General features: G+C 43.4%; 2 protein-coding genes and 1 pseudogene across 2 annotated transcripts; 2 read left to right on the top strand and 1 right to left on the bottom strand.

The window, feature by feature from the left end:
• The window catches only part of LOC115126959 (plakophilin-3-like), a 68224-nt pseudogene extending 60860 nt beyond the window's left edge, over nucleotides 1-7364 (top strand).
• A 33470-nt stretch (nucleotides 7365-40834) lies between these two features.
• LOC135561312 (ATP synthase subunit a-like) lies at nucleotides 40835-47205 on the top strand. Its single transcript, XM_065002757.1, has 2 exons — nucleotides 40835-40850; nucleotides 46337-47205. The coding sequence occupies exons 1-2, from the start codon at nucleotides 40835-40837 to the stop codon at nucleotides 47203-47205; spliced, it is 885 nt and encodes a 294-aa protein (XP_064858829.1).
• On the bottom strand, nucleotides 47057-95029 carry LOC115127385 (anoctamin-9). The gene is made up of 24 exons (XM_065002933.1): nucleotides 94786-95029; nucleotides 91211-91303; nucleotides 89327-89449; nucleotides 83341-83477; nucleotides 82785-82834; nucleotides 81706-81764; nucleotides 74064-74143; nucleotides 73594-73728; nucleotides 73377-73470; nucleotides 69425-69485; nucleotides 67742-67824; nucleotides 67442-67546; nucleotides 66646-66810; nucleotides 66367-66403; nucleotides 65900-66011; nucleotides 53191-53248; nucleotides 52973-53070; nucleotides 52340-52536; nucleotides 51673-51825; nucleotides 50430-50577; nucleotides 48800-48922; nucleotides 48392-48485; nucleotides 48055-48167; nucleotides 47057-47624 (listed from the first exon to the last, which is right to left on the bottom strand). The coding sequence occupies exons 1-24, from the start codon at nucleotides 94804-94806 to the stop codon at nucleotides 47609-47611; spliced, it is 2355 nt and encodes a 784-aa protein (XP_064859005.1). The 5' UTR covers nucleotides 94807-95029; the 3' UTR covers nucleotides 47057-47608.
• Between the last annotated feature and the right edge of the window lie 9819 nt (nucleotides 95030-104848).

Raw genomic sequence — 104848 nt, forward strand, 5'->3', positions numbered from 1 at the left:
GACAAACTAATTTTTGGGACAAAAATGTCATAGAGAATCATGTTGTCCCAAAGTCTTGTCCTCTCTGTGTGCACCAAAATGATTGTGCTTCTCTGAATTGCCTTGTGAAGCCTAACACTGTAGGATCGTATTTTAGAACGTAGAACTTTACAATGTAGAACTTTAGAACATATAACTTTAGAACATAGAACTTTAGAACGTAGAACTTAGCTAGTTACCTTAGCAATAGAACAGCCTTTCAAATGATGCTCACCTGACCCAGATTGAGATCTATAACGGACCGTTTTTTGTTGTTGTTTGGATTGCGCAAACAACGACAGTAATTGTGTGATGGCAGGAATGCAGATTTGCTTTACAAAACAACGACAGTAATTTGTGTGATGGCAGGAATGCAGATTTGCTTTACAATTGCTGATGGCGGGAATGCAGTTGTGACAAAACAACGACAGTAATTGTGTGATGGCGGGAATGCAGATTTGCTTTACAAAACAACGACAGTAATTGTGTGATGGCGGGAATGCAGATTTGCTTTACAAAACAAAACAACAACAGTAATTGTGTGATGGCAGGAATGCAGATTTGCTTTACAAAACAAAACAACGACAGTAATTGTGTGATGGCGGGAATGCAGATTTGCTTTACAAAACAACGACAGTAATTGTGTGATGGCGGGAATGCAGATTTGCTTTACAAAACAACGACAGTAATTGTGTGATGGCGGGAATGCAGATTTGCTTTACAAAACAAAACAATGACAGTAATTGTGTGATGGCGGGAATGCAGATTTGCTTTACAAAACAAAACAATGACAGTAATTGTGTGATGGATTTGCTTTACAAAACAAAACAACGACAGGGAATGCAGATTTGCTTTACAAAACAACGACAGTAATTGTGTGATGGCGGGAATGCAGATTTGCTTTACAAAACAAAACAACGACAGTAATCTAGTTCCTCAACGGCACCTTGTCATTTTCTCTGTCTTCTGTTGCTCCCACCCTACACTTTCCTGCAATTAGAGCGAATCTCAGTCCAACTGCTAGTTCATATCCTGGTCTTTATGTTGTCTCTCTTGTAGTCCTGCTAGTTCATATCCTGGTCTTTATGTTGTCTCTCTTGTAGTCCTGCTAGTTCATATCCTGGTCTTTATGTTGTCTCTCTTGTAGTCCTGCTAGTTCATATCCTGGTCTTTATGTTGTCTCTCTTGGAGTCCTGCTAGTTCTTAACCTGGTCTTTATGTTGTCTCTCTTGTAGTCCTGCTCGTTCATATCCTGGTCTTGATGTTGTCTCTCTTGTAGTCCTGCTAGTTCATATCCTGGTCTTGATGTTGTCTCTCTTGTAGTCCTGCTAGTTCATATCCTGGTCTTTATGTTGTCTCTCTTGTAGTCCTGCTAGTTCATATCCTGGTCTTGATGTTGTCTCTCTTGTAGTCCTGCTAGTTCATATCCTGGTCTTTATGTTTACATTTACATTTAAGTCATTTAGCAGACCTGCTCTTATCCAGGTCTTGATGTTGTCTCTCTTGTAGTCCTGCTAGTTCATATCCTGGTCTTTATGTTGTCTCTCTTGTAGTCCTGCTAGTTCATATCCTGGTCTTTATGTTGTCTCTCTTGTAGTCCTGCTAGTTCTTAACCTGGTCTTTATGTTGTCTCTCTTGTAGTCCTGCTCGTTCTTAACCTGGTCTTTATGTTGTCTCTCTTGTAGTCCTGCTAGTTCTTAACCTGGTCTTTATGTTGTCTCTCTTGTAGTCCTGCTAGTTCTTAACCTGGTCTTTATGTTGTCTCTCTTGTAGTCCTGCTAGTTCATATCCTGGTCTTTATGTTGTCTCTCTTGTAGTCCTGCTAGTTCATATCCTGGTCTTTATGTTGTCTCTCTTGTAGTCCTGCTAGTTCATATCCTGGTCTTTATGTTGTCTCTCTTGTAGTCCTGCTAGTTCATATCCTGGTCTTTATGTTGTCTCTCTTGTAGTCCTGCTAGTTCTTAACCTGGTCTTTATGTTGTCTCTCTTGTAGTTCTGCTCGTTCATATCCTGGTCTTGATGTTGTCTCTCTTGTAGTCCTGCTAGTTCATATCCTGGCCTTGATGTTGTCTCTCTTGTAGTCCTGCTAGTTAATATCCTGGTCTTTATGTTGTCTCTCTTGTAGTCCTGCTAGTTCATATCCTGGTCTTTATGTTGTCTCTCTTGTAGTCCTGCTAGTTCCTAACCTGGTCTTTATGTTGTCTCTCTTGTAGTCCTGCTCGTTCTTAACCTGGTCTTTATGTTGTCTCTCTTGTAGTCCTGCTAGTTCTTAACCTGGTCTTTATGTTGTCTCTCTTGTAGTCCTGCTAGTTCATATCCTGGTATTGATGTTGTCTCTCTTGTAGTCCTGCTAGTTCTTAACCTGGTCTTTATGTTGTCTCTCTTGTAGTCCTGCTAGTTCATAACCTGGTCTTTATGTTGTCTCTCTTGTAGTCCTGCTAGTTCATATCCTGGTCTTTATGTTGTCTCTCTTGTAGTCCTGCTAGTTCTTAACCTGGTCTTGATGTTGTCTCTCTTGTAGTCCTGCTAGTTCTTAACCTGGTCTTTATGTTGTCTCTCTTGTAGTCCTGCTAGTTCTTAACCTGGTCTTTATGTTGTCTCTCTTGTAGTCCTGCTAGTTCTTAACCTGGTCTTTATATTGTCTCTCTTGTAGTCCTGCTAGTTCTTAACCTGATCTTTATGTTGTCTCTCTTGTAGTCCTGGGAAGCTGAAAGCAGCCAAACCTGGTCTTTAGTTGTCCTCAGTCCTCTGCAACATGTTCCAATACAAGAAGCTGCACAAGGACTACAAACAGGTGAGAAATACCCCTGGAGAATGGTGGAGAGGAGGATCACAGACCCCTGGAGAATGGTGGAGAGGAGGATCACATACTACTGGAGAATAGTAGAGAGGTCTTTAGAACCAGAGACTACTGGAGAATGGTAGAGAGGAGAACCAGAGACTACTGGAGAATGGTAGAGAGGAGGATCAAACAGACTACTGGAGAATGGTGGAGAGGAGGATCACAGACTACTGGAGAATGGTAGAGAGGAGAACCATAGACTACTGGAGAATAGTAGAGAGGAGGATCACAGACTACTGGAGAATGGTAGAGAGGAGGATCACAGACCCCTGGAGAATGGTAGAGAGGAGGACCATAGACTACTGGAGAATAGTAAAATAGAGAATAGTAAAATCCCTGTAAAATCCATCTCCTTTTCCTGTTGCTCTATTTCAACTACAGTAGAGCTGTCACATCTCCTCTTGTCTGGTAGAGAGTCAGAGCTTTCAACTACAGTAGAGCTGTCTGCTGTCTCCTCTTGTCTGGTAGAGAGTCAGAGCTTTCAACTACAGTAGAGCTGTCTGCTGTCTCCTAGTGTCTGGTAGAGAGTCAGAGCTTTCAACTACAGTAGAGCTGTCTGCTGTCTCCTAGTGTCTGGTAGAGAGTCAGAGCTTTCAACTACAGTAGAGCTGTCTGCTGTCTCCTCTTGTCTGGTGGAGAGTCAGAGCTTTCAACTACAGTAGAGCTGTCTGCTGTCTCCTAGTGTCTGGTAGAGAGTCGGAGCTTTCAACTACAGTAGAGCTGTCTGCTGTCTCCTAGTGTCTGGTAGAGAGTCAGAGCTTTCAACTACAGTAGAGCTGTCTGCTGTCTCCTAGTGTCTGGTAGAGAGTCAGAGCTTTCAACTACATTAGAGCTGTCTGCTGTCTCCTCTTGTCTGGTAGAGAGTCAGAGCTTTCAACTACAGTAGAGCTGTCTGCTGTCTCCTCTTGTCTGGTAGAGAGTCAGAGCTTTCAACTACAGTAGAGCTGTCTGCTGTCCCCCCTTGTCTGGTAGAGAGTCAGAGCTTTCAACTACAGTAGAGCTGTCTGCTGTCTCCTCTTGTCTGGTAGAGAGTCAGAGCTTTCAACTACAGTAGAGCTGTCTGCTGTCTCCCCTTGTCTGGTAGAGAGTCAGAGCTTTCAACTACAGTAGAGCTGTCTGCTGTCTCCCCTTGTCTGGTAGAGAGTCAGAGCTTTCAACTACAGTAGAGCTGTCTGCTGTCTCCCCTTGTCTGGTAGAGAGTCAGAGCTTTCAACTACAGTAGAGCTGTCTGCTGTCTCCCCTTGTCTGGTAGAGAGTCAGAGCTTTCAACTACAGTAGAGCTGTCTGCTGTCTCCTAGTGTCTGGTAGAGAGTCAGAGCTTTCAACTACAGTAGAGCTGTCTGCTGTCTCCTCTTGTCTGGTGGAGAGTCAGAGCTTTCAACTACAGTAGAGCTGTCTGCTGTCTCCTCTTGTCTGGTAGAGAGTCAGAGCTTTCAACTACAGTAGAGCTGTCTGCTGTTTCCTAGTGTCTGGTAGAGAGTCAGAGCTTTCAACTACAGTAGAGCTGTCTGCTGTCTCCTAGTGTCTGGTAGAGAGTCAGAGCTTTCAACTACAGTAGAGCTGTCTGCTGTCTCCTCTTGTCTGGTGGAGAGTCAGAGCTTTCAACTACAGTAGAGCTGTCTGCTGTCTCCTCTTGTCTGGTAGAGAGTCAGAGCTTTCAACTACAGTAGAGCTGTCTGCTGTCTCCTCTTGTCTGGTAGAGAGTCAGAGCTTTCAACTACAGTAGAGCTGTCTGCTGTCCCCCCTTGTCTGGTAGAGAGTCAGAGCTTTCAACTACAGTAGAGCTGTCTGCTGTCTCCTCTTGTCTGGTAGAGAGTCAGAGCTTTCAACTACAGTAGAGCTGTCTGCTGTCTCCTCTTGTCTGGTAGAGAGTCAGAGCTTTCAACTACAGTAGAGCTGTCTGCTGTCTCCCCTTGTCTGGTAGAGAGTCAGAGCTTTCAACTACAGTAGAGCTGTCTGCTGTCTCCCCTTGTCTGGTAGAGAGTCAGAGCTTTCAACTACAGTAGAGCTGTCTGCTGTCTCCCCTTGTCTGGTAGAGAGTCAGAGCTTTCAACTACAGTAGAGCTGTCTGCTGTCTCCTAGTGTCTGGTAGAGAGTCAGAGCTTTTTATCTGTCATTCACATGCATGCATGTACACAAACACACACACACGTTGTAAAGTAAATTATAAGTGCTTAGTTATATAAAGCTGGGAAACTCTCACCTAATCGTTCACCTCGAAGTGAATGGGTGACTGTAGAACCCAACCCTCATTCCTGTGTGTGTGTGTGTGTGTGTGTGTGTGTGTGTGTGTGTGTGTGTGTGTGTGTGTGTGTGACGTTGTTTTGCATTCCGTTAACCAGCCTTGAGGATAGGGAGGGTTCAAACAAAAGAAGATAGACCCCTAACGGTTCGGCAGCCGGTAACCTGGTGGTTAGAGCGTTGGGACAGTCACTGAGTGGTCCGAATACCTGAGCCCCACCAGGTGAACACGTGTCCTTGAGCAAGGCACTTAACCTTAATTTGCTCCAGGGGCGTTGTACTACTATGACTGACCCTGTAAAACAACACATTACACTTAAGCTAGGTGTTTTTGTTCCTACTTAATGTAATCCGTATGCTCACACACCGTAGTGTATAGAAATATCTGCCATTTAGAAGACTCTTTTATCCAAAGCGACATGCATGCGTAGATTTTACGTATGGGTGGCACCAGCGGGAATCAAACCCACGATATACGCTTTTGTAAGCGCCACACACACACACACACACACTTAGGGAGAGGCTTGCTAGAATGATTGCTGTTTTAGATTGTGGTTAGCCCTACCTAAAGGGTGCAGCTCTCTCTATCTAAAAGTGATTTCCTGGTGAACAAGTCCCAACACACCCAACATATCTACCTCCCTCTACAGTACCTGCATGCTTCTTGTCCACGGAATGTTTTTTTTTCAGTAGAACTATTTGAACAGTTTGTCATAAAAGAAACAATTCCAAACATGTTCCACATGTTCAACTGTCACGTGTAATAAATTCCTTGGGACTGAGTTCTGTTAGAACATCTCTGATAGGTTGTTACACCTTATGGACATTAGACAGCAACATGAGTTAGTGTACAGGCTGTGTGTGTCAAGCTCAAAGGTCACGCGCACTGCATTTTTTACTTGACACAGTTTACTCTCCTTTTCTGAGGTCCAATGTTCATAGCCTGGTCCCAGATCAGTATGTTAGCCTGGTCCCAGATCAGTATGTTAGCCTGGTCCCAGATCAGTATGTTAGCCTGGTCCCAGATCAGGATATTAGCCTGGTCCCAGATCAGTATGTTAGCCTGGTCCCAGATCAGGATATTAGCCTGGTCCCAGATCAGTATGTTAGCCTGGTCCCAGATCAGGATATTAGCCTGGTCCCAGATCAGTATGTTAGCCTGTCCCAGGTCAGTATATTAGCCTGGTCCCAGATCAGTATGTTAGCCTGGTCCCAGATCAGTATGTTAGCCTGGTCCCAGATCAGGTTTTGCAACAATGGACAAATGAAACAAATACCAAAATAGAGTTTTTAGGTCTTTGTTTTCCTCTGAGGGCGGTTAGTCAGTGATTGAGTTAACAACAAATACTCAACACAGACCTCAAATTTTTGCCTCTAAAAATTCAAGTTCAATACAAACATTTGTAAAATATGGAAAATGAAAACATAAAAATCAGATCTTTCAGCACTCTGACAGAGTTAATGTTTTACGGAGTTGACAAAAATACAATCTTTCTAATTCAAGACTTTATACACAGTTGTCATTGTCATTCTGGACAAGCAAATCTGGGACAAAGCTAACAGTATAAGACATACTTTGATATATGCCCTGACAAAATGTCTCTCATGTTTGTGTTTTACAGAAAGGGTTCACACGACCAGACTTTGCAGACATGACAATCTAAAAGAAAAGGAAAAGGAACAGATACAATGTCTCTCTCTCTCCTTCTGCCAAGCGGCTGGAAACCTATCTGATCACTTCAGTGGTCAAAGACTGGTCTGTACAACTGAAAACATTGCTCCTTGGGCTACTTCCTACTTACGCACACATGGAGTTGGATGAACTATACTACAGTGCAAGTGACGACAAAGATGGACCCTGTTTAGGGGCAACCTTAATGGTGGACTATGATGATAACGTACCCCCTTTTCCTTGTGAGCTTGAATACCGCATGTATTCAATGCTATATGTTGAGTTTAATATGTATTCAATGCTATATGTTGAGTTTAATATGTATTCAATGCTGTAGCTTTGAATACTGTATGTTCTATATGATAGAATCAGGGACTTTTTTTCTCAATGTAACCAATCAGTCTGCTGTAACCAATAATGCTATGACTCATTTCTCCTGCCTTAGCAAGCGTGGTTTGACACAATCCCAAAGACTGTTAACCCTGGTCCCAGATCAGTTTGTGCTGTTATAGCCTACACTTATGGCCATTGTCACAAAACAACACAGAACTGCTAGTAGAGGGATGGTATAAAAGGGATGGTTTGCTATCACTGGTGCTTTTACTTTTGCTGAAGGGTTGAATTATTGATGTTGCTCATTGTGTTTTGTATTAGTTTGGTGTTGTTTATTTCTCAGAAAAAAACAGAGTATCACTGAGTTATAATGAGTTATAAACCAGAGTATCGCTGAGAGTTATAATGAGTTATAAACCACAGTATCACTGAGAGTTATAATGAGTTATAAACCACAGTATCGCTGAGAGTTATAATGAGTTATAAACCACAGTATCGCTGAGAGTTATAATGAGTTATAAACCACAGTATCACTGAGAGTTATAATGAGTTATAAACCAGAGTATCACTGAGAGTTATAATGAGTTATAAACCAGAGTATCGCTGAGAGTTATAATGAGTTATAAACCAGAGTATCACTGAGAGTTATAATGAGTTATAAACCAGAGTATAATGAGTTATAAACCAGAGTATCTGAGAGTTATAATGAGTTATAAACCAGAGTATCACTGAGAGTTATAATGAGTTATAAACCAGAGTATCACTGAGAGTTATAATGAGTTATAAACCAGAGTATCACTGAGAGTTATAATGAGTTATAAACCAGAGTATCACTGAGAGTTATAATGAGTTATAAACCACAGTATCGCTGAGAGTTATAATGAGTTATAAATTAGAACTGAATGTATGTTTTTATGGATGTGTGGAAAAACTGAACTACTGACACCTGCATGAATGACCTACAATTATGACTCCGAGAGGGAATCACGCAGTTGCTTTTAAAAGCTGTACACAGTGGCTTAAACTTTGTTTGTTTTACATCAAAGAGAAGACAAAGAAGTGCTTTGTGTCCGTCATTAGACTGAGACCATTCTTATTTCCATAAAAAAATAAATCAACAACTATTTTTACAATGTACTTTTTAACTGTTAACTGCAGGTCGAATAAATCTGCGTCATTTGTAACTAATAAAGCTGACGTCACTGCAGGAGTTTTGTTATCGAGTGTGAGAATAGAAAATAGATGATCTTTTGAGGTTTCACGTCAACCAGGGTCAGGGTGTTTTATTGAACAAACAATACTTTGGACATTGGCATTAAATGCGATATGAAAAACTCTGAGCTTCTGCTGATCAGGTCACGTGTCCAGAGAAAAACTTCTGCTCTTTCATAACAGGATCAATCAGCATTTCAGCTCCGTGCAGAAGACTGAAAGTGGCCGTGTTTTGAGAGCATCGACTCTGACAGACCGACTGATCTACAAATCAACTTGCTTCCTAAATAACTACTCTATGGGGCCGATGGATAAGAGCTATTGTTAAGAGCTATGGATAAGAGCTATTGTTAAGAGCTATTGTTAAGAGGTAAGCTGTTTGGATAAGTGGATTGTAAATATAAAATACAATTATTTTAGATCTAGTTTACCTTCTGATCGCTGGAGACAAATGTGAAACCAGTCACATGGCAGCAAACTGAAGCATATCACCTTTTCCACAGTGAAGTTTATGAAATGCTGGTAATTATAACTTGCAGATATGAAATGTGGAGACCCAAACTAGGGGGTTCTGTAGCTATGATCAGTGAGGAGGATTAGGGTAGATTTCAGTGGAGGCTCCTCAGAGTAGGACCATCCTCATCAGAGAATTGCAGATGTTTTTTTTTTTTGTGAAACAAAAATAAAACGTAGCCTTTTTAGATATATCTATACTAAATATATTCAGGTCACCAAATGATTGATTAAAACACACTGTTTTGCAATGAAGTCCTCCTCAGCAGCACTCTGTAGGGTAGCACCATGGTGTAGCTGGAGGACAGCTAGCTTCAGTCCTCCTCAGCAGCACTCTGTAGGGTAGCACCATGGTGTAGCTTGAGGACAGCTAGCTTCAGTCCTCCTCAGCAGCACTCTGTAGGGTAGCACCATGGTGTAGCTGGAGGACAGCTAGCTTCAGTCCTCCTCAGCAGCACTCTGTAGGGTAGCACCATGGTGTAGCTTGAGGACAGCTAGCTTCAGTCCTCCTCAGCAGCACTCTGTAGGGTAGCACCATGGTGTAGCTGAGGACAGCTAGCTTCAGTCCTCCTCAGCAGCACTCTGTAGGGTAGCACCATGGTGTAGCTGGAGGACAGCTAGCTTCAGTCCTCCTCAGCAGCACTCTGTAGGGTAGCACCATGGTGTAGCTGGAGGACAGCTAGCTTCAGTCCTCCTCAGCAGCACTCTGTAGGGTAGCACCATGGTGTAGCTTGAGGACAGCTAGCTTCAGTCCTCCTCAGCAGCACTCTGTAGGGTAGCACCATGGTGTAGCTGGAGGACAGCTAGCTTCAGTCCTCCTCAGCAGCACTCTGTAGGGTAGCACCATGGTGTAGCTGGAGGACAGCTAGCTTCAGTCCTCCTCAGCAGCACTCTGTAGGGTAGCACCATGGTGTAGCTGGAGGACAGCTAGCTTCAGTCCTTCTCAGCAGCACTCTGTAGGGTAGCACCATGGTGTAGCTGGAGGACAGCTAGCTTCAGTCCTCCTCAGCAGCACTCTGTAGGGTAGCACCATGGTGTAGCTGGAGGACAGCTAGCTTCAGTCCTTCTCAGCAGCACTCTGTAGGGTAGCACCATGGTGTAGCTGGAGGACAGCTAGCTTCAGTCCTCCTCAGCAGCACTCTGTGGGGTAGCACCATGGTGTAGCCGGAGGACAGCTAGCTTCAGTCCTCCTCAGCAGCACTCTGTAGGGTAGCACCATGGTGTAGCCGGAGGACAGCTAGCTTCAGTCCTCCTCAGCAGCACTCTGTAGGGTAGCACCATGGTGTAGCTTGAGGACAGCTAGCTTCAGTCCTCCTCAGCAGCACTCTGTAGGGTAGCACCATGGTGTAGCTTGAGGACAGCTAGCTTCAGGGACATTTACTTCAATAGAAAACCTAGGAGGCTTATGGTTCTCACCCCCTTCCATAGACTTACACTGTACTTATGACAAGTTCGGGAGGACGTCCTTCAACCTATCAGAGCTCTTGCAGGATGAACTGACATGTTGTCCACCCAATCAAAGGATCAGAGAACGATTCTAGTACTGAAAGCATAAGCTACAGCTAGCTAGCACTGCAGCATAAAATATGGTGAGTAGTTTGTCTCAAAGAGAGAAAAGACAATAGATCAACAGTTTTGAAAAAAAAAAAAATGAAGCGGAAGCAAGAGAGTGAGAATTAGCTACATTTAATATTTTTTTAGTTAGCGAATGCAGCTAGCTAGTTTAGTCTACTCAAACAGAGAGGGATGCTATGTTACCTAGCTGGCTATGGCTATCAAACAGAGAGGGATGCTATGTTAGCTAGCGGGCTATGGCTATCAAACAGAGAGGAATGCTATGGCTATCAAACAGAGAGGGATGCTATGTTACCTAGCTGGCTATGGCTATCCAACAGAGAGGGATGCTATGTTACCTAGCTGGCTATGGCTATCAAACAGAGAGGGATGCTATGTTAGCTAGCTGGCTCTGGCTATCCAACAGAGAGGGATGCTATGTTACCTAGCTGGCTATGGCTATCAAACAGAGAGGGATGCTATGTTACCTAGCTGGCTATGGCTATCAAACAGAGAGGGATGCTATGTTACCTAGCTGGCTATGGCTATCAAACAGAGAGGGATGCTATGTTACCTAGCTGGCTATGGCTGTCAAACAGAGAGGGATGCTATGTTAGCTAGCTGGCTATGGCTATCAAACAGAGAGGGATGCTATGTTACCTAGCTGGCTATGGCTATCAAACAGAGAGGGATGCTATGTTACCTAGCTGGCTATGGCTATCAAACAGAGAGGGATGCTATGTTACCTAGCTGGCTATGGCTATCCAACAGAGAGGGATGCTATGTTACCTAGCTGGCTATGGCTATCAAACAGAGAGGGATGCTATGTTAGCTAGCTGGCTCTGGCTATCCAACAGAGAGGGATGCTATGTTACCTAGCTGGCTATGGCTATCAAACAGAGAGGGATGCTATGTTACCTAGCTGGCTATGGCTATCCAACAGAGAGGGATGCTATGTTACCTATCTGGCTATGGCTATCAAACAGAGAGGGATGCTATGTTACCTAGCTGGCTATGGCTATCAAACAGAGAGGGATGCTATGTTACCTAGCTGGCTATGGCTATCAAACAGAGAGGGATGCTATGTTACCTAGCTGGCTATGGCTATCAAACAGAGAGGGATGCTATGTTAGCTAGCTGGCTATGGCTATCAAACAGAGAGGGATGCTATGTTAGCTAGCTGGCTATGGCTATCCAACAGAGAGGGATGCTATGTTACCTAGCTGGCTATGGCTATCAAACAGAGAGGGATGCTATCCTAAACAACAGAGAGGATGCTATGTTACCTATCTGGCTATGGCTATCAAACAGAGAGGGATGCTATGTTACCTAGCTGGCTATGGCTATCAAACAGAGAGGGATGCTATGTTAGCTAGCTGGCTATGGCTATCAAACAGAGAGGGATGCTATGTTAGCTAGCTGGCTATCCAACACTGGAACTCTTCCAAGTCAAGGTAAGCTTTTGGTTTTATTCCTTTATTGCCAAGGGGCCTGTTGGTGTAACTGCTAAACTGCTTAATGACTGTACACTATAAAAGTATACGGCCATGCTCATTTAAAAAAATAGCAGTACTCCATCTTAAACGTCACCGGACGCTACTGGTAAATGTATAGACTACTATATAGACTACTGTTCAACTCCTATCACTTTCCTCACCTTTCAATATTTCATGGATTTAACAATTGAATAAGGCAATTTTCAAGATGAATCAGATATTTTGTGGGTAAAGGTGTTTCAAACCTGTTTTTATTTTTCTTAAATACTTTCCTAACCCTAAATAATATACCAGATTAGAGTAAATCCACCAATATACGTGGTTTTCTTTCATTGATCCTTTTTCTGACCCCGAAACAATGTTGAATTACAGGTTTATCGTTTTTTAAACGGATGGTTTTAGATACATGTACTGAAAACCCTATTGAATGAAAATCTGTTTTCAGTGGTTGAGTTCAATTTATGAGTAGGACTGTTGCTTTCAAACACTACCTGTGAGTTCTCAGCCCTGTCCTTGTTTGCATACTAGCTGGTTCTCAGAGAGGATGGAATATTACAGACATAAGGGTTAGTCTAGTAGGTTGGGCCAGATGTAGGTTGGGCCAGATATAAGGGTTAGTCTAGTAGGTTGGGCCAGATGTAGTTTGGGCCAGATATAAGGGTTAGTCTAGTAGGTTGGGACAGATAAGGGTTAGTCTAGTAGGTTGGGCCAGATGTAGGTTGAGCCAGATATAAGGGTTAGTCTAGTAGGTTGGGCCAGATGTAGGTTGGGCCAGATATAAGGGTTAGTCTAGTAGGTTGGGCCAGATATAAGGGTTAGTCTAGTAGGTTGGGACAGATATAAGGGTTAGTCTAGTAGGTTGGGCCAGATGTAGGTTGGGCCAGATATAAGGGTTAGTCTAGTAGGTTGGGCCAGATATAAAGGTTAGTCTAATAGGTTGGGCCAGATATAAGGGTTAGTCTAGTAGGTTGGGCCAGATATAAGGGTTAGTCTAGTAGGTTGGGCCAGATATAAAGGTTTAGTCTAATAGGTTGGGCCAGATATAAGGGTTAGTCTAGTAGGTTGGGCCAAATATAAAGGTTAGTCTAATAGGTTGGGCCAGATATAAGGGTTAGTCTAGTAGGTTGGGCCAGATATAAAGGTTAGTCTAATAGGTTGGACCAGATATAAGGGTTAGTCTAGTAGGTTGGGCCAGATATAAGGGTTAGTCTAGTAGGTTGGGCCAGATATAAAGGTTAGTCTAGTAGGTTGGGCCAGATATAAAGGTTAGTCTAGTAGGTTGGGTCAGAGTTCACATAGGGCATGGGGAAGACAATTAGGGACAAAACTCTTCCAGCTGGTGGTGCTAATGAGGAGACCGTGTGGTAGCCTATACAGGCTGGTACTCAGGGTGTGCTGTGATCAATGTCTCCACCTGGTGTTGAAATACAGGACCGAATCCAATAAACAACAACTGGACAACTGCTTTTTCAACTGCAGTATGTGGAATTGATATACAACTACTAAAACAGTATATAATACAAGGATGTTGGGTTTTGAAAAATATACAACAGGGCTAAGGAAAACTAGGGATAACAACAACAAAAAAACATTAAAAGCTTAGGCAAAGAGGTCTAACAACGGGTTTGGACCACAGTTAGTGAGCTTGTGAAAACTTTATTTAAACTAGGCACTTCAGTTAAGAACAAATTCTTACTTACAATGGCGGCCTAGTAATCTCCCTCCATGTGTAAACAAGAAGTGCAAATAGGGTTGGGGTGGGGGGTGTTGTCACTGAACCAACAAAGAGATGGGGCCCTTCACAAAAGCATCTCTTCTCTCGATTAAAACCTCTTAAGGATCCGCCCCTTTAAAAAAAAAATGTGCACCTAAAATGACATACCCAAATCTAACTGTCTGTAGCTCAGGACCTGAAGCAAGGATATGCATATTCTTGGTACCGTTTTGAAGTTTGTGGAAATGTGAAAGGAATGTAGGAGAATATAACACAATAGATCTGGTAAAAGATAATACAAAGAAAAACATTTGTTTTGTTGCTTTTCTTTGTACCATCCTCTTTGAAATCCAAGATAAAGGCCATAATGTATTACTCCAGCTCAGTTGAAATTTAGATTTTGGCCACGAGAAAAAAAACGTTTTAGACTGATCCAATGAACCATTGCATTTATGTTCAAAATGTTGTATCAAGACTGCCCAAATGTGCCTAATTGGTTTATTAATAACTTTTCAAGTTCATAACTGTGTACTCTCCTCAAACAATAGCATGGTATTATTTCACTGTAATAGCTACTGTAAATTGGACAGTGCAGTTAGATTAACAAGAATTTAAGCTTTCTGCCAATATCAGATATGTCTATGTCCTGGGAGATTTTCTTGTTATTTACAACCTCATGCTAATCGCATTAGCCTATGTTAGCTCCTGTCCCGTGGACAGGACACCGTTCCTGGAGAAGTTTTAAGACCTCTGGGGACTAAAATATCTAAGGAATGGATCCAGAATGTCTCTCTGGGCTTTTCGGTGTTTGTCAACATAGCCACCGCGTTTGGTTTTACCGACTTTGTTCTAATTCCAAAACAAAAAAGAGGACGACTGGGCTGGTGGAGTCAGCAGTTGAAAGGCACTTCGCTGCTCACACATTCTACTGCGTAACTCCCTTGAAGTTTCTCCTGGGTAAAATAAGCCGAGCGGGCAGCGAATCACATAGATCGCATTGTGACAATTACAACTGATGGGCACAAGAAACTTCATACATTTGGTGTACTGACATTGAGTACAATTGCCACACTTGTTGTTGCCGGGGAGGAATAAGCAGGGGACTGGTCTTGTTTGTTGCCGGGGAGGAATAAGCAGGGGACTGGTCTTGTTTGTTGCCGGGGAGGAATAAGCAGGGGACTGGTCTTGTTTGTTGCCGGGGAGGAATAAGCAGGGGACTGGTCTTGTTTGCGCCTTGGTTGATGCCAGATCGGACAATAATGTCTTTAGGGGCGGCAGGGTAGCCTAGTGGTTAGAGCGTTGGACTAGTAACCGGAAGGTTGCAAGTTCAAACCCCCGAGCTGACAAGGTACAAATCTGTCGTTATGCCCCTGAACAGGCAGTTAACCCACTGTTCCTAGGCCGTCATTGAAAATAAGAATTTGTTCTTAACTGACTTGCCTGGTAAAATAAAGATAAATCAAATGTTTTTAGCTGACGTAATAAATTGAAATCAAACTTTAGATAGAAAAGTAAATCGATAAATAATATGCAAATGAAAAAAAAGTAAAAATATGCACAAATTGAATAAATCTGTGATAAAAATCTTAAATTATCCAAAGAAACTCTCAGTAAATTAAACGATGCAGCTCTTCCCTAACCTTTCATTTGAACAATTCATCCCTGAAGTGTTATATTTAGTTGAACTAGATATAACTACTATAGTTGGAATTACTGGTTACAAGATAAAGGCCATAACTCATATATTACAAATGTAACACTTCCTTAAGTGTGGAAATATTCACTATGAAGTAACAGATACTGTTGGAGAGAGAATATAACTGCATTTCATAGACTGAATACAAAACAACATGATGAATTAAAGTGTTTCCTTCTGAAGAGTAGGGCTTCTTCCTCTTCTTTCTCTTCTTCTTCAGATGTCGTCCTCTGTGGGCAGGCAGTAGAAGTCATCGCGGGCCTTGTAGACAGGGAGAGGCAGCTCTGGACGATAAGGCCTTGTAGACAGGGAGAGGCAGCCCTGGACCACAGGAGCTCTGGACGATAAGGCCTTGTAGACAGGGAGAGGCAGCCCTGGACCACAGGAGCTCTGGACGATAAGGCCTTGTAGACAGGGAGAGGCAGCCCTGGACCACAGGAGCTCTGGACGTCAAGGCCTTGTAGACAGGGAGAGGCAGCCCTGGACGACAGGCGAGAGGAAGGGAGAAGGTTAAAGTCCAAATGAACCCTCAATCTTACCAACCGCGCTGTCACAGCTGATTATTCTAGCTAGACAAGCACTTACCAATATCATTCATGTGGATACTGTGCATGAATATGAACTATTCACTTTGTAATTTTGTTGTCCACTACATTACACTATCTATCCCAATCCAATATGCTTTAGGTCCAAGGACACAATGCCAGGCAGCCCCATGTCTCCTGCAGGGTCTGGGTCAGGGTAGTCCAGGTAGTCTGGGTTTAGGGTGAGCATGGGGTCCTTATCGTCCTGGAAGAGGGTCTGGGTGGTAAGGGTTAGGACTCAGGCCTCGGAGGTGGTTAGGGTTAGGGCCCAGGCCTCGGGGGTGGTTAGGGTTAGGGCTCAGGCCTCGGGGGTGGTTAGGGTTAGGGCCCAGGCCTCGGGGGTGGTTAGGGTTAGGGCTCAGGCCTCGGGTGTGGTTAGGGTTAGGGCTCAGGCCTCGGGGGTGGTTAGGGGTAGTCATGGGGTAGTATATACTAACTACTATATACTAACTACTACATACTAACTACTAAATACTAACTACAGTACTACAGTACTACTACACACTAACTATTATATACTAACTATTATATACTAATTACTACTACCTACTAACTATTATATACTAATTACTACATACTACAGTACTACTACCTACTAACTACTACATACTACAGTTCTACTACATACTAACTACTACATATTACAGTTCAAATATATACTACAGTACTACTACATACTACAGTTTTACTACATACTAACTACTAAATACCACAGTTCTACTATATACTACAGTACTACATACTACAGTTCTACTATATACTATAGTACAACTACATACTACAGTTCTACTATATACTACTGTACTACTACATACTACAGTTCTATATACTAAATACTACATACTACAGTTCTACTATATACTAACTACTACATACTACAGTTTTACTACATATTACAATACTACTACATAATAACTATTACATATTAACTACTACATACTACAGTACTACTACATATTAACTACTATGTATTAACAACTATAATCTAACTACTAATATAAACAAACTACTACTATAAACTAACTACTACATGCTAACTACTACATACTACAGCTCTGCTATATACTAACTACTACATACTACAGTACTACTACATATTACAGTACTACTATATACTATTACATGTTAACTACTTCATACTAGAGTACTACTACATTCTAACTACTATATACTAATTACTACATACTAACTACTATATATGAACTACTACATACTAACTACTATATACTAATTACTACATAGTAACTACTACATAGTGTCACGAACCGGCTCAAAGCCCGTAACAAAGGGAGACAACGTGGAGATAAGGAGTAGCCAAAATATATATTTATTAACTAAAGCAACTAAGTATAATATACAATGGTGTGTGTAATCAGTAATCAGTAGTGTAAGTGAGTGTTTTGCATGCATGAATGTGATAATGCAGGGTGTTGAAAGGTGCCAAAACAAACAAACAAAAGGCCACCAAGAACCACAACACAATCTACAAAAGGTGTCTGCATGGAGAGAGTCTACTCCATGAATGTGGAAGAGGTCTATTTATCCTGGGAGACACCTGGCCCAGGTGTTTCCCATGTAGCTGACGACCCTCCCAACTCCGCCCACCGGCATCCTAATAAGGAAACAAGAACAAAGAGAGAATACGGCAGACAGAGTGGGAGGGTCGTCACAATAGTCACTACTACATAGTCACTACTATATACTAACTACTACATACTAACTACTACATAGTCACTACTATATTATCTACATAGTAACTACTACATATTCTACATAGTAACTACTACATAGTCACTACTATATACTAACTACTACATATTCTACATAGTAACTACTACATAGTCACTACTATATTATCTACATAGTAACTACTACATATTCTACATAGTAACTACTACATAGTCACTACTATATACTAACTACTACATATTCTACATAGTAACTACTATATACTAACTACTACATATTCTACATAGTAACTACTACGTAGTCTAAATAGTAACTAAGTAGTATACACAGTAACTAAGAAATTAGTACCGGGATTTCAGTCCTGGCCCCCAACAGGTAACCCTCATCGACTCTTGTTTGAAGTCATGTCCTCGTTTGAGGCATAGGGCTTAAGGTACAGTCCTGGGAAATCTTGTATCTATACCAATTCAAGCTCTATGGTATCTGAAACAGAGGGTTACCTAACTGAACATAGATAGCATGGTTATTTTCGAGACTCCGTCTGATCTGAAATCCTGCAACTGCGACTTTGAGCTGATTGATGTAAATGCTACAAGTTTGATTTAGAAAAAGGTATTTTATTGTACCTCTGTCTTCTCAAACCAACGCGGAAATTCTGATTATTATGGAATTTTGGTTAAAGAATTCTATGTCGAATTCTGATGTGTATCTGACTGGTTATAAGGGTTATAGATCTGGCACCTCGGCTCTACCTTATGATCTAAATCTGAATTAATAAATCTGATTGACTATGCTAAATCTGAATGATTAAATCTGAGTTACTATGCTAAATCTGAATGATTCAATCTGAGCTACTATGCTAAATTTGAATTATTAATACTGGTTGATTTTAATCTGGATTTGTTGATGCCAGTATCAGATAGATTTAGCTCATTACAAATATATTTCAGCCTAACTCAACTGATAACTAAACCAACACGCCCCAACTTCAAACACGCTTAAAAATCTAAATATACAGCCACTGGAATCTTTGCTATTCTGCTCAGTGAACCGTGTCTCATTTCTCGCATAAGAAATGCTAAACTACCTAAATCCCGCCCACATATTCTTACAAAGAAACATTTTAGGAATTTGAATGAGCAAATTCTGATCTGCGGGTTGTGTGACTGGGAGGGTGTGACTCGGATCAGGCTCTAACATGTTTTACTTGTCTATTTAACACTGTCGCAAAACCATGCTCCATATAAAACAGACTAAGAATAAAGGATAATCCTGGAAATGTACTGAAAATAAATGTAGTTTGGGCTAAAATTGACTGATACGACGTCTGACTGGCAGTGCTTCAGACGTTTGAGAAATAGATGTCTATCCCTGGTTCTACCAGTAGAGGGAGTACTTTATTCACCTCCGAAACAGACTGTAGGGAACGATGCACTCCCAGATACACATTCTCTATTTTAATTTCAACCATTTTATATCTATATGATGTACTATGTTCCTTGCGGAAAGAAATCTATGTTAAAAAATCCACAGGGCCTGATCCTTAATAACATGCTTAGGGAATGTGATTTTGGGAAAGAGGTCATCTTAGTGGGAGATTTTAACATTAATTATGAAGACAAGTTTTGTAGGAAAACCCTCAAACGGATCACTAATACCTTTGACCTTACACAGCTAGTTAAAGGGCCAACCAGGGTGACTTGTTGCCCTAAAACACAGATTGATTTGGTGTTCAGTAATAAATCAGAGTGACTAAATCATTCAATATGGTTACTGGGCTGTCTGATCATAATCTGACACTTAGTGCAAGAAAGCTGTCTAAGAGCAGGTTTAACCTCTCTACTGTTAGAAAGTCGGATCAACTAAGAATACCTAAGAGTGAATTAAACTATTTTGAAAATTCAATGAAGGGAATTAACTGGAATGATCTCTTGTCCTATACAGACGTGGAAGCTGATAGTCAGGTTTTTCTATCCACAATCAGACTACAATAAATGGCTTCCTAAAGAAAATCAAATCCAAACCTGGCCAAAAGAGCACTCTTCCTTGGCTAAATGGAGAAATCTGGAAACTGATGAAAGAACGAGATTATGCGCTAAAAATAGCCCTAAGATCCAAATTAGAGCATGACAGACGTAGGTTTACCATGTTGAGAAATAAGGTGATGAAAGGAATCAGACAGGCCAAGGCAAACTTTTTTATTAACACAATTGTTGAAGCAAAGGGAAATTCTAAACTGATTTGGGAGAATCTAAAAAATGTAACAGGGAAAGACCATAGTAACACTGCAAAAAGACTAGAAATCATAGTGAATAACAATCTAACACAGGATGCAGTCGAAACAGCAATAGCCTTCATTTACTACTTTATTGACTCTGTCAGGGTACTGACACAGAACCCCTCCACTGGTTTCTTGGGCTCAGTGCTAGTGAATGACACTCAACCTGTCTTCATCATAGGGAGGTTTCTGAGTCAAAGGTGAACAAGGTGATTAGCTCACTAAAGAACTCTAAAGTCAAAGATGAGTTTGGGCTGGACTCTACCTTTCTTAAAAACTACAAAGAGTCACTCATTGGCCCCATTACTAAGGTCACCAACACATCTATTGGTCTCGGGGTGTTTCCAAGGGTATGGAAGTCGGCCATATTAACGGCCATCTTTAAATCAGGCGACCTTGCTGACGTGAGTAACTACAGGCCCATTAGTATACTACCTGTGGTGTCAAAGGTTGTTGAAAAGTGTGTAGCAGAACAACTGATTGCCCACCTCAACAACAGCCCCTTCACATTACACTCCATGCAGTTTGGCTTCAGAGCGAAACACTCCACAGAAACGGCCAACTGCTTTCTTCTGGAAAATGTGAAGTCCAATATGGGGGGCGTTGGACAAAGGGGGCTTTGTTGGGGCTGTGTTTCTGGACCTAAGGAAGGCTTTTGATACTGTTAACCATGAGATTCTCATCACAAAATTGTCCAAGATCAACTTCTCCCCCGATGCCTTGAGATGGATGAAATCATACCTTGAAGGCAGAACTCAGTGTGTCAGAGTGAGCAATGAGCTGTCGCCCACTCTTAGTTATGATGTGGGCGTGCCCCAAGGGTCAATACTGGGGCCCCTCCTGTTCAGCCTGTACATTAATGATCTGCCTTCTGTCTGTACTGGGTCTGAAGTTCAAATGTATGCAGATGATACAGTGATATATGTGCAAAGAGCAAATAACAAGCTGCACAAGAACTCACTACTGTAATGGTCCAGGTTACAAAGTGGCTCAGAGATTCGTGTTTGCATCTCAATGTGAAAAAAATGTTTGCATGTTCTTCACAAAGAGGGCAACAGATGCTACTGAACCAGATGTCTATGTGTCAGGGGAGAAGCTCCAGGTGGTATCTGAGTTTAAGTACCTTGGCATCATACTTGATTCCAACCTCTCTTTTAAAAAGCATGTGAAAAAGGTCATTTGGATAACCAAATTCAACCTAGCTAATTTCCGATTTATACGAAATTGTTTGACTACAGAGGTAGCAAAACTGTACTTCAAATCTATGATACTCCCCCACTTAACATACTGCTTGACTAGTTGGGCCCAAGCTTGCTGTACAACATTATAACCTATTCAGTCTGTCTACAAACAGGCTCTCAAAGTGCTTGATAGGAAGCCCAATAGCCATCATCCCTGTTACATCCTCAGAAAGCATGAACTCCTGAGTTGGGAAAATCTTGTGCAATACACTGACGCATGTCTTGTATTCAAGATCCTAAATGGCCTGGCTCCTCCCCCTCCACTCAGTGTGTTTGTTAAACAGAAAACCCAAACATATGGCAGCAGATCCACAAGGTCTGCCATGAGAGGTGACTGTATAGTTCCCGGAAAAGCACCTTTAGTAAATCCTCTTTCTCTGTGAGATCTTTCCATGTCTGGAATACACTGCCATCAGACACACATAACTGCACCACATATCACACTTTCACAAAAGGTATGACTACATGGCTAAAGGTCAATCAGATTTCATAATCCCTAGCTGTGTATTGCCGCTTTCCATGTTGTCTGTAGCCTGTGAGGTGTGGAAACACTGTTGCTTTTCTGAATTTTGTCTTGCTGCTTTTTGTTCTATGTTGCTCTGTCTGTATGCTACGTCTTGCTTGTTCTATGTTGCTCTGTCTGTATGCTACGTCTTGCTTGTCCTGTGTTGCTCTGTCTGTATGCTATGTCTTGCTTGTTCTATGTTGCTCTGTCTGTATGCTACGTCTTGCTTGTCCTATGTTGCTCTGTCTGTATGCTACGTCTTGCTTGTTCTATGTTGCTCTGTCTGTATGCTATGTCTTGCTTGTTCTATGTTGCTCTGTCTGTATGCTATGTCTTGCTTGTCCTGTGTTGCTCTGTCTGTATGCTATGTCTTGCTTGTTCTATGTTGCTCTGTCTGTATGCTACGTCTTGCTTGTTCTATGTTGCTCTGTCTGTATGCTATGTCTTGCTTGTCCTATGTTGCTCTGTCTGTATGCTATGTCTTGCTTGTCCTGTGTTGCTCTGTCTGTATGCTATGTCTTGCTTGTTCTATGTTGCTCTGTCTGTATGCTATGTCTTGCTTGTTCTATGTTGCTCTGTCTGTATGCTACGTCTTGCTTGTCCTATGTTGCTCTGTCTGTATGCTACGTCTTGCTTGTTCTATGTTGCTCTGTCTGTATGCTACGTCTTGCTTGTCCTATGTTGCTCTGTCTGTATGCTATGTCTTGCTTGTCCTGTGTTGCTCTGTCTGTATGCTATGCTACATCTGCTTGTTCTATGTTGCTCTGTCTGTATGCTATGTCTTGCTTGTCCTATGTTGCTCTGTCTGTATGCTACGTCTTGCTTGTCCTATGTTGCTCTGTCTGTATCCTACATCTTGCTTGTCCTATGTTGCTCTGTCTGTATCCTACATCTTGCTTGTTTTATGTTGCTCACTGCTCAATGATTGTCTATATTGTAATTGTTTTTAATAACCTGCCCAGGGACTGAGGTTGAAAATTAGCAGGCTGGCTAAAACCGGCACTTTTACTGAAACGTTGATTAAATGTGCACTGTCCCTGTAAAAATAAAATAAACTCAAACTTCTGATCTCTTCTTACTGCAGCTCTCCGCCCCACTTATTGCAGAATCATTAACCTAGATGATTTTACTTGCCAGTTGTTTTTATCTCTAAGTCTGGGAAAGTGGCACAGAGATCCTTTTGACTTAGATAACTACCGTCCAATGTACTGTATCTTGAAGAACACTCTTATTTGTATTCTTATCTCCACCCGGCACAGCCAGAAAAGGACTGGCCAGCCCTCGGAGCCTGCTGGAAATTTTTCCCTAGCCACCGTGTCTCTACATCTGCATTGCATGCTCTCTGTGGGTTTCTGTATAAAAATAAAAAGGGGCTATCTTGCCTTTCCAAAGTTTTAGAATCTCTGGCCAACTCTAAGAGAAGTTATCTTGCCTTTCCAAAGTTTTAGAATCTCTGGCCAACTCTAGAGAAGTTATCTTGCCTTTCCAAAGTTTTAGAATCTCTGGCCAACTCTAGGAGAAGTTATCTTGCCTTTCCAAAGTTTTAGAATCTCTGGCCAACTCTAAGAGAATAACTTTTCCAACTGGTCATTGTTAATAATGTGTACCAGTCTACTTTTAGACCTGGACAGAAGCAGCTTGTTTGCTTGTTTGGTTAGGGCCTGTAAGTAAACATTTCAAGTCTACACCTGTTGGTTAGGGTCTGTAAGTAAGCATTTCACTGTCAGGCCAACTGTTGGTTAGGGCCTGTAAGTAAGCATTTCACTGTCAGGTCTACACCTACACCTGTTGGTTAGGGTCTGTAAGTAAGCATTTCACTGTAAGGTCTACACCTGTTGGTTAGGGCCTGTAAGTAAGCATTTCACTGTCAGGTCACCTGTTGGTTAGGGCCTGTAACTAAGCATTTCACTGTAAGGTCACCTGTTGGTTAGGGTCTGTAAGTAAGCATTTCACTGTAAGGTCACCTGTTGGTTAGGGCCTGTAAGTAAGGTCACCTGTTGGTTAGGGCCTGTAACTAAGCATTTCACTGTCAGGTCACCTGTTGGTTAGGGCCTGTAACTAAGCATTTCACTGTCAGGTCACCTGTTGGTTAGGGCCTGTAAGTAAGCATTTCACTGTCAGGTCTACACCCGCTGGTTAGGGCCTGTAAGTAAGCATTTCACTGTAAGGTCACCTGCTGGTTAGGGCCTGTAAGTAAGCATTTCACAGTAAGGTCACCTGTTGGTTAGGGTCTGTAAGTAAGCATTTCACTGTCAGGTCACCTGTTGGTTAGGGTCTGTAAGTAAGCATTTCACTGTAAGGTCACCTGTTGGTTAGGGCCTGTAAGTAAGGTCACCTGTTGGTTAGGGCCTGTAACTAAGCATTTCACTGTCAGGTCACCTGTTGGTTAGGGCCTGTAACTAAGCATTTCACTGTAAGGTCACCTGTTGGTTAGGGCCTGTAAGTAAGCATTTCACTGTCAGGTCACCTGTTGGTTAGGGCCTGTAAGTAAGCATTTCACTGTCAGGTCACCTGTTGGTTAGGGTCTGTAGGTAAGCATTTCAGGTATACACCTGTTGGTTAGGGCCTGTAAGTAAGCATTTCACTGTCAGGTCACCTGTTGGTTAGGGCCTGTAAGTAAGGTCACCTGTTGGTTAGGGTCTGTAGGTAAGCATTTCAGGTCTACACCTGTTGGTTAGGGCCTGTAAGTAAGCATTTCACAGTAAGGTCACCTGTTGGTTAGGGCCTGTAAGTAAGCATTTCACTGTCAGGTCACCTGTTGGTTATGGCCTGTAAGTAAGCATTTCACTGTCAGGTCACCTGTTGGTTAGGGCCTGTAAGTAAGCATTTCACAGTAAGGTCACCTGTTGGTTAGGGCCTGTAAGTAAGCATTTCACTGTCAGGTCACCTGTTGGTTAGGGCCTGTAAGTAAGCATTTCACAGTAAGGTCACCTGTTGGTTAGGGCCTGTAAGTAAGCATTTCACTGTCAGGTCACCTGTTGGTTAGGGCCTGTAAGTAAGCATTTCACTGTCAGGTCACCTGTTGGTTAGGGCCTGTAAGTAAGGTCACCTGTTGGTTAGGGTCTGTAAGTAAGCATTTCACAGTAAGGTCACCTGTTGGTTAGGGCCTGTAAGTAAGCATTTCACTGTCAGGTCACCTGTTGGTTATGGCCTGTAAGTAAGCATTTCACAGTAAGGTCACCTGTTGGTTAGGGCTGTAGGTAAGCTGTAACCTGTAAGCATTTCACTGTCAGGTCACCTGTTGGTTATGGCCTGTAAGTAAGCATTTCACTGTCAGGTCACCTGTTGGTTAGGGCCTGTCAGTAAGCATTTCACAGTAAGGTCACCTGTTGGTTAGGGCCTGTAAGTAAGCATTTCACTGTCAGGTCACACCTGTTGGTTAGGGCCTGTAAGTAAGCATTTCACAGTAAGGTCACCTGTTGGTTAGGGCCTGTAAGTAAGCATTTCACCGTAAGGTCACACCTGTTGGTTAGAGCCTGTAAGTAAGCATTTCACTGTCAGGTCTACACCTTCAAATCAAATTTTATTTGTCACATACACATGGTTAGCAGATGTTAGTGCGAGTGTAGCGAAATGCTTGTGCTTCTAGTTCCGACAATGCAGTAATAACCAACAAGTAATCTAACTAACAATTCCAAAACTACTACCTTATAGACACAAGTGTAAGGGGATAAAGAATATGTACATAAAGATATATGAATGAGTGATGGTACAGAGCGGCATAGGTAGGATACAGTAGATGGTATTGAGTGCAGTATATACAGTGCCTTGCAAAGTATTCGGCCCCCTTGAACTTTGCGACCTTTTGCCACATTTCAGGCTTCAAACATAAAGATATAAAACTGTATTTTTTTTGTGAAAATTCAACAACAAGTGGGACACAATCATGAAGTGGAACGACATTTATTGGATATTTCAAACTTTTTTAACAAATCAAAAACTGAAAAATTGGGCGTGCAAAATTATTCAGCCCCCTTAAGTTAATACTTTGTAGCGCCACCTTTTTCTGCGATTACAGCTGTAAGTCGCTTGGGGTATGTCTCTATCAGTTTTGCACATCGAGAGACTGAATCTTTTTCCCATTCCTCCTTGCAAAACAGCTCGAGCTCAGTGAGGTTGGATGGAGAGCATTTGTGAACAGCAGTTTTCAGTTCTTTCCACAGATTCTCGATTGGATTCAGGTCTGGACTTTGACTTGGCCATTCTAACACCTGGATATGTTTATTTTTGAACCATTCCATTGTAGATTTTGCTTTATGTTTTGGATCATTGTCTTGTTGGAAGACAAATCTCCGTCCCAGTCTCAGGTCTTTTGCAGACTCCATCAGGTTTTCTTCCAGAATGGTCCTGTATTTGGCTTCATCCATCTTCCCAACAATTTTAACCATCTTCCCTGTCCCTGCTGAAGAAAAGCAGGCCCAAACCATGATGCTGCCACCACCATGTTTGACAGAGGGGATGGTGTGTTCAGGGTGATGGGCTGTGTTGCTTTTACGCCAAACATAACGTTTTGCATTGTTGCCAAAAAGTTCAATTTTGGTTTCATCTGACCAGAGCACCTTCCACATGTTTGGTGTGTCTCCCAGGTGGCTTGGGGCAAACTTTAAACAACACTTTTTATGGATATCTTTAAGAAATGGCTTTCTTCTTGCCACTCTTCCATAAAGGCCAGATTTGTGCAATATACGACTGATTGTTGTCCTATGGACAGAGTCTCCCACCTCAGCTGTAGATCTCTGCAGTTCATCCAGAGTGATCATGGGCCTCTTGGCTGCATCTCTGATCAGTCTTCTCCTTGTATGAGCTGAAAGTTTAGAGGGACAGCCAGGTCTTGGTAGATTTGCAGTGGTCTGATACTCCTTCCATTTCAATATTATCGCTTGCACAGTGCTCCTTGGGATGTTTAAAGCTTGGGAAATCTTTTTGTATCCAAATCCGGCTTTAAACTTCTTCACAACAGTATCTCGGACCTGCCTGGTGTGTTCCTTGTTCTTCATGATGCTCTCTGCGCTTTTAACGGACCTCTGAGACTATCACAGTGCAGGTGCATTTATACGGAGACTTGATTACACACAGGTGGATTGTATTTATCATCATTAGTCATTTAGGTCAACATTGGATCATTCAGAGAACCTCACTGAACTTCTGGAGAGAGTTTGCTGCACTGAAAGTAAAGGGGCTGAATAATTTTGCACACCCAATTTTTCAGTTTTTGATTTGTTAAAATTTTTTGAAATATCCAATAAATGTCATTCCACTTCATGATTGTGTCCCACTTGTTGTTGATTCTTCACAAAAAAATACAGTTTTATATCTTTATGTTTGAAGCCTGAAATGTGGCAAAAGGTCGCAAAGTTCAAGGGGGCCGAATACTTTCGCAAGGCACTGTACATATGAGATGAGTATGTAAACAAAGTGGCATAGTTAAAGTGGCTAGTGAAACATGTATTACATAAGGATGCAGTAGATGATATAGAGTACAGTATATACGTATGCATATGAGATGAATAATGTAGGGTATGTAACATTATATTAGGTAGCATTGTTTAAAGTGGCTAGTGATATATTTTACATCATTTCCCATCAATTCCCATTATTAAAGTGGCTGGAGTTGAGTCAGTGTGTTGGCAGCAGCCACTCAATGTTAGTGGTGGCTGTTTAACAGTCTGATGGCCTTGAGATAGAAGCTGTTTTTCAGTCTCTCGGTTCCAGCTTTGATGCACCTGTACTGACCTCGCCTTCTGGATGATAGCGGGGTGAACAGGCAGTGGCTCGGGTGGTTGCTGTCCTTGATGATCTTTATGGCCTTCCTGTGACATCGGGTGGTGTAGGTGTCCTGGAGGGCAGGTAGTTTGCCCCTGGTGATGCGTTGTGCAGACCTCACTACCCTCTGGAGAGCCTTACGGTTGTGGGCGGAGCAGTTGCCGTACTAGGCGGTGATACAGCCCGACAGGATGCTCTCGATTGTGCATCTGTAGAAGTTTGTGAGTGCTTTTGGTGACAAGCCAAATTTCTTCAGCCTCCTGAGGTTGAAGAGGCGCTGCTGCGCCTTCTTCACGATGCTGTCTGTGTGGGTGGACCAATTCAGTTTGTCTGTGATGTGTACGCCGAGGAACTTAAAACTTACTACCCTCTCCACTACCGTTCCATCGATGTGGATGGGGGGTGTTCCCTCTGCTGTTTCCTGAAGTCCACAATCATCTCCTTAGTTTTGTTGACGTTGAGTGTGAGGTTATTTTCCTGACACCACACTCCGAGGGCCCTCACCTCCTCCCTGTAGGCCGTCTCGTCGTTGTTGGTAATCAAGCCTACCACTGTTGTGTCGTCCGCAAACTTGATGATTGAGTTGGAGGCGTGCGTAGTGGGTGAACAGGGAGTACAGGAGAGGGCTCAGAACGCACCCTTGTGGGGCCCCAGTGTTGAGGATCAGCGGGGTGGAGATGTTGTTGCCTACCCTCACCACCTGGGGGCGGCCCGTCAGGAAGTCCAGTACCCAGTTGCACAGGGCGGGGTCGAGACCCAGGGTCTCGAGCTTGATGACGAGCTTGGAGGGCACTATGGTGTTAAATGCCGAGCTGTAGTCGATGAACAGCATTCTCACATAGGTATTCCTCTTGTCCAGATGGGTTAGGGCAGTGTGCAGTGTGGTTGAGATTGCATCGTCTGTGGACCTATTTGGGCGGTAAGCAAATTGGAGTGGGTCTAGGGTGTCAGGTAGGGTGGATGTGATATGGTCCTTGACTAGTCTCTCAAAGCACTTCATGATGACGGAAGTGAGTCGTTTAGCTCAGTTACCTTAGCTTTCTTGGGAACAGGAACAATGGTGGCCCTCTTGAAGCATGTGGGAACAACAGACTGGGATAGGGATTGATTGAATATGTCCGTAAACACACCAGCCAGCTGGTCTGCGCATGCTCTGAGGGCGCGGCTGGGGATGCCGTCTGGGCCTGCAGCCTTGCGAGGGTTGACACGTTTAAATGTTTTCCTCACGTCGGCTGCAGTAAAGGAGAGTCCGCATGTTTTAGTTGCGGGCCGTGTCAGTGGCACTTTATTGTCCTCAAAGCGGGCAAAAAAGTTATTTAGTCTGCCTGGGAGCAAGACATCCTGGTCCGTGACAGTGCTGGTTTTCTTTTTGTAATCCGTGATTGACTGTAGACCCTGCCACATACCTCTTGTGTCTGAGCCGTTGTATTGAGATTCTACTTTGTCTGTACTGACCCTTAGCTTGTTTGATTGCCTTGCGGAGGGAATAGTTACACTGTTTGTATTCGGTCATGTTTCCAGTCACCTTGCCCTGATTAAAAGCAGTGGTTCCCGCTTTCAGTTTCACGTGAATGCTGCCATCAATCCACGGTTTCTGGTTTGCGAATGTTTTAATCGTTGCTATGGGAACGACATCTTCAACGCACGTTCTAATGAACTCGCACACCGAATCAGCGTATTCGTCAATGTTGTCGTCTGACGCAATACGGAACATATCCCAGTCCACGTGATGGAAGCAGTCTTGGAGTGTGGAATCAGATTGGTCGGACCAGCGTTGAACAGACCTCAGCGCGGGAGCTTCTTGTTTTAGTTTCTGTCTGTAGGCAGGGATCAACAAAATGGAGTCGTGGTCAGCTTTTCCGAACCTGTTGGTTAGGGTCTGTAAGTAAGCATTTCACCGTAAGGTCACCTGTTGGTTAGGGCCTGTCAGTAAGCATTTCACTGTCAGGTCACCTGTTGGTTAGGGCCTGTAAGCAAGCATTTCACTGTCAGGTCACCTGTCTGTTAGGGCCTGTAAGTAAGCATTTCACTGTCAGGTCACCTGTTGGTTAGGGTCTGTAAGTAAGCATTTCACTGTAAGGTCACCTGTTGGTTAGGGTCTGTAAGTAAGCATTTCACTGTAAGGTCACCTGTTGGTTAGGGTCTGTAAGTAAGCATTTCACTGTCAGGTCACCTGTTGGTTAGGGCCTGTAAGTAAGCATTTCACTGTAAGGTCACCTGTTGGTTAGGGCCTGTAAGTAAGCATTTCACTGTCAGGTCACCTGTTGGTTAGGGCCTGTAAGTAAGCATTTCACTGTAAGGTCACCTGTTGGTTAGGGCCTGTAAGTAAGCATTTCACTGTCAGGTCACCTGTTGGTTAGGGCCTGTAAGTAAGGTCACCTGTTGGTTAGGGCCTGTAAGTAAGCATTTCACTGTCAGGTCACCTGTTGGTTAGGGCCTGTAAGTAAGGTCACCTGTTGGTTAGGGCCTGTAAGTAAGCATTTCACTGTCAGGTCACCTGTAAGGTGTAATTGTAAGGTGTAATTGTAAGGTGTATTTGTAAGGTGTAATTGTAAGGTGTAATTGTAAGGTGTATTTGTAAGGTGTAATTGTAAGGTGTATTTGTAAGGTGTATTTGTAAGGTGTAATTGTAAGGTGTATTTGTAAGGTGTGTATGTTTTGTAAAGGTGTATTTGTAAGGTGTATTTGTAAGGTGTAATTGTAAGGTGTATTTGTAAGGTGTAATTGTAAGGTGTAATTGTAAGGTGTAATTGTAAGGTGTATTTGTAAGGTGTAATTGTAAGGTGTAATTGTAAGGTGTAATTGTAAGGTGTATTCAGCGGTGTGACCAATAAAAATGTATTTGAAATAAAATGTGATTTGATCTGTCCTAGATCAGGGATGGGCAGTTGGCGTCTCCACTTTTGTAGGTTAGAATAGTAGAATACGCAAGGTGCAATTTCAACATTCGGGTTGTTTATCAGCAGTTTCTCTCTTGTTCAGTCAGTCACTGGCAGTCACACAATTAGCACGTCAGCTAACATTTTTTTAGATTGATAAATTAGTCAAGCAGCAGCTATCTAAACTTGTAGTAATCATGGTCGAATTACCAAATGTGTCACGCCCCCCATTGATTTTCTCACGTGTATTTCCTCATCAGCCTCTAGGTCACCAGGCTGCTTGTTATGGTGCACACCTGTCACCAGCGTTAAGCGCATCTGTGCATAATGACACTCACCTGGACTCCATCACCTCCTTGATTACCTGCCCTTTATATGTCCCTCCCTTTGGTGTCTTCCCCAGTCGTCGTTGTTTCTGCGTCATGTCGGTGCGCTGTTCGTATTTCTTGTTGTGTTCATTTATTAATTAAATGTATTCACTTCCTGAACTTGCTTCCCGACTCTCAGCGTACGTCCTTAGAGAATGACGACTCAACAAAGGGAAGCACCAGGGAGGTCTCAGCCGGCTCATGAGGCTCTCAGCCGGCTCATCAGGCTCTCAGCCGGCTCATCAAGCTCTCACTCCTCAGCCCGCTCATCAGGCTCTCACTCCTCAGCCCGCTCATCAGGCTCTCACTCCTCAGCCCGCTCATCAGGCTCTCACTCCTCAGCCCGCTCATCGGGCTCTCAGCCCGCTCATCAGGCTCTCACTCCTCAGCCCGCTCATCAGGCTCTCACTCCTCAGCCCGCTCATCAGGCTCTCACTCCTCAGCCCGCTCATCAGGCTCTCACTCCTCAGCCCGCTCATCAGGCTCTCACTCCTCAGCCGGTTTGTCAGGTTTTCACTCCTCAGCCGGTTTGTCAGGTTTCTGCGCCTCAGTGGAGGCGACCGGTCATGTCGGTGCGCTGTTTGTGTATTTATTAAATGTCTTCACTTCCTGAACTTGCTTCCCGACTCTGTGTACATCCTTAGATTTTCTTAGTCACTTTCACTCAGATATCATACTATGGCAAAATGTGTAGAATTGCATTAAATGTTGTAGTAAAATGGCTAAATCTTCTCTCTGCCCCATTGCAAAATGTGTAGATTTGCAGGATATTAAGTCAAAAACTGCAACATTTTTCTCTCTACTCTAAAATGTTTTGCTCGCATGGTGGGAGAAACAAAATGATGCTTAGGGCCCCCCAAAAGGCTTAGGGCTGGCTCTGACTGTGTGTATGTGGGTAAGTGGCCACTGATGAGCTCAGACTGTGGCCCTCATACCGATCAAAGTTGCCTATCCCTGTTCTAGATGTCTTAAATCGCTTCGATCATAAAAACATTGGCTCAAACATTACAACAAAATCAATGGGCTAAAAAACGTAGATTAAAAAAACATTCGCTGACATGGGCTAATTGATCTAGACATTTCTGACGTTATAGCTGTAAGGGAGTTCGTAACTGGCAGCAGGGAAGTCAGGCGCAGGAGAGTGAAACTGGGTGATCAACAGAGCAGTTTTATTCATAAAAACCACGGGAAACCAGAACAATAAACAAATGGGTAACAAAACCCGTCGCGCACCAGAGAAAACATGCACTTACAGTAAACAATACCGCACAAAGACATGGTGGGAACAGAGGGTTAAATACACAACATGTAACGAGGGAAATTGAGACCAGGTGTGTGAGAAGACAAGACAAAACAAATGGAAAATGAAAAGTGGATCGAAGATGGCTAGAAGACCGGTGACACGCCGAGAGCCGCCCGAACAGGGAGAGGAACCGACTTTGGCAGAAGTCGTGACAATAGCTCTCTAAGAGTCTAAGGTCTGCAATGACTTGACAAGAGGAAAACTGATGATGCACGACCCAATTTAGAAATTGCACCCTGTGCATTCTACTATTGCAATTTTCAAAAGTTCATCTAAAGAAAAAGTGTTTTCTATTTAAAAAATTGTGGGGGGGAGAAACCAGAACACTTTGGTCTGTAAGTTCCTTGTCTTTCTACTGCCTGATTTGAACAATTCTAAGTTTAACCGATTAAAACATAAAATAATTAGTCTATAACATTTTCTTATTTTCTAGCCTGTTAAAAAGTGTTCATATTAGCTGGTCCTGCATATCCTGCCATAAAGGGCAACAACAGATCCATTAATATCAGCATCAATCTATACTCTCTGTTTATTATCCATGCATAGTCACTTTAACTCTACCTACATGAACATATCTCAATTACCTAAGCTAACCGGTGCCCCCGCACATTGACTCTGTGCCAGTACCCCCTGTATATAGTCTCCACATTGACTCTGTGCCAGTACCCCCTGTATATAGTCTCCACATTGACTCTGTGCCGGTACCCCCTGTATATAGTCTCCACATTGACTCTGTACCAGTACCCCCTGTATATAGTCTCCACATTGACTCTGTGCCAGTACCCCCTGTATATAGTCTCCACATTGACTCTGTGCCGGTACCCCCTGTATATAGTCTCCACATTGACTCTGTGCCAGTACCCCCTGTATATAGTCTCCACATTAACTCTGTACCGTTACCCCCTGTATATAGCCTCCACATTGACTCTGTACTGGTACCCCTGTATATAGCCTCTACATTGACTCTGTACTGGTACCCCCTGTATATAGCCTCCACATTGACTCTGTACCAGTACCCCCTGTATATAGCCTCCACATTGACTCTGTACCGGTACCCCTCCACATTGACTCTGTACCGGTACCCCCTGTATATAGCCTCCACATTGACTCTGTACCGGTACCCCCTGTATATAGTCTCCACATTGACTCTGTACCGGTACCCCCTGTATATAGTCTCCACATTGACTCTGTACCGGTACCCCCTGTATATAGTCTCGGTCTTGTTATTTTACTGTTGCTCTTTAATTATTTGTTATTTACATGTTTTACTTCACACTTATTGTTTTCTTAAAATGGCATTGTTGGTTAAGGGCTTGTAAGTAAGCATTTCACTGTAAGGTCTACTACACCTGTTGTATTCAGCATTTCACTGTAAGGTCTACTACACCTGTTGTATTCAGCATTTCACTGTGAGGTCTACTACACCTGTTGTATTCAGCATTTCACTGTAAGGTCTACTACACCTGTTGTATTCAGCATTTCACTGTAAGGTCTACTACACCTGTTGTATTCAGCATTTCACTGTAAGGTCTACTACACCTGTTGTATTCAGCATTTCACTGTAAGGTCTACTACACCTGTTGTATTCAGCATTTCACTGTAAGGTCTACTACACCTGTTGTATTCAGCATTTCACTGTAAGGTCTACTACAACTGTTGTATTCAGCATTTCACTGTAAGGTCTACAGCTGTTGTATTCAGCACATGTACAAATAAAGTTTTATTTGAATGGTAAACACAGCAGGATATATATAGTACAAACACACCCAGAGGATTAAGAGATGTCTCTTTCTTTCTTTCCCTCTCTTCAATGACCAGTTTGTCAACATATTAACTAATGGCAATGAGTAGGCTGCAGTGAAACCTGCCCTGGGGAAACTAGTTAAACCTCTCATAGTGAAACCTACCCTGGGGCAACTAGTTAAACCTCTGATCGCTGAGTAACCCAACACGTTAGTCTCCTATTTGTCATCAACAACCTGTGCAGATCACTGTAGGCTTAACTATCATTCTGAATGTATAGACCTTTTAGTAAAAGTTAAACATTTTGATAGAGACTATTCTGGCACTGGTAAAGTTTTATCAGACTGAAACATTACCACCTGAAAAGTATACATAAATACAATATTTTTTGTGTTACAAAGTTGCAATAAAATGCATTTGCAATAAAATATGCAAATGAGGCAAACCCTCCTTAAATATGCGCTAATTTGCAGAATATGCAAATTACGAGAATCAGTTTATACAACACATTGCTTCAAGGCAGAATGTTTTATTTTATTGTGATAAAACACTCCATGGTCATACTTTAACAGAACAGTTTATCAAAATATTGTCCTTTTGCATATATTTACAGATGAGCGTTACACTTAAAAATCTAAACGATACACGATATCAAAAAAAGAGCCTCTGTATTAGTCTGACTGAAAGACCTAAGAACCCGTGTGTGGAATAATGGGAAATGTCAAAAAATGTCTCAAAATGTCTTTTGAAGACTGATAAATATGGATTTGGCGCAAACCGGGCACATGTCATTTTGAGAAAATGGCAGATAAATATTGGCGAATGCAATTACAATGTACTTTCCATAAATATGTCCATTTCATGTCACGTTATTAATTAACAGCCCTGTGACACCGTAGGCCTAACTGACAGTCTCATTGTATAGTTATGTATTCCTATCACTCTGGGAGTTTTTTCTTCTTCACTTTTGCCGGAGAAAGGAAATAAATATTATTTATACACAGGAAGTCACCTGACAATAATGGGCTCCTCCCCCTTTTTTATTTACCTGTCACTCTCCTGTCTTATCTGTGATATGAGCTGAGATGCAAGGAAGGAATCCCTAGGACTTCGCTTATTTGAAAAACCAAGTCTACGTTTGTGGGCTAGAAGAAAATGTATATATATAAAAAATAAAATAAAATGAAATACGTTATTTACGTAAGTATTCAGACCCTTTGACATGAGACTCAAAATTGAGCTCAGGTGCATCCTGTTTCCATTGATCATCCTTGAGATGTTTGTACAACTTGATTGGAGTCCACCTGTGGTAAATTCAATTGATTGGGCATGATTTGAAAAGGCACACATCTGTCTATTTAAGGTCCCACAGTTGACAGTGCATGTCTGAGCAAAAATCAAGCCATGAGGTCGAAGGAATTGTCCGTAGAACTCAGCGACAGGATTGTGTCGAGGAACAGATCAGGGGAAGGGCACCAGATCAGGGGAAGGGCACCTGATCAGGGGAAGGGCACCAGATCAGGGGAAGGGCACCAGATCAGGGGAAGGGCACCAGATCAGGGGAAGGGCACCTGATCAGGGGAAGGGCACCAGATCAGGGGAAGGGCACCAGATCAGGGGAAGGGATTTCTTTCAGTTTTTGATTTGTTAAAAAAGTTTGAAATATCCAATAAATGTCGTTCCACTTCATGATTGTGTCCCACTTGTTGTTGATTCTTCACAAAAAAATACAGTTTTATATCTTTATGTTTGAAGCCTGAAATGTGGCAAAAGGTCGCAAAGTTCAAGGGGGCCGAATACTTTCGCAAGGCACTGTATAAATGTGCAAAAATGTCTAAACCAGTTTTTGCTTTGTCATTATGGGGTATTGTGATGTCATTGTGGGCTATTGTGATGTCATTGTGGGGTATTGTGATGTCATTATGGGGTATTGTGATGTCATTATGGGGTATTGTGATGTCATTGTGGGGTATTGTGTGTAGATTGATGAGGCGACAAAACAATTTAATCCATTTTAGAATAATGCTGTAATGTAACAAAATGTGGAAAACACAAGGGGTTTGAACATTACCCGAAGGTACTGTATATCAAATGCCACATCTTTCCCTGGAACAGTCCTGTAGCCTGGAAGAAGTGAACAACAACAGCAAACAGTCCCAAACGCATCACGATCAACTTCACAGTCTGCACATTCTATCATGACACAATTACACATTCCCTGGTCGGTGGGGTCTATGGGGATTTTCAGTCCAGTGTTTACCTCAATCAGCCTGACACGTTTAGATAGATGCACCTGTACTGACCTCGCCTTTTGGATGATAGCGGTGTGAACACCTGTACTGACCTCGCCTTTGATGATAGCGGATGATGTGAACACCTGTACTGACCTTTTGGATGATAGCGGTGTGAACACCTGTACTGACGCCTTTTTGGATGATAGCGGTGTGAACACCTGTACTGACCTCGCCTTTTGGATGATAGCGGTGTGAACACCTGTACTGACCTCGCCTTTTGGATGATAGCGGTGTGAACACCTGTACTGACCTCGCCTTTTGGATGATAGCGGTGTGAACACCTGTACTGACCTCGCCTTTTGGATGATAGCGGTGTGAACACCTGTACTGACCTCGCCTTTTGGATGATGAGCGCCTTTTGGATGATGAACACCTGTACTGACCTCGCCTTTTGGATGATAGCGGTGTGAACACCTGTACTGACCACCTGTACTGACTTCGCCTTTTGGATGATAGCGGTGTGAACACCTGTACTGACTTCGCCTTTTGGATGATAGCGGAAACACCTGTACTGACCTTTTTGGATGATAGCGGTGTGAACACCTGTACTGACCTCGCCTTTTGGATGATAGCGGTGTGAACACCTGTACTGAACACCTTTTTGGATGATAGCGGTGTGAACACCTGTACTGACCTCGCCTTTTGGATGATGATAGCGGTGATGAACACCTGTACTGACCTCGCCTTTTGGATGATAGCGGTGTGAACACCTGTACTGACCTCGCCTTTTGGATGATAGCGGTGTGAACACCTGTACTGACCTCGCCTTTGGATGATAGCGGTGAACACCTGTACTGACCTCGCCTTTTGGATGATAGCGGTGTGAACACCTGTACTGACCCTGTACTGTTTTTGGATGATAGCGGTGTGAACACCTGTACTGACCTCGCCTTTGATACGGTGGAACACCTGTACTGAGCGGGATGATAGCGGTGGGAACACCTGTACTGACCTCGCCTTTTGGATGATAGCGGTGAACACCTGTACTGAGCTCGCCTTTTGGATGATAGCGGTGATGAACACCTGTACTGAGCTCGCCTTTTGGATGATAGCGGTGGAACACCTGTACTGACTCGCTGCGGTGGGAACACCTGTACTGACCTCGCCTTTTGGATGATAGCGGTGTGAACACCTGTACTGACCTCGCCTTTTTTGATGATAGCGGTGTGAACACCTGTACTGATATGATAGCGGTGTGAACACCTGTACTGACCTCGCCTTTTGGATGATAGCGGTGTGAACACCTGTACTGACTCGCCTTTTGGATTGCGAACACCTGACTGAGCGCCTTTTGGATGATAGCGGTGTGAACACCTGTACTGACCTTCGCCTTTTGGATGATAGCGGTGGGAACACCTGTACTGACTCGCCTTTTGGATGATAGCGGTGGGAACACCTGTACTGACTTCGCCTTTTGATGATAGCGGTGAACACCTGTACTGACTCGCCTTTTGGATGATAGCGGTGTGAACACCTGTACTGACCTCGGTGTGAACACCTGTTGACTGGATGATAGCGGTGTGAACACCTGTACTGACCTCGCCTTTTGGATGATAGCGGTGTGAACACCTGTACTGACCTCGCCTTTTTGGATGATAGAACACCTGATACCTCGCCTTTTGGATGATAGCGGTGAACACCTGTACTGACCTCGCCTTTTTTGGATGATAGCGGTGTGAACACCTGTACTGACCTCGCCTTTTGGATGATAGCGGTGTGAACACCTGTACTGACCTCGCCTTTTGGATGATAGCGGTGTGAACACCTGTACTGACCTCGCCTTTTGGATGATAGCGGTGGGAACACCTGTACTGACCTCGCCTTTTGGATGATAGCGGTGGGAACACCTGTACTGACCTCGCCTTTTGGATGATAGCGGTGTGAACACCTGTACTGAGCTCGCCTTTTGGATGATAGCGGTGTGAACACCTGTACTGAGCTCGCCTTTTGGATGATAGCGGTGGGAACACCTGTACTGACTTCGCCTTTTGGATGATAGCGGTGGGAACACCTGTACTGACCTCACCTTTTGGATGATAGCGGTGGGAACACCTGTACTGAGCTCGCCTTTTGGATGATAGCGGTGTGAACACCTGTACTGACCTCGCCTTTTGGATGATAGCGGTGGGAACACCTGTACTGACCTCGCCTTTTGGATGATAGCGGTGTGAACACCTGTACTGACCTCGCCTTTTGGATGATAGCGGTGTGAACACCTGTACTGACCTCGCCTTTTGGATTTTTGGATGATAGCGGTGTGAACACCTGTACTGAGCTCGCCTTTTGGATGATAGCGGTGTGAACACCTGTACTGACTTCGCCTTTTGGATGATAGCGGTGGGAACACCTGTACTGACCTCGCGCCTTTTGGATGATAGCGGTGACCTCGCCTTTTTGGATGAACACACCTGTACTGAGCTCGCCTTTTGGATGATAGCGGTGTGAACACCTGTACTGAGCTCGCTTTTGGATGATAGCGGTGTGAACACCTGTACTGAGCTCGCCTTTTGGATGATAGCGGTGGGAACACCTGTACTGAGCTCTTTTTGGATGATAGCGGTGGGAACACCTGTACTGAGCTTCGCCTTTTGGATGAACACCTGGTGGGATGAACACCTGTACTGAGCTCGCCTTTTGGATGATAGCGGTGTGAACACCTGTACTGAGCTCGCCTTTTGGATGATAGCGGTGGGAACACCTGTACTGACTTAGCCTTTTGGATGATAGCGGTAACACCTGAACACCTGTACGAGCTCGCCTTTTGGATGATAGCGAACACCTGTACTGACCTCGCCTTTTGGATGATAGCGGTGTGAACACCTGTACTGACCTCGCCTTTTGGATGATAGCGGTGTGAACACCTGTACTGACCTCGCCTTTTGGATGATAGCGGTGTGAACACCTGTACTGACCTCGCCTTTTGGATGATAGCGGTGTGAACACCTGGAGCTGGGAATACCACCTGTACTGAGCTCGCCTTTTGGATGATAGCGGTGTGAACACCTGTACTGACTTCGCCTTTTGGATGATAGCGGTGGGAACACCTGTACTGACCTCGCCTTTTGGATGATAGCGGTGGGAACACCTGTACTGACCTCGCCTTTTGGATGATAGCGGTGTGAACACCTGTACTGACCTCGTTTTGGATGATAGCTGAACACCTGTACTGAGCTCGCCTTTTGGATGATAGCGGTGTGAACACCTGTACTGACCTCGCCTTTTGGATGATAGCGGTGTGAACACCTGTACTGACCTCGCCTTTTGGATGATAGCGGTGTGAACACCTGTACTGACCTCGCCTTTTGGATGATAGCGGTGTGAACACCTGTACTTTTTTTGGATGATAGCGGTGTGAACACCTGTACTGACCTCGCCTTTTGGATGATAGCGGTGTGAACACCTGTACTGAGCTCGCCTTTTGGATGATAGCGGTGAACACCTGTACTGACTTAAGCCTTTGATGAACACCTGTACTGACTGATAGCGGATGATAGCGAACACCTGTACTGACCTCGCCTTTTGGATGATAGCGGTGGGAACACCTGTACTGACTTTTTGGATGATAGCGGTGGGAACACCTGTACTGAGCTCGCCTTTTGGATGATAGCGGTGGAACACCTGTACTGACTTCGCCTTTTGGATGATAGCGGTGGGAACACCTGTACTGACTCGCCTTTTGGATGATAGCGGTGGGAACACCTGTACTGACCTCGCCTTTTGGATGATAGCGGTGGGAACACCTGTACTGAGCTCGCCTTTTGGATGATAGCGGTGGGAACACCTGTACTGAGCTCGCCTTTTGGATGATAGCGGTGTGAACACCTGTACTGAGCTCGCCTTTTGGATGATAGCGGTGTGAACACCTGTACTGAGCTCGCCTTTTGGATGATAGCGGTGGGAACACCTGTACTGAGCTCGCCTTTTGGATGATAGCGGTGGGAACACCTGTACTGACTTCGCCTTTTGGATGATAGCGGTGGGAACACCTGTACTGACTTCGCCTTTTGGATGATAGCGGTGGGAACACCTGTATACTTCGGGATGGGAACACCTGTACTGACTTCGCCTTTTGGATGATAGCGGTGGGAACACCTGTACTGACTCGCCTTTTGGATGATAGCGGTGACAGCGTGAACATCTGTACTGAGCTCGCCTTTTGGATGATAGCGGTGGGAACACCTGTACTGAGCTCGCCTTTTGATGATAGCGGTGGGAACACCTGTACTGACTTCGCCTTTTGGATGATAGCGGTGGGATGACACATCTGTACTGAGCTCGCCTTTTGGATGATAGCGGTGGGAACACCTGTACTGAGCTCGCCTTTTGGATGATAGCGGTGGGAACACCTGTACTGAGCTCGCCTTTTGGATGATAGCGGTGGGAACACCTGTACTGAGCTCGCCTTTTGGATGATAGCGGTGGGAACACTTGTACTGAGCTCGCCTTTTGGATGATAGCGGTGTGAACACCTGTACTGAGCTCGCCTTTTGGATGATAGCGGTGTGAACAGGCAGTGGGTTGGGGGGTTGTTGTCCTCTCTGAGTTAGTGATTACTGTTTATTCTGAGAACATTGTATTCACTTTCTGAGTAAATTATGTTTGACATTAAGGGAATGTTCTCATAACTAACGCTAAAACATAAATATGTTCTCGGATTTTTGCAAAAACATTACGAATAACATTACAAAAATCTCCCTAGAATTGTTTGCTGGGAAGGTTTTATAAGTGCCAAAAACATCTAATTTTCTGATTTAAAAAAAAGACATAGTTTGATATGTTACACAACGTTATCAACAGATTGGAAAGGCAATAGAACGGATTCTTACCTCCAGCACACAAGGGGATCCCGTTCCGTGAAGTTCCCAGACAGTACACCTACATCTCCCAGGCGTCGACATGAAAGCAGCATATCGTTAGTAGATTGTGTTCGGTTTAGAAGGGCGGCGGGTGGGCGGCTGTGAGTGTGGGAGGTTGAAATGCATGCGCCCTGCACCGTCATGGCCGCTCAGCACCACAGAGTTGGCCGTAGATTGTGTAGACGTCCAAATTGAAAGCACACATACGTCTACCCAACGTAGACACGATGTATGCATGATACATCTGGAAGATGTAGTGTGGAGAGCATTTAGCACATTGTCAAGACGTCTTGCAGAAGAATGTAGAGTGCCGACATTCTACAGGTCTACATCGTTTATACATCGGCCAGGCATCTGGCCAAGGTGCGGTGGTGTAAAGTACTTAAGTAAAAATACTTTAAAGTAGTGCTTTTGGGTATATGTACTTTACCATTTATATTTTTGACAACTTTTACTTTTTCTAAAGAAAATAATGTACTTTTTACTCCATACATTTACCATGACATCTAAAAGCACTCGTTCCTTTTTGAGTTCTTAGCAGGACAGGAAAATGGTCCAATTCACGCACTTATCAAGAGAACATCGCTGGTCATCTCTACTGCATCTGATCTGGTGGACTCACTAAGCACACATGCTTCGTTTGTAAATGATATCTGAGTGTAGGAGCCCCTGATTAGCCGGAAATTTAAAAAACAACAAAATGGTGCCATCTGATTAGCTTAATAATATAAGGAATTAGAAATTATTTGTACTTTTACTACTAAAGTATATTAAAGCAATTACATTTACTTTTGATAGTTTAAAAAGTAGGAGAATTGGGTACTTTTTCACACGCGCTCCATACTACGTCGGTGAGATTACAGTACTAGTCAAAAGTTTTTCTTTATTTGACTATTTTCTACATTGTAGAATAATAGTGAAGACATCAGAACTATGGGTACTGTCTGGGTACTGTATGCATACTGTCTGGGTACTGTCTGGGTACTGTATGCATACTGTCTGGGTACTGTATGCATACTGTCTGGGTACTGTATGCATACTGTCTGTGTACTGTATGCATACTGTCTGGGTACTGTATGCATACTGTCTGGGTACTGTATGTGTACTGTATGGGTACTGTATGTGTACTGTCTGGGTACTGTCTGTGTACTGTATGCATACTGTCTGTGTACTGTATGCATACTGTCTGGGTACTGTATGTGTACTGTATGCATACTGTCTGGGTACTGTATGTGTACTGTATGTGTACTGTATGCATACTGTCTGGGTACTGTATGCATACTGTCTGGGTACTGTATGTGTACTGTCTGGGTACTGTATGTGTACTGTCTGGGTACTGTATGCATACTGTCTGGGTACTGTATGTGTACTGTATGCATACTGTCTGTGTACTGTATGCATACTGTCTGGGTACTGTATGCATACTGTCTGGGTACTGTATGCATACTGTCTGGGTACTGTATGCGTACTGTCTGGGTACTGTCTGGGTACTGTATGTGTACTGTATGCATACTGTCTGTGTACTGTATGCATACTGTCTGGGTACTGTATGCATACTGTCTGGGTACGTGCCAGAATGTTGACTTAGTCAGCGTTCTCTTTTCGTCTCATTCCGTGTTTTCAATAACACGCGCACTAGGATGAAATCCTATATCATCTGGGTCCAGGGGATTAATAATCCAAATATAATTAAATAACTCCCATGTTTGACTTTCGGTCCAGTGGCTAGAATTACATGTGGATCCTGTACGTGTTGTCACGTGACCTCTCACCTTTTAGCAGGTTGGCATTTCTCATCATGAATGTTGTTCTGGAGGCAGCTCTGCAGAGTGGTCAATAGTTGGCACAGCCACAAAGTCATAAAATCTGATTTTAAACCAAACTTTAACCCTAACTTTAACCCTCTCCTTAAACTAAGACCATAAAGCAACGACATTTTCTCATTATTTTTTTAGGATCGGCCTATAGCCAACAGTAGATTCGGCCGGTAGCCAACAGTAGATTTGGCCTGTAGCCAACAGTAGATTCGGCCTATAGCCAACAGTAGATTCGGCCTATAGCCAACAGTAGATTCGGCCAATAGCCAACAGTAGATTCGGCCTATAGCCAACAGTAGATTCGGCCTATAGCCAACAGTAGATTCGGCCTATAGCCAACAGTAGATTCGGCCTATAGCCAACAGTAGATTCGTACCTATAGCCAACAGTAGATTGACCTATAGCCAACAGTAGATGTATGTGTATAGCCAACAGTAGATTCGGCCTGTAGCCATCAGTAGATCTGGCCTATAGCCAACAGTAGATTCGGCCTATAGCCAACAGTAGATGTGGCCTATAGCCAACAGTAGATGTCTGGGTAGCCAACAGTAGATTCGGCTGGTAGCCAACAGTAGATTCGGCCTGTAGCCAACAGTAGATACGGCCTATAGCCAACAGTAGATTCGGCCTGTAGCCATCAGTAGATTCGTATAGCCAACAGTAGATCTGGGTACTATAGCCAACAGTAGATTCGGCCTATAGCCAACAGTAGATCGGCCGGTAGCCAACAGTAGATTCGCCGGTAGCCAACAGTAGATTCGGCCTGTAGCCAACAGTAGATTCGGCCTATAGCCAACAGTAGATTCGGCCGGTAGCCAACAGTAGATTGTCTGGCCGGTAGCCAACAGTAGATTCGGCCTATAGCCAACAGTAGATTCGACCTATAGCCAACAGTAGATTCGGCCCCTATAGCCAACAGTAGATTCGCCCTATAGCCAACAGTAGATCTGGCCTGTAGCCAACAGTAGATTACTGTATGCCAACAGTGATTGGGCCTGTAGCCAACAGTAGATGGCCTATAGCCAACAGTAGATTACGGCCTGGTAGCCAACAGTAGATTCGGCCTGTAGCCAACAGTAGATTCGGCCTATAGCCAACAGTAGATCTGTGTACTGTAGCCAACAGTAGATTCTGGCGGTAGCCAACAGTAGATTCGGCCTATAGCCAACAGTAGATTCGGCCTATAGCCAACAGTAGATGTATGCCAACTAGATTCGGCCTGTAGCCAACAGTAGATTCGGCCTGTAGCCAACAGTAGATACGGCCTGTAGCCAACAGTAGATTCTGTATAGCCAACAGTAGATTCGGCCTGTAGCCAACAGTAGATTACTGTCTGGGCCAACAGTAGATTCGGCCTGTAGCCAACAGTAGATTCTGCCTATAGCATACAGTAGATCTGGCCTGTACAACAGTAGATTCGGCCTGTAGCCATACTGTCTGTGTACCAACGTATGCATACTGTCCAACGGTAGATTCTGGCCTGTAGCATACTGTCTGGGTACTGTAGCCAACAGTGATTGGGTACCTGTAGCCAACAGTAGATTCGTCCTGGGCCAACAGTAGATGTACTGTATGCATACAGTAGATTACGGCCTATAGCCAACAGTAGATGTCCTATAGGCAACAGTACTGTATAGCAACAGTAGATCTGGCCTATAGCCAAAGTGTTGACTTAGCCAACGTTCTCCTATAGCCAACAGTGTTTTAGCCAACAGTAGATTCGGCCTGTAGCCAAAAGATTCCCTATAGCCAACAGTAGATTCGGCCTGAGCCAACAGTAGATTGAATCCTATAGCCAACAGTAGATTCGGCCTGTAGCCAACAGTATAATTAAATATAGCCAACAGTGTTTGACTTTATAGCCAGTAGATTCGGCCTATAGCCAACAGTAGATTCGGCCTATAGCCAACAGTAGATTCCTGTAGCCAACACTAGATCACCAACAGCAGGTTAGCATTTCGGCCGGTCATGAATGTTGATTCTGGCCTGCAGCCAACAGTAGATTCGGTATAGCCAACAGTAGATTCGGCCTGTAGCCAACAGTAGATTCGGCCTATAGCCAACAGTGATTTTAAACCAACAGTAGATTCGCCCTATAGCCAACAGTAGATTCGGCCTATAGCCAACAGTAGATTTTCCTATAGCCAACAACAGATTTTAGCCAACAGTAGATTTTTAACAGTAGATTCGGCCTATAGCCAACAGTAGATTCGGCCGGTAGCCAACAGTAGATTCGGCCTATAGCCAACAGTAGATTCGGCCTGTAGCCAACAGTAGATTCGGCCTATAGCCAACAGTAGATTCGCCCTATAGCCAACAGTAGATTCGGCCTATAGCCAACAGTAGATTCGGCCTGTAGCCAACAGTAGATTCGGCCTATAGCCAACAGTAGATTCGGCCTGTAGCCAACAGTAGATTCGGCCTGTAGCCAACAGTAGATTCGGCCTATAGCCAACAGTAGATTCGGCCTCTAGGCAACAGTAGATTCGGCCTATAGCCAACAGTAGATTCGGCCTATAGCCAACAGTAGATTCGGCCTGTAGCCAACAGTAGATTCGGCCTGTAGCCAACAGTAGATTCGGCCTATAGCCAACAGTAGATTCGGCCTATAGCCAACAGTAGATTCGGCCTATAGCCAACAGTAGATTCGGCCTATAGCCAACAGTAGATTCGGCCTATAGCCAACAGTAGATTCGGCCTGTAGCCAACGGTAGATTCGGCCTGTAGCCAACGGTAGATTCGGCCTGTAGCCAACAGTAGATTCGGCCTGTAGCCAACAGTAGATTCGGCCTGTAGCCAACAGTAGATTCGGCCTATAGCCAACAGTAGATTCGGCCTATAGCCAACAGTAGATTCGGCCTATAGCCAACAGTAGATTCGGCCTGTAGCCAACAGTAGATTCGGCCGGTAGCCAACAGTAGATTCGGCCCTATAGCCAACAGTAGATTCGGCCTATAGCCAACAGTAGATTCGGCCTATAGCCAACAGTAGATTCGGCCGGTAGCCAACAGTAGATTCGGCCGGTAGCCAACAGTAGATTCGGCCGGTAGCCAACAGTAGATTCGGCCTGTAGCCAACAGTAGATTCGGGACACCTGTTTGAGGAAACTTTCAGAAGTACTGCAGGCTATCTGCTTACCTTTTACAACAGTCCTCGTAATGAACGCCGAGTCTGAACAGCGTTTTTAAATTAGAACAATTGTCAAGTTACATTGACCAGAAGTGATGAATATACTGTATAAAAAAAATAAGTAATGTGACTGAGTTTACAGTCCTTAACATGACTTGGCCCCCCATCCATCCATCCAGATACAAAGCAATGTTTAATTTTACATATTTATTTGATCCATTATTTAACTAGGCAAGTCAGTTAAGAACAAATTCATATTTACAATGACAGCCTATCGGGGAACAGAGGGTTCCTTGTTCAGGGGCAGAATTACAGATGTTTTTTTACCTTGTCATCTCAGAGATTTGATCTAGTAACCTTTCAGTTAGTGGCCTAACGCTCTAACCACTAGGCTACCCTGTAGGTCATTTGGTCGTATATTAATATCAACGGTGTGTCTCTTTCGTTAAGTTAAAGTGAATGTGTTATGTCTCATAACATGAAGCACATCTCAGTGCTTAAAAAAATATATTACATTTCCTGTCCACAGTTGATAAACATAAGTATCTCACTATAACATAACATAACATACCACTACGTTGCATACCATGCCACAGCATGCCTGTACTGCCTGTACTGCCTGTACTGCCTGTACTGCCTGTACTACCTGTACTACCTGTACTACCTGTACTACCTGTACTACCTGTACTGCCTGTACTGCCTGTACTACCTGTACTACCTGTACTACCTGTACTACCTGTACTGCCTGTACTACCTGTACTACCTGTACTACCTGTACTACCTGTACTACCTGTACTGCCTGTACTACCTGTACTACCTGTACTGCCTGTACTACCTGTACTACCTGTACTACCTGTACTGCCTGTACTGCCTGTACTACCTGTACTGCCTGTACTACCTGTACTACCTGTACTGCCTGTACTGCCTGTACTGCCTGTACTACCTGTACTACCTGTACTACCTGTACTACCTGTACTGCCTGTACTACCTGTACTACCTGTACTGCCTGTACTGCCTGTACTACCTGTACTGCCTGTACTGCCTGTACTGCCTGTACTACCTGTACTGCCTGTACTACCTGTACTACCTGTACTGCCTGTACTACCTGTACTACCTGTACTGCCTGTACTGCCTGTACTACCTGTACTGCCTGTACTACCTGTACTGCCTGTACTGCCTGTACTACCTGTACTGCCTGTACTGCCTGTACTGCCTGTACTACCTGTACTGCCTGTACTACCTGTACTACCTGTACTGCCTGTACTGCCTGTACTACCTGTACTACCTGTACTGCCTGTACTGCCTGTACTGCCTGTACTACCTGTACTACCTGTACTGCCTGTACTGCCTGTACTGCCTGTACTACCTGTACTACCTGTACTACCTGTACTGCCTGTACTGCCTGTACTACCTGTACTACCTGTACTGCCTGTACTGCCTGTACTGCCTGTACTGCCTGTACTGAACGGTAAACAATATGATTTAACAACAGCAAACAAAAAAATAGTGCAACTTCATGAAATATAAAATAAATATATATAACATCTAGAAGTGTTGTCTGTTACCATTTAGACAATATTTTATATATATTTTTCTCTCATATCAGAAACAATAACTATATCTAGGGTCAGAAGTCACATGGCCAGCACTCTGACGTCATCTGACACAAAAAAACAAATATAAAACCAATAAAACCCAGACGATAAGCGCTCCCTCTCCCTCTCCCTCTCTCTCTCTCTCTCCACACACGAACATGTCCTCCAACAGTGCCGGTAATCAGTCACATCTGAGCGGATACTGTGTCCAATGTGTTTTTTCAGACATCACTATGTCAACATTAGAATTGTCCAAACACTGTGGCGATGTTGTCATACCTCCGATGAGCTGTAACAACCACAAGCACATTCATTCATGTTGAACAACACAGGAGGGAAATAGACATTTAGCGATAACAAATGCTGAATTTGACATAAGGTTATATAGGGTAAGACTTCCTCTATATCCTCTTCAGAATGCATTATAAGGCCTCATAAGGTATACATTGTGTATTAAAATGATATATATATATCATATATATCATCATTATATCACAGGTAGAATCATCTTATTAAATTGTTTTTATATATTTGACATGTGATAGGGCCACACAGAGGGGCCCAGAGACTATTACAGACACCTGTGTTAATGTGAAGTACTCAAAAGAATGTCTTGTGATAGATCACATAAAATCCTTGAAAGATACCATAATTATGGCAGTTTACTGGTAAACTTTGAACGTTTCCAGTAATATTCCCCCTCTCTTTTGAAACCTTACCTGAGCTCTTCCTTCAACCTGTTGAGTTTATCAAAGAGCCTTTGATTCTTGACATCCAAGGGGACGCTGGGAACAAACCAAGCTGTGATGAATTTACATATGACCACCACGTGCTGTAAACAGAGATATCGAGGTCAGGGATGGAAGAAAACATGAATATTCAATTAATAATACGCAATTGGAAATAATATATATATATATATATATTATTTTTTTTTACAAATGTCTACGTTTCAACTAGCAAATAAATGGCAAAGTTACTTCGCTCAATTTTTACTGTGAGTCGAGACAAGAAATGTTGTTTTTTTTTAAACTGAGTTAAATATTTCTATCTTACCTCAAAGAGGATGACAAAAGCAAAGCGCACGGCTAAAATGAGCCAGAACTGAGGAGTCAAGCTGTAGTCTTCATTACTTCTATAATCTTTATAACTGGCGACAGAGAGAGAGAAAACGCAGACATTCAAATACCAGATCAATGACTGAGCGAAGAATCCTTGGAGGGATCAATGGAATTAACCAAGGACAAGTACTAAATATAAGCAAATGAAAAAAAAACATTTTCTTTTTTAAATTATTATTCATTTCCTAGTATAAAAGGCACAACTTATGCATATTTCTTTTCTTTCCTTGTTTCAATCAATTCTAGAAATAATACTGATAAAAGCTCTGGACTATCCCTGTTTTAAAAATGGACAACATGGACATCATTTTGGGCTGATTAAGAGCTGGAAAGGGGTATGAACCTGCAGTAGGAGACATTCTGTCCGCTAGGCGTCACCATCTGGTCCGGTGAGAACTCATTATAGATCCTCTGGTCGTTCATGTACACTGTGGACAGGCTGTTGTTGATGTAGCCGGCCATGCAACTATAGGACCAAAAGAATATACAGGAAGAAATGCTGTCACTGTTAGCTAACATGTAGCCTGAAGGGCTACACACAACTGGCAACATTTACCATATCGTTTTTTACACATTTTTTGAACTAGGCAAGTCAGTTAAGAACACATTCTTATTTAAAATTACGGCCTACCAAAAGGCAAAAGGCCTCCTGCGGGGACGAGGGCCTGGGATTAAACATTTAAAATAAAATATATAGGACAAAACACACATCACAAGAGAGACCCCCACAACACCACAAAGAGAGAGCCAAGACAACAACATAGCAAGGCAGCAACACATGACAACACAGCATGGTAGCAACACAACCTGATAACAACATGGTAGCAACACAACCTGATAACAACATGGTAGCAACACAACATGACAACACAGCATGGTAGCAACACAACCTGATAACAACATGGTAGCAACACAACATGACAACACAGCATGGTAGCAACACAACCTGATAACAACATGGTAGCAACACAACCTGATAACAACATGGCAGCAACACAACATGGCAGCAACACAACATGGTAGCAACACAACATGGCAGCAACACAACATGGCAGCAACACAACATGGTAGCAGCAACACAACATGGTAGCAGCGCAAAACATGGTACAAACATTATTGGGCACAAGACAACAGCACAAAGGGCCAGAAGGTAGAGACAACAATGCATCACGCGAAACAGCCACAACTGTCAGTAAGTCCATGACTGAGTGTTTGAATGAAGAGACTGAGATAAAACTGTCCATGATTGAGTCTTTGAATAAAGAGACTGAGATAAAACTGTCCATGATTGAGTCTTTGAATGAAGAGACTGAGATAAAACTGTCCATGATTGAGTCTTTGAATGAAGAGACTGAGATAAAACTGTCCATTTTGAGTGTTTGAATGAAGAGACTGAGATAAAACTGTCCATTTTGAGTGTTTGAATGAATGCTTGTGTCCCAAATGGGGTCCTACAGGCCCTGGTCAAAAGTAGTGCACTACATATATAGAATAGGGTGCCAATTGGGACGTACATAGCCAGTGACACGTAAACCCGTCCCCATTCATAACAGGAACCACCGATGGCTCAGTAGGTAGAACATGTAGTGTTATACATTCATGTATTTATTTACAATTTAACTAGGCAAGTCAGTAAAGAACAAATTCTCATTTACAATGACGGCCTATATCGGGCCAAACGTGCGCCGCACTATGGGACTCCCAATCGCATCCGGTTGTGATTCAGCCTGGATTTGAACCAGAGTGCCTGTAGCGACACATCTAGCACTGAGATGCAGTGCCTTAGACCGCTGCGCCACTCAGGAATGGTTTACCAATGTATGTGGTATAATAATGGAAATGATCTACACATCAGGGTTAGGATCAATTCCATTTAAATTGAAAATTGGAATTTCAGATGACTTCCTGAATTGAAATGGAATTGAGCCCTAACCCTGCCGCTGCAGGCCCTGAGTCAGAATGGACAGACGTACTCCGTATCCGTGACCGTTCCATTGGCACACGGTCCATAATTGTAGCGGTACACAAGGCGGGGGATGAAATCTGAAGATATCCCAATAACCAGGCCGTTGGCTATGACTGCCAACACCCCGATAGCCTCCAACACATCTGTCCATACGCCTGAGGTAATAAACAGAAGACAACACATACATTGCAAAGTGAAATTATATAGTATACCTATACATGTCATGGTATTATATAGCTATAACGTATAGTTCAAGATGACAGAAAAATATGCAATTTCCAAGCTAACAAGGAAATGGATCAAATGCTCATGAAAACGTTTTTTTTTAAACCAGATTATCAGATGTTCAGTACATTGTGAAGACCCCGTTTACATTTAACCAGATTATCAGATGTTACACTGTGACCTGGTTTATATTTAACAAGATTATCAGATTATCAGTTCTCTACACTGCGAAGACCTCGTTTATATTTAACCAGATTATCAGATGTACTCTACACTGCGAAGACCTGGTTTATATATAACCAGATTATCAGATGTTACACTGTGACCTGGTTTATATTTAATCAGATTATCAGATGTTACACTGTGACCTGGTTTATATTTAACCAGTTTATCAGATGTTACACTGTGAAGACCCCGTTTACATTTAACCAGATTATCAGATGTACATTGTGAAGACCTGGTTTATATTTAACCAGATTATCAGATGTTACACTGTGAAGACCCCGTTTACATTTAACCAGATTATCAGATGTTACATTGTGAAGACCCCGTTTACATTTAACCAGATTATCAGATGTTCTCTACACTGCGAAGACCTCGTTTATATTTAACCAGATTATCAGATGTTACACTGTGAAGACCCCGTTTACATTTAACCAGATTATCAGATGTTACACTGTGACCTGGTTTACATTTAACCAGATTATCAGATGTTACACTGTGAAGACCCAGTTTATATTTAACCAGATTATCAGATGTTACACTGTGACCTGGTTTACATTTAACCAGATTATCAGATGTTACACTGTGAAGACCTCGTTTATATTTAACCAGATTATCAGATGTTACACTGTGAAGACCCCGTTTACATTTAACCAGATTATCAGATGTTCTCTACACTGCGAAGACCTGGTTTATATTTAACCAGATTATCAGATGTTACACTGTGAAGACCCCGTTTACATTTAACCAGATTATCAGATGTACATTGTGAAGACCTCGTTCATAAACGTTCTGTTTCTCACCGATGTCGTTGGTCTTCTTCGGTACCATCCTGCGCTCCAAACTGACCATCTTGATGGCGTCGAGCCGTATCTCTATGATGTTGTTGATTAAGGCCAGCAGGGGAGCCAAGGGGAACGCAGCCACAAAGATGGTGGTGAAACTGAACTGGAGGACTGGGGAGGGAACAAAACAATAAAATCCAGTCTCAAACTAACTAGGACTTCAATGACATGTACCCACAAAGCATGGTCCAATATTCACACTAAACACACCACTTACAATGAAGCAATGTATTGGTTATGTGTAGCAGAAAGCATCACTATTGACTTCCTGAGACCAAGGAGGAGCACAGTTTCCTGTGAAATACCTAGGCTTTTCTGCATCAGTGGTATTGATGGTGCTACTTGAGTGTGTTGTGTTGAACGATATGGGTGGAACTTCCACTTACCGACTCATGCATTCTGAGCGGTCCTGTTAAGGTCATTTGGTAGAGAGCATGGCAACGCCAAGTTGGTGGGTTCGATTCCCGGCACCACCCATACGAATAATGTAAGACTGTAAGACTCTTTTGATAAAAGAGTCTGCTAAATGGTATATCATTATATACGTTATGCTAGTGTGGATATTAGAACATAACCTCTCAATAGGCTGAACCCTGACCCCTTGCCCTGGTCATCTGTGACATACCCATCTCCAGGAACTCATTGAAGAGGCTGAAAGAGTTCACGTCGTTGAGACGGTAGTTTCTTAGCCAATCACTGAGCTTGCAGATCTCACACAGCTCTTCCCACCGATTGGTCTGTTGGTCTGCCTTCTTGTAACAGTGGGGACACTTCCTCTGTAGCTTCTTAGTCCTCCGCCTCTTTAGCCACCTGTTGAACCAGCTGTACACAGAGACAGGAAACAGCTCTGAATGATGGACCTGGGCACTCCAATTGGACAGACCATTCAGTATAGGGTCCTGGTCTGGTTTAGTAGGAGCTCTGCCAACCCCTGACCACACACAGATCCTTGGTCTTTACTTTATGTATGTCCTGTTTCATTCATGTCTAACCCAAATCTGTTCATAACAATAAGATATGTAAATCAACTTTCCCTCATCAACATACACTGCAGCGATGTACTTGTGTTGATGTAGACTTACGGGCCTCAGAACTAAGTGATGTACTTGTGTTGATGTAGACTTACGGGCCTCAGAACTAAGTGATGTACTTGTGTTGATGTAGACCTACGGGCCTCAGAACTAAGTGATGTACTTGTGTTGATGTAGACTTACGGGCCTCAGAACTAAGAGATGTACTTGTGTTGATGTAGACTTACGGGCCCCCGAACTCAAAGACGTTGCTGATGGTTTGTTTCAGAACCATAATGATGGCCATCTGGATGAAAAGGTCTGTGAGGCAGCCACTGGGGTGGCACTGCATGGGGACGAGACAGGAACAACATACAGCATTTAGCATCAGGTACATTTCTACTCCCATTTCAACCATATTTGTGAAGGATAATCAAATTGTTAGAAATGTTTCAGGATTCCTCACCTCCTCCAACCTCCACTTCCCTGCTATCCGCACGTAGCCACCGGGGTGTCCATTTATCCTGAGAAGAGCAACCAACATGTCACTACTCTTAACATCGTCCAACATGTCACTACTCTTAACATCGTCCAACATGTCACTACTCTTAACCAACATGTCACTACTCTTAACATCGTCCAACATGTCACTACTCTTAACATCGTCCAACATGTCACTACTCTTAACCAACATGTCACTACTCTTAACATCGTCCAACATGTCACTACTCTTAACATCGTCCAACATGTCACTACTCTTAACTAACATGTCACTACTCTTAACCAACATGTCACTACTCTTAACATCGTCCAACATGTCACTACTCTTAACCAACATGTCACTACTCTTAACCAACATGTCACTACTCTTAACATCGTCCAACATGTCACTACTCTTAACCAACATGTCACTACTCTTAACTTCGTCCAACATGTCACTACTCTTAACTAACATGTCACTACTCTTAACCAACATGTCACTACTCTTAACTAACATGTCACTACTCTTAACATCGTCCAACATGTCACTACTCTTAACTAACATGTCACTACTCTTAACCAACATGTCACTACTCTTAACCAACATGTCACTACTCTTAACTAACATGTCACTACTCTTAACCAACATGTCACTACTCTTAACATCGTCCAACATGTCACTACTCTTAACTAACATGTCACTACTCTTAACACCGTCCAACATGTCACTACTCTTAACTAACATGTCACTACTCTTAACACCGTCCAACATGTCACTACTCTTAACTAACATGTCACTACTCTTAACCAACATGTCACTACTCTTAACCAACATGTCACTACTCTTAACATCGTCCAACATGTCACTACTCTTAACTAACATGTCACTACTCTTAACCAACATGTCACTACTCTTAACCAACATGTCACTACTCTTAACCAACATGTCACTACTCTTAACATCGTCCAACATGTCACGACTCTTAACTAACATGTCACTACTCTTAACCAACATGTCACTACTCTTAACACCGTCCAACATGTCACTACTCTTAACCAACATGTCACTACTCTTAACCAACATGTCACTACTCTTAACATCGTCTAACATGTCACTACTCTTAACATCGTCCAACATGTCACTACTCTTAACCAACATGTCACTACTCTTAACCAACATGTCACTACTCTTAACATCGTCCAACATGTCACTACTCTTAACTTCGTCCAACATGTCACTACTCTTAACCAACATGTCACTACTCTTAACATCGTCCAACATGTCACTACTCTTAACTAACATGTCACTACTCTTAACCAACATGTCACTACTCTTAACATCGTCCAACATGTCACTACTCTTAACCAACATGTCACTACTCTTAACAACATGTCACTAACATGTCACTACTCTTAACCAACATGTCACTACTCTTAACCAACATGTCACTACTCTTAACCAACATGTCACTACTCTTAACATCAAACATGTCACTACTCTTAACATCGTCCAACATGTCACTACTCTTAACCAACATGTCACTACTCTTAACCAACATGTCACTACTCTTAACCAACATGTCACTACTCTTAACATCGTCCAACATGTCACTACTCTTAACCAACATGTCACTACTCTTAACCAACATGTCACTACTCTTAACATCGTCAACATGTCACTACTCTTAACCGTCCAACATGTCACTACTCTTAACCAACATGTCACTACTCTTAACCAACATGTCACTACTCTTAACATCGTCCAACATGTCACTACTCTTAACCAACATGTCACTACTCTTAACCAACATGTCACTACTCTTAACATCGTCCAACATGTCACTACTCTTAACATCGTCCAACATGTCACTACTCTTAACCAACATGTCACTACTCTTAACCAACATGTCACTACTCTTAACATCGTCCAACATGTCACTACTCTTAACCAACATGTCACTACTCTTAACCAACATGTCACTACTCTTAACATCGTCCAACATGTCACTACTCTTAACTAACATGTCACTACTCTTAACCAACATGTCACTACTCTTAACATCGTCCAACATGTCACTACTCTTAACCAACATGTCACTACTCTTAACATCGTCCAACATGTCACTACTCTTAACATCGTCCAACATGTCACTACTCTTAACCAACATGTCACTACTCTTAACCAACATGTCACTACTCTTAACCAACATGTCACTACTCTTAACATCGTCCAACATGTCACTACTCTTAACCAACATGTCACTACTCTTAACCAACATGTCACTACTCTTAACATCGTCCAACATGTCACTACTCTTAACCAACATGTCACTACTCTTAACTTCGTCCAACATGTCACTACTCTTAACTAACATGTCACTACTCTTAACCAACATGTCACTACTCTTAACTAACATGTCACTACTCTTAACATCGTCCAACATGTCACTACTCTTAACTAACATGTCACTACTCTTAACCAACATGTCACTACTCTTAACCAACATGTCACTACTCTTAACTAACATGTCACTACTCTTAACTAACATGTCACTACTCTTAACCAACATGTCACTACTCTTAACATCGTCCAACATGTCACTACTCTTAACTAACATGTCACTACTCTTAACACCGTCCAACATGTCACTACTCTTAACTAACATGTCACTACTCTTAACACCGTCCAACATGTCACTACTCTTAACTAACATGTCACTACTCTTAACCAACATGTCACTACTCTTAACCAACATGTCACTACTCTTAACATCGTCCAACATGTCACTACTCTTAACTAACATGTCACTACTCTTAACCAACATGTCACTACTCTTAACATCGTCCAACATGTCACTACTCTTAACATCGTCCAACATGTCACTACTCTTAACACCGTCCAACATGTCACTACTCTTAACCAACATGTCACTACTCTTAACCAACATGTCACTACTCTTAACATCGTCCAACATGTCACTACTCTTAACACCGTCCAACATGTCACTACTCTTAACCAACATGTCACTACTCTTAACCAACATGTCACTACTCTTAACCAACATGTCACTACTCTTAACATCGTCCAACATGTCACTACTCTTAACCAACATGTCACTACTCTTAACCAACATGTCACTACTCTTAACTAACATGTCACTACTCTTAACCAACATGTCACTACTCTTAACTAACATGTCACTACTCTTAACATCGTCCAACATGTCACTACTCTTAACTAACATGTCACTACTCTTAACCAACATGTCACTACTCTTAACCAACATGTCACTACTCTTAACTAACATGTCACTACTCTTAACTAACATGTCACTACTCTTAACCAACATGTCACTACTCTTAACATCGTCCAACATGTCACTACTCTTAACTAACATGTCACTACTCTTAACACAACATGTCACTACTCTTAACTAACATGTCACTACTCTTAACACCGTCCAACATGTCACTACTCTTAACTAACATGTCACTACTCTTAACCAACATGTCACTACTCTTAACCAACATGTCACTACTCTTAACATCGTCCAACATGTCACTACTCTTAACTAACATGTCACTACTCTTAACCAACATGTCACTACTCTTAACATCGTCCAACATGTCACTACTCTTAACATCGTCCAACATGTCACTACTCTTAACACCGTCCAACATGTCACTACTCTTAACCAACATGTCACTACTCTTAACCAACATGTCACTACTCTTAACATCGTCCAACATGTCACTACTCTTAACATCGTCCAACATGTCACTACTCTTAACTTCGTACAACATGTCACTACTCTTAACCAACATGTCACTACTCTTAACCAACATGTCACTACTCTTAACATCGTCCAACATGTCACTACTCTTAACATCGTCCAACATGTCACTACTCTTAACCAACATGTCACTACTCTTAACATCAACATGTCACTACTCTTAACATGTCACTACTCTTAACCAACATGTCACTACTCTTAACATCGTCCAACATGTCACTACTCTTAACCAACATGTCACTACTCTTAACCAACATGTCACTACTAACCAACATGTCACTACTCTTAACATCGTCAACATGTCACTACTCTTAACTAACATGTCACTACTCTTAACATCGTCAACATGTCACTACTCTTAACTAACATGTCACTACTCTTAACCAACATGTCACTACTCTTAACATCGTCAACATGTCACTACTCTTAACTAACATGTCACTACTCTTAACATCGTCCAACATGTCACTACTCTTAACTAACATGTCACTACTCTTAACCAACATGTCACTACTCTTAACCAACATGTCACTACTCTTAACCAACATGTCACTACTCTTAACATCAACATGTCACTACTCTTAACTAACATGTCACTCCAACATGTCACTACTCTTAACACCGTCCAACATGTCACTACTCTTAACCAACATGTCACTACTCTTAACCAACATGTCACTACTCTTAACATCGTCCAACATGTCACTACTCTTAACACGTCCAACATGTCACTACTCTTAACCAACATGTCACTACTCTTAACCAACATGTCACTGTCACTACTCTTAACATCGTCCAACATGTCACTACTCTTAACATCGTCCAACATGTCACTACTCTTAACATCGTCAACATGTCACTACTCTTAACCAACATGTCACTACTCTTAACATCGTCCAACATGTCACTACTCTTAACCAACATGTCACTACTCTTAACCAACATGTCACTACTCTTAACATCGTCCAACATGTCACTACTCTTAACCAACATGTCACTACTCTTAACCAACATGTCAACATGTCACTACTCTTAACATCGTCCAACATGTCACTACTCTTAACCATGTCACTACTCTTAACATGTCACTACTCTTAACCAACATGTCACTACTCTTAACATGTCACTAACAACATGTCACTACTCTTAACTTCGTCAACATGTCACTACTCTTAACACAACATGTCACTACTCTTAACCAAACATGTCACTACTCTTAACATCGTCCAACATGTCACTACTCTTAACCAACATGTCACTACTCTTAACCAACATGTCACTACTCTTAACATCGTCCAACATGTCACTACTCTTAACTAACATGTCACTACTCTTAACCAACATGTCACTACTCTTAACATCAACATGTCACTACTCTTAACACCGTCCAACATGTCACTACTCTTAACCAACATGTCACTACTCTTAACCAACATGTCACTACTCTTAACCAACATGTCACTACTCTTAACACGTCCAACATGTCACTACTCTTAACCAACATGTCACTACTCTTAACCAACATGTCACTACTCTTAACATCAACATGTCACTACTCTTAACCAACATGTCACTACTCTTAACCAACATGTCACTACTCTTAACTAACATGTCACTACTCTTAACCAACATGTCACTACTCTTAACTAACATGTCACTACTCTTAACATCGTCCAACATGTCACTACTCTTAACTAACATGTCACTACTCTTAACCAACATGTCACTACTCTTAACCAACATGTCACTACTCTTAACTAACATGTCACTACTCTTAACTAACATGTCACTACTCTTAACCAACATGTCACTACTCTTAACATCGTAACATGTCACTACTCTTAACTAACATGTCACTACTCTTAACACCGTCCAACATGTCACTACTCTTAACTAACATGTCACTACTCTTAACACCGTCAACATGTCACTACTCTTAACCAACATGTCACTACTCTTAACCAACATGTCACTACTCTTAACCAACATGTCACTACTCTTAACATCGTCAACATGTCACTACTCTTAACTAACATGTCACTACTCTTAACAACATGTCACTACTCTTAACATCGTCCAACATGTCACTACTCTTAACATCGTCCAACATGTCACTACTCTTAACACCGTCCAACATGTCACTACTCTTAACCAACATGTCACTACTCTTAACCAACATGTCACTACTCTTAACATCGTCCAACATGTCACTACTCTTACACCATCCAACATGTCACTACTCTTAACCAACATGTCACTACTCTTAACCAACATGTCACTACTCTTAACCAACATGTCACTACTCTTAACATCGTCCAACATGTCACTACTCTTAACCAACATGTCACTACTCTTAACATCGTCCAACATGTCACTACTCTTAACTAACATGTCACTACTCTTAACCAACATGTCACTACTCTTAACTAACATGTCACTACTCTTAACATCGTCCAACATGTCACTACTCTTAACTAACATGTCACTACTCTTAACCAACATGTCACTACTCTTAACCAACATGTCACTACTCTTAACTAACATGTCACTACTCTTAACTAACATGTCACTACTCTTAACCAACATGTCACTACTCTTTAACATCGTCCAACATGTCACTACTCTTAACCAACATGTCACTACTCTTAACACCGTCCAACATGTCACTACTCTTAACTAACATGTCACTACTCTTAACCGTCAACATGTCACTACTCTTAACATCTTAACCAACATGTCACTACTCTTAACCAACATGTCACTACTCTTAACATCGTCCAACATGTCACTACTCTTAACTAACATGTCACTACTCTTAACCAACATGTCACTACTCTTAACATCAACATGTCACTACTCTTAACATCGTCCAACATGTCACTACTCTTAACAACATGTCACTACTCCAACATGTCACTACTCTTAACCAACATGTCACTACTCTTAACATCAACATGTCACTACTCTTAACATCGTCCAACATGTCACTACTCTTAACATCGTCCAACATGTCACTACTCTTAACATCGTACAACATGTCACTACTCTTAACCAACATGTCACTACTCTTAACCAACATGTCACTACTCTTAACATCGTCCAACATGTCACTACTCTTAACATCGTCCAACATGTCACTACTCTTAACCAACATGTCACTACTCTTAACATCGTCCAACATGTCACTACTCTTAACTAACATGTCACTACTCTTAACCAACATGTCACTACTCTTAACATGTCACTCCAACCAACATGTCACTACTCTTAACCAACATGTCACTACTCTTAACCAACATGTCACTACTCTTAACATCGTCCAACATGTCACTACTCTTAACATCGTCCAACATGTCACTACTCTTAACCAACATGTCACTACTCTTAACATCGTCCAACATGTCACTACTCTTAACTAACATGTCACTACTCTTAACCAACATGTCACTACTCTTAACATCGTCCAACATGTCACTACTCTTAACTAACATGTCACTACTCTTAACACCGTCCAACATGTCACTACTCTTAACTAACATGTCACTACTCTTAACCAACATGTCACTACTCTTAACCAACATGTCACTACTCTTAACCAACATGTCACTACTCTTAACATCATCCAACATGTCACTACTCTTAACTAACATGTCACTACTCTTAACCAACATGTCACTACTCTTAACACCGTCCAACATGTCACTACTCTTAACCAACATGTCACTACTCTTAACCAACATGTCACTACTCTTAACATCGTCCAACATGTCACTACTCTTAACATCGTCCAACATGTCACTACTCTTAACTTCGTCCAACATGTCACTACTCTTAACCAACATGTCACTACTCTTAACCAACATGTCACTACTCTTAACATCGTCCAACATGTCACTACTCTTAACTTCGTCCAACATGTCACTACTCTTAACATCGTCCAACATGTCACTACTCTTAACCAACATGTCACTACTCTTAACATCGTCCAACATGTCACTACTCTTAACTAACATGTCACTACTCTTAACCAACATGTCACTACTCTTAACATCGTCCAACATGTCACTACTCTTAACCAACATGTCACTACTCTTAACATCGTCCAACATGTCACTACTCTTAACTTCGTCCAACATGTCACTACTCTTAACCAACATGTCACTACTCTTAACCAAAATGTCACTACTCTTAACATCGTCCAACATGTCACTACTCTTAACCAACATGTCACTACTCTTAACCAACATGTCACTACTCTTAACTTCGTCCAACATGTCACTACTCTTAACTTCGTCCAACATGTCACTACTCTTAACTTCGTCCAACATGTCACTACTCTTAACATCGTCCAACATGTCACTACTCTTAACCAACATGTCACTACTCTTAACCAACATGTCACTACTCTTAACATCGTCCAACATGTCACTACTCTTAACTAACATGTCACTACTCTTAACCAACATGTCACTACTCTTAACATCGTCCAACATGTCACTACTCTTAACACCGTCCAACATGTCACTACTCTTAACCAACATGTCACTACTCTTAACCAACATGTCACTACTCTTAACATCGTCCAACATGTCACTACTCTTAACCAACATGTCACTACTCTTAACATCGTCCAACATGTCACTACTCTTAACATCGTCCAACATGTCACTACTCTTAACCAACATGTCACTACTCTTAACATCGTCCAACATGTCACTACTCTTAACCAACATGTCACTACTCTTAACCAACATGTCACTACTCTTAACCAACATGTCACTACTCTTAACATCGTCCAACATGTCACTACTCTTAACCAACATGTCACTACTCTTAACCAACATGTCACTACTCTTAGACATGTCACTACTCTTAACATCGTCCAACATGTCACTACTCTTAACTTCGTCCAACATGTCACTACTCTTAACTTCGTCCAACATGTCACTACTCTTAACATCGTCCAACATGTCACTACTCTTAACCAACATGTCACTACTCTTAACATCGTCCAACATGTCACTACTCTTAACCAACATGTCACTACTCTTAACCAACATGTCACTACTCTTAACCAACATGTCACTACTCTTAACATCGTCCAACATGTCACTACTCTTAACCAACATGTCACTACTCTTAACCAACATGTCACTACTCTTAACCAACATGTCACTACTCTTAACATCGTCCAACATGTCACTACTCTTAACTTCGTCCAACATGTCACTACTCTTAACTTCGTCCAACATGTCACTACTCTTAACATCGTCCAACATGTCACTACTCTTAACTAACATGTCACTACTCTTAACCAACATGTCACTACTCTTAACATCGTCCAACATGTCACTACTCTTAACCAACATGTCACTACTCTTAACCAACATGTCACTACTCTTAACCAACATGTCACTACTCTTAACATCGTCCAACATGTCACTACTCTTAACCAACATGTCACTACTCTTAACCAACATGTCACTACTCTTAACCAACATGTCACTACTCTTAACATCGTCCAACATGTCACTACTCTTAACATCGTCCAACATGTCACTACTCTTAACCAACATGTCACTACTCTTAACATCGTCCAACATGTCACTACTCTTAACCAACATGTCACTACTCTTAACTAACATGTCACTACTCTTAACCAACATGTCACTACTCTTAACATCGTCTAACATGTCACTACTCTTAACATCGTCCAACATGTCACTACTCTTAACATCGTCCAACATGTCACTACTCTTAACATCGTCCAACATGTCACTACTCTTAACCAACATGTCACTACTCTTAACATCGTCCAACATGTCACTACTCTTAACATCGTCCAACATGTCACTACTCTTAACATCGTCCAACATGTCACTACTCTTAACCAACATGTCACTACTCTTAACATCGTCCAACATGTCACTACTCTTAACCAACATGTCACTACTCTTAACCAACATGTCACTACTCTTAACCAACATGTCACTACTCTTAACATCGTCCAACATGTCACTACTCTTAACATCGTCCAACATGTCACTACTCTTAACCAACATGTCACTACTCTTAACTTCGTCCAACATGTCACTACTCTTAACCAACATGTCACTACTCTTAACCAACATGTCACTACTCTTAACATTGTCCAACATGTCACTACTCTTAACATCGTCCAACATGTCACTACTCTTAACATCGTCCAACATGTCACTACTCTTAACCAACATGTCACTACTCTTAACATCGTCCAACATGTCACTACTCTTAACATCGTCCAACATGTCACTACTCTTAACCAACATGTCACTACTCTTAACATCGTCCAACATGTCACTACTCTTAACATCGTCCAACATGTCACTACTCTTAACCAACATGTCACTACTCTTAACATCGTCCAACATGTCACTACTCTTAACCAACATGTCACTACTCTTAACCAACATGTCACTACTCTTAACCAACATGTCACTACTCTTAACATCGTCCAACATGTCAATACTCTTAACACCGTCCAACATGTCACTACTCTTAACCAACATGTCACTACTCTTAACAAACATGTCACTACTCTTAACCAACATGTCACTACTCTTAACATCGTCCAACATGTCACTACTCTTAACATCGTCCAACATGTCACTACTCTTAACATCGTCCAACATGTCACTACTCTTAACCAACATGTCACTACTCTTAACATCGTCCAACATGTCACTACTCTTAACCAACATGTCACTACTCTTAACCAACATGTCACTACTCTTAACCAACATGTCACTACTCTTAACATCGTCCAACATGTCAATACTCTTAACACCGTCCAACATGTCACTACTCTTAACCAACATGTCACTACTCTTAACAAACATGTCACTACTCTTAACCAACATGTCACTACTCTTAACATCGTCCAACATGTCACTACTCTTAACATCGTCCAACATGTCACTACTCTTAACCAACATGTCACTACTCTTAACCAACATGTCACTACTCTTAACCAACATGTCACTACTCTTAACATCGTCCAACATGTCACTACTCTTAACCAACATGTCACTACTCTTAACATCGTCCAACATGTCACTACTCTTAACACCGTCCAACATGTCACTACTCTTAACCAACATGTCACTACTCTTAACCAACATGTCACTACTCTTAACCAACATGTCACTACTCTTAACCAACATGTCACTACTCTTAGACATGTCACTACTCTTAACCAACATGTCACTACTCTTAACACCGTCCAACATGTCACTACTCTTAACATCGTCCAACATGTCACTACTCTTAACTTCGTCCAACATGTCACTACTCTTAACATCGTCCAACATGTCACTACTCTTAGACATGTCACTACTCTTAGACATGTCACTACTCTTAACTTCGTCCAACATGTCACTACTCTTAACTTCGTCCAACATGTCACTACTCTTAACTTCGTCCAACATGTCACTAACATGTCACTACTCTTAGACATGTCACTACTCTTAACTTCGTCCAACATGTCACTACTCTTAACTTCGTCCAACATGTCACTACTCTTAACATCGTCCAACATGTCACTACTCTTAACCAACATGTCACTACTCTTAACATCGTCCAACATGTCACTACTCTTAACATCGTCCAACATGTCACTACTCTTAACTTCGTCCAACATGTCACTACTCTTAACATCGTCCAACATGTCACTACTCTTAACTTTGTCCAACATGTCACTACTCTTAACATCGTCCAACATGTCACTACTCTTAACATCGTCCAACATGTCACTACTCTTAGACATGTCACTACTCTTAACATCGTCCAACATGTCACTACTCTTAACATCGTCCAACATGTCACTACTCTTAACTTCGTCCAACATGTCACTACTCTTAACTTCGTCCAACATGTCACTACTCTTAACATCGTCCAACATGTCACTACTCTTAACATCGTCCAACATGTCACTACTCTTAGACATGTCACTACTCTTAGACATGTCACTACTCTTAGACATGTCACTACTCTTAACTTCGTCCAACATGTCACTACTCTTAGACATGTCACTACTCTTAGACATGTCACTACTCTTAGACATGTCACTACTCTTAACATCGTCCAACATGTCACTACTCTTAACATCGTCCAACATGTCACTACTCTTAACCAACATGTCACTACTCTTAACATCGTCCAACATGTCACTACTCTTAACCAACATGTCACTACTCTTAACTTCGTCCAACATGTCACTACTCTTAACTTCGTCCAACATGTCACTACTCTTAACCAACATGTCACTACTCTTAACCAACATGTCACTACTCTTAACTCCGTCCAACATGTCACTACTCTTAACTTCGTCCAACATGTCACTACTCTTAACTTCGTCCAACATGTCACTACTCTTAACTCCGTCCAACATGTCACTACTCTTGACATCGTCCAACATGTCACTACTCTTAGACATCGTCCAACATGTCACTACTCTTAGACATGTCACTACTCTTAACCAACATGTCACTACTCTTAACATCGTCCAACATGTCACTACTCTTAACATCGTCCAACATGTCACTACTCTTAACCAACATGTCACTACTCTTAACCAACATGTCACTACTCTTAACCAACATGTCACTACTCTTAACATCGTCCAACATGTCACTACTCTTAACTCTATTGACAAAGTGTTATATGCACACCTATGTTTTATTCAGCTGCTCGGGGAGTGAAATCTGATCAACAAAAAGGAAGAAACTCCAGCACACCGTTGATCTTTAGGATGCTCCACAAACAATGTATTGGAACTCAAACCTCTCAGGCTGTTTCTGTCTCTTCTCTACGTTCATCAACCACTCTTCATCATACCAGATGATTAGACTGTGGAGGTCTCACCTGCCCAGGAAGAAGGCAACGTAGAAGAGAGAGGAGAAGAGGGTGAAGAACTGGAAGGTAAACATCTTGACGGTGAAGCTTCTCTCAGAGGCAGCAAACGACTGATTCTCCTCTGAAAGACAAACCAAATGTGTAAATCGTAACTACACCACAAGATGACAGTCTAACAAAGTAACTATCGAAAGGCAGTCCCCCTCCAGGATTCTTGCGATTCTGTGATCGCAAAATGTTTTGCAAAACCAACAATTCCCCGCATATTATGCGAGGTTTACAAATTTGACAAATCACGGAACTATTTCCGCATAATATGATTTAATCAAGCCACACGTCAACAAACCTTTTCCCTCCATCAGAGCATCAAAATATCTGAATTCCGCAGCAAATCAAGCCTTTTTTTTGCACGCAAATAATCACAAAAACTCCCCGCGAACTGAAAAGTACTTTGAATCATGTAAAATGTCACCAACCTATATCGCAGAGTTTCAGCGACACAATCCTGTTGACCTACAAGAAGAAGAATACAGTGGGATGAAGGGTCACTTTTAAAAAGGGTAACATTACTAGCAGGATTACAGACAGGGAAATAGCCATGGGGCCACACTCAACTGATCAAATCTGTACACACACACACACACACACACACACACACACAAACAGACACACACAGTCACACACACAGACACACACACACACACACACACACACACACACACACACACACACACACACACACACACAGTGTGTACCCGTGTCATGATGGTGATGGTGAAGTAGTGTAGCACTGCTCCTAGTATCACAGCGGCCGTGTTGGAGTGGTCACTCAGGAACTCCCATGATCCTTCAGCCAACATCACCGTGGCAACCACCCGGAACACCACCAGGGCATGGGCCAGGCCGATGATCAGCAGCAGCTATGAAGACATTCTCTTTAGGAAATACTGCTCAGAACTGTCCCTGTACGGAGCTGTCTTGATACTGCTCAGAACTGTCCCTGTACGGAGCTGTCTTGATACTGCTCAGAACCGTCCCTGTACGGAGCTGTCTTGATACTGCTCAGAACTGTCTCAATAAGGAGCTGTCTTGATACTGCTCAGAACTGTCCCTATAAGGAGCTGTCTTGATACTGCTCAGAACTGTCTCAATAAGGAGCTGTCTTGATACTGCTCAGAACTGTCCCTGTACGGAGCTGTCTTGATACTGCTCAGAACTGTCCCTGTACGGAGCTGTCTTGATACTGCTCAGAACTGTCTCAATAAGGAGCTGTCTTGATACTGTTGTGAACTGTCCCTATAAGGAGCTGTCTTGATACTGCTCAGAACTGTCCCAATACTGTTCTGAACTGTCCCTATAAGGAGCTGTCTTGATACTGCTCAGAACGGTCCCAATACTGCTCAGAACTGTCCCAATACTGCTCAGAACTGTCCCTATAAGGAGCTGTCTTGAGATGAAGCCAGATTCATCTTTAGACCATAAGTTGTGGGCCAGATGTGCCTTTCAAACTGGTTTCAAACAAGCCGTCTGTAAAAAAAAAAATGCACTCACTATAAGAGTGACCAGGATGAGGACCAGGGTGCTGCGTAGGTAGGAGTGCTTGTGTTCCTTAGGCGCACATTCTGCATTGTTCACTATGTCCAGGATCAGCTCCTCCTACAGATAGGGGAACATAGGGTTATTATAACACCCCCACCAGTTTCACAGGGCCCTATTCCAAGGGGTTCGGTCAGGACATGTACATATACAGATTATTTTTTAATTATTATTATTTTTTTATCTGATTTTTTTTTTTTTAAGATCAGAAAACAAAAGTTGACCATAAAGAGAATGTGTTTAGTGGGACCATACCTCCTCCTCACACCAGTCGAACACCTTCCATTTACATGTATAGGAGGCTCTGTGTCGTTTCCAGAACTCCAGGAACAAGGTGGCTGGAGAAACAACGACAGCAGTATTGTATCTCAGCGCTAAAACCACAACATATCTGTAAGGTACTACCATAAGCAAGACTACCCCATAATAACATATATGTAAGGTACTACCATAAGCAAGACTACCCCATAATAACATATATGTAAGGTACTACCATAAGCAAGACTACCCCATAATAACATATCTGTAAGGTACTACCATAAGCAAGACTACCCCATAATAACATATATGTACTAAGCAAGACTACCCCATAATAACATATATGTAAGGTACTACCATAAGCAAGACTACCCCATAATAACATATATGTAAGGTACTACCATAAGCAAGACTACCCCATAATAACATATATGTAAGGTACTACCATAAGCAAGACTACCCCATAATAACATATCTTTAAGGTACTACCGTGTGCAAGACTACCCCATAATAACATATATGTAAGGTACTACCATAAGCAAGACTACCCCATAATAACATATATGTAAGGTACTACCATAAGCAAGACTACCCCATAATAACATATCTTTAAGGTACTACCGTGTGCAAGACTACCCCATAATAACATATCTGTAAGGTACTACCGTGTGCAAGACTACCCCATAATAACATATATGTAAGGTACTACCGTGTGCAAGACTACCCCATAATAACATATATGTAAGGTACTACCGTGTGCAAGACTACCCCATAATAACATATCTGTAAGGTACTACCGTGTGCAAGACTACCCCATAATAACATATATGTAAGGTACTACCGTGTGCAAGACTACCCCATAATAACATATCTGTAAGGTACTACCGTGTGCAAGACTACCCCATAATAACATATCTTTAAGGTACTACCGTGTGCAAGACTACCCCATAATAACATATCTGTAAGGTACTACCGTATGCAAGACCACCCCATAATAACATAAAAACAACAACATGGGAGATATTTTAAAGACATTGATAGAATGATCCTAGCCTGGTCCCAGATCTGTGTCTGCTATCTGGCCAACACCTTGTCACTCATTGTCACACCGAACGTCAAGACAATTCCAAGAGTTTAGCAAGAGAGCAGAAACAAACTGGTAACCAATGATTCCTATTAGTACAGGTGTAGGATCTTAATTTGTTGCTGGGAATTTTCAGATGAGAAATGCAGATGAGCTTCGTAATTTACATAAATTCAATGAAAACCCACACTAACACATGGTTATATTAACAGTATTCCACTTTTCATGTAACTTCATTTTGACCCGAACCACAGATCAAGCAACATTATCGACTTAACGTTTAAAATCCTTTTTTGCTGCAAGATTATTTAGTTGCAACAATACAGGTCAAATTGAGATCCTACATCTGGGGTTTTCTCAGCACTGAAAATATAACATGTCTTTTGGGAACTACTGGAGTATATAGGACTCACCCCATACTGCCATGAACATAGTAGACATATATTTAAGGTAATACCATATGTATAGACTCACCCCATACTGCTATGAACATAGTAGACATATATTTAAGGTAATACCATAGGTATAGACTCACCCCATACTGCCATGAACATAGTAGACATATATTTAAGGTAATACCATAGGTATAGACTCACTCCATACTGCCATGAACATAGCAAACATAACCGTCCCCTCGTTGTCAAATAGGATGCTGACCTGTAGAGAAAGAGACCACACGTGTTAGAAACCACATATTTCTTGTAGCAACAACACACGCACACCAGTTGTGGGTTTGGTGTCGAAAGAAGGATGCATAGACAGAAAAAGAACCTTATACCTACTGTCAAAATATGGTGGTGGATATTTGATTTAATGGGTCTTTTTTGTTGTTGTTGTTGTTGCTTCCACTGGTCAACGTCATCATGAACTCTACCAAGCACCACGGACATTTTAGCCCCAAATAAACCTGCTTGCCTCTTCCAGTAGGCTGAAACCTTTGGCCGCAAGTGGATCTTCCAGCAAAGACAAAAGCCCCCAAGCACACATCAAAAATCTATGAAGAACATTTTGCAATGGCCATCTCAGTCTTCAGACTTGAAGCCCATTGAAAACATGGGGGTTTGAATTGAAAAAGGCAGTCAGTCCATAAGCACAAACTGAAGGGAATCCAGCCTCTGGAAAGATTCATTCTAAGATCCCTCTCACAATGTGAAAGAAAAAAATAGGGCAGACAGAGTGGGAGGGTCGTCACGTCTCCAATCTCGTTAAAAAAATAGGGCAGACAGAGTGGGAGGGTCGTCACGTCTCCAATCTCGTTAAAAAATAGGGCAGACAGAGTGGGAGGGTCGTCACGTCTCCAATCTCGTTAAAAAATAGGGCAGACAGAGTGGGAGGGTCGTCACGTCTCCAATCTCGTTAGAAAATAGGGCAGACAGAGTGGGAGGGTCGTCACGTCTCCAATCTCGTTAGAAAATAGGGCAGACAGAGTGGGAGGGTCGTCACGTCTCCAATCTCGTTAGAAAATAGGGCAGACAGAGTGGGAGGGTCGTCACGTCTCCAATCTCAGAAAAAAAAAAATTCTCGAAAAAAAGAATATAATATTTACCTATCCTTTTGAGAAATTGTTTCTATTACTTGTTTAACAAAATATCATTCACCGAGCAATTGGAGCATACAATATAGCTTAGTAATTTGTAGCATTTATTTCACCCACAAATTTTTGCTAATCTTTGTGAAGGGCGGCAATAACTTGAGGTTACTGTATTTAAATATTGTGGTTTCTGCTAAACGGGCTAATCCTTTCCACATTTTTTCTTTTTTTAACTAGGCAAGTCAGTTAAGAACAAATTCTTATTTTCAATGACGGCCTAGGAACAGTGGGTTAACTGCCTGTTCAGGGGCAGAACAACAGATTGTACCTTGTCAGCTCAGGGATTTGAACTTGCAACCTTTTGGTTACTAGTCCAACACTCTAACCACTAGGCTACCCTGAATCTGACATGAAGTTTCCTCTGTAATCACATGGTAATAAGCTTTCAAAAATAAAATAGACCCGCTCCAATTTGACTCACCCCAACAGAACCACAGATGATGAAATTTCTATTGCACTCCACACTGCCCTTTCCCACCTGGACAAAAGGAACATCTACGTGAGAATGCTGTTCATTGACTTCAGCTCAGCGTTCAACACCATAGTGCCCTCAAAGCTCATCACTAAGTTAAGGACCCTGGGACTAAACACCTCCCTCTGCAAATGGATCCTGGACTTCCTGACGGGCTGCCCCCAAGTGGTGAGGGTAGGTAACATCACATCCGCAACACTGATCCTCAACACGGGGGCCCCTCAGGGGTGCGTGCTCAGTCCCCTCCTGTACTCCCTGTTCACTCATGACTGCACGGCAAGGCACGACTCCAACAGCATCAAGTTTGCAGACGACACAACAGTGGTAGGCCTGGTCACCAACAACGACGAGACAGCATATAGGGAGGAGGTCAGAGACCTGGCCGTGTGGTGCCAGGACAACAACCTCTCCCTCAACGTGATCAAGACAAAGGAGAAGGAGAAAAGGAGGACCGAGCACGCCCCCATTCTCATCGACGGGGCTGCAGTGGTGACATCACCAACAAACTCTCATGGTCCAAACACACTAAGACAATCGTGAAGAGGGCACGACAAAGCCTATTCCCCCTCAGGAGACTGAAAAGATTTGGCATGGGTCCTCAGATCCTCAAAAGGTTCTACAGCTGCACCATCGAGAGCATCCTGACTGGTTGCATCACTGCCTGGTATGGAAACTGTTCGGCCCCCGACCTCAAGGCACTACAGAGGGGAATGCGTACGGCCCTGAAGAGACTATAGATGATAGAGTGGACCAGAGTGGTGGTAGCCCACCACCAAGCAAGCAGGCCAGATGGGAGAAGCAACAGAGTACACCTGTACGTGAGAACAGAGTCTGAGGAGGTGTTTGATGAGCTCATGCCCAACACCCCAACTCTGAAAGACCTGAGACAAGTCATTTCTGAAAGTACTATACTGCAGTAGTAGTAATAGTATAACACAGTAGTAGTAATACTATACTGCAGTAGTAGTAATAGTATAACACAGTAGTAGTAAAAGTATAATGCAGTAGTAGTAATACTATACTGCAGTAGTAGTAATAGTATAATGCAGTAGTAGTAATACTATACTGCAGTAGTAGTAATAGTATAACACAGTAGTAGTAAAATTATAATGCAGTAGTAGTAATACTATACTGCAGTAGTAGTAAAAGTATAATGCAGTAGTAGTAATAGTATAATGCAGTAGTAGTAATAGTATAATGCAGTAGTAGTAATAGTATAATGCAGTAGTAGTAATAGTATAATGCAGTAGTCTGCCTGTTAGTTCACAGCCTGATGTATTGTGTAACCACAGAATTCTTATCCACTGTGCTAAAACCACTTAGTTTCAGATAAACCCTGTCAACATCTTTCCGTTGAGTTTTTACATTTTTCTTTGTACGTTTTTCCAACATTTCAACATTGCTCTAGCTCCTGTAAAATGGATCGATCTTACAGACAGTGAGCCACGTGGCTGTGGCTTGCTACTGTATATAAAGCAGGCAGACAGGCATCAAGACATTCAGTTACTGTTGTATTAAACGGTAGAATGGGCAAAACTAGTGACCTAAGCGACTTTGAGCGTGGTCTGATCGTCGGTGACAGGTGCACCGGTTCCAGTATCTCAGAAACTGCTGCCCTCCTGGGCTTTTCACGCCCGACTTGTCGAGTTGTATTGTTTTTCGAAGAAAATATATATTTTTTACTAATGAGAGAGTGAGCGCGTGAGTGAGTGGATGAGAGCATGAGCGCGTGAGTAAGTGAGCGCATGACTGAGTGAGTGAGTGAGTGAGCGCATGAGTGAGTGAGTAAGTGAGCGCATGAGTGAGTGAGTGAGTGAGAGTGTGAGTGAGCACATGAGTGAGTGAGTGAGCGCATGAGTGAGTGAGTGAGCGCGTGAGTGAGTGAGCACGTGAGTGAGTGAGTGCGTGCGTGAGCGCGTGACTGAGTGAGCGCGTGAGTGAGTGAGTGAATGCGTGCGTGAGTGAGCGCGTGAGTGAGTGAGCGCGTGAGCGAGTGAGTGAGTGAGTACGTGAGTGAGGGCGTGAGTGAGTGAGCGTGTGAGTGAGTGCGTGAGTGCGTGTGAGTGAGTGAGTGCGTGCGTGAGCGCGTGAGTGAGTGAGCGCGTGAGCGAGTGAGTACGTGAGTGAGGGCGTGAGTGAGTGAGCGTGTGAGTGAGTGCGTGAGTGCGTGCGTGCGTGAGTGAGGGCGTGAGTGAGTGCGTGAGTGAGCACATGAGTGAGTGCGTGAGTGAGTGCGTGAGTGAGTGCGTGAGTGAGTGAGCGCGTGACTGAGTGAGCGCGTGAGTGAGTGAGTGAATGCGTGCGTGAGTGAGCGCGTGAGTGAGTGAGCGCGTGAGCGAGTGAGTGAGTGAGTACGTGAGTGAGGGCGTGAGTGAGTGAGCGTGTGAGTGAGTGCGTGAGTGCGTGTGAGTGAGTGTGTGCGTGAGCGCGTGCGTGAGTGCGTGAGCGCGTGAGTGAGTGAGTGAGTGAGTGCGTGAGTGCCTACCTTGGCGTAAAGGCAGGTATCGCTGAGTAGCCACACTTTGCATCTCTTGTCACACAGAGGACACATGATCGTGTTCGACTCACACACCTCCTTTCTACAAGAAAAAACATTATTAACCAGGTGGATGGTGATTACATAGTAATATTACACACACAGTCCACACACACACACACACACACACACACACACACACACACACACACACACACACACACACATAAGTGGCGAGGTCTTGTAGAAAGCCAGCGCGTAGAGGAAGACAATGACCCCTAACAGAGCTGCAGGGAGCAACAGAAGGGTGTACCAGCCCAGCCAGAGGTAATAGAGGGCCACCTTCTCTCCAAAGTAGTTCCTGACAGGGACAAGATAAAGACAGATAGGTGTCAAGATCTAGACAGACAGGTGTCGAGGTAAAGACACAGGTGACAAGATAAAGACAGACAGGTGTCAAGATAAAGACAACTAATCTGTCATCACTGATGGGTTGGCCCTGGAGACAGACCTAACTAATCTATCATCACTGATGGGTTGGCCCTGGAGACAGACCTAACTAATCTAACATCACTAATGGGTTGGCCCTGGAGACAGACCTAACTAACCTGACATCACTGATGGGTTGGCCCTGGAGACAGACCTAACTAATCTAACATCACTGATGGGTTGGCCCTGGAGACAGACCTAACTAACCTGACATCATTGATTGGTTGTCCCCGGAAACAGGCAGTCCATCTGGCCCAACTTTTCCTCAGTTCCTTCTGGGTTTTTCTCTGAAAGCACGAGCACAAAGTCAGGGACAAGAATCATTCAAATACACACACACGTGTGCGCATACACACATGCGCGCATACATACACACACGCACGCACGCATGACTCAATGTATTAGCATAACAAATGTTTTGACATTTTCAAAAATGAATCATCACATGGACAAACAGATACTCAGTGTGTGTGTGTGTAAATGTCAGTTAACAAGAACAGAGGTGTCCTCCTCAGACAGTGAATAAATACTATGTTTTAACTCGGAGGGTGTCTCAGTAGTCTCTCAGTACGCAGAGAAACAGAGGAAAACAATGATATCGCTTCAACCTTTAGAGTCTTTATGGCAGCCATTCATTCACATACCTTTGACACAGAAACGTATTTTCCATCAGTAGTAGTGTGTAGTGGGTAGTGTCTAGTGGGCAGTGGGCAGTGTCTAGTGGGCAGTGTCTAGTGGGCAGTGTCTAGTGGGCAGTGTCTAGTGGGCAGTGGGTAGTGGGCAGTGGGTAGTGGGCAGTGGGTAGTGGGCAGTGGGTAGTGTCTAGTGGGCAGTGGGTAGTGTGTAGTGGGTAGTGTCTAGTGGGCAGGGGGTAGTGTCTAGTGGGCAGTGTCTAGTGGGCAGTGGGTAGTGTCTAGTGGGTAGTGTCTAGTGGGCAGTGTCTAGTGGGCAGTGGGTAGTGTGTAGTGGGTAGTGTCTAGTGGGCAGTGTCTAGTGGGCAGTGGGTAGTGTGTAGTGGGTAGTGTCTAGTGGGCAGTGTGTAGTGTCTAGTGGGTAGTGGGCAGTGTCTAGTGTCTAGTGGGCAGTGTGTAGTGGGCAGTGTATAGTGGGTAGTGTCTAGTGGGTAGTGTGTAGTGGGTAGTGTCTAGTGGGTAGTGTCTAGTGGGCAGTGTCTAGTGGGCAGTGTCTAGTGGGTAGTGTCTAGTGGGCAGTGGGTAGTGTCTAGTGGGTAGTGGGTAGTGTCTAGTGGGCAGTGGGTAGTGTCTAGTGGGCAGTGTCTAGTGGGTAGTGTCTAGTGGGCAGTGTCTAGTGGGCAGTGGGTAGTGTCTAGTGGGCAGTGTCTAGTGGGCAGTCGGTAGTGTGTAGTGGGTAGTGTCTAGTGGGCAGTGTCTAGTGGGCAGTGGGTAGTGTCTAGTGGGTAGTGTCTAGTGGGCAGTGTCTAGTGGGCAGTGGGTAGTGTGTAGTGGGTAGTGTCTAGTGGGCAGTGTCTAATGGGCAGTGGGTAGTGTCTAGTGGGTAGTGTGTAGTGTCTAGTGGGTAGTGGGCAGTGTCTAGTGGGCAGTGTCTAGTGGGCAGTGTCTAGTGGGCAGTGTATAGTGGGTAGTGGGTAGTGTCTAGTGGGTAGTGTCTAGTGGGTAGTGTCTAGTGGGCAGTGTCTAGTGGGCAGTGTCTAGTGGGTAGTGTCTAGTGGGCAGTGGGTAGTGTCTAGTGGGTAGTGTGTAGTGGGTAGTGTCTAGTGGGCAGTGGGTAGTGTCTAGTGGGCAGTGTGTAGTGGGTAGTGTATAGTGGGTAGTGTCTAGTGGGCAGTGTCTAGTGGGCAGTGTGTAGTGTCTAGTGGGTAGTGTGTAGTGGGTAGTGTCTAGTGGGCAGTGGGTAGTGTCTAGTGGGCAGTGTGTAGTGGGTAGTGTATAGTGGGTAGTGTCTAGTGGGCAGTGGGTAGTGTGTAGTGGGTAGTGTCTAGTGGGCAGTGGGTAGTGTCTAGCGGGCAGTGTCTAGTGGGCAGTGGGTAGTGTGTAGTAGGTAGTGTCTAGTGGGCAGTGGGTAGTGTCTAGTGGGCAGTGTCTAGTGGGCAGTGGGTAGTGTGTAGTGGGTAGTGTGTAGTGGGTAGTGTCTAGTGGGCAGTGTCTAGTGGGCAGTGGGTAGTGTGTAGTGGGTAGTGTGTAGTGGGTAGTGTCTAGTGGGTAGTGTCTAGTGGGTGGGTAGTGTGTAGTGTGTCTAGTGGGCAGTGTCTGTAGGGGTAGTGTCTGTGTAGTGGGTAGTGTCTAGTGGGCAGTGTCTAGTGGGCAGTGGGTAGTGTGTAGTGGGTAGTGTGTAGTGGGTAGTGTCTAGTGGGCAGTGTCTAGTGTGTAGTGGGTAGTGTCTAGTGGGCAGTGTGTAGTGGGTAGTGGGTAGTGTGTAGTGTGTAGTGGGCAGTGTCTAGTGTGTAGTGGGTAGTGTCTAGTGTGTAGTGGGTAGTGTCTAGTGGGCAGTGGGTAGTGTGTAGTGGGTAGTGTCTAGTGGGCAGTGGGTAGTGGGTAGTGTGTAGTGGGCAGTGTCTAGTGTGTAGTGGGTAGTGTCTAGTGGGCAGTGTATAGTGGGTAGTGTGTAGTGGGTAGTGTCTAGTGGGCAGTGTATAGTGGGTAGTGGGTAGTGGGTAGTGTCTAGTGGGCAGTGGGTAGTGTGTAGTGGGTAGTGTCTAGTGGGCAGTGGGTAGTGTGTAGTGGGCAGTGGGTAGTGTCTAGTGGGTAGTGTGTAGTGGGTAGTGTCTAGTGGGCAGTGGGTAGTGTGTAGTGGGTAGTGTCTAGTGGGCAGTGGGTAGTGTGTAGTGGGTAGTGTCTAGTGGGTAGTGTCTAGTGGGCAGTGTCTAGTGGGCAGTGGGTAGTGTGTAGTGGGTAGTGTCTAGTGGGCAGTGTATAGTGGGTAGTGGGTAGTGTGTAGTGGGTAGTGTCTAGTGGGCAGTGGGTAGTGTGTAGTGGGTAGTGTCTAGTGGGCAGTGGGTAGTGTGTAGTGGGTAGTGTCTAGTGAGCAGTGGGTAGTGGGTAGTGTCTAGTGGGTAGTGTGTAGTGGGTAGTGTCTAGTGGGCAGTGGGTAGTGTGTAGTGGGTAGTGTCTAGTGGGCAGTGGGTAGTGTGTAGTGGGTAGTGTCTGTCTAGTGGGCAGTGGGTCTAGTGTGGGTAGTGGTAGTGGGTAGTGTCTGTAGTGGGTAGTGTCTGTGTAGTGGGCAGTGTCTAGTGGGCAGTGGGTAGTGTGTAGTGGGTAGTGTCTAGTGTGGGTAGTGTGTAGTGGGTAGTGTCTAGTGGGCAGTGGGTAGTGTGTGTCTAGTGGGTAGTGTGTAGTGGGCAGTGTCTAGTGGGCAGTGTCTAGTGGGCAGTGGGTAGTGTGTAGTGGGTAGTGTCTAGTGGGTAGTGTGTAGTGGGCAGTGGGTAGTGGGTAGTGTCTAGTGGGTAGTGTCTAGTGGGTAATGTGTAGTGGGTAGTGTCTAGTGGGCAGTGTCTAGTGGGCAGTGGGTAGTGTCTAGTGGGTAGTGTCTAGTGGGCAGTGGGTAGTGGGTAGTGTCTAGTGGGCAGTGGGTAGTGTCTAGTGGGCAGTGGGTAGTGTCTAGTGGGCAATTTATTTATTTATTTCACCTTTATTTAACCAGGTAAGCAAGTTGAGAACAAGTTCTCATTTACAATTGCGACCTGGCCAAGATAAAGCAAAGCAGTTCGACACATACAACGACAGAGTTACACATGGAGTAAAACAAACATACAGTCAATAATACAGTAAAAAAAACAAGTCCATATACAATGTGAGCAAATTAGGTGAGAAGGGAGGTAAAGGCAAAAAAGGCCATGGTGGCAAAGTAAAAACAATATAGCAAGTAAAACACTGGAATGGTAGTTTTGCAATGGAAGAATGTGCAAAGTAGAAATAAAAATAATGGGGTGCAAAGGAGCAAAATAAATAAATAAATTAAATACAGTTGGGAAAGAGGTAGTTGTTTGGGCTAAATTATAGGTGGGCTATGTACAGGTGCAGTAATCTGTAAGATGCTCTGACAGTTGGTGCTTAAAGCTAGTGAGGGAGATAAGTGTTTCCAATTTAAGAGATTTTTGTAGTTCGTTCCAGTCATTGGCAGCAGAGAACTGGAAGGAGAGGCGGCCAAAGAAAGAATTGGTTTTGGGGGTGACTAGAGAGATATACCTGCTGGAGCGTGTGCTACAGGTGGGAGATGCTATGGTGACCAGCGAGCTGAGATAAGGGGGGACTTTACCTAGCAGGGTCTTGTAGATGACATGGAGTCAGTGGGTTTGGCGACGAGTATGAAGCGAGGGCCAGCCAACGAGAGCGTACAGCTCGCAATGGTGGGTAGTATATGGGGCTTTGGTGACAAAACGGATTGCACTGTGATAGACTGCATCCAATTTGTTGAGTAGGGTATTGGAGGCTATTTTGTAAATGACATCGCCAAAGTCGAGGATTGGTAGGATGGTCAATTTTACAAGGGTATGTTTGGCAGCATGAGTGAAGGATGCTTTGTTGTGAAATAGGAAGCCAATTCTAGATTTAACTTTGGATTGGAGATGTTTGATATGGGTCTGGAAGGAGAGTTTACAGTCTAACCAGACACCTAAGTATTTGTAGTTGTCCACGTATTCTAAGTCAGAGCCGTCCAGAGTAGTGATGTTGGACAGGCGGGTAGGTGCAGGTAGCGATCGGTTGAAGAGCATGCATTTAGTTTTACTTGTATTTAAGAGCAATTGGAGGCCACGGAAGGAGAGTTGTATGGCATTGAAGCTTGCCTGGAGGGTTGTTAACACAGTGTCCAAAGAAGGGCCGGAAGTATACAGAATGGTGTCGTCTGCGTAGAGGTGGATCAGAGACTCACCAGCAGCAAGAGCGACCTCATTGATGTATACAGAGAAGAGAGTCGGTCCAAGAATTGAACCCTGTGGCACCCCCATAGAGACTGCCAGAGGTCCGGACAGCAGACCCTCCGATTTGACACACTGAACTCTATCAGAGAAGTAGTTGGTGAACCAGGCGAGGCAATCATTTGAGAAACCAAGGCTGTCGAGTCTGCCGATGAGGATGCGGTGGTTGACAGAGTCGAAAGCCTTGGCCAGATCAATGAATACGGCTGCACAGTAATGTTTCTTATCGATGGCGGTTAAGATATCGTTTAGGACCTTGAGCGTGGCTGAGGTGCACCCATGACCAGCTCTGAAACCAGATTGCATAGCAGAGAAGGTATGGTGAGATTCGAAATGGTCGGTAATCTGTTTGTTGACTTGGCTTTCAAGACCTTAGAAAGGCATGGTAGGATAGATATAGGTCTGTAGCAGTTTGGGTCAAGAGTGTCCCCCTTTGAAGAGGGGATGACCGCAGCTGCTTTCCAATCTTTGGGAATCTCAGATGACACGAAAGAGAGGTTGAACAGGCTAGTAATAGGGGTGGCAACAATTTCGGCAGATAATTTTAGAAAGAAAGGGTCCAGATTGTCTAGCCCGGCTGATTTGTAGGGGTCCAGATTTTTCAGCTCTTTCAGAACTTCAGCTGAATGGATTTGGGAGAAGGAGAAATGGGGAAGGCTTGGGCGAGTTGCTGTTGGGGGTGCAGTGCTGTTGACCGGGGTAGGAGTTGCCAGGTGGAAAGCATGGCCAGCCGTAGAAAAATGCTTATTGAAATTCTCAATTATGGTGGATTTATCAGTGGTGACAGTGTTTCCTATCTTCAGTGCAGTGGGCAGCTGGGAGGAGGTGTTCTTATTCTCCATGGACTTTACAGTGTCCCAGAACTTTTTAGAGTTAGTGTTGCAGGAAGCAAATTTCTGCTTGAAAAAGCTAGCCTTGGCTTTTCTAACTGCCTATGTATAACGGTTTCTAGCTTCCCTGAACAGCTGCATATCACGGGGCTGTTCGATGCTAATGCAGAACGCCATAGGATGTTTTTGTGTTGGTTAAGGGCAGTCAGGTCTGGGGAGAACCAAGGGCTATATCTGTTCCTGGTTCTAATTTTCTTGAATGGGGCATGTTTATTTAAGATTGTTAGGAAGGCATTTTTTTTAAATATCCAGGCATCCTCTACTGACGGGATGAGATCAATATCCTTCCAGGACACCCCGGCCAGGTCGATTAGAAAGGCCTGCTCGCTGAAGTGTTTCAGGGAGCGTTTTACAGTGATGAGTGGAGGTCGTTTGACCGCTGACCCATTACGGATGCAGGCAATGAGGCAGTGATCGCTGAGATCTTGGTTGAAGACAGCAGAGGTGTATTTAGAGGGGAAGTTGGTTAGGATGATATCTATGAGGGTGCCCGTGTTTAAGGCTTTGGGGGGGTACCTGGTAGGTTCATTGATAATTTGTGTGAGATTGAGGGCATCAAGTTTAGATTGTAGGATGGCTGGGGTGTTAAGCATGTTCCAATGGCAATGTCTAGTGGGCAGTGGGTAGTGTGTAGTGGGTAGTGTCTAGTGGGTAGTGTGTAGTGGGTAGTGTCTAGTGGGCAGTGTCTAGTGGGCAGTGTGTAGTGGGTAGTGTGTAGTGGGTAGTGTCTAGTGGGCAGTGTCTAGTGGGTAGCGGGTAGTGTCTAGTGGGTAGTGTCTAGTGGGTAGTGTGTAGTGGGCAGTGTCTAGTGGGCAGTGTGTAGTGGGCAGTGTCTAGTGTGTAGTGGGTAGTGTATAGTGGGCAGTGTCTAGTGTGTAGTGTGTAGTGTGTAGTGGGCAGTGTCTAGTGGGCAGTGTCTAGTGGGTAGTGTCCAGTGGGTAGTGTGCTGTGGGTAGTGTGTAGTGGGTAGTGTATAGTGGGTAGTGTCTAGTGGGTAGTGTCCAGTGGGTAGTGTCTAGTGGGTAATGTGCTGTGGGTAGTGTCTATTCCTTAAACAGTCCACTACTAGCCATTCATTCACATACCTTTGACACAGAAACTTATTTTCCATCAGTAGTAGTGTGTAGTGTGTAGTGGGCAGTGTCTAGTGGGTAGTGGGTAGTGTCTAGTGGGTAGTGTCTAGTGGGTAGTGTGTAGTGGGCAGTGTCTAGTGGGCAGTGTCTAGTGGGCAGTGTGTAGTGGGCAGTGTCTAGTGGGTAGTCTCTAGTGGGTAGTGTGTAGTGGGTAGTGTGTAGTGGGCAGTGTCTAGTGGGTAGTGTGTAGTGGGCAGTGTCTAGTGGGCAGTGTGTAGTGGGCAGTGTCTAGTGTGTAGTGGGTAGTGGGTAGTGTGTAGTGGGTAGTGTCTAGTGGGTAGTGTCTAGTGGGCAGTGTCTAGTGTGTAGTGTGTAGTGGGCAGTGTCTAGTGGGCAGTGTCTAGTGGGTAGTGTCCAGTGGGTAGTGTGCTGTGGGTAGTGTGCTGTGGGTAGTGTGTAGTGGGCAATGTGTAGTGGGCAATGTGTAGTGGGTAGTGTATAGTGGGTAGTGTCTAGTGGGTAGTGTCCAGTGGGTAGTGTCTAGTGGGTAGTGTGTTGTGGGTAGTGTCTATTCCTTAAACAGTCCACTACTTTTGACGAGATCCACTATATAGGGTGTAGGGTACACGGTATAGGATGTAGGGTACGTGGTACGGGGAATAGGATGTAGGGTACGTGGTACAGGGAATAGGATGTAGGGTACGTGGTACAGGGAATAGGATGTAGGGTACGTGGTACAGGGAATAGGATGTAGGGTACAACATCTTTGCAGAAAGCCAGCTACTTTTCTATCTATGGGCCACTACATGACTCCACTTCCTCATGGGGGTATCTACTGCCTACCTAAACCATGCTGTTCAGCAGAGAAGATAAGTCAAAAATCAGGAAGAGATCCACACACACCACTGAGACATAGGGATTTGTCCCAAATTACACCCTATTCCCTACATAGTGCACTACTTTTGACCAGAGCAGCAGACTACTGTCTTTACCTCATGCAGGCAGAACTTTGCTTCAAACACTTTCTTCTTCAAGAGTTCAAACAGGTTCTCTGTAAGATTGGACAGATGAGGAGGGGAACATTAGGAGAGGTCCAGTGTGTGTGTGTGTGTGTGTGTGTGTGTGTGTGTGTGTGTGTGTGTGTGTGTGTGTGTGTGTGTGTGAGAAAGAGAGAGAAGGATAAATAAAGACAGAGAGAGAGAGACAGCGAGAGACAGAGAAATAGAGACAGGGAGACAGAGAGAGAGAGACAGCGAGAGACAGAGGGAGAGAGAGCAAGAAAGAGAGCAAGAAAGAGAAAGGGAGAGAGAGTGCAAGAAAGAGAGAGAGAGAGAGAGAGAGAGAGAAAGAGAGAGAGAGTGAGAAAGAGAGCAAGAGAGAGAGAGCGAGAAGAGAGTGCAAGAAAGAGAGAGACAGAGAGGGAGGGAGGACTGGCGTGGGTGAGGGCAGAGAGGGAGGACTGGCGTGGGGTTGAGGGCAGAGAGGGGAGGACTGGCGTGGGGTGAGGGCAGAGAGAGGGAGGACTGGCGTGGGGGTGAGGGCAGAGAGGGGGAGGACTGGCGTGGGTGAGGGCAGAGAGAGGGAGGACTGGCATGGGTGAGGGCAGAGAGAAGGAGGACTGGCGTGGGGTGAGGGCAGAGAGGGGGAGGACTGGCGTGGGGGTGAGGGCAGAGAGGGGGAGGACTGGCGTGGGTGTGAGGGCAGAGAGGGGGAGGACTGGCGTGGGGGTGAGGGCAGAGAGAGGGAGAACTGGCGTGGGGGTGAGGGCAGAGAGAGGGAGGACTGGTGTGGATGAGGGCAGAGAGAGGGAGGACTGGTGTGGGTGAGGGCAGAGAGAGGGAGGACTGGTGTGGGTGAGGGCAGAGAGAGGGAGGACTGGCGTGGGGGTGAGGGCAGAGAGGGGGAGGACTGGCGTGGGGGTGAGGGCAGAGAGAGGGAGGACTGGCGTGGGGGTGAGGGCAGAGAGAGGGAGGACTGGCGTGGGTGTGAGGGCAGAGAGGGGGAGGACTGGCATGGGGGTGAGGGCAGAGAGGGGGAGGACTGGCGTGGGTGAGGGCAGAGCACTACTCACCTCCTGTATTCAGGAAGACATGACTCAGGATAAAGTGAACAATGCGGATCCTGAAATAAAGACGACATTTTAACATGGCTGACAAGACTAAGTATCTGTTTTCTTTTAAGAAGTTAACATGTTTGTCATGCTAATACGTTGAGTCATCAGACCGTGCGAGCGTGTGTGTGTCTCTCTGCATGCGTGTGTGTGTCTCTCTGCATGCGTGTGTGTGTCTCTCTGCATGCGTGTGTGTGTCTCTCTGCATGCGTGTGTGTGTTTCTCTGCATGCGTGTGTGTGTCTCTCTGCATGTGTGTGTGTGTCTCTCTGCATGCGTGTGTGTGTCTCTCTGCATGCGTGTGTGTGTCTCTCTGCATGCGTGTGTGTCTCTCTGCATGCGTGTGTGTTTCTCTCTGCATGCGTGTGTGTGTGTCTCTCTGCATGCGTGTGTGTCTCTCTGCATGCGTGTGTGTGTCTCTCTGCATGTGTGTGTGTGTGTCTCTCTGCATGCGTGTGTGTGTCTCTCTGCATGCGTGTGTGTGTGTCTCTCTGCATGCGTATGTGTGCATAACTTACCTGGTGGAAAGAGGGACACTTCCCTGCTGTTCACTCCAGTTGCAGGCATCAGACACCTTCAGTAGATACCTGTACTTCTCAAACACTTCATTTGGAGCTTGGATACCGTAGAAGACAACAGTGTCGTCTATAATTTTCTAACACAGAAATACAGTACCAGTCAAAAGATTTGGACACACCTACTCATTCAAGGGTTTTTCTTTATTTTGACTATTTTTCTACATTATTGAATAATAGCGAAGACATCAAACTATGAAACATAACATATGGAATCATGTAGTAACCAAAAAAGTGTTAAACAAAATGTATATTTGAGATTCCTCAAAGTAGCCACCCTTTGCCTTGATGACAGCTTTGCACACTCGTGGCATTCTCTCAACTAGCTTCATGAGGTAGTCACCTGGAATGCATTTACATTAACAGGTGTGCCTTGTTAAAAGTTCATTTGTGGAATATATTTCCTTCTTAATGCGTTTGGCCAATCAGTTGTGTTGTGACAAGGTAGGGTTGGTATACAGAAGACCCAGAGTTACCTCTGCTGCAGATAAGTTCAGTAGAGTTACCAGCCTCAGAAATCGGCAAGTAACTGCACCTTAGATGGCAGCCCAAATAAATGCTTCACAGAGTTCAAGTTGCAGAGACATCTCACCATCAACTGTCCAGAGGAGACTGTGTGAATCAGGCCTTCGTGATCAAATTGCTGCAAATAAACCACTACTAAAGGACACCAATAAGAAGAAGAGACTTTCTTGGGCCAAGAAACACGAGCAATGGAAATTATATTGGTGGAAATCTGTCGTTTGGTCAGAGTCCAAATTTGAGATTTTTGGTATCCAACCGCCATGTCTTTGTGAGACGCAGAGTAGGTGGACGGACAATCTCTGCATGTGTGGTTCCCATCGTGAAGCATGGAGGAGGTGTTATGGTGTGGGGTGCTTTGTTGGTGACACTGTCTGTGATTTATTTAGAATCAAGGCCACTTAATCAGCATGGCTACCACAACATTCTGGTTTGCGCTAAGTGGGACTATCATTTGTTTTTCAACAGGTCAAAGACCCAAAACACACCTCCAGGTTGTGTAAGGGCTATTTGACCAAGAAGGAGAGTGATGGAGTGCTGGCATCAGATGACCTGGCCACCACAATCACCCACCCTCAACCCAATTGAGATGGTTTGGGATGAGTTGGACCGCAAAGTGAAGGAAAAGCAGCAAAACAAGTGCTCAGCATATGTGGGAACTCCTTCAAGACTGTTGGAAAAGCAATCCAGGTGAAGCTGGTTGAGAGAATGCCAAGAGTGTGCAAAGCAGTCATTAAGGCAAAGATACTATGAAGAATCTCAAATATACAATTTGTTTTAACACTTTTTTTGGTTACTACATGATTCCATATGTGTTATTTAATAGTTTTGATGTCTTCACTATTAATATACAATGTAGAAAAGAATAAAAAACAAAGAAAAACGGATAGAGGTTATTTGGTTTTAGTGGTTACAGCATGACTGTTGACAGCTGAAACACAGCCTATCCAGCCGCAACGGCACACTGCCCATATGCATACGGCACAAGAGTAGCCTAATGTGCTTTCGGTGCCTGTAAACTTCGTATTTAGAAACATAATAGATTCATGTTGTTTTCTCATTTCATTTTATTTGGTTAAAAACCAAGCACGCCCTCCCCTCCTCTCAATTAAGGCTTTTTTTTGTGTCCTGCCCAATGCAATCACGAAGTAGTCAAAGGTGTCAATAAAAGGTTTGGCTCCTGAGACCGCTTGGAAATCAATCTTTGTCACCAAGGCGTTGTTAAAATATAACATCTGAGAGCAGTAAAACAGCAGTGAGCTAACATTCCCTTTGTATCTATGAATTGTAGGCAGGCCCACATTATTTTAGCCATGCATGTTCCATTTAGGATGTGCGTAAAACCCCCTCGATGATGTAGGCTATTTCCATGCCCCATGAAACGAGAGATGAGAACCTCGGTGAATACCGGTGAAAACCTCAGTGAAAACCTCGGTGAATACCGGTGAAAACCTCGGTGAATACCTCGGTGAAAACCTCGGCAAATACCTCGGTGAAAACCTCGGCGAATACCTCGGTGAAAACCTCGGTGAATACCGGTGAAAACCTCGGTGAATACCGGTGAAAACCTCGGTGAATAACAGTGAACCTCGGTGAATAACAGTGAACCTCGGTGAATAACAGTGAACCTCGGTGAATACCTCAGTGAATACCGGTGAAAACTTCGGTGAATAACAGTGAACCTCTGTGAATACCTCAGTGAATACCGGTGAAAACCTCGGTGAATAACAGTGAACCTCGGTGAATAACAGTGAACCTCGGTGAATAACAGTGAACCTCGGTGAATAACAGTGAACCTCGGTGAATAACAGTGAACCTCGGTGAATACCTCAGTGAATACCGGTGAAAACCTCGGTGAATAACAGTGAACCTTGGTGAATAACAGTGAACCTCGGTGAATACCGGTGAAAGCAATGTGTGTCTTTTTAAAAATGTATTCTGCCGATTTTATGAGATAATTACTTTTGACGTGGTATTTTATTCTTGTTGAATTGATTGGTTGTAATAAAACTAAAGGAAAATACAAAGCAATCTTCGTAGAATGATTCACCTTCTGGGTTTTATGGTTACGTCTGTGGGCTGCATTGCAATGCAACTTTTTCTGATCTGTAAAATGGGTCCCTATTATGTTCAGAAACCAGTAGAACGGTGAGTGGACATTGTCCCTTTCACTTTATACTGGATCTCTGTCCAGCTACTGTGAAACCAGTAGAACGGTGAGTGGACATTGTCCCTTTCACTTTATACTGGATCTCTGTCCAGCTACTGTGAAACCAGTAGAACGGTGAGTGGACATTGTCCCTTTCACTTCATACTGGATCTCTGTCCAGCTACTGTGAAACCAGTAGAACGGTGAGTGGACATTGTCCCTTTCACTTTATACTGGATCTCTGTCCAGCTACTGTGAAACCAGTAGAACGGTGAGTGGACATTGTCCCTTTCACTTTATACTGGATCTCTGTCCAGCTACTGTGAAACCAGTAGAACGGTGAGTGGACATTGTCCCTTTCACTTTATACTGGATCTTTGTCCAGCTACTGTGAAACCAGTAGAACGGTGAGTGGACATTGTCCCTTTCACTTTATACTGGATCTCTGTCCAGCTACTGTGAAACAAGTAGAACGGTGAGTGGACATTGTCCCTTTCACTTTATACTGGATCTCTGTCCAGCTACTGTGAAACCAGTAGAACGGTGAGTGGACATTGTCCCTTTCACTTTATACTGGATCTCTGTCCAGCTACTGTGAAACCAGTAGAACGGTGAGTGGACATTGTCCCTTTCACTTTATACTGGATCTCTGTCCAGCTACTGTGAAACCAGTAGAACGGTGAGTGGACATTGTGGACATTGTCCCTTTCACTTTATACTGGATCTCTGTCCAGCTACTGTGAAACCAGTAGAACGGTGAGTGGACATTGTCCCTTTCACTTTATACTGGATCTCTGTCCAGCTACTGTGAAACCAGTAGAACGGTGAGTGGACATTGTCCCTTTCACTTTATACTGGATCTCTGTCCAGCTACTGTGAAACCAGTAGAACGGTGAGTGGACATTGTCCCTTTCACTTTATACTGGATCTCTGTCCAGCTACTGTGAAACCAGTAGAACGGTGAGTGGACATTGTCCCTTTCACTTTATACTGGATCTCTGTCCAGCTACTGTGAAACCAGTAGAACGGTGAGTGGACATTGTCCCTTTCACTTTATACTGGATCTCTGTCCAGCTACTGTGAAACCAGTAGAACGGTGAGTGGACATTGTCCCTTTCACTTTATACTGGATCTCTGTCCAGCTACTGTGAAACCAGTAGAACGGTGAGTGGACATTGTCCCTTTCACTTTATACTGGATCTCTGTCCAGCTACTGTGAAACCAGTAGAACGGTGAGTGGACATTGTCCCTTTCACTTTATACTGGATCTCTGTCCAGCTACTGTGAAACCAGTAGAACGGTGAGTGGACATTGTCCCTTTCACTTTATACTGGATCTCTGTCCAGCTACTGTGAAACCAGTAGAACGGTGAGTGGACATTGTCCCTTTCACTTTATACTGGATCTCTGTCCAGCTACTGTGAAACCAGTAGAACGGTGAGTGGACATTGTCCCTTTCACTTTATACTGGATCTCTGTCCAGCTACTGTGAAACCAGTAGAACGGTGAGTGGACATTGTCCCTTTCACTTTATACTGGATCTCTGTCCAGCTACTGTGAAACCAGTAGAACGGTGAGTGGACATTGTCCCTTTCACTTTATACTGGATCTCTGTCCAGCTACTGTGAAACCAGTAGAACGGTGAGTGGACATTGTCCCTTTCACTTTATACTGGATCTCTGTCCAGCTACTGTGAAACCAGTAGAACGGTGAGTGGACATTGTCCCTTTCACTTTATACTGGATCTCTGTCCAGCTACTGTGAAACCAGTAGAACGGTGAGTGGACATTCTCCCTTTCACTTTATACTGGATCTCTGTCCAGCTACTGTGAAACCAGTAGAACGGTGAGTGGACATTGTCCCTTTCACTTTATACTGGATCTCTGTCCAGCTACTGTGAAACCAGTAGAACGGTGAGTGGACATTGTCCCTTTCACTTTATACTGGATCTCTGTCCAGCTACTGTGAAACCAGTAGAACGGTGAGTGGACATTCTCCCTTTCACTTTATACTGGATCTCTGTCCAGCTACTGTGAAACCAGTAGAACGGTGAGTGGACATTGTCCCTTTCACTTTATACTGGATCTCTGTCCAACTACTGTGAAACCAGTAGAACGGTGAGTGGACATTGTCCCTTTCACTTTATACTGGATCTCTGTCCAGCTACTGTGAAACAAGTTTGGATGTGTGTAAAAACCCTCCATAGTTTAAATGTTATGTGTCCACGGAAAGAAATCGTGGTGCCTGTAAGTGTGACATACCGTATTTAAAACAAGTTTTTGTTTTTGTTTTGTTTATAATTAAAATATATATATTTTTTAGAACTTATCAAAAATGTATTTAATCTTGCTTATTGACAATGTTTGGATAGTCCATGCTCAACCATGATGCAATTTGCAGTAGGCCTAGCCCCTTTTATCAGTGTGAATGTTATTGAGGCCATGCAATTACAATTACTACTGCAAAATGGATTCAAGTTAACGTATTTAGCAAAGATAGGTCTACATTTAGTTGTTTTGTTTCTGTAAAGCCATTTAACAAACTATAACAGACAAACATTGGAATTGGAGTTGATTCCAAGGCCAAACATAAAAGATATTAAATACACAACTTGAAGCAACCACATATTTCCCCATGGAGCACGTTCTGATTGGCCAGTGTGAGGCCAAGCCTCGACACACCCACAACTCCCCCCCATCAAAACACAGCCCTTTCGCGCCAACGCCAGCAAGTGCTTTGATAATTGTGATAGTAAAAAATAGCAAAAATATTTCTGACACACACCTGAACCTATAGCGCTACCGCCTGTGCTTAGATTAACATTGCCTTAGGTTTGTTAAAATAGAGGCCTGAGCCTTAGAGTATCATTGTGTTAGGTTTGTTAAAATAGAGGCCTGAGCCTTAGATTAACATTGTGTTAGGTTTGTTCAAATAGAGGCCTGAGCCTTAGATTATCATTGTGTTAGGTTTGTTAAAATAGAGGCCTGAGCCTTAGATTATCATTGTGTTAGGTTTGTTAAAATAGAGGCTTGAGCCTTTATAATGTCTTATAACAAAGCTAAGATAATCGACTAGGAAATAATGAGCAGGTAAACTCATTTTAGTTTAAGCCCACACAGACATGATTATACTTAAATTTGGTTTTAAAAACTTATAAAGATAATATGTATTTTACAAGAACAACAAAAAGGATGATAAACTAGCCTCGGCTTAAGAACAACCTAACTCTACAGCTTGTTAAACTGGTAATATAACTCACTGTTATCTTCAAGTTCTTCATCTTTAGTTTCTCGATAAAGGCCTCTTGCATCTTGAAGGTATCTTTCTCCGGATCATCCACTGTCTTAGCGACCAGGACATAGTCGTATGACAGTGGAGTATGCTGAGGAGGAAAGAAGAACCACACACACAAAACACAGAGAGAGAAAGAGAAACATAGTCGCATGCTAGTTGAGTATGATGAGGAGGAAAGATTAACAAGATAGTGTAGACTTGAGTGATTTGATGGATCCAATACTGAACATAAAGACAAAAATAAATCTATGACATGATGGTTACATACAGTAACTGATGTATCCCAGAGCATTCTGGGATACATCAGTATTCAGACCCCTTTTTCCACATTTTATTACATCAGAGCCTTGTTCAAAAATTTATTTAAAAAAATAATAATAATCCTCATCAAACTACACGCAATATCCAATGATGACAATGGAAAAACTGTTTTTTCAGCAAATCTATTAAAAATAAATAAAACAGAAATCCCTTATTTACATAAGTATTCAGAACGTTTGCTATGAGACTCTAAATTGAGTTCAGGTGCATCCTGTTTCCATTGATCATCCTTGAGATGTTTCTACAACTTGATTGGAGTCCACCTGTGGTAAATTCAATTGATTGGACATGATTTGGAGAAGGGGAGAAGGGCCTTGGTCAGGGAGGTGACCAAGAACTAGATGGTCACTCTTGACAGAGCTCCAGAGTTCTTCTATGGAGATGGGAGAACCTTCCAGAAGGACAACCATCTCTGCAGCACTCCACCAATCAGGCCTTTATGATAGAGCGGCAAGACGGAAGCCACTCCTCAGTAAAAGGCATGACAGCCCGCTTGGAGTTTGCAAAAAGGCACCTAAAGGACTCTCAAACCATGAGAAACAAGATCCTCTGGTCTGATGAAACCAAGACTGAACTCTTTGGCCTGAATGCCAAGCGTCACATCTGAAGGAAACCTGGCACCATCACTATGGTGAAGCATGGCGGTAGCAGCATCATTCTGTGGGGATGTTTTTCAGCAGCAGGGACTGGGAGACCAGTCAGGATCAAGGGAAAGATGAACGGAGCAAAGTACAAAGAGACCCTTGATAAAAAAACCTGCTCCAGAGCGCTCAGGACCTCAGACTTGGGCGACAGTTCACCTTCCAACAGGACAATGACCCTAAGCACACAGCCAAGACAATGTAGGGATGGCTTCGGGACAAGTCTCTAAATGTCCTTGAGTGGCCCAGCCAGAGCCTTGACTTGAACCCGATTTAACATCTCTGGAGAGACCTGAAATTAGCTGTGCAGTGACGCTCTCCATCCAACCTGACAGAGCTTGAGAGGATCTGCAGAGAAGACTGGGAGTAACTCACCAAACACAGGAGCGCCAAGCTTGTAGCATCATACCCAAGAAGTCTCGAGGCTGTAATCGCTGCCAAAGGTGCTTCAACAAAGTACTGAGTAAAGGGTCTGAATACTTATGTAAATGTAATATTTCAATTTTTTTTGTTCTTAATAAATTTGCTAAAATTTATAGAAAACTTGTTTTTGCTTTGTCATTATGGGGTATTGTGATGTCATTATGGGGTATTGTGATGTCATTATGGGGTATTGTTATGGGGTATTGTGATGTCATTATGGGGTATTGTGATGTCATTATGGGGTATTGTGTATAGATTGATGAGGAATCTTTTTTTTAAATTCCATTTTAGATTAAGTCTGTAACGTAACAAACTGTGAAAAAAGTTAAGTGGTCTGAATACTTTACGAATGCACTGTCTGACTGTCCATAGACTATATAAAACAACCAGCAATGCACTGTAGATCTGGTTTTACATACAGTAATACAGTGAACTAGGCCTGTGTTTCATCAGTCATCTCTTACCACTGAGGGAAGTAGTGGTGATGTCTCAGGACTATCAAAATGGTTCCCGTTTTCCTTCACCACTCCCATCAGCTCCAGGAGTTCGATGCTGGCCTAAAACATGATGAGAACACAGGACCACACAGCAAGGTGAGTAGGAGTTCGATGCTGGCCTAAAACATGATGAGAACACAGGACCACACAGCAAGGTGAGTAGGAGTTCGATGCTGGCCTAAAACATGATGAGAACACAGGACCACACAGCAAGGTGAGTAGGAGTTCGATGCTGGCCTAAAACATGATGAGAACACAGGACCACACAGCAAGGTGAGTAGGAGTTCGATGCTGGCCTAAAACATGATGAGAACACAGGACCACACAGCAAGGTGAGTAGGAGTTCGATGCTGGCCTAAAACATGATGAGAACACAGGACCACACAGCAAGGTGAGTAGGAGTTTGATGCTGGCCTAAAACATGATGAGAACACAGGACCACACATCAAGGTGAGTAGGAGTTCGATGCTGGCCTAAAACATGATGAGAACACAGGACCACACAGCAAGGTGAGTAGGAGTTCGATGCTGGCCTAAAACATGATGAGAACACAGGACCACACAGCAAGGTGAGTAGGAGTTCGATGCTGGCCTAAAACATGATGAGAACACAGGACCACACAGCAAGGTGAGTAGGAGTTTGATGCTGGCCTAAAACATGATGAGAACACAGGACCACACAGCAAGGTCAGTAGGAGTTCGATGCTGGCCTAAAACATGATGAGAACACAGGACCACACAGCAAGGTGAGTAGGAGTTCGATGCTGGCCTAAAACATGATGAGAACACAGGACCATACAGCAAGGTGAGTAGGAGTTCGATGCTGGCCTAAAACATGATGAGAACACAGGACCACACAGCAAGGTGAGTAGGAGTTCGATGCTGGCCTAAAACATGATGAGAACACAGGACCATACAGCAAGGTGAGTAGGAGTTCGATGCTGGCCTAAAACATGATGAGAACACAGGACCACACAGCAAGGTGAGTAGGAGTTCGATGCTGGCCTAAAACATGATGAGAACATGACAGGACCACACAGCAAGGTGAGTAGGAGTTCGATGCTGGCCTAAAACATGATGAGAACACAGGACCACACAGCAAGGTGAGTAGGAGTTCGATGCTGGCCTAAAACATGATGAGAACACAGGACCACACATCAAGGTGAGTAGGAGTTCGATGCTGGCCTAAAACATGATGAGAACACAGGACCACACAGCAAGGTGAGTAGGAGTTCGATGCTGGCCTAAAACATGATGAGAACACAGGACCATACAGCAAGGTGAGTAGGAGTTCGATGCTGGCCTAAAACATGATGAGAACACAGGACCACACATCAAGGTGAGTAGGAGTTCGATGCTGGCCTAAAACATGATGAGAACACAGGACCACACAGCAAGGTGAGTAGGAGTTCGATGCTGGCCTAAAACATGATGAGAACACAGGACCATACAGCAAGGTGAGTAGGAGTTCGATGCTGGCCTAAAACATGATGAGAACACAGGACCACACAGCAAGGTGAGTAGGAGTTCGATGCTGGCCTAAAACATGATGAGAACACAGGACCATACAGCAAGGTGAGTAGGAGTTCGATGCTGGCCTAAAACATGATGAGAACACAGGACCACACAGCAAGGTGAGTAGGAGTTTGATTGTTGCACTTGAGTCATTCCCAGTGTGAATGGCTAGGCCCGCTACGCTATGAAACCACAACACTATTGCAGAGACTTTAATATTACCAGCAGCAATTGACGTGCTGAAAACAATGTGTGGGGAGGCAGAGGCACAGAAACTCACATCAATACCTTTGTCAGATAACACTGTTATTAAATGAAGAATTTACTGCCCCGACTCAAAAACTCCTCCAGCTTATGCTTTCTAAATGGACGTTAGCTGTGAGGGCCGCGATGCATTGACTTCTGTTTGCTATACATGTCCGGGGTGAAGAGTGTTTCTACGGCAACAGAGGTGCAACGATACGATCCAGTCAGTCTTCCTAGTTCTTCGTTCATGCTGAGAGTAACCTAGTAACCTAAACGCAGTGTTTTATTTCTCATGTGTTTGTAGAAAAATATATATACAGTACCAGTCAAAAGATTGGACACACCAACTCATTAAAGGTTTTTTCTTTATTTTTACTATTTTTCTACATTGTAGAATACTAGTGAAGACATCAAAACTATGAAATAACACCTATGGAATCATGTAGTAACCAAAAAAGTGTTAAACAAATCAAAATATATTTAATATTTGAGATTCTTCAAAGTTGCCTTCCTTTGCCTTTGATGACAGCTTTGCACACTCTTGGCATTCTCTCAACCAGCATCACCTGGAATGCTTTTCCAACAGTCTTGAAGGAGTTCCCACATATGCTGAGCACTTGTGAGCACAGAATGCTGTGGTAGCCATGCTGGTTATGTTTGCCTTGAATTCTAAATAAATCACAGACCGTGTCACCAGCAAAGCAAAGGACACATTTCCACCAGTCTAATGTCCATTGCATCGTGTGTCTTGGCCCAAGCAAGTATCTTCTTCTTATTGGTGTCCTTTAGTAGTGGTTTCTTTGCAGCAATTTGACCATGAAGGCCTGATTCATACAGTCTCTTCTGAACAGTTGATGTTGAGATGTGTCTGTAACTTGAACTCTGTGAAGTGTTAATTTGGGCTGCAATCTGAGGTGTAGTTAACTCTAATGAACTTATCCTCTAGTTTTTGATGTCTTCATAGTTTTTGGTGTCTTCACTATTATTCTACAATGTAGAAAATAGTAAAAATAAAGAAAAACCATTGAATGAGTTGGTGTTTCCAAACTTTTGACTGGTACTGTTGTTCATAGTTATATCTAATTAAAGATATTACAAGTGACATAAACCCCAGACACACAAACAACAACTTCTCTTGAGCCCCTAAAGACGCCAGAAGATGTGAATTGTATGTTGAAAAAAAAAAATTCCAGTCACTCCTTTTTTGTGACCTAATTTTTAAAAAGCGATGATTCACTATGTGCCGGTCAGCCTTCACGTTTCAGGGGATAACAGATACGTATCTGTCATTACAATAGAACAGAATTATAATAGACTTTTCCTACAGTCCGCAGAGAGCAGCTCATCAGGCCATATATTATCATAGAATAAGGTATATGACCGGTGTATCGTAGCGCATGTTGAGAGAAAGCGCGTGGGCCCACTTATGTCAATGCGTAGCCTAAACCTAGCTATGCTACGCAAATAAAACAAAGTGGAATTATGCAATATTTGATCATGTAGCCTATGCAATCAAGGTCAATCACAGGATCATATTCCACTGCCCATTCATATATTTCTTCCTAGCCGTGAAATGAATCAATTTACCCACTATGTGAAAGACCACCACAAATATATACTCAACAGTCATCAATAGAAACGTAGGCCTATGCCGATTATTTGTTCATGTATAGTTAGTTAGTTACAGTATGTAGGCTAAACGGATACTCAAACATCTTGTTGACATGCATGTGGATCCCCATTTAATCATCCGTCTATTATAATACAAAGAGTTGTATCTACCTGTCTCCTGTGCCGCGACATGACAGCTGAATAGGTGTTCAACACAAACAGAGAGAGCTCTCCTCTTTAGGCGTCCGACGACCAAGCCACACCGCGCGCTCAAAGGACGATTCTTATTTTTTATTTTTTTTATTCAACATTTGCATGTAACAAAAATAGCATTCCGTGCACCTGTCAAACCACTTCTTCCGTACTTTCACAAGAAACTCAAACACCGTGTTCGTTTCTCAGGCTCAGGAATGTAAAAGCGACTTTACCTGTTGCACAAGTGATGTCACTAGGTGGTTTTACTACTCTCTTGGTCCGCTGACAACCTTTGGAATCGGGATGTGTTGTGGTTTGAAATAACAGCAGAAATATATGCTAGCATACTACTTGGTTGGTTAAACGGAGTTATTATGCGTTATTATATGTAAATAATTCGTTTGATAGTTATTCAATCTGGGCATCAAGAAGTTGGAAATCTCAGAATGATTGTGTACAGTACCAGCTGACAACCGACAGGTGGCGGCAGAGTACATATTTTAAAGGACCGCAAACAGGCAGCGCAGTTGTCAGGTGAGAAGACGCTGAAATACACTGAACTAAAATATAAACGCGACAATATAAAATGTTGGTCTCATGTTTCATGATCTGAATAAAAAAAGCTATTCTCTTAAATGTTGTGCTCAAATGTATTCAGATCACTGTTAGTGAGCGTTTCTCATTTGCCAAGATAATCCATCCACCTGATGGTGTGGCATATCAAGAAGCTGATAAAACAGCATGATAATTACACAGGTGTACCTTGTGCCGGGGGACAATAAAAGGCCACTCTAAAATGTGCCGTTTTGTCACACAACACAATGCCACAGATGTTTCAAGTTTTGAGGGAGCGTGCAATTAGCATGCCGACTGGCAGGAATGTCCACCAGAGCTGCTGCCAGATAATTTAATGTTCATTTCTCTACCATAAGCCGCCTCCAACGTCATTTTAGAACATTTACGTCAACAACCGCAGACCACGTGTCACCACTCTATCCTCCACATTCGTCTTCTTCACCTGAAGAATTGTCTGGGGGGATGCATTCTGATTGGCTGGGCCTTGCTCCCAAGTGGGTGGGTCTATGCCCTCCAAGGCCCACCCATTGCTGCACCCCTGTCCACTCATGTGAAATCCATAGATTAGGGCCTAATGTATTTATTTCAATTGTTTTATATCCTCATATGAACTGTAACTCAGTAAAATATTTGAAATTATTGCATGTTGAGGTAAAAAAAAATATTCAGTATAAAAAAAAAATCACAGCACTTTGTAGCAATGATCTGGGTCAATTATTTCATTCAATAATAACAACTGCTTTAAATATTTACCCCCCCCAACATAAAAAAATTAGGGGCGCTTTCGTTGGCCCTGACACCGATGTGGAGTATTAGGGAAAAGGCCCCTACTACCACGACTCAAACCAGGGTCCCTGTGACTGTCGGCACCAATACTGTGAAATTAAGAGATCTGAATCTCTTGCCAAAATACTGTTTACATTTCTACATACACTGTATGTTACTAGTCAGACATTGACCCAGTTTGATTGTCTATGAACCGAGACGTCCACCTAATCAGAAGGCATTACATGTATATATATACACTATGAAGTGGTATCTCCTCTTCTCTTTGACCCTCTTTAATCCCAAACGGGGTCTGAGTGGGACCAACCAATGTCCTGTTATTACAGAGGACAAGACGCCTGTCTACAGTTCTCACCAATCATTTAGACTTCCCAAGCCCTCCCAAATCCAGTATCTGGAGAGGTAGTGGTTACAGCAATACACAGCCAAACCATGACCTCTCCCCCACACACACACCCATGTCCACACACACACACACACACACACACACTCATGAATAAGTTTCACACACAACCTCCACATGACAAGATGGATAGGGAGAGGAGAGGCTGTAAGACAGAGAGGATAGAGAGAGGAGAGGCAATAAGAATTGGTGTTCTGTATCCTGATAGCAATCAAGTATAGCCACTGCTGTTAACTTCATATGCAAACAACTGCAGGCTATTTTAGGCTTGTTGAGATGACCTGTATAATTTGTCCTAACTTTCATGTTGCTAAGCAACATAGTACCATACAATAAGTGCATAGCCTAGGCCCTCTCCCTGTTGCCAAGGACTACACATCTAGCTTCCAAATGGGCTCATTGTCCTCCATTTATTCCAACCCTGTACGGGACCAAAACATCCCTGCTTTCAATTTAAACCCGTCTGTTTCTTTTTCATTACGGCTTTCAACAGCGAAGCTAGTGAAACACTTTTGTATTTGCTGGCGTTCATTATGGCGTTCGGGGGGGGGGGGGTATTTCTTCTCAGTCATTATTATTACTCTACCAGTTCTGTGAATTTGAGGGGGGTAAAAAATACAAATTCACACAAAATAATAATAATAAATAAATAATAAGGTTTAGGAGGATGTAAAGTAAATGATAGTTAAGGGGCATGCCATGCCACACCCCCACATGCCATGCCACACCCCCACATGCCATGCCACACCCCCACATGCCATGCCACACCCCCACATGCCATGCCACCCCCACATGCCATGCCACACCCTCTCATGCCATGCCACACCCTCTCATGCCATGCCACACCCCCACACGCCATGCCACACCCCCACATGTCATGCCACACCCCCACATGCCACACCACACCTTCTCATGCCATCCATGCCATGCCACACCCCCACATGCCACACCACACCTTCTCATGCCATGCCACACCCCCACATGCCATGCCACACCACACCTTCTCATGCCATGCCACACCCCCACATGCCATGCCACATCCCCACATGCCACACCACACCCCCACATGCCATGCCACGCCACACCCGCTCATGCCATGCCATGCCACACCCTCTCATGCCATGCCATGCACTCTCATGCCATGCCACACCCCCACATGCCATGCCACACCCTCTCATGCCATGCCATGCCACACCCTCTCATGCCATGCCACACCACACCCTCTCATGCCATGCCATGCCACACCCTCTCATGCCATGCCATGCCACACCCTCTCATGCCATGCCATGCCACACCCTCTCATGCCATGCCAAATGCCCACATGGTGGCGATTGAAAATGCTAACTTTAAAAGGTCACGCCCCTCACCCCCCAGGTGACCTATAGCCATGAAATTCAGTACATACTGTAGGTTCAGTACATATTGTGTGTTCAGTACATATTGTGTGTTCAGTACATACTGTAGGTTCAGTACATACTATAGGTTCAGTACATACTGTAGGGTCAGTACATACTGTAGGGTCAGTACATACTGTAGGGTCAGTACATACTGTAGGTTCAGTACATATTGTAAGGTCAGTACATATTGTGTGTTCAGTACATACTGTAGGGTCAGTACATCTTGTGTGTTCAGTACATACTGTAGGTTCAGTACATACTGTAGGTTCAGTACATACTGTAGGTTCAGTACATACTGTAGGGTCAGTACATATTGTGTGTTCAGTACATACTGTAGGTTCAGTACATACTATAGGTTCAGTACATATTGTGTGTTCAGTACATACTGTAGGGTCAGTACATCTTGTGTGTTCAGTACATACTGTAGGTTCAGTACATACTGTAGGGTCAGTACATACTATAGGTTCAGTACATACTGTAGGTTCAGTACATACTGTAGGGTCAGTACATATTGTGTGTTCAGTACATACTGTAGGTTCAGTACATACTGTAGGTTCAGTACATATTGTGTGTTCAGTACATACTGTAGGTTCAGTACATACTGTAGGTTCAGTACATACTGTAGGGTCAGTACATATTGTGTGTTCAGTACATACTGTAGGGTCAGTACATCTTGTGTGTTCAGTACATACTGTAGGTTCAGTACATACTGTAGGGTCAGTACATACTATAGGTTCAGTACATACTGTAGGTTCAGTACATACTGTAGGGTCAGTACATATTGTGTGTTCAGTACATACTGTAGGTTCAGTACATACTGTAGGGTCAGTACATATTGTGTGTTCAGTACAGACTGTAGGTTCAGTACATACTGTAGGTTCAGTACATATTGTGTGTTCAGTACATACTGTAGGTTCAGTACATACTGTAGGGTCAGTACATACTGTAGGTTCAGTACATACTGTAGGTTCAGTACATACTGTAGGGTCAGTACATATTGTGTGTTCAGTACATACTGTAGGTTCAGTACATACTGTAGGGTCAATACATACTGTAGGTTCAGTACATACTGTAGGGTCAGTACATACTGTAGGTTCAGTACATACTGTAGGGTCAGTACATACTGTGTGTTCAGTACATACTGTAGGGTCAGTACATACTGTAGGTTCAGTACATACTGTAGGGTCAGTACATACTGTAGGTTCAGTACATACTGTGTGTTCAGTACATACTGTAGGGTCAGTACATACTGTAGGTTCAGTACATACTGTAGGGTCAGTACATACTTTAAGGTCAGTACATACTGTAGGGTCAGTACATACTGTAGGGTCAGTACATACTGTAGGTTCAGTACATACTGTAGGGTCAGTACATACTGTGTGTTCAGTACATACTGTAGGGTCAGTACATACTGTAGGTTCAGTACATACTGTAGGGTCAGTACATACTTTAAGGTCAGTACATACTGTAGGGTCAGTACATACTGTAGGGTCAGTACATACTGTAGGGTCAGTACATACTGTCGGTCACAAAGAAGACATTTCCCTCAGGGAACCAGAAGGTCCGTCATGATGGATTTTCCACCATTTTGAATTTTTGTACGATCTGCACGAAAACGTGATATATGGCATCTATCAACCAAGATCTCTCAAAACAATACTTTCCAAACTTGGGAAATATACTGAACAAAACAATAAACGCAACGTACAACAATTTCTATGATTTTACTGAGTTACAGTTATACATAAGGAAGTCAGTGAATTGGTAGTAAGTTCATTAGGCCCTAATCTATGGATTTCAAATGACTGGACAGGGGCGCAGCCATGGGTGGGCCTGGGCCCACCCACTTGGGAGCAGGACACACACACTGGGGAGCCAGGCCCAGCCAACACTGGGGAGCCAGGCCCAGCCAACACTGGGGAGCCAGGCCCAGCCAACACTGAGGAGCCAGGCCCAGCCAACACAGGGGAGCCAGGCCCAGCCAACACTGGGGAGCCAGGCCCAGCCAACACTGGGGAGCCAGGCCCAGCCAACACCGGGGAGCCAGGCCCAGCCAACAACACTGGGGAGCCAGGCCCAGCCAACACTGGGGAGCCAGGCCCAGCAAATTAGACTGAGTTTTTCCACACAAAAGGGCTTTATTACAGACATAAATACTCCTCCGTTTCATCAGCTGTCTGGGTGGCTGGTCTCAGATGATCCTGTAGGTAAGGAGTCCAGACGTGGAGGTCCTGGGCTGGCGTGGTTACACGTGGTCTGCGGTTGTGAGGCCGGTTGGACGTACTGCTAAATTCTCAAAAATGACGTTGGAGGCGGCTTATAGTAGAAAAATTACTATTAAATTCTCTGGCAACAGCTCTGGTGGACCTTCCTGCAGTCTAGATGCCAATTGTACGCTCCCTCAAAACTTGAGACAGCTGTGGAATTGTGTTGTGTGACAAATCTGCACATTTTAGAGTGGCCTTTTATTGTCCCCAGCACAAGGTGCACCTGTGTAATGATCATGCTATTTTATCAGCTTCTTGATATGCCACACCTGTCAGGTGGATGAATTATCTTGACAAAGGAGAAACGCTCACTAACAGAGATGTCTTTTTTTTTCCGAAATAGGCTTTCTGGGATCTTTTATTTCAGCTCATGAAAAAGGGGACCAACACTTTACATGTTGCGTTTTATATTTTCGTTCGGTATTATATCAAAGTAACAATACTTCCTCTGCAAGATTAACAACTCAACTCAAACCTGCCTACCCAATAGCAATCAGTTATTCCTTGTCATTAATCCGACAGATCTGATCGATGCCGCCTTGCCTTACCACTGAGCTAGTTTACAGCTAGGAACTGTTCCTCAAACATGACAGTAAAGGGCCTTTACAGTAACATGGGCTATCCTCAAAGCCTAGTGTCTATACTGTCTTACCCTCGTTCCACCTGGTGTCTTCTCAGGGTCATCCAGGCCAGAGCTTCCACGATAGCCCCACTATGAAGAGCCCCTATTTCCTGGGTTGGCTTAGCTCTGAATCACCCTTCTTACGACTCAGACCAATGCACTCAGTACCTATAGTTCAGTCTCAGGCTATTTTATACCAGCAACTCAGCAACTCAGGTTTTACACTAATTAACCAGATGCTAAAGAAATCCTCAATCAATCTATTTCAGAAACCTAGCTCAATAAGTCAATCAATCAATCTATTTCAGAAACCTAGCTCAATAAGTCAATCAATCAATCTATTTCAGAAACCTAGAGTAAAACGACATGCACTTGCATGACTCTTTTATGACACAGGGTTTCAGAACAATAAAATACGTTTATTCAAAATTCCAGAAACAGGCATAAAAAGTCCCAGCTCAATAAATAAATAAATCAATCAATCAATCAATCAATCAATCAATCAATCAATAACACACATCAATAATCACACAAGCAATTATCCATGGATTAGATACCTTCAGCACCCTTATCTAAAACCCCTATTAGGCTACCAATGCAATATTTGTTTTACCTATTACAATTCCATGATAAGCACAGCAATTAAAAACGAGATAGACGGTCTCTTACCGTCTACAACTATAAACAGTCTTTTGTCGCCCCCCTCAGGATGATCAGTCCCTCAGTTGGTGTTTAAAAACGAACAGCTACTTAAAATGTATATCAATAAGGTAACCTTAAGGATTCCTTCTAGAACTTTACTTTAACATTTTAAGAACAAAACCAAGTATAATCCAAATCACATATATATATATATATATATAGGGTGGTTTATATATATATATATATATATATATATATGAGCTAAAAAGCTACAGCCATATTTTCTTCAACAGACAACAGGCTCTTCTAACAAGTCCAAAGACACTCTTCTTCACCAGACAACAGGCTCTTCTAAACAAGTCCAAAGACACTCTTCTTCACCAGACAACAGGCTCTTCTAACAAGTCCAAAGACACTCTTCTTCACCAGACAACAGGCTCTTCTAACAAGTCCAAAGACACTCTTCTTCACCAGACAACAGGCTCTTCTAACAAGTCCAAAGACACTCTTCTTCACCAGACAACAGGCTCTTCTAACAAGTCCAAAGACACTCTTCTTCAACAGACAACAGGCTCTTCTAACAAGTCCAAAGACACTCTTCTTCACCAGACAACAGGCTCTTCTAACAAGTCCAAAGACACTCTTCTTCACCAGACAACAGGCTCTTCTAACAAGTCCAAAGACACTCTTCTTCACCAGACAACAGGCTCTTCTAACAAGTCTAAAGACACTCTTCTTCAACAGACAACAGGCTCTTCTAACAAGTCCAAAGACACTCTTCTTCAACAGACAACAGGCTCTTCTAACAAGTCCAAAGACACTCTTCTTCACCAGACAACAGGCTCTTCTAACAAGTCCAAAGACACTCTTCTTCACGAACAAAATCCTGTCTCTTTTACATCCTAATCCTTGTCCTAATAACACCTGCTGCCCAAATGACCTGTCTGTGGTCCCAGCACTGCCCCTGTGGTCATGACTCCTCACCTACCAGCACTGCCCCTGTGGTCATGACTCCTCACCTACCAGCACTGTCCCTGTGGTCATGACTCCTCACCTACCAGCACTGTCCCTGTGGTCATTACTCCTCACCTACCAGCACTGCCCCTGTGGTCATGACTCCTCACCTACCAGCACTGTCCCTGTGGTCATGACTCCTCACCTACCAGCACTGCCCCTGTGGTCATGACTCCTCACCTACCAGCACTGTCCCTGTGGTCATGACTCCTCACCTACCAGCACTGTCCCTGTGGTCATGACTCCTCACCTACCAGCACTGTCCCTGTGGTCATGACTCCTCACCTACCAGCACTGTCCCTGTGGTCATTACTCCTCACCTACCAGCACTGCCCCTGTGGTCATGACTCCTCACCTACCAGCACTGCCCCTGTGGTCATCACTCCTCGCCTACCAGCACTTGCGGTTTTGCTGACTCCTCTACAAAATTCCTGCACCTGCATCTGTAAACCCTCTGATGACCCTTAAAGGGGCATTTCCAGCCAACCACAAACCACACATTTTTTCTTACCCTAGGCTTTCTAAAACCACAGGCTCCCCGCCCCAGGCTCAAGCGATCCGTGTCACACTTAACCCTTAACCCTTCCATGAAGGATGCGGGCTCCGATACCAAATGTAACGAGCCTCATCTCATAAGGATCCGAGCCCTGTATCACTATGGTTACCTGACCTCCTTTTAGGTCTCTGCTAACTAGTCTGACCTGGGGTTATTCTAGGTCAAACTAACATCCTTAATATATCCAGCTAAACATCATCATCACTACTAGTTTTTTTGTTTTGATTTATTTAACCTGTATTTAACTGGGCAAGTCAGTTAAAAACCAATTCTTATTTACAATGACGGCCTACCCCCTGGCCAAACCCGGACGACACTGGGCCAGTTGTGTGCCACCCTATGGGAAGTTACATCTTCAACAGTTTAATTTTCAACAGTTACATCTTCATCAGTTTAATCTTCAACAGTTACATCTTCAATAGTTACACCTTCAACAGTTTAATCTTCAACAGTTACATCTTCAATAGTAACACCTTCAACAGTTTAATCTTCAATAGTAACACCTTCAACAGTTACATCTTCAACAGTTTAAACTTCAACAGTTTAATCTTCAACAGTTACATCTTCAATAGTAACACCTTCAACAGTTACATCTTCAACAGTTTAAACTTCAACAGTTTAATCTTCAACAGTTACATCTTCAATAGTAACACCTTCAACAGTTACATCTTCAACAGTTACACCTTCAACAGTTTAATCTTCAACAGTTACATCTTCAATAGTAACAACTTCAACAGTTTAAACTTCAACAGTTTAATGTTCAACAGTTACATCTTCAATAGTAACACCTTCAACAGTTTAATCTTCAACAGTTACATCTTCAATAGTAACACCTTCAACAGTTTAATCTTCAACAGTTTAATTTTCAACAGTTTAATTTTCAACAGTTACATCTTCAATAGTAACACCTTCAACAGTTTAATCATTTTCAACAGTTACATCTTCAATAGTAACACCTTCAACAGTTACATCTTCAATAGTAACACCTTCAACAGTTACATTTTCAACAGTTACATTTTCAACAGTTACATCTTCATCAGTTACATCTTCATCAGTTATATTTTCAACAGTTAAATCTTCAACAGTTACAACTTCAACAGTTAAATCTTCAATAGTTACATCTTCAACAGTTAAACCTTCAACAGTTACATTTTCAACAGTTAGATTCTCAACAGTTAAAACTTCAACATCCCAACATCATCGTATTATTTCAACATTGTAAAATTTCACTGTCAACCTCCTACAGGCCCTAAAGCAGTATCCTCCACGCCTGATAGACATCGTCCAAATGTACTGTACCTTGAAACAAACACCTTCACCCTCTCACTTCTCCCTCTCCTCCCTCTCACTTCTCCCTCTCCCCCCTCTCACGTGTGTGTGTGTGTGTGTGTGTGTGTGTGTGTGTGTGTGTGTGTGTGTGTGTGTGTGTGTGTGTATGTGTGTGTGTCATTCATATATATCAGATATTCGTACTGTAACAAAACTGCTAACACATGTTCAAAATACTGTCAAGACTCAACATATGCGAGAACAATTCAGATCGACCACGCGGTGGCGCTATAACGGGCACATGTTCATATCTCTTGATCGGTTTGACTCAGAATGATGGAATTTGACACACATGCTCAGGGATATGAGTCTTAGCAAAGCTGTGAAGTACGCTTCAGTTTGGCCACATGGTGGAGCTGTTGGATGGGGGGAGAAAAAAAACATTCACGCCAGCTCATTGGCTCATCGCATCCATATTGTTTGAGCAAAAGTCTTGGAAAATAAAAG

Source organism: Oncorhynchus nerka, linkage group LG17 (genome assembly GCF_034236695.1).
Source record: "Oncorhynchus nerka isolate Pitt River linkage group LG17, Oner_Uvic_2.0, whole genome shotgun sequence".
Classification (NCBI taxonomy): Eukaryota; Metazoa; Chordata; class Actinopteri; order Salmoniformes; family Salmonidae; genus Oncorhynchus; species Oncorhynchus nerka.

Bases quoted from the DNA above. Each gene is read 5' to 3' on its own strand.
- LOC115127385 (XM_065002933.1), bottom strand. From the start codon at position 94,806: ATGTCGCGGCACAGGAGACAG. The intron at 89,450-91,210 runs GTAAGAGATGAC...TTTCCTCCTCAG, and splicing joins CACCACTACTTCCCTCAGTG to CATACTCCACTGTCATACGA. The intron at 66,404-66,645 runs GTACACACTGTG...TTCTTCTTGTAG, and splicing joins CCATCACCATCATGACACGG to GTCAACAGGATTGTGTCGCT.